Source organism: Dipteris shenzhenensis, chromosome 20 (genome assembly GCF_047967505.1).
Source record: "Dipteris shenzhenensis isolate YYH24624 ecotype China chromosome 20, Dip_SZ_1.0, whole genome shotgun sequence".
Taxonomy (NCBI): domain Eukaryota; kingdom Viridiplantae; phylum Streptophyta; class Polypodiopsida; order Gleicheniales; family Dipteridaceae; genus Dipteris; species Dipteris shenzhenensis.
This window is the reverse complement of record NC_141615.1, coordinates 10,094,440-10,213,105: the sequence shown is the minus strand read 5'-3', so window position 1 is coordinate 10,213,105 and position 118,666 is coordinate 10,094,440. Positions and strand designations below refer to the sequence as shown.

General features: G+C 44.3%; 3 protein-coding genes across 4 annotated transcripts; all 3 read left to right on the top strand.

Annotated features, from left to right (window-relative positions):
- Positions 1–3,782: 3,782 nt before the first annotated feature.
- NUP155 (nucleoporin 155) lies at positions 3,783–117,438 on the top strand. 2 transcript variants are annotated; one of them, XM_087391168.1, is made up of 14 exons: positions 3,783–4,192; positions 21,315–21,484; positions 21,669–21,795; positions 24,840–25,102; positions 36,054–37,671; positions 37,838–38,050; positions 75,869–76,116; positions 83,667–84,090; positions 91,450–91,655; positions 91,858–92,221; positions 98,739–98,957; positions 99,087–99,415; positions 99,584–99,730; positions 115,571–115,867. In XM_087391168.1, exons 1-13 carry the CDS (start codon positions 4,037–4,039, stop codon positions 99,690–99,692), a joined length of 4,446 nt encoding a protein of 1,481 aa, XP_087247294.1. In that variant the 5' UTR covers positions 3,783–4,036; the 3' UTR covers positions 99,693–99,730; positions 115,571–115,867. The 2 variants fall into 2 exon arrangements, with proteins under 2 accessions (XP_087247294.1, XP_087247293.1); XM_087391167.1 differs by lacking the exon at positions 115,571–115,867 and adding an exon at positions 116,714–117,438 and having other exon boundaries at positions 3,784–4,192.
- Positions 59,223–61,405, top strand: LOC147889252 (uncharacterized). Its single transcript, XM_087391481.1, has one exon. It carries the CDS (start codon positions 59,238–59,240, stop codon positions 61,401–61,403), a length of 2,166 nt encoding a protein of 721 aa, XP_087247607.1. The 5' UTR covers positions 59,223–59,237; the 3' UTR covers positions 61,404–61,405.
- Positions 104,726–105,862, top strand: LOC147889251 (uncharacterized). Its single transcript, XM_087392020.1, has one exon. It carries the CDS (start codon positions 104,726–104,728, stop codon positions 105,860–105,862), a length of 1,137 nt encoding a protein of 378 aa, XP_087248146.1.
- Positions 117,439–118,666: the final 1,228 nt, after the last annotated feature.

Here is a 118,666-nt window from a genome sequence, read left to right as displayed (position 1 = left end):
ATGTCTTGGATCTCGATTCGGGTCTTGGATCCTAGTCTGAATTGGTCCTTGTTTGGTCACATAATAGGTGGCTCCCTAGCTAACACTTTCAAATGCCACTTTGTTTATGTGGAAGCCTAGGAGGAAAAACTGGGAATTTTGAGCGTAACACAAAGTATGGTGACAAGGCATTGGAGGCAAAGGACTCCAATCTAGTCTAGATCCAGGCATGGTCTCTTTTGATTTGTTTTGGATTCAGGTCCTATCTTTGCTTCATTCTAGATTGAGTTTCAGTCTGCTCTCTTGTTTGGGTCAAGCCATTTCTACCAATCATGATCTCAATCGATCTAGCCATGATTTGGATGCGACCAATTTTGGATTCCGGTCTAGATCGTAGTATTGTAGCCCAAATTGTTTTGGATCTAGGTCTGGTTCGTTTCTTGGGTCATGGTATGGTTTTGGATCTAGGTTTGGTTTGTTTCTTGGGTCACGGTATGGTCTTGTCCGATGTGTTTTGGGTCCAAGTCCGGGTCTATGTCCTTGATCTAGATCCCATTTGGTCACATAATAGGTGGGGTCCACCCTTCTTCAAATCCATTTCAAAGCCTTCCTTGTAGCCTCCACATGTTTTGTTGATCATATATGCATTTCTCTTCCATATGTTTTGCTTTCCACATTCAAACGTTCACAACCCCCCACAACCCTCCCCGCCCTCACCCCCGAAAAATGTGTCTTGACCTTTTTTAGGCCCCCTTCTTTGTGCTCTCCCTAAAACTCTGCTTTTTCTCCCCCATTGCCTTTACTTTACCTCTTTGGCCACACCTTTCCTTCCTGGTGACAAGCTCTCCTCCCTTTATCACCGTTCCCCCCTTAGTTTTACATTGTCCCCAAGAAAATCCCTTCCCCTTTAGTTCTATTTCCATCCCTTCATTGTGAATAGCCTGTTTGTGCCTCTTTCCTTTCAAAGTTTGTTGTGAAATAAGATGATATGTATTAGGGATGACTCAATAGAATTAGTACATGTATGTAGACAAAATGAGGATGAATGATGCATAATTTTTGAGCTTGCACACTTGGTCCTTTGCTTTTTGTGCCTTATTAACAATGACATTCATGATTTTTAGTACTATATCAATGGTGCTCAAGCAGCGTTTGACATAACGAGGGGTGTTAATGGTCCACCTTTTCCAAAGCTAGAAATGGCTTGCAAATATCTTCAGAGGGTCATTCAAGTAGTTTTCAAATTGTGAAACAAAGCATAAATCATAAAATTAAATATTGAGAGAGTGATAGTACCTTTTCAAAATATGGTAAGATGCGATCTAAGTAGTCCTTTGTCACTTTGTCTAGAATGCCACAAAATTAACAAAAGGTGGTTGTGTAGGGCCAGTAGGATGACTCCACTAGTTGCAACAACTTGCTCCATGTTGCAAGGTTTAGCTTAGAAAGGTGCTCAGATTGCATTCTTAGAAGTTGAAAAAACGGTGATAAGGAATTGCAATCCAATGGTGCCACTGAAAGCTAGTAGTTTGCCCATGTCCTTTCTTTGGAAACACATACTTTTGGAGATGTCACATAGGCTTTAAGAATCTACCCTCTCATGCTATGCCTATTCGCCTCTCTACTACTCTTTAATTTTGCACCACCTAAAAGCACAAACCCAAGTGTAAGACATCAACTTCCCAGTTTATACTACTAGCTCTGTTGAACTAGGCCTCCCTCCCTCGCTTAATGGATCTTTGCTTTTGTGGACATGTAGTTGAGCAGACAAGAAGACTAAGGGGAACGCTTGGCATTGCTAGCTGCAAAGAGAAGGACGTGCATAAAAGGAAAATAAACTCTCACACAACAATAGAATGAAAGAAAATCTAAAAGGCAAGAGTACATACCTCCATATAGGCAACAAAAGAAACTGCATGACCCTGTAGATGAAAGGACCGCCAGGAGGACGGTCTAACATGTGACAAGGTAGTAACAAGGCAGTTAATGGTAAGTGGCACTTTTGGATTCGAAGGTAAAAGCTTTCTCCATAAAAAGCTGTTGGAATAGGACTGGTCACCGCCCCACTTGTGAGCCCTCTCGCATGAGGGGTGTATCGGTTGGGGGGGTGGGTGGACCGTAGAGTAATACTAGGCATGGGGTTGCCACATGGGCAACACATGAGTTGTCATGTGGGCAGCAAAGAGAATATGGAAGTCCCTAGATGCTGTCCACACATGGAGAGGAGGAAATGCACAGGGAAAACATGTCCACACATGGAGAGGACGAAATTCACAAGGAAAACATGTTCGACAAAGGTTTTGGACCCTATGGGCATAGAGGGTGGGGACCACTTGGGCCAATGGATGGAAGCCATGTGGCCAGGCAAGGCCAACCGAATCAAGCAAAGGAGCTTGGGGGGGGGCTATTTCTGTAGCTCTCCTTGGTCGGTAGGGGGCAAAAAGTCGAACATCTCGGTCGGCTATTTGGCAGGGGCATACACTTGGAGCAGCAATCCAAGAGCAGGAAGGAGTAGCAGGAGGACCATCCTTGGGCGTATACACAGGAGGTGAAGGTGACCTACAGAGGGCTATAGCCTTAGCTCAAGGAGTTGCCCACGTGGGTTGAGTTTCTAGATAGCAAGGTGGAAGAGATCCTTTGGACAGAGAATCTACATAAGCTTAGTGGAGCATGCGGGCTTCGAGATCTAGAGGTGCTAGGCATATTGTAGGATATCATTTTGGTAATAAGGGTTGCTTCTATATTTGTCTTGATGCACAGTCTATTTATTGGCATGCACACACATCAATGGTTGTGAAGCACACACATGCTATGAAGTTTGATTCCATAGTGAAACATTTCCGCATGTAATTCTTGGGCTCATCTATCAGTCTTCTGTTGCTGCAGGACACCCTTTGGTGGGATTCATTTTCTAACAAAGGCAACCCAACTCAATTAACTTTTTTAAACAATTACACATGGAAATTCATAAAGGAGAAGGGGAAAAAAAGGAGCCAAGAAAATTTTAAAAAATATACTTTTTTTTCATACTTACCTGTCCCCATGGTCTAGTATAGGGGGCACAACTGCGACTTATGTTGCCAATCAGCAAGAAGTCCTCCATGAGCGCAACAGCTCAACTATCAAGCAGGAAGGATTTAGACGAGGGCAACTACAAATATCGCATGAGCTATTGCTAATGAAAAAAATAGAAAAAAAGATGCCAAGGGCCTGTGAACACACGCAACACATGTTGCGCCTTGCTCCAGAGAAGGCCACGCAAGCGTGCATTGGTGCTCAGAAAAATGCACGTACGATTTTGAAGGTGCCAAAAGGTGCACACACATCCACATAGATGAATTTCAACTGGTAATAGCGACTCAATCATTGAGGAAGGATGACTGTAGCCTGGAGAGGTCTCCAGCAGAAGGCGCACACTTACACATATATTATTTTCAACCGGTAACAACCAGTGCACCTACGATTTTGAAGGTGCCAAAAGGCGCACACACCCCTACACATAGATTAATTTCAACCAGTAACAAGGATGACTGCAATCTGGAGAGGTTTCCAGCAAAAGGCGCACACCTACGCATAGATTAATTTCAACCGGTAATAGCTAGTCACCGAGGAAGGATGACTGCAATCTGGAGAGGTCTCCAGTAGATAGATTAATTTCAACCGGTAACAGCGAGTCCACCGAGGAAGGATGACTGCAATCTGGAGAGGTCTCCAAAAGTGTCTCCGGCCATCCCTGAGGAAGGATGACTGCAACGTGGAGAGGTCTCTAGCGCTCTCCCTGCAACCAGAGCGAGCAGCATGGCGCATCAGGTGCGCACTAATGGGCTCGTGAGAACAGTCGCTACGAAGGCGCACAATCAAAAGTTTATAGCGGGAACCCAAAGTCAAGACGAAGGTGCGCTCTTCGCCCCGTCTCCTCTGCTGGGGAGCCAGCCATCGCCATAGCCAACCTCTGCTTTGCTCTGCTTCTTCCCAAGCCCTAAAATGAGCTTTGTAGCTTCTCACAGCTTGCCACACCTCCCATTTCCTCTCTAGAACTCCACATTCCCTGCCTTCCATGGCTTGGGACGACGACACCATCGGTCCCGACGTTGCAGCTGCCGGTCGCCTCATCTCAGATACCGTTTCACGGGACCTTGCTGCCCATGACCTCTACGATTCCCTCGATTCCGCCCGCTACTCCAGCAATCCCTACTCTTCTCCTCCTAAAGAGGTAGGCTCGTCTCATCATTTTAGGTAGCAATTGTGGCCACAGAATTCGCCCTTGCGTTCATCGAGTAATGTAACTTGTTTTAATTTTTGTGGGTATCAGCATAGTGCCTGCAGAATTCTCGATCCTTAGTACTTTCGTGAAGTTAAAAAAAAACTGAGTCTCTGTATTCGCAATTTCGAGATAGGAATTAGCCGAGCCTCGCGGAGTTTTACCACTCGTTCTAGCCTTAAAAAAGGCGTTACGTTTACTAAAAGGTTATGACGGAAGACCAAGTGATCCAAGTGAAGCCTTATCCGACGAACGAAATCGCATGAATTCATTCTATGCTTTGGGAACAATTGTCACTTGTACTGAGGTTCACTTCACTATCACTATAAAGATAAACTGAGTCTAGGATTTGGGAACAAGCGACACTTGTGCTAGGCTAAGGTTCACCCAGTGTAAACATGACAAATGAATTTGAATATGCAGTTTGTTTGGAATTTATGGTTTGGTCATGCAAAACGTTTAAGAGGACCTCCACACGCCTGCAGGAACCCTACGGGCAGAGTGTTTTTGCATCCCCATGGCGATTGAGAGCTGGCTCAGCCAAGCTCCTTGGCAGTCAAAATCCAGCCCAGAGTCTATGAAATGTGGAATTCCAGCCCAGCATTGGACTGCTGGGAGGAAAGATCCTCTCCAAAAGCTTTCCATTGGTGGATAGGGTGATCAAATTGTAAGTTCAAGAGGCCCACTTCAGGCCACAATTTCATCCTAGCAGCTACATATGGGGACATAATTTATGCTGAAGCCAGAATGCTGGACTCAGCATCTCCAGCAGCTCGCAGGGAGCTGCTCTAACACTATCTAGATGGGACAAACAAACAGCTAGTTGACTGGCTTTCAGAGGAAGGGAAGTTACTATCGCCACAATGGACTCTGTTGATGTGTTTCACTCTTTTTTACCTACTTCACCTCCCTGAGCCTAAAAAAAGCAGCTTTCATTAACGGCCCTTCTCTACATGCTCCGCTTAATGTCAAGATCACTCAAAGATTGATTCCTAGCCCAAAACACCGTCTTACCAGTCCTCTCATTAGCTCAGTAACGGGCATAGCAACGTTTCCTCCATACACAAACAATCACCCTCATCATTAGCTCCAGTGCTCACAATCTATATTTACAATGAACTTGGATAACAATACTACTTATAGACAAATCCTATCAAAGGCTTACTATCTCTGAGGAGGAGGCTACACCTAGATTCATCTCTCACATGCATTGAAAATCTCGATTGGTTAGTATCTTCACACATGCTATCGGTTGAGGCAGGATTGGCTCAGGGCATCCCATGTGAGAGACGGGGGTTTGTATGTTATGTGATATGCAAGAGACCGAGATAGAGGATCACTTTGCATTTAGATGCCCTATGTATTATGAGATCCATGAACGTCGTCCCACTTAGAGACTTTCTGGCACATCTTGATCAACGGTGTGTGGCCACTTTCCTTCACACACCACTTTCCTTCTTGAAGCCTGGAGACACAGAGATCAGCTCAAACGTGCACAGTGGAGAGCAAAGGAGGGACCGATAGAGCCCAATGGGAGCATGATCAAGGATTTTTTCTCTGGTGACCCAAGCCGGCTGGGACAACGGGGAGATGAGATGTAGTAGAGAGTTAGAATGCATGTCTTGATGGACCGGACGCCGAGTGGACACTCACAGGAGGAGTGCAGACATATCCTCTCTATTCGATGTGGGGAGATAGAGTGCTGGAGGGATGATAGCACTTGTGAGATGGCGGACTATCTCACTGAGACCACAAAGGAGGGGGGATGGAATTGGACAGTCCAAGTATCGTCGGTGATCTATCACTGATTTTCTTCCTCGATGCCAGCTCCTAGTACAAGCAAGAATGTGAAGCCATTACCCTTGTAAGGTAGGTGGACTTCTAAGAAGATAAATGATGTAGCCCATGTTTAGAGTTACCATAAGGCTAGGGCATGTAAAATGACATTTGCACTCTCTAGACAAGCTGAGGGGACCACATGAACCTAAATACGCCTTGCATGTTTGATTGAGAAATGAATTAATCCTTGAATACTTGATCGAGTGCAAGGACTCGCCCTAGCGGACATAGTTGAAAGGCATTTTCACCTAAAAGAATTTTCTTAAATTTATCAATGGGGACATTAATTCCTCTTAAGGGGTGAAGCACTATACCCTAAGCCATAAAGAACTTTAAACAAGTAGAAAGAAAGAAAGATTATTAACATCTACAAAAGACCCAAGAGTCTATGAGACTGGATAAAAACCAGATGCAATCTACAAGTCGGGCCACTAAATAAGCACCCATACCCAATGCTAATGTCTGACGACAAAAAATAAATACATTCTGTTGTCGCTCTAAAGAGGAAAAACCCAAAAGGGAAACATGACAGAGGAGTTCCTAGTCATCTACCAATCAGTCAGTTGTCCATCCGAGTGATTGGACCTATGTATGTTGTCTGTGGGACCAACTCCATTGGACGACTGAGGAGAGACAAGAAGAGCTTGCCTAACAAGGACTCAAGATCCGATAAGGGTGACAATGTCCAATGGATCTCTTGTGTGCACCTTTTCTTTATTTCTTAATCTTTTGATCATTTCAAGGGTGTCTTATGCAAGGGATCAAAAGATTACAAGTGCGGTCGCTATCTTTAAAAAAAAGTCAAACTTACTAAAACGAGGACCCTCACTTAGCTTTGTAAGTATTTTGGAGTTTAGTTTGTAAAAAGTATAAATTGCAATAAATATATTTACATTGTAGGTTCAGGGTTAGGTTTGGAATCCAAAGAAATTTATGTAGTTAAAGAAAAAGACAACACAAATGAAGTTTATCTAGAATAGGAAGCCTAGTTGAGAAGAAATCAGCAAGCAAAGCTCCCTTCCACCCTATCCTAACCTCGCTTTGTTGCACAATGCCTTGCTTCACTGTTTGAGCTGAGGCGGTGCTCAGCTTCCTCCTTAGCACCCCCTTGCCTTTTCCCTTACTGCCTTCTGCTTGGCCTTGTCTTGCCAATTGTTTTTGAAGCTTTTCTCACTCTAGCCAATCAGCTCCTTGGGCTGCCGTGTAGACTGCCCTCTAGGCAGCACATGTGGCTATCATGTGGGCAGAGGTTCTGCTTATCACATGGGAGATAGTCTGGGGAGGACCTGTTTGTCTCTCTCTCTCCCTCATGCTCAATCTTCGGTGAAAGGCTGTCTGATTGCTAGTTGAGTGCACACCTTTGCAGAAGGCAAGTGCCATTGTTTTCTGTATTGAGTCAGAGTTTGTCGGAAGAGTAGTGAACCGAGGGCCATGTACCAAACACGAGATCTGAGTGTTGTGTTGTAAGTTGGGCGCGCTGCACCGGTATTACCGGAGGACACGCCACTCCTGTCAATACATTGATAACTTGGAGAGCATCTCAATTGTGCTTGTAGCTTTGTTGGTTTTGTCGCTGTTCTTCCGTGTTTGGTGCTCTTCATAGATCATTGCCGGTCCCTCTTCTCCTGCCAAGCAATTCTACGGTTGGAGTATCAGTTTGCTCCCTCGACTCAAGCTTTTGGGGTGAGTTTCTCTTGTTCGAGGAAAGTAGGTATGTCTTGCGGGCAAAACCATGTTTCCCCTTCGTGGGCCTAAGCAAGTTTTTGATTTTGTATTTATTTATTTATTTATAGTGATCTATAGTGAGGGCTTGGGATTGACTTGTCTCCCACCTCATGAGTAGAGATATGAGAGGTTTTTGAACGAGTTTTCTCCCCGTCTTCGTTTTTTGGTTTTTTGGGGAGGCTTGGGATGGAGACTACTCTCCCACCTTTGCTATATTGGTTTGTGTTGAATGGAATATACTACTTCTTTAAAAAAAGACAATAAAAGCATACAATAATTTTGAGAAGTCTTGAAACGGAAAAATGGCAATAGAAGGAAATGTGTCGTGGAACCAACGAGCATATGTACAGTCTTCTTTGTCTATTTGAGCATAAGTCAGAAGCTGGGAAGGGATGCTACTTTGGATATTTTCAGCCAATTTTAGTGGAGAGATGGTTTGAACATTAAATAAGTACGTATAATCAAGATAACAGTCATTGGTTACAACCATGGGATGATAAAGAATCTTAGGAGTAAGAAATTTGAGATTCCAATAGGTGAAGGTCTACTTATTACCTATTTTTTCTATTAACGAGAGAGATGTTGCATGCACACTCGGTTCTATTGTGTTGAAACTCTCTTGAATAGAGTATTTAAATAGTGTGGACAATGTGGAGCGGATGTGTATCATGCCATTAGAGAGAAGAACCTGAATTATGAGATAACACATTCCTAGAAGAGTGGGTTGTGGCTTACATTGGCTCATTGAGTGGAGGTATTGGAGAATAAGCATCAACTCCCCAATTATAAGCCCCCATATGAGGAGAGCAAAGGGGAGTAACTTGTAGATCAATAGGGGATTTATGAGGGATAGAGGGGCTGCCATGTGTGACGTGGCAGCACATGAGTTGTCATGTGGGCAGCCTGCATGGATCCTTCTTGGGTTTATCCTTCTTGTATTAGCTAATGACCATTAGTAGGGTAGATCTACCCATAGGACAGTTCTGGCGTTGGCCATCCAGTGGGCCACACATGGGCCATAGCATGTGAGAATGGAGGGAGCAGGAAGCAAGAGTGTGAGAGCATTAAATGAGGCATCCAACAGCGTGGCTGTAAAATGTGGCATCCCCTGATTCACGTGCATCATACATAGTAAGCTTCAGCCCTGGCTCCATGGGAGTGGCTATAGGCTTACAATCTTGCATGTTGAACCTATCCAAGAGCTTTTGCACATACTTGGATTGAGATTTAACAATGTTACGCTTGTCTTGTATGAACTGGATCCCCAAATAGAAATTTAACATGCCGAAATCTGTCATGTCAAATTCAGCTTTCAATTCAGCCTTGAAATCTGCAATTATTTCCTCATTTGACCTTGTGAGCAGCATGTCATCTACATAAAGAATGATGACCAAAATATCCCCCCCATCCTTCTTGATGTAGAGAGTGCTTTCCCTGGGACTATTGTGTAACTTACTTGCCAGGAAGGCATCAATTTTGGCATACCATGCACATGGGGCTTGTTTCAGCCCATATAAAGCTTTATTCAGCTTGCAAACTTGAAGTGCATTGCCCGAAAGTTCAAAACCAGGAGATTGTTTGACATAAACCTCTTCCTGCAAGTCCCCATTAAAGAAAGCTGTTTTTATGTCCAATTGATGGACATTCCAAACAAAATTTGCAGACATGGCAATAATTGACCTTATGGTGCTCATCCGGGATGTAGGAGCAAAAGTCTCCTCATAATCTATGCCCTTTTTCTGAGCATAGCCTTTGGCAACCAGTCGTGCCTTGTACCTTTCAATGGACCCATCTGGCTTTCTTTTCACTTTGAAAACCCATTGGTACTAATGGCATGTTTTTCAATGGACTGCAATTTATTGTGCATGGCATTCATCCAATGCATATTATCCTTGGCTTCTTCAAAGGAGTCAGGTTCTTCTTCATCAGGAAGAGTACCTGCATAAGCTGTCTCAACACAAAGGCCCCCTCCCTGTGTGCCTTACTGCACTACGAGTCCTGCCAAGCAAAGGTGCCTCAAGTCTACTCTCCCTGAGAGTCTGTAGCAACCAATTTGGAACTGTTTTGGCTACATGTATCTCTTGAATCTCTTGCCTGACAACTTCATCCATACCCTGTGGAGGAACAAAATCAGCATGTGGCTGAATCGGGCCATGTGGACCAAGAGGAGGTTGCTGTAAATTCTGATTTTCAGCATGAGCCTCAGCTAGGGAACCAAAAGCTATAGGAAGCATCCCCTCAAAAACATCATTTGAAGAAGCTGGAATAGTAAATTCAGCATGTGCGTGTGCTGAATTCTCTGAAAACATTACATCTCTACTCACAAAAATCTTGTGAGTGGTAGGATTGTAGAGACGATAGCCTTTGCTTTGTGCACTATACCAAACAAAGATAGGCACTCGACAACTTATGTTGAAACTCCACAGGCACGTGGGCATCTGCAACCCAACCAAAAACTTGAAAGTGATCCATTGAAGGCTTTCTCCCATGCCAAGCCTTATAGGGAGTAATTGTCTTCAAAGCCTTTGTGGGAGCCCAATTCAAAACATAATTGGCACACATGAGGCCTTCGAGCCAAAATCAGCGAGGCAACTTCTTACTAGTAAGCATGCATCTATCCATCTCCATGAGAGTGCGATTTTTCCACTCAGCTTTGCCATTTTGCTAAGGTGTAAGCGTCACTGTAAGCTGATGTCTGATGCCTTTCTCCTTAAAACATGCCTCAAATTCATGAGACATATACTTTCCCCCTCTATCAATGTGAAGTGTCTGCACCTTGAGTCTTGTCTCATTTTTAACCATGGCCACAAAGTGTTTGAAATGCATAAACACTTCTGATTTTTAATTCTGGCCATAGACCCAAGTACAATTGGGTAGCTCCATGTTGGCCAGATTTGGTTGGCCATCAGGGCTGCAAAGAAGGCAGAAAGGGACAGCTCAAAGCCGTTTGCTTGGCAGCTACTGCACTCCAAGCCCAAACATTGGACAGGGAGTAAATCAGCTCAGCAGGTGATTAAAGCTACTTGCAGAGTGCACTCCAAGCAGTAGCAAAGGAACGGAAGACAGAGTTCATGCAGCAGCTCTTAGCAAGGTGTGTTCATAACAGCTAATGCAGATAGAGTGCTGTAGAAGGCAGTTTTGTAGAAGACAGTGAAGGCCTCGAGGCAAACAGCAAGAGGAGAGAACACGAGTATTTGAAACCAGCCTCAACAACGTAAAGGGTGGTAGGATCCACTTAATTACAGCATACACAGTAAATTGACAAGTAAATATGCACCACAGATTAAATCACAGGGGAGCTAGAGGGCTTCTATTAAGAAACAAGGACACTGATTGGCTCCAAACATTGGCGCCCCTTGCGGTATTTATTTAACATTCATTTGAAGCCAAACGGCTGATTACAAAGGTATCTGGGAAGCTACACCACAGGCAAACCAATGCCCGTAGACTCCCCATCCAGCCCACCTTGTAATTCCCTGCTCAACTTCAAACAGTGAACGGCATCCAATCACTAGACAATCCTGTATCCTCAGCCAACCAATGCATGCAACAGAGACCTCAATAGCATCCACTGTCTGAGCCACACATGCAATCGCACAACCAAATGCCCAACCAGCTAGACACGGTTGAACAACTGCAAGACAAAGCCCTCAATAGCCAAACTCTGGTGCAATCAATTGACCAAGCACTCCCCAAATGGGTTGCCTCAATCTATAGCCTCTCTGGCCACTGCCCAACAGCATAAATCAACCTTTATTCGCGAGGAAAGAAACCCAAACGCAATAACTAGCCAGCAACCAATCAGGAAACATCAAAAGCAGGCAAAAACAAGCCTACTTCTACCCAGTATCCACAGAAGGTAGGTTACAGGGGCTGGAAAACCCTAGATCCTGTAGAGAAAAGATGGTTCTGCCGTGGCACAGCCCCAAAAGCAGCTTAGAAGAGAACACCCACGCCTGGAAAGTTACCAAAATCAGCAGCAACACCCGGAAGTCTCTTGAAAATAGATTGCAATCTTCCTTGCATAGCCTGGACAGCCTGGTAGCAAATCGCAATTTTCCTGGGACAGCCTGGACAGCTTGGGAACACCTGGAAACAGATCGCAGTTTCTTGTAGCAGTCTGGAAACACTTGGAAACAGACCCAAAATAGGACGCAGTCACTTGGCACAGCTTGGAGGACCTGAAAGTGAAATCGCAATTTGCAAAGGACACCTTGGCTGAAATCGCAATTTGCAACAGGCTCTTGGATTAGGTGTGATCTCCTCTGGCAGGTCCTAGATGCACTGGTACTGGCCCTGGTTGATGACGATTTTCCCTGGCATGCTCAAGAAACTCCTGGTAAAAGGCGATTTTGCTCTAGCAGCACTTGGGAGGCTCTAGCAGCTCACAATTGATGATTTGGCTCCTTTTGGAACTGATTTGGCCTTCTAAAGAAGAGCTTTGGGCTCTTTTTGGAGTCCTGTGCTAAAATTAGCAATTTTTAATTGCACCACTCTTTTGGCCCCCCTGTTGCACACTTTGGCCCTAGGAATTAATTGCCTAGTAACTGGGTGCACATTCACTAGTTCCAAGGGCCCACTAGGGAATTTTAATTCCCCAAGTCTCGCCCCATGGCTGGACCCTCGCGCCTTAGAGGCTCAAGGCAGTCACGTGCAAATTACGGGAGTCGCAAATCAAAAGTCCCATAATTTCACGTCCTCGTGAAAGTATTGGGTGAGCACACGTGGAGTAACATTATGTTTTTCACGTGGTGTAGGTTGTGAGTCACATTTTGTGTTCATCTTTTGGTCCTATCTTTGGACATACTATTGTGAATGATTGAACATAAGCTGAAAACAAAAAGCGGGTGTAGTGAAGGGGGAAGGGGCAGATTCGGAGATGGGGAGAGAATAGCAGAAGGAAGGGAGAAGAAGGGGAAGGAGAGAGGAAGAGAGAGAAGAATGAGGGAATAGAGAGAGGGAGAGAGAGAGTGTGAGCGTAGGCAGCAGGTAGCAGGAGGGAGAGTAGATAGGATTAGATGTCACATCAAAAAGTCCCTTACAATCCTTTTGGGTTGACTTATATAGTCCCCCACAGTTGCCACATTTCCCCTACTATTCTCCCATCTATTTCCCCCTTAAAATCCTTCTTTTTCCCACCTTCATTACAGCCATCCCTTCCCAAAGAATTTTGCCCTCAAAATTTCCAAGAGGTTGCCCTGGATGAGAAGGATACAACAGAAACTGATCAGCTCTGTAGGAGATAGGGGTAGTCTTGCACAATGCTCTCAGGTTGCCAAGAATTCTCATCTTCCGTTAAACCTTTCCATTTGATGAGGTATTCTGTGTAGGCTTTGTTCCTGAGTACATGATCTCTGAAGCCCTTGATTTGCTCCGGCACATAGATTATGTGGCCCTCTTCATCCATAGGAGGCAGCTCAGGAAGAACCTGGACATGCTGTCCGACATGTGGTTTCAGCAAGGATACATGGAAAACATTATGGATCTTGGAGGTACTGGGTAGTTCCAACTGATATGCTACCTGCCCAACTTTGCGGATGATTTTGTAGGGGCCATAATACCTGTGGGCAAGCTTTGTGTTGGTATTACCTTTCAGCGAGGAATATCGATTCTTATGGAGACGTAAATGCACATAATCCCCTTCTTCAAAAGATAAGTACCTCCTTTGTTCATCCGCATACTTCTTCTGCTTGGCTTGGGCATCCTGCATATTCCTCTTAGCCAACTGCAGAAGGGCATTCATACTCTCCAAATCATTCCTTGCTTGCTGATTTTTCACAGCCAAGTCTGCAACCCTGGAAGGCATTCCCACTTTGCATCCATACATAGCCTCGAATGGACTCATGCCAATAGAGAGGTGTTTGGTGCTGTTGTAGCAAAATTCAGCCAATGCTAACCATTTGTCCCAAGACTTTTGCGTGTCATGACAGTAATGCCTTAGATACTCCTCCAACCACTTGTTCACCCTCTCTGATTGTCCATCCGTCTGTGGATGATAAGCAGTACTAGGCGCAAGGGAAGTACCAACTGCAGTGAATAACTCCTGCCAAAAGTGACCCATAAATTTAGCATCCCTGTCACTGACAATCTCCTGAGGAAAACCATGGTGCTTGAACACATACTCAATGAATTGCCAGGCAACCTGTGAAGCGGAGTACCGAGTCCTGGTCGGTATGAAATCGGCCTGCTTAGTCATCCTGTCAACCACCACAAATATGCTATCCCAACCCTTATCTGTAGAAGGCAAGCTTGTAATGAAGTCCATGGCAATGTGAGTCCATTTGCCTTCAGGAATGGGTAGCGGTTGCAGAAGGCCTGCGGGTAACCGGCTGCCCACTTTATTTTGTTGGCAGGGCAAACATTCACTGACAAACTTAACCACATCTCGCCACAAACCATCCCAAATAAAGCTCTCCTTGACTTTTTCATATGTTTTTGTGATACCCGTATGCCCTGACATAGGGGATGAGTGCATTTCCTGTAATACCATCAACCTGTATTTGGAGTCTGGCACAATATAAATTCTGTCCCTGCACCATAACAGTCCGTTGCGGAGCTGAAATCGAACATGTCCTTGGCTGGACGGACTCTGTAACTCCACAAAAATAGGAGCTGCATCAGAATTTTGCATGTATTCCTCCTGAATCCCAAGTATCCACTCCTGATGAAGCGTGGAAATGGCAGACAGTTTGCATGACCACATCCTGGACAAGGCATCAGCAACCACATTCTCTTTCCCCTTTCTATATTCAATGTCAAAATCATAGGACTGAACTGCAGCCAGCCATCTCTTCTGCTTCATGGATAAATTAGGTTGCGTTAAGAAGTACTTGAGTGTCCTGTGATCCGTTTTGACCTTAATCTTGCTACCGTACAGGTAGTGGTGCCATTTTGCAAAAGCATGCAAGATTGCCAGCATCTCTTGATCATAAACATGATAATTCATTTCTCTGGCATTAAACTTCCTGCTCTCAAAAGCAATCACACCATGCTCTTGTTTTAGGACAGCCCCTAAACCTTTGCCACTGGCATCCGTCTCAATAATGAAAGACCGTGAGAAATCAGGGCACACCAATACAGGTGCATTGCTAAGGGCATCCTTGAGGTTATCAAAGCTGAGTTGTGTTGTTCTGACCATTGGAAGGCATCCTTTTTCAGCAAATCAGTGAGAGGGGCAGCCCTTTTGGCGAAGTGCCTAATGAATCTCCTGTAAAAAGAAGCAAGACCCAAGAAACCTCTGAGCTGCGTGGTATTTTGTGGCTGCAGCCACTCCTTAATGCATTTCACCTTAGCTGGGTCTACCCTGATTCCGTGCCTGCTTACAACAGGACCAAGATATTCAACCTCCTCTGCCATAAATGTGCACTTGCTGGCCTTGGCATAAAGCTGATGCATTCTCAAGATTTCTAGCACTTGTCGGACATGGTCAATGTGTTCCTGTGCATCCTTACTATAAATGAGAATGTCATCGAAAAATACCAGCACACATTTGAAAAGAAGGTGGTGTAAGATCTTGTTCATGAGTGCCTGGAAGGTGGCTGGTGCATTAGTCAAACCAAAAGGCATCACCTTGAACTCATATAATCCTCTTTCTGTACGAAAGGCAGTCTTATGCTCATCACCCTCTTTCATCCTGATCTGATGGTAACCTGACCTCAAATCAATCTTCGTGAAATACTGAGCACCCTTGAGTTCATCCAGCAGGTCATCAATCCTGGGAATAGGAAACCTGTTCTTAATGGTGGTCTTATTCAATTCTCTGTAATCAATGCACATACGAAAAGAGCCATCCTTCTTTTTCACCAGGAGTACTGGGGATGCAAATGGTGAGGTGCTATGAGCAATGAAGTTTTTCTCAAGAAAATCTCGCACCTGTGTTGCCACTTCTTCCCGTTCAACCTTAGAGAGTCGGTACGGGGCCTTGTTTATTGGTTTACTACCATGTTCCAGGACTATGGCATGATCAACATCTCTTTTTTGGGGCAACTGAGATGGCATATCAGCAAACACATCCCCAAATTCTAAGAGCAATTTTTGCATTTCACAATTATCCACATGGGGAATACCACCCTCCCAAGGTACAGAGACATTCAATGCATAAATGGCACTTTCGTTCTTGAGCTCCCTAGCTAGCTGCCTTGCTGAAATGACCTGCAATTTCTGATTCACAATGCCCTGCAATGTAACAGTTCTACCTTTGTGGCAAAACTCAAGAGATAAAGCATTCAAATCTATACTGATTTTCCCCAGGGATTTCAGCCAATCACAACCCAGGACAGCATCTATGGGTCCCATATCCAATGCCAAAAGATCACCTGCAAACTCATAATGATCAGAAAACTTGATCCTGGCATCCTGGCAACAATGTCTGCTGATCATGTGCTGTCCATTCGCGATCTCCACTTTCAGACCATGGTCTATCTCTGTAGCAACTAATCCCAATCTTTGCAATGTTCTACAATTAATGAAACTGTGAGTGCTACCACTGTCTACCAATACATGGACAGATCTGCCATTAATCATTCCCTTCAACCTGATTGTGTCAGCACTTTTGGCACCCATCAAGGCATGTAGTGAGATGGTATACAGTGTAGACTGGGCATCCCAATAAATCTGTTCATCATCCACAGGAACATTACCATTAGCATCACCTCTGACAGGAAAAGGCATTGTAGGTTGATGCTCCAACACAGAGAGTGTTGGCTTACGGCCTTTCCTGCTACATGTAGGCTGAATATCAATCTCATGCATCACATGAGTGGTTTGCTCAATAGCCCCACCCGGATCAAAAGGAAAAACAGTCCCCTTTGTGGCATTTGTGTCAGGAGACTCATCTACATCATGAACTCCTGTCAATTCCTCATGAGAGACATCATGGGGGTTTGCTACATCAGCCACTTCATCATCATCAGATAATTCAATTATCATGCTGAGTTTGGCTGAGCTGACATTCTTCATTTTGCACACATCTCGGTGCTCAGGTGTCCATTTCTCTCCACACCTAAAGCATAAATTTGCCTTCTTCCTACTGTCCATTATGGCTCTGGAATGTTGTTTAACTTCTGATTTGCCAAAACCAGCGCTGGGTTTGACACCTGTCTTTGCATCCATGGGCCTGCATGGCTTTGCATATGGCATCTTACTTCCAGAAACCGTTGGATATCGTGGGAAGGAAGCAGCTGTTGGTTTCTTATCAATCCAATCAGCAGAATTTGTCTTCCTGTCAGCATCATAAGTAGTACCATAGAAGCTATGTGACACATGCTTGTACTTGCCAGCATATTTTGGCTCAAACACCTCAGCAAGCTGGGCTGCTCGCTCAATGGTTAGAGGATTGTGAGCTCTCACATCAGCAGCTAGAGAGGGATCTAAGCCTTGTATAAAACGCAGCAACTTCCCTTTCTCAGAAATATCGTGTACAAACAAAGAAAGTCTCCAAAAACGCTGCAAGTACTCCTGGACCGTACCTGTTTGTGACAGTGCATAGAATTCAGCAAGGTACTGTTCAAGGATCAGGGCCGAGACGAAGGTCGTGACCATAAGCTACTTGAACTGTTTCCAGGTGGTAGGCTTCTGAGGTGACTCTCGCATGTAACGCCACCATGTATGTGCATAATCCTGTAAATGCATGCCAGCAAAAATGATCCTCTCCTCATCATTCTTAGGGTAGAAGCGGAAATAATCTTCAAGCTTCATGAGCCACTCCTCCAACTCATTGGGAGTGCGAGTGTCACCCTTAAACTTATGCACAGAGATTTTATCTTTCACATCTTTGGCTGCGTTATTCCTATAGTGACTACCAGCATACTCACGCTTGAAGCTCACATACTGTGAAAAGGGCATCTCATTACGAACATCCTCAGGCAAAGCCCTATATGAACGTAAGGCATCTGAAAGCATATCATCCATGTTTGCATGCTGCCCACTTCCAGCATCATGCTGGTTAGGAGAACCACTCCCCTGATGCATAAAGTGCGTCTGACTGAAAGCATTACCTCCCTGATACGCAGGCTGAGTCTGACTGAATGTATTAACAGGTGTCATCGAAGCATGCAATCCCTGCTGAGTCTGCCTGCCATAAACATCTCGGTGGGTGGGTGGCATAGAAAAAGGTTGAGAAGAGGACTGGCCCCTCTCCCAACTGTTCTGAAACCCAACACCCAATCCAGGCATGCTCGCCGTTGGCAAAAATGTGCCAATGGGCCGGCCCAAAATGGACGGCTCAGCCAATGAAATATGCGAGCCAAATGGAGGCCTGGAATCAATAAGAGAAGTGCTCGGCGGCACGGGTAAGGCATCACCAAAATCAACATAATCCCCATGCTGGGGTGCATGCATAGAACCAACATCATAAGTGCGACGGCCATCAGCCATAAATCCCCTGTGTGGGTCAGGAAAATCACCCTGGCCATCCGACTGATCCCCGTGCTGGGGTGCGGGCTGCTTACCCTTATCGTGCATACTGATGGCGGTAGTGATCTGTTGCCCAAGGTTCTTACCCATCTGGGTGATAGCTGTATCGTGCATAGCCATAGCAGTGGTGAGCTGCTGCCTCAACTGCTGACCTATTTGCTGAAAAGCCCCCTGAAGCATCGAGGCCAATGCATCTAGAAACTGTGTGTCGGTAGGCATAGCAGAAACTAGCTGTGAAGGAGATGCACCCTCTGGGACCGGCATCTGCTCGTGCTGAGCAACATCGTCACCGTGCTGAGATGACTCATCCGACCGGGGTGCACGTTTGGGTGCCATGAGTGACACGAGGAAAATGTGCCAAGTGTCGAAGGCTCGATGTAGAGGCGCGAGAGGTATCAGTAAAGAGGCTCAAATGCAGTCGTTGAAGAGGTTCGAAGAAAGCTCGGTGAAGAGGCTGGAAACGGGGCTCAAAATGAGCCACGAAGGTGGCTTAGAAAGGCCTAGAATAGGGCTGTAGGAGTACCCTAAAAGAGGGCTTTTTTTTTCTTTTTTGGGTGGAGCTTAGGACAACTAAGACACTTAGGGTAGTCTCAACTAAACCAAACTGACTAAACCCAACCTTATCCAATCACTAACCTAACTAGACCTAACCAGACCTAAACTAACCTAACCAACCAAACCCAAGTAGCTAACCAACCCCCCCTAAACCCTAGCTAACGGACGGCGATGCCACGAGCGACGATGCCACGGACGGTGTGGAGAGAAAGGGCGACGCTCACGGACGGCGATGCCACGAGCAAGATGCCACGGACGGTGTGGAGAGAAAGGGCGACGCTCACGGACGGCGATGCCACGAGCAAGATGCCATGGACGGTGTGGAGAGAAAGGGCGACGCTCACGGACGGCGATGCCACGAGCAAGATGCCACCGAGGTCGAGATGCCACGGGCGACGACTTGCAGCTTGGGCCTGCTGGGCTTGCAGGGCTGCTTCGTTACGGGATGCCTGCAAAGGAAAAGGGGCAATGAAAAGCTGAGCAGTGCATGAGCGTCGTGGACTCTTCTCGGCTCCCAGACTGGTCGTGGGCTTGTGGAATATGCGAGGATAGGCTTAGATAGGCACGTAGCAACGGGTATCGGTGGCCTTGCGTCTGTCAGCCGACGAGCTGGTGGTACCTTGCTGCGTCTGGCAGCCTACGAGCTGATTGTACCTTGCTGCATCTGTAGACGTCTCAACGTACTGATTGCTTTAAGGCAGGGTTGGGGAAGCCAACGGAAGCAAGGTGCCAGAGAGCGGTGCTCTGATACCAATGTAGTGAAGGGGGAAGGGGCAGATTTAGAGATGGGGAGAGAATAGCAGAAGGAAGGGAGAAGAAGGGGAAGGAGAGAGGAAGAGAGAGAAGAATGAGGGAATAGAGAGAGGGAGAGAGAGAGTGTGAGCGTAGGCAGTAGGTAGCAGGAGGGAGAGTAGATAGGATTAGATGTTACATCAAAAAGTCCCTTACAATCCTTTTGGGTTGACTTATATAGTCCCCCACAGTTCCCACATTTCCCCTACTATTCTCCCATCTATTTCCCCCTTAAAATCCTTCTTTTTCCCACCTTCATTACAGCGGGGAGCTGAACAGCCCGTTTTTCTTTTAGTTTCAAAAAAGAGTTCAATTGAGTATGCTTGTGCTTTTAAGTAAGGAATTTGATTTTGCATCATTTTAGGAAGCAGTACATAAGTGTAAGTGGTTCCTTTAGTTTTTTATGTTTTAAATAATTCATTCATTTTGCCATTGTTTCTTTCATTAATACATTTGTTTGTTTATTTTTGCTTAGTCACCTCCTTCCTTTCTTCTTTATTTCTTGTTATCTTTCCCTTTTGTTTAATTGACGTATTTTAGTAAGAACTGGGTTTGCCCAAGAGACTCCACGGGTCTTTAGAAACCCAGTATAGCTGCTTATGTTTGGGCATTGATGATGACATTAGTATTGCTTTGCTTGCTAGGTATGTCTACCTTTTGTTTTTTGTTTTTTTTTTGGTTTTTTGTTTGTTTTTTGGGTTAGCTCATTTTTCTTCTCTTGTTTTCATTTTTATTTTCATTGTAGAATTTGTGAAACAACAAAAATCTGAATTTGTATGATTGGATATATTCTAGGCTTACAAAGGTAGATATATACTATTGAGGTCTTGGTCGCTATGTCTTGCTGTCTATGTTCAGATCTGAGCATTGATTTTATCAGCTTTGTGTCCCTTCCTGCCTAGAACTGAAATGATGGAGATGATTTTAAAGATCAAATAATTCTGGCTGTGAAGGTCACTGTCTCCCTTATCTGGTCTTGATCTGTAAGGAGTCTCTCAACAATCCTGCTCTTTGAAAAACTTGGAATCTGTCCCATGCCACAACAAACCTCATTGTCATCCGTGATGCAGGTGAGCATACGCTCTTGATTTGACTCATGGCTGAATTTTCTTTTTGTATGCATGAATTTTGCGATTGACGTGAGTTGCAACTTCTGTTGGTAGTAGATGCTCCTGTATCTCTGTACATTAGAAACATGGCAACTCATCTACATGTTTGCATGCTGTGACCATGACAAAGCTCGCCAGAATGAGACTAAGCCTGGCCATTTCATATTATGGAGTGTCCATCATTTGAGTCAGAGAGTGCATATATAATTTTTCTAGTTTCAAACTCTTTTGCTTTTGATAATTTGGCTTGAGATTTTCAGGATCTTCTATATTGACTTGGTTTTCAGAGGATGAGTTTGGGCATGTTCCTGGATTCATCTCTCTCTCTCTCTCTCTCGACTTGGTTTGCTTGCTTCGGCCATGTATGTGTGTGGAAATAACCTTATGCAGAGTGTAAACTACAGTACATATTATCTTGATGGCTGTGATTAGGATTTGAAGGTCAATGTGCCATAACTCAAAATCAGTGATTTTGAGGTTTCTATCTTGTTTTGAGGCTCAAACTGATTTACCACATTTGAGTAAAGATTGTTTTCGTTTGTAAGCAATGTGAGCAACAGTCTGCAGTCTGAACTTCTGTATAATTTTCAGGTTTATCAAAATTATGTGCTGACGTTTCTCAATCTGTGATTATAAAGCAGTTGCCATCATCTGTTGATGTGACGAGCAATAGAGAACTGCCACCCGTTCTGATTGAGAGATATAATGCAGCTGGGGGTCAGGGAACAGCTTTGTGTGGCATCTTTCCAAGTATTCGACGAGCATGGGCAACTGTTGACAACAGCCTCTTCTTATGGCGATTTGATAAATGGTGAGGCTTATGCTGATAAAAGACTGAAATAGAGTTTGTCTGATCGTGTTGGTTTGACCTGATATATTTTGTGGCCAAGTATGAGACAACCATGAGGCAACATTACTTTGATTTAATTTGGAGCAGGAAAATACTTCGAGCTGGGGCTTGGGCATTATGATTGAGAGGACTTTTTTTGTATCAGGGATGGACTATGTCCAGAGTATAATGGAGAAGAGCAAGCAATCTGTGCTGTTGGTTTGGCTAAAGCCAGACTTGGCATTTTTGTGGAGGCAATCCAGCATCTTTTAGTATTGGCAACACCTGTGGAGGTTAGTTTACATATTTCAGGGGTGAATCATATCGAGCGCAGTTTTTATTTTTGATTTGAGTGATGTTATGAAAACCTGAAGTTAAAGGGACAAAAGTTTGGTTGTGTGTAGTCTTTAAAAGAGGTGTGACGAGTGATGGTTCAAGCTTGAAGAGGGAAAATGGATGTTTCTTGAATTGTCAAGGGCAGAGTTTGTCTCCGTTAGATAGGCATACTATCAGGCCTGGCTAGCTCCGTGCCTGGATATGGCTATTCAGGGAAATTAGGAATTATGGAGCATTGGTAAGGATGCATGACATATTTAGTGACCCGGATCAAAGAGAATCTCAAATATCTTATGCCTAAGAGGGTCCTTGGTGCCATGGTTGTAAGACACGCTAAGACACGACATGTCAGACACGCTTCAGACACGAGTGTCTCAAGTGCCTTAAAGGTAAGACACGTCATTGTAATAATAAATATTTAATTAATATATGTATAAGTATACAAGTGTGCAGCTTGCTAGCATAGCTAGTTGCTAGATTCTAGAAGTACAATAAGCTACAGTTAAACAATGCAAGAAGTAACAATGCGCTTGTACAATGTACTCAAGACTTAAAAGTTAAAAGATTACATACCAGTTTGTCAATCACATGTGACATGAATGAAATATGCATCTCGATACATATAATTGAAAGGAAACTTTTGACTCTCAAGAGTCAAATCTCTCAAGATTCATCCTAATTTGAATCTGCAAGGTCACTGCCACTGTATGGATCCGAAGTCACCATCAATGATAGCATGGTTAAGTCAAACTCGATGTTTGTTGTTACGCCCCACCCACTAAAGAAAACAAGAGTGTCTTAAGGTGTCTTAAGGTAAGCATGTGTCTTAAGTGTCTTATCATAAGACATGAGTGTCTTAACAACCATGCTTGATGCGGGAGCAAGCCCCATGGAAAACTTTTCTGTATACCGTTTAGTCTTTTATGGCTCCTACGGAAAATGGATCTGCATATGATCAGCTCAAGAAATCGTGAATTGCTCATTGAATTTCAATACTTATCCTGGGACCTTATTTTCAGCCTTATGTCAATTATCAATTTAGGAGGCAATGCTCTTTTGATTAATGAAAAGAACAGTGCCTGCTACACAAGGACTGGGTAGAGATATGCCCTAATACATACTCACATATCCACAAACCTGTCTTCTTAGTGAGTTCCTGGCAGATCTCCAGAGTCCACCTTGCTCATTGGGAGGGGAGAAAGCATTTTAAGCACAAAAGCTTAAGCAAAGTAAGAGTTTGAGTAATGCTGTAAAAGCAGCTATTACTACTCATGTCCAGCATAGATAGGGTTGTGATACTCCTTGTGTGATTGAGATCCTGAGGAATATACAGTTTCCAGTACATATACAAGCATCCATCATTAGTGTTATAATCTCTATGGGTACCTCCAGACAGCGCTTTTCCAGATTTGTGAGGAATCAAAATGTTGTACAAGCCTTTAGGGACAGCTACTTCCTCATGTAAGATATGGAGATATAATAAAATGTGGGTCCTGCGAGAGTGTATCAGCTACTATATTCTCTTTCCCTTGTGTTTGTATGATTGGTTAGACTAGAAGAGCAGACCATGTTGCCTCTTGCTCGGCGATTCCGAAATTATTGAAGGCTTTGATGGTCAGAGAACTTGATCTAGTTCATAGCATTTACTTTCTGGGCGACTATCTTGAAAATAATTATGAATTATATTATGCTATGCGTGATGGAGTTTATGGTTCTCAATCTTATGAGTGACTATCTGGAGATTGAAACTGCACTATGTTGTGTTTTTAGAGGATGAGTTTGGGAATGTTCCTGGATTAATCTAGGTATATGCTTCTACCGTATTAGCGGACATGCAAATTTTACCTCATGAAGTTTTCGTCCAAGTTGTGGCCTGCTGGTTATATTCTATCTATCTTAAATGGTGCGTTGCCCTATCAGCTAGATTTAGATGCTCGTTTTGGACCAAAATGAAATCGTTTAGACTTTACAAGCAGTTGTAGATTGAATGAAGAGATTTTGGACTACTTTTTGATTAGCCTTCTCCTTTAGTGCTAGCCTTCGCCATGGCTGAGTCTGCCCTTCACCTCCGGAGTGCCGACAGAAACTCAGTACAAAGACTTTGTATAAATGGATGCTCAAGTATGTGTGGGTGTGTGGATTTGTATGTGTGAGAGCATATTTTTATACGATGGTCTACACCCACTGTTGGGCGCTGATGACGTCAGTGGGGATGTCATAGTAGCTAGTCCCTGCTATGCGTGATGGAGTTTATGGTTTTCAATCTTATGAGTGACTATCGTGAGATTGAAACTGCACTATGTTGTGTTTTTAGAGGATGAGTTCCTAGATTCATCTAGGTATAATCCTTAGCTTTTGTATATAAAGTTTCTACTAAAATTCACTTGATTCAAGAAAATCTGGACTTACAGTGCTATTATGCAGCTTTCAAAAAGTTGTGCCCCTTTTGCCTGCACTTAAATGATGTAATTGATGCTCCAATTCGCCCCTGGCTGCACGCATACATATACAATCATAGGCCCTCGCAAACTGCAGAGTTTTGCTGCAGGGAGCAAACCAAACCATGAATGCACTGTGTTTTATATTGAAAAACAATTGTCAGAATTGTCACAGAAATCTCTGGAGAATGTGTTTTTTATATATCATTGGTTTATGTATTGAAGCTTTCCTCTGTCAGTGATAAGTCTTTTTGAAGTTCAAATGTGCTTGTCCCCAGCTACAGGGCTAGTGCGATTGATGTTCACCCCCCAAAATTGTTCCAAGCTATGTTTGTGTTTTTATGGTGCACCTTTTTTCTGTCTCTTGAGGGAAAAGACCCTTGAATAAGTAGTGAAGCTTTTGATGTAAAACACGAAAGTAGTTTATTTGTATTTGCTAGGAACCCAATGATGACACTTTGATTAGATTTCTTATAACTTCTTATGTGCTGTAAGGAGTGCTTTATATCAATATCACTTGTTAGAATGTGAGCCACATTGACATTTTGTATGCACAACTGCAGATCGTTTTGCTTGGTGTGTGCTGCACTGGAAGCGGCGACGGTTCTGATCCCTATGCCGAGTTATCAATACAGCCTCTACATGACTATACCATCCCTTCAGATGGGATTACTATGACGTGCATACAGAGCACAGATAAAGGACGCATTTTTCTTGCAGGGCGAGATGGTCATATCTATGAGCTGCTCTACAGTTCAGGGACTGGGTGGAAAAGTCGTTGTCGGAAGGTCTGCCATACTGGTGGATTTGGTAGCCTTCTATCTAGGTGCTTTTCCCCTTAACCAGTGTCGTCAAATTTTGGCATATTGCACTCTTAATTCTGTGGTAAAATTTATTATGCAAGCTTCCCAGTTTGAGCATTTGCACGGTATCATATCTCCACTTTGTTACTTTGCGATGGTTATGTCTGTATTTGAAGCAATCGAGTAAGTTTAAAATTTTCTTCACCTTAGAAGGGTTTAAGGACCTCCTATGGATTTTGTTGCCTTGTTTGTATATCATTTCAGATTTATTGCCTGTCATGTATGCATCCTTGTGATGTGCATTGGTTTAAGTTTTTGCCGTCACACTCTTTTGCAAAGCATTGAGTACTGGTGATTAAAGTGCAAGTGTTCGAGGATTTTAGTCATTCTTCATTTTCGCACCTTGTTCCTGTAATTATTTTAGTATAGATGAGATTTTCATTCTCTGTTCATGCGGTAGAAGCAAGGGGAAGGTTTTCAGCGGAGGACAAGTTCCTCATCTAGAGGAATAATAAAATTTAAGGATGAAGCAGTGTGATGCAGGGTATACACTTGGCAGGCTGGCTCTTTTTTGTGACTGGGGGACTTGAAGAATTTTTGGTAGGCACCTACTCATGGAAGGAGAACCCCTAGAAGCAATCACAAGCTACATTCACTGAGCTTGATTTTGAGAACAACTACAAATAGAACAAGTGCAAGTGTTCGAGGATTTTAGTCATTCTTCATTTTCGCACCTTGTTCCTGTAATTATTTTAGTATAGATGAGATTTTCATTCTCCGTTCATGCGGTAGAAGCAAGGGGAAGGTTTTCAGCGGAGGACAAGTTCCTCATCTAGAGGAATAATAAAATTTAAGGATGAAGCAGTGTGATGCAGGGTATACACTTGGCAGGCTGGCTCTTTTTTGTGACTGGGGGACTTGAAGAATTTTTGGTAGGCACCTACTCATGGAAGGAGAACCCCTAGAAGCAATCACAAGCTACATTCACTGAGCTTGATTTTGAGAACAACTACAAATAGAACACGTGTGGAAAAAGAGGCATAGGAGGTTTGTAAGTCTGCTATAGATTTCAAAACAAATGCAAGAAAGCACATGTCAGGGCTGGGGAATAAGGAAGTTTATGTACACGATGCTTTATCAAACTGTAGTCCTAGATAGGCACCTGGACTCTCCATAGAATATTGTAAAAAGAATAGAAACAATTCACAAAAGGTTTATCATAGGAGAGTTGGGGGTCAAAAAGCAAACTCCATACCTTGTCATGCTAGGAGAGACATGAACGATACCTTTGGAAGGGGAAGCTCTGTGTCAATACATGACATACCTTCACAAGGTAGAGAAAGATGGATGCAAACAAAATCCCGCACAAAGTAATGAATGCAGCAAAACGCTCAGGATGCCACAAAGAGGGGCTTGAATGGATGGAGCAATGGGGATTTACATGCTATGGATATCCTGAGGATGAAGGGAAATTCGATAGCTAGTCACGCATAAATACTGCAGAAACTATGGCAAGTCCTGGGACCAAGATGGAATTCTATCAGCAAGAGATCAATCCAATGGCTAAGTACAAAATGCAGGAACAAATATTTCAATGTTCAAGAACCACCTCCCATGATTTAGAGGTGGAAAAGGCAGGTGGATTAGACCTAGAATTCCAAGGGAGGGAAGAATCTGTAAATTCTATCCAACAGGAAAAAATAGAAAATGAAGAGCACACACTCTTCCATTGTAGAGTGTACATATAGAGAAAAATACAACAACAATGTCCTCAACCTATCCTCATTAGTCAACCAACCAAGCAACTTGGGGGGTGCATACATGAAAGAAAGTTTGAAATACCCCAATAAAATTATGGACATGGTAGGTCAGCATTGCCAAGCACATACTAGTCACGTAGGAAGTTTTGGAGTTGTATTGGATGGATGTAAAGAACTACTATTGCTTTGATAGTGGTTTTCAGCCCTAGAGTCCAGTAGGGTCTCAAGCGGACTTTAATAAGATCATATCAGTGCTTTAAATCCCATTTCTAGGACCCCAGAACCAAGTCTCTTTGCTCGTTCGTCCAGCTAGGATGTACGGCAATCCCTGTTGGGAGACATATCTATTGGACACAGATTGGTCCCGCATATAGAGACTACAGGTTTTGCTTCTTGCTCGGATGATCGGTAGCTAGCCACCCGCATCATATTCTGCTAGTAGAGTTGGGGGGCTGGCCCCAACAGCTTGATGCAGAATTTCAGGTGGTCACTTAACTCCATAGAGTCAGGGACTTTTGCACCACTGTCCACGACATCCGAACAATGCAGATTCCATGACCGGTGTTGACCTCATCTATGGCTCTAGAGGCAGATGGAGATCACAGGAGTTGGTATGCTCGGACATGTAGATGGTTTGCAGGCTTGGGACTCCATATGGACGGGTACCACCATTTCAGTATAGCCTTGAGGCTCCATCCAATTCACTCATCTATCACGTGGTGAACCATGTCATTAGAGATGATTTATCACAACTCCACACGTTCTGGACTTGGCTTGACCTCAGGAGGTTTTGGTTAAACTCAGCGTCTACAAATATCATTGCTTGCGGATCCCAGAGAAGGGGTTTACCGAACCACTGGGATCTATCTGCCATGTGCAGTGAGGATATTGATTTGGCAGTTTCAAGTATATTCTCACAGGCTACAGGTTGAGACAGGACTATCAGGGAGCATTCCACGAGAGAGGTGGATCTACACTTTATGTGACACGCAGGAGACTGAGACAGAGGAGCGTGAACGGCACCGTTGTCTATTTGAAAGTAGGTTTCGGGCCCATGTGTCGCAGACAAAGGTATGCCAAGAGATCTATGAGTGGATTTTCCTTCTCAAGTCCTAGTGACATAGAGGGCTCTTGCGAGGTAGAGGAGACACAAGAGGAGACACAAGAGGACCTAGGTCAAAGGACAATCATGGAATTTTACTCCGGTGACCCGAGCCAGAACCGGTGGGGACGAGACACAGTAGAGACCTGGAGAGCACGACTCGACAGACCCGACCTCTCACTGCAAGGCTTGGCCTGCAGGTGTTTTCTACATCTTCACTCCGCGAGGGATTCGTTGGCTGTATAGTCCCCCCACTGGGCTGTTAGCCCCAGTTCCAGAGATCCCCTAGGCAGTGAGCTTGGCTTCTCAGGAACAGGCCGGTTTTTTCTTTCAGCCTTTTCCGGTTTTTTCATACTCAGCACCTTCGGGGCTGTTGTCTTGTATGAAATCTTTCAAGCATTAATAGAAGGTTCCTTTCTTTGAAAAAAAAAAAAACACCATTTGTAACGATTCTGAGCCAGCAAAACAGCTAGACTTCCTCAGCCGACTAGTAGATTGCTTTGGGGTTGAGCAACACGCCTGGCATTCTCCAAGTAGGTATTTTGAATAGAGTTATGGTTTGTGCATATAAGGTTTTCATCCACTGAGCTACATAGGCCTTGAGTTGTGTAGAACAAGGCAACGGCCTATCGAATATGCACAGTAAGGAGGGTGCGATAGGTGAAGCTGATAAGGAAAAGACTAGTAAGCTATCCTTTGCACTGCACTGGCCTCTCTCGCCTCCATTGCCTAACACTAGGCAGAATGAAATGATTTTGTTGCTTTAGTAGCAAGCCTTCCTGCTGCAAAAAGAGAACTTTGAACTGAAAACTAAACTTCAAGCACTTGAAGGGAAAGGTTGAGCACAAACAAAACAACAAACAGCCCGGAAGCAGTTGCTACCCCACGACACAATTGATGAGCTGATTAGTAAATGGTGGAGATGCAAAGACAAGAGACGGAAGAATCAAAATCACATTGGATTCACATTTACAAAGAGAAATTAGAAAGCAAGCCGAGAGAACAGAATGCATTGAAGAAAAAAATATAGGGGACTTGCCTGAGGGTGGTATAAGAATGAAGAGACATTTGATGAGACCTATGGACTGATTCAAACAGCAATGCCAGGCATTGACTGACCAAAAGACTGTAAAATGAAGATCGAGCTAGATGGCACTCATGCCGTACTCACTCTTGACACAGCTAATAGAGTCCATATACTTGGACAATTGAATAAACTGAAAGATATGAAAGTATGGATAGCCGAGGAGCTCACTTGAGCCAAAGGGCAACCAATTTAACAAACATAAAGGCAGCCCGAAAGGATGGCAAATGGGCTGTTTATCGTGAGGGCAAGGTAGAGTTCAAGTCTAAAGTTAAAGACCTTGGTGTGGATGGCCACACTAGTGGCTTCACCCTTACTTTTATTGTATCCAGTTTTCAATATTGTTATTGGTTACATATAATTACTGTAGGGTATCCATACTTGTGCCAGTATGCTTGTGGCCTTTATGTTTTGTGGCATTTTATACTCGACCCAGTCTTTGGGCAGTTACAAACCACATTCGCATTTATGGATAATATTTTTTAGTTGAAAAAATTGCCTTTATATTTGGCAGCTATTTTCATTTGCTTTCTCATTCACATGATGGGTTTTGTGGCTTTAGTTAGTGATTTTTTGGACCACAATTCAATTATGGACCAATTACATTTGACTGAGCCACCTATGTTCTTATGGGGTTGGTCTTTTACTTTGAATTGATGACCTTTTGCAATGCAACAATATATGAGAGTAAAGAACTTTATAATTAAAGGCAAAAGCATTTGTCCTGATCTACGTGTTTGACATTCCTAGAATGTTTTCATCTCTTGGCATGGCAGTATGTAGGATTTAAAGCAGCCTCTCAGTGCCATTTTGGGCTCTTTGCCTCACTCTCCTGCATCCTTTACTCTCCCTAGCCTCTCTAACTACCCTTTCACTCTACTTCTCCCTCTCTAAGCTCTTTTGAGTCTTTCCTCTACTCTCCACTTCAGGAGCCTACTTAGCCATTCTACTCCACTCTACCCTCCACTCTCCTTGAAGCTTCTAACGTCCATTCAAGCCTCTTTTCCCTCAATCTCTTTTCATTGCTCCTCTCTTTCCTTTGCATGTTCAATATTTCTATGTGATATGGTGATGTGTCATGAATGTGTGCTTGCTCTGAAAGCAAACCATGCACCTCATCGAGGCACATACCAAAAACCTGTGCAATCCAGTACTGTTCCCTTCTAAGTACAACAACCATCTGAACATGAAACCCTACGGTACTCCATGGAATCCACCCTTGTGTCAGTATTAACAGCCACGCACCTGGAAGATACCAAGCACTCCATGCTGTTCTTCACCTTCACTTGGAAGATCTCTGACTCCTCGTCGACCCACATCTCAATGTTCTAGGTCGGCATATCTGACCTTACTAACACACGGAGATGTCACCAAGTATAGTTCTTCGATTATTACATTAGCTTTGGCTTTTGTGTCACCCTTTGAATGTGAGTCGGACTCCTTGTTTTTCTGATCCACCTCCTTCTTTCTGCAATCCTTCGCAAAGTGGCTTGGTGTGTGTCATAATAGAAGCACTTCTTCTTTTGCTTCTTCTTGGAAGTGTCCTTGTCATCAGAGTCATCCTTCTTGGACTTGCCACTGTTAGGCTTGCCCTTCCCTTTGCCAGTGTAATCCTTTGCCAGCAACGCCTTGTCATCTTTGTCGTTGTTAGAGAGCTTCTCCTAGCTTCTTCCTGAAGCAGTAATGGGTCCAACTCCTCAAAAGCTAGAGGTTTGGTCCTCTCTCCTGGTGTCACAGTCGTAATGAAGCTTTTGAAACTCCGAGGTAGTCTCCTCAGTACCATCAAGGCCAATTGGCACGAGTCCACCTTTTGACCAACCGTTGCTAGTTGATCCCTTACCACCTTGACCTTCGTCAAGTGGTCATGTACTGAATCTCCCTCATCCATATCCAAGTTGTAGAGCTGATGCTGAAGAAGCAAGATTCGGGATGTGTTATCTGTCTCATATAGATCCTTTAGAATGGCCCACGTCTTTGCTGACGTGTCGGCCATCTAGATGTGAGGAAGCACTGAGTCCGCCATAGTCCCTATGATCAATGCTAGACGTGTGCATCTCTATCTTCCTAAGCTTCGAGTTCCTCTCCATCTACTGTTATGAGTATCTCCCCCTTGTTGTCCACCGTATCCTTTGGCTTCGCCTCGGCTCCTGTCGTCAGTTTCCACAACTTCCGAGCCACTAAATGACTCCGGATCTTCACCTTCCAGATAGGGTAATTTGTCCCATCCATTTTCCCAGACTCTCCAAAGTTAGGGATGATGAAAGAAAGAAATCTGGGGGAGGAGGAAGGGAGAGAAGGGGCTGAAGAGGCTTTTGAAATCGACATCTTTGCTGCTAAACCACACGGCAAAGTCGAACAAACTCAACCTTCCGTAGACCAAAACTTCGTATGCACCTGATTGAACCTGAGTCACCCTCCTTCTCGCAAGGGCACTGTCCTCCAGTCGTGGAAGTCAATTCCCAAGAGCTTCTGAATTAGGGTCGTCCTTCAACAAGGTTCCTGTCTTTAGGCTCCCACACCTGTGAGCCTCCTACTTGGGCTCTGATACCATCTTAGAAATCAACCAGACTTAAACCTATGTGCATCAAATAGATGTGTAGACTCATCAATAGACAATCCAGCCAGATCTAGAAGCTACCAAAAACAATATATTTCCGTCCAAAACTATGGACACAACAAAAAATAGAGATAGATCCAAAGTCCCACCAGAGCGTGGTCCTTTGAATCCTACCACAAGGTACTTCTACTATCTGCCGGATATTTCTAGACTCGAGCCCGCATGGTCCACCTCGAGCTTATATGGACTCGCTGTCCTGAATGATCCTCTCCACCGTACTGCCTATGTATCAACCTAGGTGGGCAGCACCTTGCTGAGCTAGGTCTGCAGCTCTCCAGCCTCTGTGTCCTCCTGGATGTAGGCTCATAGGTTGCTGGTCTGCTGCTCCTTCTGCTCCCTGAAGTGCTGCTGCAAGTGATGAGTGAATGAGGCCCAATGGCCTCTTTATATAGGCCCAAGGCCTGCTCCAAAAAACCAATCGGTCAGGCTGCCTTTGGCCGACCCAAACAGGCCGACCAGGCTCTGACCTGGTCTGCCCTATAAATGCCCCTGTTGGGCTCTCATTTCTAGGGCCTTTGGCCCACACTTCTAGGGCAGATGCCCTCTATATATGCAGGGTCCAGACCCCCCTTTGTGCAGCCCTGTTCCTGGCCTGATAGGCTGGCTGTGACCAGCCCTATCATCCTTCCAAACAGCCGACCAAGGTGCTGGCTCCCTTTACCAGGTTGCGCCACATGCAGGGCCTGCTTCAGGTCTTTTCCTGCCCACACCCGCTGCCACGTGGCTTGCCATATAAGCTTCTGTACCCCGGGATACTCCGCCATCTTGTTGCTCATCAGAATCCTCTTGCCAGGGCAGATCCAAGGCATGCTGCCCCCGCCATCTCTCCTGCACAAAGGCAACATCTGTTGCAGCCACTTTGATGCCTCCAGGTACATGATCTCTCTCTTCTTTGTTGTGAGGTGCTGCCCATGTGGCAGCCCCCTCTCTTTCTTTTCTCTTGGGCACATCCTGCCCTATGTCTCCCTCCCCCACGCTCTCCTCATATGGGGGCTTATAGATGGGGAGCTGACCTTTCCAACACCATATCATCATCTCGGGTGAAGTGTACGAGGCAATGTGCCTCATGATCCTCCCGATGGATAGCAAGAAGCTAACTTGGCCAGCAAAGATGTTGGGTTTGACCTTTGGAGGTTTGTTGCTTTTTCAATAATTTATGTGGCATACTTTGTTTGTGGAGGGTGAAAGACCCTTGTGCTTTGATTTGTCTATGCACTTTGGAGAAGTTCCATGGGCCCATCGATGTGGTTGTGGCTCGTGGAGAGCACGAGCTCAATCTTATTGGCTTCATGGACGTTTCGGAGGTGGGGGTTTTTGCCTGGACTCCATGCGGCGACATGGTCACAGCTTGGCAGTGGCGGTTATGAGCACGTCTCCTATAAAACTGGAAGGGTGACATGTTGCATATGATTAAAGCTCTATATCCAACAAATAATATTAGAACGGCTCTGTGAGGGCTTGAAGTGTGCAGTTGGTGAGATCTGTTGAGTCTTTGAAAAATGAGATATTTGTTCGTTCAAACCATTGCATGGATTCATTGAAGAAAGATAATCCTGAAGGCTCGGTTTTGAGGTTCGATGGTCGAAATACCGTGTGTGGCAACTATCGATGCGTTTGCATCTCATGCAGAAAGGTTTATGGAGCATTGTCTCTGGATCTGAGAAGAAATCAAAGGATAACGAGCAAGAAAAGGTGACTCTTTGGAAGCAATGCATCGAGAAGGATATAGGCATCGTAAGTAAGGCTCTGGGGCAAGACTTTTTCCATCACATAGATATCACAAAGAATGCATTCGGCAATTGGAACATTCTGGAGAGTTTGTGCCGTACAAAGATGAAGCACTCCAAGTCATTTTTGAAGTAGGAAACTCTTTAGCTTCCATATGGGAGAAAGTAAGAGCCTAGGTAGGTGTTTGAATAGACTTCAATCACTGATGAAACAATTGAGTGCACTGGGTTCTAAGGTTGATGAGGAGGATGTGAAGGCAATTCTTCTTTCAGTTGTTTCACAAAAATATCCAAAGCTAGTGCAAATTCTTTGGGTCAGTTTTGAAGATCTTGAATTCATTAAGTGAAGAAAGGCGGTTGAATGCAAGCTCAGTTGTTGGAGAGCCCTCGTATGTAGCCAGCAGCCAGAAAAAGAGATCCACAAGAAAAAAGGCTAGTGTCAAGGGAAAGCGGATCCTGAAGTGTTTGTATTGGTAAAGATGGCCACGAAGAAAAGTTCGGTTACCGAAAGGCATTTGACCCCAAAAAGATGAAAGACAAAGCACTAGTGATAGAAGAGGTTTCACCAATTGAAGAACTCGCTGGTCTAGCGTTGGCAGAAGAAGGAAACTCGAGTATAGATGATGAATGGGCCTTTTGAAAGTCCAAGTTTTTCATGAGCCTTACCTTGTGTGGGTGGCGCAGTTCTTCTTCTTCATACGCTGTGTGGGTAACACTTATTTTGACAAAGTTGGTTTTGGTGCGATCTTGTGTGGATTCATCGATTATTCGATTCTTATTTCTTCTGTATTTTTGCCAATTTGTTTTATGCTCTCCTCAACTCATGGGGGGAATGTTGGGCTTGTCCGTTGGAGGTTTGTTGCTTTTCAATATTTTCATGTGGTAGACTTTGGTTGTGGGGGGTGTAAGACCCTTGTGCTTTGATTGGTCCATGCACGTTGTAGAAGTTCCATTGGCTCATCGACGTGGCTTTGGCTCGTAGAGTGCATGAGCTCAAATGTATTGGCTTCATGGAAGTTTTGGAGGGTGAAGCTTTTGCGTGGACTCCATGTGGCAGCTTGGTCCATAGCTTGGTGGTGGTGGTTATGAGCACGACTCCTATAAAACCAGAAAGGCGACATGTTGCAGCTTCTTTTTGAGGGCCAAGAGGTCTAGATGCTCCTGGTATCCGTTCTAATGAGAGTCGTATATAGTTGCTGCATCTTTTGGTCGTGATGTATGTCTAAGCAGCTGCTCTAGTGTGTCACATAGGGTCCTTAGTGTTTGTCTAGTCTTTTGTTGTAGAGGTGTGGTATGTCGGGTCGGTCCCTTTCCATCAATACAAATTTCTCTAAGAGTGGGGATTTCTCTGCGTTTGATCATCGTTGTTATTTCATGTGTCATGAATAAAATTGCTCAGATTATTACATGAGCGTGTGTGCATATGGTTAAAGCACTATATCCATCAAAAGAACCATCCCGACATACAACCTCCTCCATCATGGAGGTGGGAAGTTGATCCTTGAAGAATCCACATCCCTTCTTCACCTATGCTACCATGGTCTTGGCTTCTCCATATGAGCACATGTGTATGTACAGCTTCAAGCAATTGTGTTTCTCTTCTTGCATCACGCTGGAGGAAACTTGTATCAGCGATGTCTTCCTGTTATGCACTCCTTGCATATCAAGATCTTCATTAGAGCATGATTTTTCAATGTTGAAATGATGATGCTTTCCATAGTATAAAAAAGTAATGCTTCCCATACTCTGTACCAAATTTTAAATGTCCAATGTGTCCGCCATCCGATATGATGATGCTATTGCTTGACCTCAAGCTTCAGCATCCAACTTGTAGAGTCATCGGTGGGCATGGATTCTCTTGTCAATTCTGATCACATCGGACTTATCCTTTAAGATCTCTGAGGCATTTATCCTTTAAAATTCTACTTCATGTCTTATTTGCTGTAGATGCGACTCACAATAAATTGTTTACCAATAAGGTCTATAGTGCTCATTATTGACTAATTTGCTCTCACATTTAGGCATTTTGATCTATATTAGTGACTACACCAATTCCTTTCCACTTCCTTTGATTTTCAATGTCTGTCCATGGGCAAGACAAGTACAAGCACATACTGTCTACAGTTTTGGAGGGAGATGAGAAAGAAAGTAGGAGTTTGGTTGCCCAATTTCTTGCTGAGGATGAATGCGTTGGTTAAGAGAACCACTTGGAGGAAAATATTATGAATCATAATTGTCTTTCCTTACATAATGGGACTTGATCAGAACGTGTAGACCTATGTACACATGTATAAAGGTATGCCTCTATTTTTAATGGCCCACTTATCTTTTTTCTTTATATCAAATTGGATTCATCAGGGGAGAATTTCCACACCATGCTAGGAAGGGAATGAATGTAATGCTTGAACATTTCTAGAGTGAGATTGAAGAAGTTTGTTTTATTACAGTGATCAAATTTACAATGTTGTTTTTGATTGAATGTCAAACCGCTGCATAGCAAAAAGAGTGTGTAAAAAATCTTCAATATATAGTCACGACTCTTGTTAAGTTGCCCCACATTTCGATTATGTTTGTTTAGCTTTGGTAATATCTTTGTTATTTTCATTTATGTAATGCATCCACAATTAATGTTATTACTTGTTGGTCGTTATCAATTAACAAAAACGTACTGTTGGATGATCCAGGTGGGTCTTACCCAACTCCTTTATGTTTGGTTCTGTAGACCCAGTTGTGGAAATTGTAATTGATGATGAAAGGAACATTTTGTACTCACGTACTCATGAATCAAAGATTCAAGTGTTTGATCTTGGGAAAAGTGGGGAGAGTGCTCTGAAAAAGGTTGCAGAGGAGAGGAATATAGGTGACCAGAGGGATGCACGCTATGGAAGTGGCCGTACGTCAGGAAGGCGAGCTCCATCCCGTGGACAGAAGGCTTCTATAATTTCAATTTCTGTACTGTCCTTAACGGAATCCAAGTTCTTGCATTTAGTGGCGGTTACTTCAGATGGTCGAAGAATGTTTCTTTCCACATCTCCCTCAGTAGGAAGCAGAGGAACTAGCAGCAGTGACCAAAGGCCATGCACATTAAAGATAGTGATGTCTAGGCCTGCTCCTTCAGTAGGGGCAGGTGGGGTTGTCACATTTGGTAACTTATCATTAGGAGGGCGTTCTCAGTCAGAAAACATTGCTCTGAAATTGGAAGCTGCATATTACTCCAGTGGTCTTCTTGTACTTTCTGATTCATCTCCTCCGACCATGTCAAGGTTACTGCTCACTACAAGAGATTTCACAACCCCTTTGTCAGGTGGCCTGGCTCTGGGTGGCTCTGCTTCAGCAGGCAGGAACTTTCGAGCTTTGAGAGAGACTGTCTCTTTGTTAGGAGCTGATGGGAGAACCCTTGCTATTGCTGATGTTCTACCCCCACCAGAATATACAACTACAGTAGAAGCTGCTGTTTGGGAGGTGGTTGATTTTACCAGGGTAGAAGGGGAGATGACCAGAGCAAAGATGCTGTGGGCACGCGGAGAGCTGGCAATACAGCATGCTCTTCCGAGGAGGAGGGCTGTTGTGTTCACTAATATGGGGGTGACTGAGTTGGTATTTAACAGACCTGTTGATGTATTGCAAAAAGTTTTAGAGAATAGGATGTCATATACTCTACTAGAAGACTTTTTCCAAAGATATGGAGCTGGAGAGTCTGCTGCAATGTGTCTACTTCTCGCTGCAAGGCTTGTATCAGAAGACGGGAAAGCGGTGCCATCAGCTGTTGTTGAGAGGGCTGCTGAAGCCTTCGAAGATCCAAGGCTTGTAGGTGTACCCCAGATGCAGGGAGGCACTGCTACCACTAACACAATAACCTCATCTGGGACAGGGTTCAACATGGGGCAAGTAGTCCAGGAGGCTGTTCCCATCTATTCTGGAGCTCATGAAGGCCTTTGCTTGTGTACTGCAAGACTGCTGTGGCCAGTTTGGGAGCTCCCTGTAATGGTATTAAAGGGGGAATCGAGTTTTGAGGTTGGAGATGGTGGCATTATTGTGTGCAGACTGTCAATAGAAGCGATGCAGGCTTTGGAAGATAAGGTAAGAGCACTAGAGCAGTTCCTCAGAGCACGGAGGAACCAGCGAAGAGGACAGTATGGCCGCATTTCGGGAGTTGGAGACATTCCCGGATCTTTTGTTAATGGCAATTTAGATTCAGTTGGTAGGAACCTCTTCGATGCATCACGTGGTACAAGCATCCAGGTATCCACTCATAAGAGACAGAGAGTCCCTTATAGCCCTGCAGAGCTGTCAGTTATGGAGGTATGTTACTTATAACCAGAAGTTTTTTTTGATTGTACAAATATTTTGTTCTTGAAGTGGACTTTATTGAATTGACTAGTCTGTGGCATTGTTGTAAAGACATAGTTATTGCTACATATGTAAGCATTTTAACTGCCGAACCTGTTTAAATATTCATCCTGTTAAGGTGAGGAGTATGGAGCTTATTAGGAGGCTGCTGAGAAGGTCCGGTGAGGCACTTTTACTCTTGCAACTGCTCTCTCAGCATCATGTGGCCCGGCTAGCCCAGGTGCTTGATAATAACATGCGAAGCAAATTGGTTCATCTTACTTTTCATCAGCTCGTTTGCTCTGAAGAGGGGGAACAAATGGCTACTCGCCTTGTGGCATCACTGATGGAGGTAAATTTCTTTCTTTTTGCCTAATCCATGTTGCTGAAGCTACTAGCTTGTGATTTTGCATGAGACATTTATCTGAGACAAACATCAACATACTTTTTCATTTCCAAGAGATTTGCATCTATTTCCGTGTCACCTTTTTAACTGAGGCAGATGTCTTTGGTGCCGTGTGTTGGCCAGTTGTACAAAGCCACTCCACTATATGTGTGATACATACTCCACTGCAAGTTTTAGGAAATGTTAATGGGGATTTTCTTAGCAATTTGATTATGCAATTGCCGACAGAAACTCAGTACGAAGACTTTGTATATATGGATGCTCAAGTATGTGTGGGTGTGTGGATTTGTATGTGTGAGAGCATGTTTTTATACTATAGTCTACCCCCACTGTTGGGCGCTGATGACGTCAGTGGGGATGTCATAGTAGCTAGTCCCTGCTATGTGTGATGGAGTTTATGGTTTTTGTAGGATCGTTGAATGAAAGAGCAAGTGCAAGGTACAAATAGTCGAAGAGTCACAGCCGTCACGTCAACTTTGAGTAGTGTGTAAAAACAAAGTACATAGTACTTGTACCTAGACCTAGGACTAAGTGTCCTAGGTGTCACATAGGACTAAGTGTCCCATGTGGCATAAAAGGTACATAATAAACTAAGTGCCTATACCAATGCCTACAAGGCACATACCAGGGTCTATAGGGCATCACTAGAACTGGGAGAAGATGGCCTACAAACCCCCTTCCATGGTATGGGCTGAAGTATTCTAGAAATGTCTCAGAATACCTGGTATTTTCTGATCATGGTGGCACATGTTGATCCAAAAGGATATAGCCACCTATGAATGTACAAGGTATGTCAGATCATGTAACAAAGGGAACCAAGTGTAAAGCCTGGCGGAAGACTTTGAACTTGGGACGAGGAAGTGCCTTTGTAAACAGATCTGCTATGTTGTCCTCTGTGGGAAGATAGGACAACTCTATGTCTCCTGCTGACAACCGCTCCCGAATATAATGATAGTGAACTTCAATATGCTTGGTACGCGCATGAAACATTGGGTTACGCGCAATGGCCAAAGCACTCTGGCTGTCAGTGTAGACTATAGTGGAGGATGTTTGGCGAATATCAAGATCTGTAAGTAACTGTCGAAGCCAGACACACTCTACTGTAGCGGTGAAAGCTGCCCTGTACTCAGCCTCACAGCTAGATGTGGCAACTGTTGGTTGCTTCTTGCTAAGCCAAGAGATACATGAATTGCCAAGCAAAAAACAATTGCCGGTATGTGACACTCTGGTGTCGGAACATCCTGCCCAGTCACTATCCGTGTAAGCATGCATGGTAAGTGAGCCCCGATCACCATAGAAGAGGGCTAAATTCTGAGTGCCTTTGAGATATCTGAAAACTCTCTTCACTGTCTGCCAATGCTGTGAACTAGGCATGTGCATGAATCTGCTGAGCTGAGATACTGCATACTGTAAGTCAGGTTTGGTGTGACATAAATAAATAAGGCATCCAACAGCCTGCTGATAAAGAGTGATATCACATGGTGGGCTCCCATCATGAGCTGAGAATTTGAAGCCAGGGTTCACTGGAGTAGAGATTGGCTTGCAATCCTCGAACTGAAAACGATGAAGGAACTGTCCAATATACTTGGACTGTGACATCATGATACCCCCCTCAACATGAGCAAACTGAATGCCCAAATAATAGTGGAGCTGTCCCATGTCTGACATTTAAATTACCTGCTGCAAATCAGCCTTGAAAGCTGCAATATGCTGAGTATCTGGGCCCGTGATGAGCATATCATCCACTATAAAATCAGCACTAGAAAATCAGATCCACTCCCACGGACATAAAGAGTGGGTTCTGTGGGGCTATTCTGAAAACCAAGGGATAGTAAGTGTGCATGAATTTTGGCATACCATGCCCTAGGTGCCTGCTTCAAACCATAAAGGGCTTTTCTAAGCCAGCATACCTTGTTTTCAGAATTAACAACCTCAAAGCCAAGAGGTTGTGTGACATAGACTTCTTCCTACAGATCCCCATGAAGAAAAGCAGTTTTGATATCAAGTTGGTGCACTTGCCAATGGTGATGGGCTGCAATGGCAATGACACACCTAATGGTAGATCCTGGATGTGGGAGAAAATGTCTCCTCAAGGTCAATGCCTTGTTGTTGGGCATACCCTTTTGCAACAAGACGGGCTTTGTGTTGATCTATGCTGCCATCAGATTTCCTTTTTAATTTGTAGACCCACCTCGTACCAATGGCATGCTTGCCGGGAGGGAGATCTACTAATTCCCATGTGTCATTTTTGGCAATGGATTGCAACTCAGCTCTCATTGCATCCATCCACTCTTTGCTGTCAAAAGCATCTTTATGGCACAGAGGCTCTTCATTGCAAGCTGTAGCAAGGAGTGCAAACTCAAGAAAGTGACCATGCATCTGTCTATTTCCTGATCTTGTCCGGGCAGCAAAAGGCTGATCTTGTATGCTGTCCCTCAATGTATCAAGAAGCCATCTGGGAACTTGCCTTTGCTGTCTATTGACAGATCTTTCTTCAATCACTGCATCATGAATAGTGGGATCATTTTGTGTTGGAAGAGAAACCTGCAAATCAGCATGGGGTAGTGGCTGATCATTGCTTGGATGACATGCCTCCTTTTACCTAATCATTATCTTGGGGGCTTTTAATTTATAAATATGCCCTCATTTCACCAAAAATACTATGCAAGTCATACTAAGATTTCCTCAACATCTTTAGCTTAGTAGTTTGCCTACATTTCATGTGCATGTTAAGATATTATAGATTATATATGCAATATAATCTCTCTCTCTCTCTCTCTCTCTCCCCCTCATGTAAATTTCTCTCTCTTACTCTCTGCTTACCCCCTTCTCTCTCTCCCTCTCACTCTCTCCCTCTCTGGTGAACTAGATCTTTGACATTAGAAACTAGCTGCGGGGCAGGGGGGGAAGCCTCAAGATTCTACAGCTTCATCAATCATTGCCTGCTTACCAGGCCCTTCTAGAACCTGAAGTCGAGGCTTTACCTCTGCCAGCTCCAGTCGGAGCTCTCTCATTGCCTGCTGTAGATAAAAAATCTGATCCTGTTGCCCAAGGATGGGTCGTTTTGAGCCTTCTTGTTGGGAATTGCATGCATACGGAGAGGGTGTCATGGCTGCAACTGTAGAGTACTGAGTCCTGATGGAGATTGAAGGAGTTGAGGGGGGCTTGGAGGAGAGGGTAGGCCAGTCCATAATTGGCTGTCTGTAGAACCCCCTAGCTGAACCTAACCCCCGGGTTGGGTTGGGGGTTTAGCTCAACTCAGGGTTAGGGTTAGTTTGCTGTTAAAGAAACTGGGGGGGGGGGGTGTTTGTCGTTGACGAAACTAGAGGGGTTGGGGAAGCTTCTGTTGAATGCTAGGGCTGGCGGCGGTTGGCTACTGGCGGCTACTAGTGGCTGCTGGTTGTTGGTGGCGGCTGCAGGGCTGAGGCGATAGGCTCAGAGAGAGAGAGAGAGAGAGAGAGAGAGAGAGAGAGAGAGAGAGAGAGAGAGAGATTACCATCCTTGGAGGGCCTCGCACCCCTAGAGGGGTGCTGCATATATGGCTGTCGGCCTCATCAGTGTATCATGTAGCCATCCCTTTGTTGGGGGGTCCTAAAAGTGTGCCTGAAAGCGCTGACGCTCTAATCGAGCCAATTTTCCCTGCCCTCGTGTGAGCCGTGCCATGGTTGCATGAGTCATCATGAAAATTGGCCTTGCGAATACTACCCCTAAATAGGCGTATGACTACACCTTTCATATCTTCTCCCCTCGCTAAGTGAAACTGTGTTGATGAAGTACTGCCCGTGAGGTGTTGATCATAACCTTAGTCTTGCGAAGGTCATTGTCAAGTCTCTATCCCTGCAAAAGACCCCTAGGGCCTCTAGGAGTCTTGCAAAAGTTATTGTCAAATCTCTATCCCTGCAAAAGACCCCTAGGGCCTCTAGGAGTCTATGTAGGCCTGCCGTTGGAGAGGAGATGAGGACTATGTCATCTGCGTACAATAATATCTATATCATCAAATCAGCAAGCAAGGACCCCTCCCCTGCTAGGCTGTCAGTGAAAGTCGTGATCTCATCGATGTATACTCCAAATATTAAAAATAAAGATGTATTAACGTCTGCAGCAAGCCTCGCGGGCCTATGAGACAAAGTACAAAACCAAAAGTAACTCATACAAGCCACTATGGGCTGAAGCAAAGGGCTCACTAAGGCCCTTGTTGAGTGTGCTAAACTAAGCTAATGATCTCAAAGACTCAGAAGCACATTGTCAGAAGAAAGAAAGAAAGAAATTTTATTAGAGTCTTTGGAAGACTGATGGGTCTATGAGATTGAAAGAAAACCTGATACAAATCACAGTAAGGGTGGAGCTACTAAAACGAGCATCATCACCCATGCTGAATCCTAAGCCTGATCATACATAATTAAATACATTTGGGTGTGACAATGAAAAGAAAAAAGACTGGAGGGGGGCAGAATCCTCCGTATGTCATGTCGCCCTGGCTGGTGCTTAGCCGGTGATGGGACGCTGGCGTTCGTCAAGGGGTGCCGTGCGTCTCGGTCTCCTAGACGAGGATCGACGCAAGACTAGAGCCACTGTGACTCCCGTGGGACGTATCCCGGGTCTAAACAATGACGGGAGGTCCGCCAGAGTGATCTGTGTTCCCTCGATGTCTCGTATGTCGTGCTGTGGTCGTCGGGTCAGGGTCTTTGTCACGTCTGCGGCTAGAGACTGGACGATCAATGTCACTCGATGGAAAGAACTCTGTGATCCTGCTCTGAGAGGTGTCTGATGATGTGGCCAAGCCCCGTCGCCTGAGTAAGTACTCTCTGTGTCGGGCCTCCTCGTGAATGAAGGCCATGAGGCATCTCTGATCTGGGTAGGTGAGGAATCTGAAAAAGAGCCTGGAGCCATCTTTGAAGAGACAGTGGTAGCGACCTCGGATCTCGTAGTACACTGGGCACGTGAAAATAAAATGCTCCTCCGACTCAACCTCCTGACAGTCGCACAATATGCATATGCGATGCTCCTTAGGGATCCCCTCTGCTCTATTGCTCTCTATGCGGAGGCGGTGTGATGATACCCGCAACTGTCCGATGGAGATCCGTAGTGAGTGAGGCATATGAAGCTCAGTGTACCCAGGTGGTGTGATGAATCCCTCCTCCGAAATACGAAGACAGTAGTCTCTGTAGAAACTCAGCTTCACTGAAAGATCCCTCGGCTCCAACCAGGTCCTAAAGGTGTGTAGTTGCAGTAGATCCTCTCGAATGACCTGGTTGGTGTGTGGCCTGATCGGGATGGTGGGTGGGAGTACTGGAGGGGCATCTAAACTGTACTGAAAAGGGGGTATCCCATCGATGTGAAACCCTAGTCTCACACACCATCTGTGAGTCCGTGCATACTAGCATCGCTCGTCTCCCTCTGCTGTCAACCTCATGGAGGAATCGAGAGCCAACCATGGCAACCTCTGCCTCCCTGATGTGCAGTCCCCATATCTAACGCGGTGTAGATATGTGATGGTCTGAAAGGCTGCATCCAGTTGGAGTGGAGACGCACCAAACTCGGCCTGAATGATGTGATGTGGTACAGATGGTTTCCCCCGGATCATGCGTGAGAGCATGAGGATCTACAGGCGATCCACCCTTGTCCACTCTATCTCTGACATGTTAGGTCCCCAACAAGGGCTGCCATACATACCGACTGGTCGGACCAAGGAGTCGAAGAGAAGAGCCTTGGTCCGAGGGTCTTGAAAGTGGGAGTGGAAGCATTGTCTCTCTAGCCGAGCCAGTGAGGTGTATCCCCTACTTAGTTTGGCCTGCATCGTTGGTCTCATCGTGAAGATCGGGCCGGAGAAGATGACCCCCAAGTAAGTGTATGAGGATACGATCTCAACTGGTGACCCACCGAAAGTGAATTGCTTCTGTTGCATGTTTGCGCGAGAGGTGTTAAAGATAATGACCTTGGTCTTGCCAAGGCTTACCTCCAAATCATGGGATAAACAAAAAGCCTGCAGTGCATCCAGGTGTCGTTGGAGCCCCTCGGGTGTGGACGACAAGAGTGCCACGTCATCTGCATAAAGAAGAATCCTGATGATGATCTCGGCAAGTGAGCAACCGGTCCCTCCGGAAGCCCCCATGAAAGTCTCCAGCTCATTGATGTAGAGGCCAAACAGGGTTGTTGATAAGGGACAACCTTGTTTGACCCCTATGGTGCTCAAGATCTCATCTGTCCAACTTGTGCCTGTCCGAACTCGGCCTGAGTCTCTCTCATAAAGTGCCATGACTGCCCAGATGATCTCCTGATCAAATCCCAGTGTCTGTAGGCGTGTGATGAGACGAGCTTGAGGTATTGTGTCAAAGGCTTTGCGGAAATCCACAAAGTAGCAATATATCCTCTCCTTCCGTGATCTGGCCTCCTCGATGACACTATTGAGTGTGAGTATGTGATCCATAGTCCCATGGTCTCGCCTGAAACCGGCCTTACTCTCTGCTCTGAGCCCTCTCATCTCTGCGAATAGGTTGACCGATGCATCCAATACAGCTGCATAGCATCGGGGTTACAACTACGTGGTGAATTCAGATCGAATGGGAGAAAAGGGCAACTGCGGACGCTGCTGGTTATCTTCACGCAAGACGATCGTCATTTGCACGTGAACTGATGCAGAGAATGCATGGTCTGGCTGGAGTTTTTTCGAAGTGGAGCTTGATGGGTGGAGAGTTCGATGAGCAAAGGGGGGGCGCATGAGCAGAGGAGGAAGGAAGTTGACGGTGGCCGCAATAATGAGCTAGAGAAGGGATTATGAGCTCATAGCACAGGAGAAGGTGAGCTCAAGGACTGAGAACTTCTGATGGGGTGGATCTTGATTGCGGGTGGAAGCACCTTGGAAGAGGGAGAGTTGACCGAAATATTTTGTTGATGGAGGGGCACGTCGCGAGTGCTCTAGAGGAGGATGCCAATTTGATTTCGCAAGAGCTCAGCCATAAGGGAGCTTTGGCTAGACATCACATGTCCAATCATGATAGTCCTGTAGTTACTCGGGTGGGAAGTAGAGCCAGAATAAAGCCAATAAATTGCATTTGCTATCTTGGGACCAAAGCCCAACTTTGCCAACACACACACACACACACACACACACACACACACACTACGTACACACACACACACTTTTTTTTTTAGTAATATCTAGTGCAGTATATTTATATGCTCATAAATTTACATGATGGGAGGTCCCCGAAATGGAGAGTATCCCAAAGATCAGAAACATAAAAAGAAAAGCTCTATGCAAGAAGCATCCATATCACCCTCATGGCAGGCATCATATAAGGATTGCCGCAATGAGGCTCGGAAAGATTCATATGACTTGTGAATCTGCCGACCCAAGTATGCTAAATGATTCTCACTCCAGATTGTTCAAAGAGCCCAATATCTCACCTAAGAGAGAAATAGTGAGTATTGAGACAAAGACCTCATAAATCTGCCAAAGAGCCAGAAATGTTTCCCAAATCTGTGACTCCGGAAACGGAGCCGAAGATGATCTGAAATTCTCCCGAGGAGGTTCCTAGAACACGGGCAGTGCCAAAGCAAATGAGGAATAGTCTCTAAAGGAGCCTGGCATCTTAAACATGTGGATGGTGCAATGTGACGTTTTGCAAGTGTGACTCCCATTGACAATCTGCTGCCTGTCATACATCTCCAAAGAAAAAGTATTTGTTTCAATGGTATTTTACACTTCCATAATATCCGGAGATTCTTCCGCCACCATGAGAGGGGCTTCCTTATATGCCGTAGAGAATTAGCATATTGCTGAATCCATGGAGCAGGCTGCAGAAGCCTGTAGGCTTTGATGGAGGTCAAGGCAGGGAGAGGAACAGGACGAGTGCATGTAGCAGAGGGCTGCAATTGCCAATCCATAAGCCTGTTTGTGTCAGCCACAGGAGGAACAGGTAGAAAAGGATGAAACAAATCAGCAATTTTCTTCCATATAGACCTACTTTTGGACTAGTTTTCAGATAAAATTTAAGAAAAACCCAATCTTCAAAGCACATATAAAAACATAAAAACAAGCATTTTTTTATATTATTTTTAAGGACATGAAACTAAAATTATAAAATTTAACGCAGCCTAGATAAGTTACATGAGAAAATAAGATTCAGCAATTGTAAACTCTCTTAATATTTAATGAGTTTGTCCCCGAGCAATTATCAGGAGCCCATTTGACCTTAGAAAGTACTTGTTTCCAGTCAAGTATCAGAGCAGTAGAGAAAGGACAGCCAGATATCTTCCCTATAAATCTCCCAATGACAACCTCCCAATGATCAGTAGTCCAATGACCATAAGCACAAGTCCTCATGTTGACACACATGGATGCTATCATACAAGTCCATGGCTGTTGTTGGCGGAAAAAAGTATGGAGCATAGTCGCCTTCCTTGCAAGTACATGATATCTTATATTGAGGACATTAAGTCCACCATGCATCCTAGGAGAGCACACCATTTCCATCTTCATGAGTCTCAATGCTTTCACAACAGTTTTTGTCCTCCATAACAGCTCCATAGCTTGAGACATAAAGGCTGAAATATCCCTGGAGGACCAATGCAGCAAAGGCAAATAAAACTTGACATAGGACATTACAATGGACTGTACTATTCTGAGTCTGACATGAAGAGGCCAAGTAGAAAATTTTCAGTATTCTAGTTTATGTTGAAGTCTTTGGAAGATCCATTTTAGATTGCTGCTTCCCGGTGATATGCCATCCTATAGGATATCCCAAATGCCTGACTACATCTTTGGAATGCACCACCTGACCTGGCCAAAGAATAGAATGCTAGTCACATTGTTTCAGGGGAAGTAATTTAGATTTGTCAAAATTGACATGCAATTCCGCTGCCAAACCATACAATGAAAGAGTGGTCATAAGCATGTGAACTTCCCGGGGGGAATTCTGTGGCATAAAGAAGGAATCATCAGCATATGCTTGTGCCAAAAAAGATGCAGCCCCAGGGATTTTAAGACCAGTTATCTTTCCTGTGTTTGTAAGATGATCAAGATACATTAAAAGGGGGTGGGTCGCAATGGCATAGACCTGTCTAACTGATCTACCCAATGTCCATGACCGAGATAGATGACCCCCAAGAATGCACTGAGAAGTAGAGCCAGAATAAAGCCAGTAAACTGCATTTGCTATCTTGGGACCAAAGCCCAACTTTGTCATGATTTGAGAGATAAAATCCCATTGAATAGTGTCAAATGCCTTAGCAATATCTACCTGCAATATGAGCACATCTTGATGCGAATACTTAGCATATTCAATTGTAGTCAAGGCATTGGATATATTATCATGGATTTGTCTTCGCGGCACAAACCCATACTGATGAGGATGAAGTCCCGCGTTCAGTATCCTGTGAAGCCTATGCACAATCATTTTGGCAATGAGTTTGTAAATTACAGGCATCAAAGTAATAGGCTTCCAATCTGACATATGGTCACACATATGTTTTTTGGGCACAAGTTTGACTATGCCATGCTTCCAAGAGTGCGGCAACTGATTTCCTTGTGAGGCAACATTTATCATTTGCAAGAGGACTTCTTTCAAATCATCCAAAAAAGAAATATAACATTCCACCGTAAGGCCATCCCAGCCAGGGGACTTGTATTTGCTAAAGTGATGCAAACTCAAAAATATCACCATTGACATTACATTGTATGACCATCCATCTGCCACTGCTGTCATTGAAGGCTAACTGAGGTTCCAGCTCATGTCTAACTAGTATGCATACACCTGAGTAGGTAGTGGTACCAGAATAATATATATCATAACCGCCAAAATAATCATGATGACCAACCATGGAGTGTTGATTATGTTCTTGCAAACAAACAATATCTGGCTGCATTTTATGTACATAATTCCATAAAAGCCTCCACTTGGAGACATTGCAGAGACTCTGTACATTATATGTAAAGCACTTAAGTGTTTGGAGCATGAGAGAGGTATATACAAGAAAGTATTAGAATAAAACAAGACATCAGAGAGGCAAAGCCTCTGCCTGCATGGGCTGCATTCCTTCATGATCCATGAAAGACACAGCATTTTCCCCTTCTTCTGAATCACATATGGGGATGCCCTTCTTCAGTACCCCCACCCAATTTTGAAGGATAGGAGCTGAAGTAGAAGCCTGTCCGGGTGAGGGAGAAGAAGCATCCCATTGACGAGATTGAAGGGGGCGTTGCTTCAATACAACCACCTTCTTAGGTTGTTGAAAACCATCCTGATCAATCCCTGCAGATTCCTTCATCTTCTCTTTTCCTTTTCCAGCAAGTGACTGCACCTGATTGATTGGTTTGGCATTCTTTGCTCCATTTCTATTTGCTGTCTTAGCTTGTAAATTCTCATTCATTTCCTGTGTTCGGCGTGGCAAGGCATTGGGAGGGGGCTGATGCAGAACCATTGGGCATTCAGAGGCTAGATGCCCAAACTTGTGGCAGGCAAAACAAGCTCCTGCAAACACGCCCCACTTCAATTCAAAATACTTTTTTCCCAATTGCACTTCCTCAACCTCCACTGCAATAGAAGGAGGGGTAGGTGTATCAGTGTCCCAGAGAATGCAGAACCTGTTACGGTTTCCCATGGGCCTTGGAGGACAAATGACCTGTCCCAAAGAAGCAGCCAGGCCAGGCAACTCTTCACGCATATAGTCCGGGAAGTTAACAACCTCAACCCATACAGGACAATGATGTCGTATAAGACTTTGATAATCCTTGTTTGGGGACCAAGGCATAGTATGTACCATCTGCTTCCTGTAAAACAGGGGAGAGAACTCAAGAAGCCTCTGCTTGCACGAAGCATCTGATAAATGCACCTCATAGAAGCCTCTGGAAGCAAAATACACTCCTTCTACAAAGCATCCTCCAAGGATGGACTTAATCAACTGCGCGACATCACTGGCCGTTGGGATTCTTCCTGGAAAGAAAATTATAACCGCAGTTTGAGACAACTTCCTGAGAGGATTGACGAGGGACGGCAATTTCAATTTGTACGTGACCTCTGGAACCAGTTTGCCCCATTCCTGTCGTGACTGCTGAAAGTCATCCTTAAGGGTGTCAAACACGTACTGAGCTTCGACAATAAGTTCATCATCTTGTGATGCAGGCTCTGATAGGCGACGCTTAGCATCTGCAGGTCTTTCTTTTCGAGCATATGTACAAACTTCCAAATCTGAAGCCATGATTGAACTGTGGCAAGACAAGAAGGAAAAAAGGAGCGTACAAGCACGGGACTGTATGGAGAAGTACAGAAAAAACAGCAGACGTGTACGGCTCTGGAGACGAGACTGTACGGAGATGCATACACGGGACTGTACGGAGGTGCAGACGAGACTGTACGGAACTGCGTGCAGAAACGCGTGTAGATTTGTACAGAGATGCAGACGGGGCTGTACGAACAGCGTACGAAAACTGTACGGGGGCCGTACAGGTGTACGGAAACGTTGACGAGGCTGAAAGGTAGAGGTCGCACCACAACACACACACAAAATGGGGAGCTGCAGGAGGCTGAAAACGAGGTGGAAAAGAGACCAGATAGAGCTCTAGAGAGGTGGCTGGTAGCAGCGAGCAAGCTCAGGAGGATGAACGGACCATAGGCAGTAGTAGGGGCAGGTCAAGATCACCAACAGAGCCGGCTGAGGGCTGGAATCATCGCCATGGCTGGAGCTCTCACCCACTCGTGCGCACCACACACACACATCACTACGTACACACACTTTTTGTGAAACCCATAAAATCAATGTACATGACATTAGACTCCAAAAGAGAGCCTAATGGAAGCACTCAAAAACAGTGAGAAAACACTTCAAGGCTAGTAGCATCCAAATCCCTCACAGCATAACTATCATATAAAGATTGCTTGAGGGACATTATGAAGAAAGCATATGCCTGAGGGAACTGTTGTCCTATCCTAAAATGCCATCTCTGTGTCCAAATAGTCCATAGTACCCAAATTCCTGGCTGTCCTGTTTCTACTGCTTTTATTCATGATTGGAAGAGAATTCTCTCTTACGCGAAATGGTCAGGTGCTTTCTCCCATCATGGTAATTCTCTTCGTTTGGAAAGTATCCATTGGAGCAAGGTATTTGATTCGCCACTTGCTTTGCAGGCACCTATTAAAGCATATAATCTTATGAAATTGGGCATAAGATTTGTTGGAGATGTGGTGGATCGACATGGTTATGTGCTCTCATTTCCACAAGCTTGTAGGACATTTCCCTTGGGTCTGCATCATAGGCCCGTTTGGAGGCTACTTACATCTATGTTGCAGCCTTTTGTTCCTGTTCCTCCGTTGTTTGTACAGGACAGATTACTGGACTGGAATGTGACTTCCTTGTCTCCTGCTACCCGTTCACTTTCAATGCATAAGTTGACATCCTCGATGGTCTACAGATTTCTTCTTCCACCGCCATGGATTGATAAGCATGCCAACACTCTTTGAAATTTGGATAGGCCTTTATCTTGGTGGCAATCAAAACTCAAGAAAATTTAGAAAGCTAAATTGCCGTTGAAACAGAGGCTTTTCTTTTGGAGATGTATAGTGGGAGCTTTTTCCATTGGGGTGAAATTGGTTGCACGTTGTATTGCTTCCTCTTCCTGCCCCCGTTGCTCTCATCATTGTGAGACAGTTCCCCATTTGTTATGGTCTTGCCCGCACTCTCGGATATTGATCACTCATGTTTCTCATTTGCTGCGGCTTCGGTTTCCCTCTATATGAAACTGAAGATTGAGAATATCGAGTCCCCCATGAGTCTTAGGAGAACAAACAGAGTGCATTGGAAGTAGTCGCAAAGCCTTCTTGTGGCTTGGGATATATAGGAAGCCAAATGCTTAAAAGACCAGTGAAGAAGAGGTAAATAAAATTGCACATATGCCATAATGATAATTGCACTTTCCGAAGTCGAACATGTAAAGGCCAAGTTGACAAGTGCCAATATTCCAGCTTCTTGTTAATCTTTTGAAGCACCCATTTAAGCTGTTGTTGAGGGGTAATATTCCAGCCAATGGGATACCCTAAATGCCTCACAATGGTATGGGAAGAAATAATGTGGCTTGGCCACAGAAGTGCATGCCAATCAGCTTCTTTCAAAGCTAGAAGATTCGATTTCTGAAAGTTGATATGCAGGCCAGCAGCTATGCCAAAATCATTCAAAGTATGCATCAAATGAGAGAGGTCACATTGAGAATTCGTGGGCATAAAATATGAATCATCAGCATATGCCTGTGCGAGAAATGGCTGTGCACCTGGAATTTGCAAGCCATGAAGCTGCCCAGTATCTGCAAGATGGTCCATATGCAACAATAACGGATGAGTAGCAATGGCATACAGTAGCGCACTAAGAGGGCATCCCTGTCTCACTGAGCGGATCATAGTCCGTGTCCTTGACAACCCACTGCCAAGCAGACACTGCGCAGTGGCATGAGAATACAACCAGTAAACAACATGAACCAGCCGAGGACCAAATCCCAATTTATGCATAGTCTGAGAAATAAAATCCCAATGGACAGTATCAAATGCTTTCGCAATGTCCACTTGCAAAATGAGAACATCTTGTTTAGAATATTTGGCATACTCAATTGCAAGCAAAACATTGGAGATATTGTCAGTAATTTGCCTTCTGGGAAGAAACCCATACTGCCTAGGATATAAATCGAACCCTATGGACAATCATCTTGGCAATGAGTTTGTAAATGACTGGCATAAGAGAAATGGGCCGCCAATCAGCCATTGTCTCACACAACCTTTTTTTTGGGATCAATTTGACAAGGCCATGCTTCCAAGGAGGAGGAAGAGATTGTTCTGCCCAAGCATGATTGATCATAAGAAGAAGAGTGTCCTTGAGATCATCCCAAAATGCAAGGAAAAATTCAACAGTCAATCCATCCCAATCAGGAGAGCTGCCTTTACGTAAATGACTCAAAGCATCATCCCGTTCATCATGCATAAATGGCTGCTCCAATGCATGAGCCTGTTCCAAAGACAATATAGGCTGAACATGCATAAGAAATTGAGACCTAGCTGCATTCACTTGCATTGAATAATCAGGCTGAGGAGAAAAGAGATGTTGAAAATGACTAGAGCATTGCGATTCCAATTCTGATTTGGAATATCCTCCTTTCGTCGATCCGCATGCAAACTTTTAAAGCAGGCCTTGGAGGAGCAACCCTTATCCAAAGGGCGTTTCATGCGAGCTCGGATTTGCCACTTCTTTAATTTGCGAAGATCATTTTGATGGATGATATGAACCGCATAAGCCCAAGAATCCTGTTCAGAGGAAGCGAGCTGCCTATAAGAGCTGATTACATCCATTTGTTGCTTGTGAGATTGAGCCCATTTTAGCTTAAGCCTGAGGTTCTCCATGTGACTCCGTCCATAATCTTGAATAACAGCCTGCAGACGATGTGCAAGACTGATCCAAGCAAAATCCATATCCTCCTGAGCATGTAGAGGAGGATGCGGACAGCCACTCTCACCATATTTTGGAATTGTTGATGAAGCAAATAAGCACTGTTAATATGGAGTAGACGACAACCAAAAAAAGGCATATCATCTGTCAACCGCGCTATAGATAATGTCAAGCATACTGGAAAGTGATCAGACATCAAGAGGGAATGATCAACCCATAATGCACATGTAAAACTAGCATACTGCTGAGCATGCAACAAATACCATCTGTCAAGTGGAGCCCAGCAATGAGCGAAAGCATTATGACGGTATGTATAACCCATATCTCCATCCCTTGTTGAGAGCCACAAATCTTCTGCATACAAGGAAGAAAGCATATCCTCCCAATGTCGAAGCTCAATGGGGATCATGTGAGATCGGTGAGTGGTGTTGTCTTGCATGGCAGGCGAGTTATTAAAGTCCCCACACAAAAAAGCATTAGACAGCCATGGATATTGCTTGAGGGAGGCCCACATTTGAGCTCTTATCGCAGAAGTTTGAGAGGCATAAACCGATGCTATTTCATAAAGATCGGCATGACAGATGCATCTGATTACCATCCATCGACCCTGGGGATCATTGTAAGCAACCGTGGGCTGCATATCATGTTTCACCAGCATGCATACCCCCGAAAAGTGCATTGTACCAGCATAAAAGATGTCATAACCAGCAAAGTGGCCTTGCTGGCCAGCCAAGAAGTGTTGATAATGTTCCTGTAAGGAAATAACATCGGGGTGCATTCTATGTACATAGTGCCAAAAAAGTCTCCACTTGTTGACATTGCCAAGACCTTGGACATTGTATGTAGACATGAGAGATATATACAGCCGAACCGAAAAACACAGTAAAGGTATAAGATGTCAGGCATCAGCCATGACATCGACATCTACCTGGCCTCCTGGATCAATAGCTCTATCGTCCTCATCATTGTCACATACAGGAATGCCCTTCTTGAGCAACCCACAGTCGAGAAGTCAGGCTATCAGCAGGGGTAGAGGCCTGGTCAGGGGTGGAAGTAGAGGCATCCCAATGCCGAGATTGTAATGGTCGTGGCTTAAGCACAAACACCTTTTTGGGCTGCTGCCAGGCACCATGGGGAGAGGCATTAGATTCTGGAATTTTGCCCTTTCCCTTATCCTTTTGCTTGGCTGAAACATGGACCACACTTTCCTTGGGAAGAGCAGATTTAGATATCACATCACCCAACTTGCTAGGCATAGCCTTAGGCCGCGGACCGTAAGTTGGAGGAGTAGTATTTTCTGGAGCAATAGCTGTGGGGTGAATCAAAGAATTAGAAAATGGACAGCTAGGTATTTTACCTTGAAATTTGCCTAGTACTACTTCCGATGGATCAACTAGCCAATGTCCATAAGCATTTGTGGTCATCTGTCCACTCAAAAGTGCGAACATAATAGACCAAGGCTGCTCTTGTTGAAAAAATGTCTTGAGCATAGTGATCTTTCTTGCCAACACATGAAATTGGATGTTGATTATATTCAAACCACCATGCATTCTTGGTGAACAAAGCAAGTCCATTTTGAGCAGCCGTAAAGCTTTTTTATGAAGCTTAGTTTTCCAAAAAATCTCCATGGCTTGAGACATAAAGGAAGTGAGATCTCGAGATGACCAATGTAATAGAGGAAGGTAGAACTGGACATAAGCTAGAACAATAGACTGGACAATTCGAAGCCGTACATGCAGAGGCCAAGTGGAGATCTTCCAATATTCTAATTTGTCCTGAATTTTGTTTGACACCCATGACATTTGTTGCTTATTGCTGATTTTCCAGCCAATGGGATAGCCCAAATGTCTTACTATGTTTTCCGGATAAATAATCTGTCCTGGCCACAGGATAGCATGCCAGTCACATTGCTTGAGAGGCAAGAGTTTTGATTTCTGAAAATTGATTTTAAGACCAGCTGCCAACCCAAAATCTGAAAGGGTATCCATCAAGAGGCGAATCTCCAAAGGACTATTCTTTGGCATGAAGAATGAATCATCTGCATAGGCCTGTGCAATGAAGGGTCGTGAACCAGAAATATGAAGCCCCTCTAGCTGTCCAGTATCAACCATGTGATCCATATAAAGAAGCAAAGGATGTGAAGCGATGGCATATAGCAAAGCACTGAGAGGGCATCCCTGTCGAACTGAACGTTCGAGAGTCCAAGACTCAGACAAATGATTCCCTATAAAGCATTGTGCAGTGGAATATGAGTAAAGCCAATATATGACATTAACTAGCTTTGGCCCAAAACCAAGTTTTAACATGATTTGAGAGACATAATCCCACTGTACTGTATCAAATGCCTTCGCCACATCCACCTGCATGACCATCACATCTTGATCTGAATATTTTGCATATTCCATTGCGATGAGAGTGTTAGAGATATTGTCATGTATGTGCCGTCTTGGAACAAAACCATATTGCCTGGGATGAAGTCCATCATGAAGGATATCCTTTATCCGATGTACCAACATTTTGGCAATCAGTTTGTATATAACCGGCATCAAAGTGATGGGCCTCCAGTCATCCATAGTCTCACATAGAGGTTTTTTGGGCACAAGCTTAACCAGACCATGCTTCCAAGCTGAGGGAAGATGTTGATGCTGCCAGGCTACATTTATAAACTGCAAAATTGGACCCTTCAATTCAGGCCAAAAGGCTTCAAAAAATTCAACCGTCAGACCATCCCAGCCAGGGGATTTATGTTTACCCAAATGCCGAAGAGCTTCATCCAATTCAACATCTGTAAAAGACATTTCCAGCATTGAGGCTTTTTGCAAAGAGACGATAGGAGAAACAAGCGCAGTAAATCTGTTACGAGCTGAAGCAACCTGAGGTGTAGAAGAAGATGGCTGAGAAAAAAGAAGCTGAAAATGATCCAAACATTGTTTTTCCAGCTGAGATAGAGTTTGGATCCAAAGGCCATTTGGTTTCCTGACCCTCATGATAGATTGGCTTTGTCTATTTGCATGTAAGTTCCGAAAAAAAGATTTCGAGGAACAGCCCTTATCTAGCATAGGTTTAGCTCTGGCCCTGATCTGCCATTTGGACAGCTTGCGTTTATCATTGGCATCAATTATGGAGGAAGCACAGGACAATAAATGCTGCTCAGAAGCATATAGAGATCTTTGATGACTAAGCTGTACCAAATACTGCTTGTATGATTTTGCCCACTGGATATGCTGTCTGGTTTCTGCCATGTACCATCTTCCATATTCCTTTATGACATTTTGAATACGATGTATGAAAGAGGTCCAAGCAAAGTCCAGATCCTCCTGAGCATGAGATAGCAATGGCCTGCAAGCCAGTCTGATCATATGCTGGAATTTTTCATGTGAGAGATATAATTGATTGACTTGTAAATACCTGACTGAAGAGAGCTGCAAATCATCCAGAGGCATACCAAAAGAAAGGGCGAGCCAAAGTGGAGTATGATCAGATAATTGTTGTGAATAATCAGTCCACATTTGACATGTATATTCATCATATTGCTGAGCATGAATGAGATAATATCTATCAAGCCTGGCCCAATATTCTGTAAAAGCATTATGATGATATGTGAATCCCATAACTGATGGGTGAGTTGCGGTCCATAAATCTGCAAATTGAAGAGATGATGTCATATGTTCCCATTGCTGGATTTCAGAGGTCAGCATATGGGATTTATGTGTGGTATTGTCCTTCCAGTGAGGAGAATTGTTGAAATCACCACAAAGTAGAGCACTTGAAGACCAAGGATATTGCTTGATGGAGTTCCACATTTGAGCTCTGGAAGCTGAATTTTGAGAGACATACAAAGATCCTATTTCAAAAATCTCTCCATTAATCATACATTGGATGATCATCCATCATCCACCAAGATCATTATATGCTATCCAGGGTTGCAGATCATGTCTGGCTAAAATGCACAGCCCAGAAAATTGTTCAGATCCTGAATAAAATATATCATATCCATAAAAAAACCCATGCTGGCCAGCAAAAAAATGCTGATTATGCTCTTGCAGACACACAACATCCGGATGAGTTGTATTTATATAATGCCATAGCCTCCATTTATTCTGGTTGCAGAGGCCCTGTATATTATAGGAAAAACATTTAAGAGAAGCACGCATGAAAATATATACAAGAGATGATCAGTCCTCCAAAAGAACGGGAGGCCTCAAGCCTCTGCCATTGCCACAGGGTCTTGCTGACCCTCAGCATCCAATTCCCTAATAATATCATCTTCTTCACAAAGGGGAAGACCTTTCTTGACTGCATTAACCCATGCCTTTGAGATGGGGTTGCTTGGAGAGGTAGAAGATTGTCCTGGAGAAGGAGCAGAGGCATCCCAATTACGAGATTGGAGAGGTCTTTGTTTGAGAGGCACCGTCTTCGTTGCAGTCTGCCATCCCTCATGAGAAGATGTGTTATTTTCCCCTAACTTGCTTTTTCCTTTATCCTTATTTTGAGCTGAATTGGCCTGGCTCCTTGTATGAAGTGAAGGCTTTGCTCCTTTAGCCTCAATCTTTTCCACATATGTCTTCTGACCTCCTTTAGTAGAAGGCAGAGGGATAGCTGCTGGAGGAGGTGGATGAAGGATAGAGGGACACTCTGAAGCAAGATGCCCAAACTTGTGACAAGAAAAACAAGCTCTAGCAAAAATGCCCCATTTTAAAGTGAAATATTTTCTTCCCAAATTAACACCCTCAATCTCAACTGCAATAGAGGAGGGGGTCGGTCTATCAGTATCCCATAAGATGCAAATTTTTTTTTAATTACCTGTGGGACGAGGGGGACAGATCACTTGTCCCAATGTCATAGCTAAACCTGGAAGCTCTGATCTGGGGGAAATAACACACCACTATGAGAATCTACCGTGCGTTTGGTAGCTAGACTCGTATCCACATGTGTTGCGCATGCTCCTCTCTCCATGCCATTGATATGAGAGGTCTCATGTGTGATCTAGAGAGAGGGAGAGAGAGAGAGAGAGAGAGAGAGAGAGAGAGAGAGAGAGAGAGAGAGAGAGAGAGAGGGGGGGGGGGGGGAGAAAAAGATCGAGGATCAAGATGGAGGATTTCAAGGGATGCAATCATAAAAAAATGTATGAAAATGAACGAGTGAGCGATAACTATAGCATACCCATCCAGGGCAGGCCAAAAACCTTCCTGCTTTGCAATTGTTGTGTAACAAGGAGATGAATAAAAGGTTTGTGAAGATGGCATGCTGGATTCTTTGCGGTTTTGATGTTGCAACAACGATAAGAATTATTAGGCAATTGTTATGGTTAGCTTGGGGGTATACGTGGTTAGTTCAAGTTTGACTAGAGAGGAAACCCTAACCCGTAGTGATGTATGCTTTATAAAGCTTTCTGTTCTTTTGATAGCTGGATTCTTTGTGGTTATGATGCTGTGCAAGGTACACGAAGATTGCTTGTAAGTGCATCTCTATGTATGCTTCCTGCTTCTCTTTAATGATTTTTTGCGACAAGGAGATGATGATTCAGTAAAAGGTTTGAGTCGATTGCAAGCTCGTCGATGCCGGATTCTCTATGGTTTTGATGTTGCAACAATGACAAGAAGTGCACCCCGACGCCTGCTTGAGTCTTGGCATGCTACCTCGCAAGCTCTTCTATATCTGTGAGGGACAAAAAGAGGTTAAAGAAAAGGCGTGGGCTGCTAGCGTAGTTATACTATGCAGCCTAGACTTTACCTACCATAGATGTCAAGTTGCAAGATCTCTCCGCGGGAATGCTGCGTTGACCCATCTCTCTTCTATGAAATCTCGACTTAACCTGATCCTTGTCTTGCATGGCGTAGCCGGTATTGAGGAAAGATTCAAGGACTGTGTGGACGGTTAAGATATTATAGGGACGAGAGTTTTTTTAGATGTTGCTTGTTTGTGTTTGTGAGAACGCATAGACTTAGAATGTCACGAGGACGTGAAAAGTGATGTAAAGCATGATTGCATCCGTACGCGTACGGTTGGTTTTTCCGTACGGATTCCGTACGTCCGTACGGATTTTCGTACGTGACTTTTTTTGGGGGTTAAAAAATCGGGATGCGTACCTTATATTGTTGCTGGGCTGCGATGTTCGAAATTCGAATCCGTACTACGTACGACATCCTTGCGAAGGCTTCCGTACTGTTCACCGACGACCGACACTTTGCTTGCAGGCTGGCCGTTGCACACCGACCATTGCTGCCTCAAGAGCCTATTTAGGCTGACGTTTGCTTCTAGAAATTTAGGAAGGCTGCAGCCCTTTGCCCTCTTCTAAGCTTCTTCTGCACCTTGCTCAGTGCTGCCCTCTTCTTCAGTCCCGACTCCCGAGTCCCCTCAGCCCTTCACTCTTCTAAGTTCTTCAGTTTGCCCTCTTCTTCAGCACCTTGCTGCCCTCTATTTAGAGTCTAGACAGCCCTTTGCCCTCTTATAAGTTATACTTGCTTTGGAGGTGAGTGGTCACCGTACAGTTGCAGCCCGCAGCTTGCCTCTACGCTCTACCTGCTCCAAGTGTCAAGGTAAATGCAATGGCTGCTTTTTTTTCCTGTTTTGCAGCAAGTGCTCTCTCTTTAGTTGATGCCATCTAATAGGGCAGCCTGCAAGGACTTCAAGCCCTCTTTGGAAATTGTTCCTTTGCCCAATGCCTTATTTGCCCTCTTTTGCAAATTTGCAGCTTGCAGATCTACAAATGGGAAGACAAAAAGGACCAGAATGGGAATTTGTAGAGGCCTTGAAGCCTTTGGGGAAGGGCCAATTCACTTGTAAATGTAAATATTGCCCTCATTCATGGGATGGAGGACCGACCCGTATAAGGGCACATTTTCTTGGGCTCACAGGCTTGGGGGTTGACAAGTGTACTGCTCCTCCTGAAAATGTGAAAGATACTTGTCGAAGATTGCAGGCAAAGGTGGCCCTAAAAACTGCTGCAAAACAGCTTGTTGAAGATGTGGCTGATTTGGGAGATGCCTCGGTGAGTGGTACTGCAAGTGGAAATGCATCTGGCAGTGCATATGAGCCAAAGCAAAAGAAGTTGAAGACGTCAAAGGGAACCTTGGAAAAGGCATGGGAGTCACAAGCACGGAAGGATGCATACATTGCTCTCGGTCGTTTTTTCTTTGCAGAGGATATTCCTCATTGGAAGGTGAGGAGCCCTTATTTTTTGGAGATGGTTCGTGCCATTGGCCAAGTTGGGCCTACCTTCAAGCCTCCATCCTACAATGTTTTGCGCACAACGGAGCTAACTAATGAAGCAGTATGCATAGATCAAGAGATGCTACAGTTTCGGGATAAGTGGAAAAAATATGGCTGCACCATAACTTGTGATGGTTGGTCTGACACTCGACGTCGGCCTATAATCAATATTATGGTCTCATGCATATATGGTTCAGCCTTCTTGAAGTCCGTGGACACAAGTGGGCAGTATAAGTCAGGGGAGTACATCTTTGGGATACTGAAAGATGCCATTCTTGATGTTGGGGCTGAAAATGTGGTGCAGGTGTGTATGGACAATGCATCTAACTGTGTGCGGGCAGGAGAATTGGTGGAGGAAGAGTGGCCTCACATTTTCTATACTAGATGCACATGCCATTGCCTTGACCTGTTGTTTGAGGACATTGGAAAGCTTCCATGGGTAAAGCCAGTGTTGGTACATGCTAACATGATTGTGACATTTGTTACCCGGAAACACACCGTGTTAGCAATGTATAGAAAATTCAGCAAGAAGGAATTGGTGAAGCCAGCACAAACACGGTTTGCTTACATGTTTATCATGTTAGCAAACTTGTTGGATGAGAGGGTATACAATGGATTGCGTCGCATGGTTGTCAGTGATGAGTATTGCAAGAAGAAGGTGTCACGCACTGTGAAAGCACAACAGGTGTCTTCTATTATATTGGGTGCTTCATTTTGGCAAGATGCAAGACTCATTGTGAAGCTTTGTGCACCTATTTTGAAGATCCTTCGCCTGGCTGATAGGGAAGGGGCTACCATGGGACTTGTATATGAACTCACTGATCGGATGGTCGAGAAGATGGCAACTATTGATGGGATTGAATCCTCAAAGCTGGCTGATGTTAGAGCCTTATGTGTTGACAGGTGGAATATGATGCATTCTCCATTGCATGCGGCAGCGTTTGTTCTCCATCCTATTTGGAGAGAGAAAAATCCAGATAGTGACAAGGAGGTGCACGATGGGTGGATGGATGCCATAGAGCGGTACACCAAGTATGATGTTGACAGCCAAGGCACCTTATGTGATGAGTTGGATATTTACAAATCCATGTCAGGCACATTTGCTCGTGCGATTGCAAAGGATGAAAAGAGAATGCACCAAGGGGTGAAATGGTGGGAGACATTTGGGGCTCACATACCAAATTTACAGCGGTTAGCTCTTCGAGTGCTCTCGCAAGGCACATGTGCTTCTCCTTGTGAGAGGAATTGGAGCACATTCTCTCTTATCCATACTAAAAGAAGGAATAGGCTGCTTCCAAAGAATACCGAGAAATTAGTATACATCCATACTAATTTGCGTCTCATTTCCAAAATCAAGGAAAGGGGATTTGAGAAGATAGAAGTGACCCTAGAAATGATCAACAAGGAGAAGGATGATGATAGGCTGCTAGCGAGGCAAGCAGATACAGAGGGAGAAGACATTGCAGCCCCTATTGTTACACTTACAGGAACGATGGATGTTGCTGCAGCTTCAAGCAGCTCTAGTCTTTTGGAGTTCCATGGCGAGGCAGATGAGGATGATAGTGATGAGGAGGAGGAGGAGGATGAGGAGGGTGCAGGCATTGATGCAGATGATGATGAGGATGAGGATGAGCAAGAGGATGAGAATGAAGATGCAGCTTGAGGCTGTGGCACACTGGCAGCCTTTTCTTTATGATGTTTTGCCTTTCATGTTTTGGTGTAGTTACTAATACGGTGTATCTACTTCGTTTGAAGTTTGATCATGATGTTTTGGACCTTTTGAAATTTGGTGTAGTATTGATTATTGATCTATGATCTATGATTCCATCTATGATGTATCAAAATCTAGAATCCAGATGACTACGGTCTCTGGAGGCTGGAGTCTTTCATGAATGAAGAATCACGATTCACGACTCATGACTCATGACTCATGATTGACGACTTTAAAATTAATACAATTATACAAGTTTCAAGTTTCAGTTTAATACCTCTGTGTCAATTTAATGTGTACAATGATCAATGATCAATCTATATTTTTCTGAAATTTTTTGGAGGGAAACTAGGGTCACGTATGTTTCAGCCCCAAGGGCTGAACCATACTCCAATCATACTTCCGTACTCGTATGACGTATGCGTATGGTAACGTATGGAAAAAACTATGATGTAAAGTATCTTCGTAACTCAACCTACGCTTAACCCAAGGTTAACCATGGTTAAGTGTTGTAATGGTTTGGCCGTGAGGGACTGGCTAGAGGAAGAGCAAATGGCAAGGAGGAGATGCCATTCGTCATGCATGTGTATGCATGCCCTTCCCCCACCTTCCATCTCTCTCCCCTCACTCTCCCAGAGGTGTTGGACGTTTTCAGTTGTTCTTGTGCAGTTTTTGAGCTGTTTGAGCTGTTTCAAGCGTGTTTTAAGCCGTTTTAACTCTGTTTTGACTGTTCCAAGGCTAGTACGCACTTCTAGGAAGTGCCAGAAGTCATTTTTGAACTTTTTGAAAATTTTCGTACGGACTGTACGGATGTGCGTACGGCTGTACAGAATCTATAGACGTGTTCAGCTGCCTCGAGTAGGTGCCCGGGGCTGTCTTTTGCTGTGCTGGACCTTTGTGCACATGTTTTTGGCTGCGTGGTGGCTTCTGGAGCTGTTTTGGACCAGTGCAGGCTGCAGGAGGAACTTTCCCTGCTGCTTTTGGCACCTTCTCTTAGGAGGACTCAGGCACAAATCCCGAGGCAATCATTTCGGGGCAGATATGTGAACCATCTTTCCTCTACAGCTCTTTCTTGTTCACCCTCCGCTCTCTATCTTCATTTCTCTCTTCTCCTGATTGCTGGAAGACAGCTGCATCCTACGGGGAGCTTGGACAGAGGATAGGTGCGAGGAAGGAGCTCGTCCCTTTGCCACATATAGCGGGAGTTGGTTCCAGGTTCGGCACCCAAAGGCAAGGGTAATCCTGTGGAAGGCCTAAGGACAGTGTGGATGCATGTGATAGCCTTGAGGCTGCCTTGAGCTTAGTTTGCCAGTGGTTTGGATGCCTGAATGCCTCTAAGTTGTGTCAGATCAGAAGTGAATGCCTAAGTATGCCTTGCCAGTGGGAATTCTAGTGGTTCACTGGGATTAGATGCCTTGAAGACAAGTAGAGGATTTGCAGAGAGGAACAGTGCAGGGTTGAACCCTTGTTGTAAAGCATTTCCGTTCAGAAGCATTAAATAAATACGGTAAGGGGCGCCAAGGCATTTGGGGCCAGTGCGTGCATTGTGTACTATTTTCATTGAGCAGGGGTATTCTAGCCTCACCTTTGTTGTTGTTGAAGCTTGTTTCTAAGTTGTGCTAAGTGATTTAAGTGACTGAAGCTTGCATTGTGGCTATTTATGAAGTTTATGACTGAGTAGAAGAAGATCACTGCCCTTTTTTTAATCGAAGGCCAGTTTCAGTGGTTCCATTGCCGGGACCGTCACCATCTTCCTACAGAGGTGGAATTGTTACTAAAGCCATCAATCTTAGCAAGCATGTCACACCGTGAGAGGTCATTGACCATTTCAGAGCACAAGGGGCAGGACGAAGACAAAGCATCAGAGAGCTTTGAAGAGGAGCACAGTACCAGCGGGGGTGATGACCAGCAGGACAGTGGGGCTCATCCAGTCTCTCCTGAGCATGCCACGGAAGACTCACAGGATGAGGTAGACGAGGCAGAGGAGCTTGATCCCAATGCACTTTTTCAGCTACGAATGCAAAGTGTAGCGGGAGCCCTGTCGCAGTTGCAACATGCTGTCACGGAGATTATGTAAGCTCCTCCCCCTATGGTTGCTTCCCCTGGAAGCAAAAAGTCATCTTAGAAGAAACATAAGAAGCATAAGAAGACCCCTCAGCAAGCCCTTCCTCAACCCACGATGCATCCAGGATATTCCGGAGGGGGATCAGTGTTTCAGGTGGGGGCCTGTTTTGCCAATGATAGCAAAGCTCTTCGATGAGGCATTTGCTTTCTCACCTCTAACACCATCATTATGAGGCTCATGGCAAGACATTATATGAGACTATGATGGTTGGTCACGTGATGGCCAAGGTTTATGTGTCAACTCTTGATATGCATATCAAAGTGTGTAGGTATACATGGACAAGGAGGCTTCAAATGGGGATTAATCCATATTGAATCACATATTTCCCCCTCAAAGTCCCCATATAGGAGGTAGAAACAAAGGTTACATTGTTCTGTTGTTTGCAATTACTTCAAAATATGTGACACTTGTTAGGCTAAAGAGACTAGTCAAGACTACACTCAATTTGATTAGTTTGGACCAAGTTGTGATGAGTTATGTGCAAATTAGTGATGCATTAATTAGGGAAATACATGATCAGATGGGAAAACCTTATATTTCCTGCATGTGAAATCTAGGTACAAATGAGGTTTGGTTTCATGCCCAAACGGTCAAGAATGAAGATACATACTTCAAAACCAGGGTCTAGGTTGACTAAGTTTCAGAAGTCCACCCCTACCCCTCTCTTTTCTTCCCGATTTTATTGGAGTGGTATGCGTGTTAAGTTTACAATTAGGATTAAAGCTAATTTGATATACTTAAGTTCACCTAGGTTAGCTTAGCTTACTTTGACTATGTCTAGGTTTGGGGGTTGTGAAGGGGTTACGGTAGCTAGACCTTAGTTAGGATTCCTTAAGTTAGTAGGGGGGAATGGGGTTATATGGGGGTAGGGGTGCAATTAGGGAGTGGACATAGGGGGTTCAATGGGAGGTTAAAAGAGGGTGGTTATGAGGAAACTCAAGGAGGGGTGGGGTGGGGGCGGGGGGCTGCGAAGGGCAGTGAGAGTATGTGGGGCGGGCAGAAATTGAGGGGTTGGGGAGGGGACTTAGATGCTTTCACTGTGTTGTTGTTTGGTCTCGACCTCTCGTCCATTCTCAATGTTGAACTTGTGAAATGATGCCCGAAGCTTATTTAAAACATATGTAATACGTGAATTTGCAAGTATCCTAGTGGCTGGATGAAAGCAACCTTAGGGAGATGAAGGAAATGATCTCCAAGAAGGCCACCATGGAGCTGTGTTGGGGAGACCCATGTTTACTATGTCTTGTCCCTTGTTGCCCCTGACTCGGGTCACAATAGAAAAAATCCATGATCATCCTTTGGCTGGGTTCCGAGGCCCCTCCTGTGCTCTCCTCTGAGCTGATCTCTGTGTTGCTAGGCCTGGAGGAGGAAACTCGCCTCGCGTCATTGATCGGGTTGGGCCATGAAATCTCCGGGTGGGCCAAAACCGCTCAATGGTGTCATCCACAGATCCCATAGTAGACAAGGTTTCTCAATGCAATGTGTTTCTCTCCTTACATATCATATAAATTGCAGATCCGTCTTTCCTGTGGAGTGCCCTATCCCTGTCCTGTCTCAATCTGTTGTTTACGAGAAAGAAGGAAGGAAAGAAAGAAAGTCTTCAAAATACCAAAGGGTTTGTGGTTTGGTAAACAAGAGAAAGAAAGAAAGAAAGATATATTAACGTCCTCGGGAGACCTCACGGGTCTATGGGACAAAGCACACACCCAAAGAGATGACTGACAACATCTGGATAAACGAGAGGCTCGAGGAGGGCATATGGCATCTCAGCTCGAGGTTATTATAGCACACATCTAGATTCTAGTACTATGATAAAAATGGTCTTCATTATATCAGTTTAAGACTGAGGGTCTTTGGGTTTGGATTTGAAGTCTCTGATGAGTGCTTCCCATCTCTGTAAACAGCCCATTTACCTTCCTTGCAAGCTTCCTTCACTTTATCTAATTCTGTGGCTTTCATCTTGAGCTGAATCAGGGTGAGCTCCTTTGAGATCCACATCTTGGTACCTCTTATTTTGTTGGTTTGCTTAAGAACTTTATCTTTTGAGTCCCATTCAATCTGGAAGATTTCTTCTGTGACATGCTCCAGCTTTTCTGCCATGCTCCCATCCTGCCAGCCCTCGGGTAATCCTCCTATGCGTAGTATCTGGGTATTATTAGCCATTTTTTCCTGTTCTGGTACTTCTTCATAGACATCCCATGTGTCAATTTTGTTGTCCATCTTTGCTGTCATTTCCTGTTTTACTGATTTGACCTGAGTGGTAACTAAGTCTTGGACTTTGGGTACCAGCTTTGGTACGCACGCTGCTTCACTTTGTATCTGTAAAACTTCCTGTATGTTTCCTGTTTTCCTTTGTTTTCCATATCGAAAACTTTCATCTCTAGAGAAGCGAGTCGAGCCTTAGCCTCTTTGAGTTCTTGCAGTAAATACAAGCCCGTGAGTTTGCTACGTTGCCTTTAATAATTCAGATCATAAGGAGAGGCAGTTGGGTCAAAACCAGTAATGGCAGAAAAGGAAAGTTTCTTCGTTGTAGGGGTCGAGGTTGGGGTTGAGATAACAAGTTTCTTCTCCATGGAGGCCTTTGAAAACTCCATGATGGCCTGTGAATAATTTGGAGGCCCCTTTGCTGTCTCTGACACCCCAGACTGAGCCCGGGGCTCAGCTCAGCCTTGAGCTGAGAATGGGCTGCTGTTGCGCCCCCCCTAAGCTGGAGACTTGCTCCTGCCCACCCTGCGTTGTGCGCCCCGCTGCTGTGTGTGCTGCTGCTCTGCTGTGCTGCTGTGTGCGCCGCTGCTACTGCAGCAGGCAGGAGAGGGGAGGAGCTAGGTTTGGCTAGGTGGAAGAGAGGCTGAGAAACTAGGTGACAGGAGGGAGAGGCTAGGTGATGGAAGGCTGAGAGGCTAGGTGACAGGAGGAAGAGGCTAGGCGATGGAGAGAGAGAGAGAGAGGGAGAGAGAGACTTATCTCACTATTCAATTAAGAACACCATAGATCCCTCTATATAATACTTTTGGTCTCCCTGAGTAGAAGCCTCAATCATGTGACTTCACATGCACTTATGTTAGTTGCTTTGTATACAACTGTTTGTTGCTTTTTGCTACTGTGTTGCTACTCCAGCTTACTGCACCTGAATCAATGAAAAAAACATAGGCTGTAATAGATCTCCCATCATCCATCGAGCCTATGCAATCAGCATCAGTAAAGCCACTCTGCTCAATCTCATCAGATCTAGGGTATACCATGCATAGATCAAGTGTACCCTTCAGGTACCTCCATACTTTCTCGGCTGTTGTCCAATGAACTCCCTTGGATGCCACATAAATTGGCTCACTTTGTCCACTGCATATGCTATGTCAGGCCTCATAGTAGTCAAGTATATAAATCTGCCCACATGCTGGCATCCACCAAAGCTGAATCATCGTTCACACTCAGGTTGCCTATGCCATCCAAGGGAGTCTTCAGTGTAACGAATTGAGAGTAGCTATGGAGGGTTGAAGATAAACATAGCTGAAAGGGATGAAGTGATGAACACGAAATGCAATAGATAATCTCATTCAGAAAGAGAAGCCTCTAAATAGGCTCAATACAAAGGTAGATGACATCACACATGAGCTCAAGAGAGCATCTCGTGATCCATAAATCACTCCTAGATTATCTCCATCATACCTACCAAATGAGTCGAGCTCAATCCACTCCAAACACACATCTAACAGTGCTTATGGGCACCTAACTGTGCCTCTAGCACACACACATAGAACCTAAGGTGTGCCTGGGGCATACACCTTGAGATATCCCAACAAACCCCCCCTCAAGGGAATGCCTCAGGCTATGTCAAGGATATAGCTAGCACAAGGTGTCACATGCCATCTCATGGTGGTCATGGATCTATCAATGGCTAGGATCTCAAGCTAGCAAGGGTTCCCATGGGTGTAAGTTAAACAAAAGGGATGCAAAAGACCTTCCAATGGTTATCTTCCCTGCATGTACATGCACACAATGCCTGCAGGAGGTACCATGGAGCAAAACACATACACATGGCCTACATCATATGGTGACCAGAGGTGTTTACAAAGAACATAATAGTTTATTTCATTCATTTTGGAGGACTATCCAGGTTGAGTACCTTGACTCAATATAAAAAAGAGAGATCTGGAGCATATATGGAGATGATTCAAAAAGCATAATCTTCATAGGAGGCCTCATCTTGTGGAGGCACATCAACTGAAAGTAAATTGGCAGTTTCTGGTTTTGCTTCCTTTTTGGAAACATGATCTGAGCAGGGCAACATAACGTGATTTTTGGTGCAGCTCAGAGATGATAAGCTGATGTTGGACACAACAACAAAATGGGTTTTCTTGCTTGGCTGGTCGAACACAACCATGACCAATAAAAGAAGACGAAACTTCCAAATCATTAGAGAGTAGTAGTGGCTAGCAACCCTCATCTGCTCCTTTTAGCTCAGATTCACAAAAGTAGTCGCATGTGAAACATATGTGGTTGCTCAGAAAGAGCCGAAAACGAACTGCAGCAGCTGGTTGCTGAAAGCTAGATGACAAGCCGCTCAGGACCACAGAAGCAGCGTAGAATGTGGACAGATCAATGTACGATATCAGCACAAAAGTTTGAAGCAGGCCCAAATAGTCCGCATCACGAGCGCTTTGGAACTAAGAGAGAGGTTGCATTGATTCGAGAGAAGACGCGAAAGGGTGAAAAACTGTCATAAGCTAGAAATGCTTGTAGATAGCAGACGTCACTCAGCATAATCAACCTTGCAAAAATCTGTTGACATACTCCAGAGTATAGACGCATGAAAAATCCTGAAGATAGATGACTCCAACACAAAAGAACGTCGTGACAAAAATGAGGATTCCAATGTGCTTTAATGAATAAGACAGCATGCTCGAGTAGAGTCAATACTACTTCTGTCGATCAAAGCTGCCAGTACATAAAATCGCAATAAACTGCTATGTTGCTTCGCCAATTTCCGTTGAAGATCAAACCCATGATGACTAATTTGAGATTATCAAAAACAGCAATAGGACAACAACTATGCACCCCCTTATTGAGTCAAATCATCTCGACTCAGCTTTCGACACCTTCCTACTGTAGGACTCCGATCAATAGCTTCAAATCCACCGTGTTCTCTTCAGCAAATCCTCATAGGCTGTTCAAGCACGGAACCTTGCTCTGATACCAAATGTAACGAATTGAGAGTAGCTATGGAGGGTTGAAGATAAACATAGCTGAAAGGGATGAAGTGATGAACACGAAATGCAATAGATAATCTCATTCAGAAAGAGAAGCCTCTAAATAGGCTCAATACAAAGGTAGATGACATCACACATGAGCTCAAGAGAGCATCTCGTGATCCATAAATCACTCCTAGATTATCTCCATCATACCTACCAAATGAGTCGAGCTCAATCCACTCCAAACACACATCTAATAGTGCTTATGGGCACCTAACTGTGCCTCTAGCACACACACATAGAACCTAAGGTGTGCCTGGGGCATACACCTTGAGATATCCCAACATTCAGAGGTTTACAATTCAGCCTGTTAACGCTGTCAAACCTTGAGATATTTAGATTGAGAAAGAATAATCCTGTCCTTAAGTTGCCATACTTCAATACCAAAGGCAACGTGCATTTCACCAAGATTTTATGTAGTGAAGGTTTGGGTTTGCAAAACTCTTTCTTAAACGTTTCTAAAGAAAATGCTTTTTTATCTTGGCATACCTTGCCTTCCGTGCTTGCTTCAAGCCTCTGGATAATCATTAAAAAATCCAGAGGTTACATACATCTGAAAGATAGGACATTCATGCTGCACTGCAATGGAACATATAGTTTTGATAGTGCCTAGATTTGTCACATGTACAAAGGTCTCGCAATAATCAATTCCTTCAACCTGGCTATAACCCTTGGTCACTAATTTTGCCTTGTATTTCTTTATTTTGATCGTATATATCCATTTAGTGCCAATAGGCTTCTTGTCTTGTGGTACTTCACATAGCTTCCAGGTGCAATTTTCGTGATTGAATCATATTTAGACTCCATGTCACCTCGGCATTCACGGCTTTGCTGAAACATTTATGCTCAAAGCTGTCGTTCACCTCTTCCGTGCATGTGATATGTGAGAAACTTGAATATTTTCCTATCGGTTTCACCCCGCTGTGACTGTCTAAGTCCATCTGTAGCAGAGTCGTAGCCTCAGGTAATTCCTTTATCTCTCAACTTTGCATTGTTCTTCTCAAAGTACGAGGTGGTGTCTCTTCTTCAACCACCTGCTGGAATTTGGCATTATCCTAGGGCGGTTCCTCTTCTTCCCCTTAATGTCCACTCGTCCAAGTGGATAAGTGGCGGTTTTTTTCCTTCACCTTTTGCATCATTCTCTTCATCAAAGACAATATCTCTATTGATGAAGAGTTGCCTTTTCTGCATGTTACACAACTTGTAGCCTTTTGCCCAATCTGTAACCGGCCTTCAGTTTCCTAAAGGGCAGAAGACCATAACTTGCATTGCATACTCATCACTCACAGCCACATTGCATCATTTCCAACCACTTAACTTTAAACAATACCACTTAGAAACAATTTGAGAAATAATTGGATGCCCCTGCTCAATGAAACCAAGTACAAGACACCACACTGGCCCCAAATACTTGGGGCCCCTTCCGGTATTTATTTATTTCTTTAGGAATGAAATTGGTACATACGACAAGGGCTCACCCCTCTGCTCTACCCCACGGTCAATTCCACTGTCCAAGCCAAACTTTGGCTTTAACCTACATTCCATCCTAGTGCACATACTAGTGCCCAAGTGCCAAGGCAAAGCTAAGGCATTCACCATTTGTCCATGACCAACTGTAAAGGTGTCCAAGCATTCCACAAAGACTGTAACTAACTGTTAGTGATAAGGCATCCATACACTTCCCAAAATGCTCAAGCAACCTCAAGGCATCCAAATGCAATACACTGCCCCTCTGGCACTCTCCCAGGCACACCTTCTGCAACTGAGTGTCCTCTTAAGCCTGTAAGGTCCAGAGGCAACTCCAAACAACAAATGCACCGCAAGGAACTTGAAAATTGCAAAAAGGGGAAGTCATAACGACTGTACCCGCTGTCCGTGGAAGAGGGGCAAGCTCTGCTCTCGCACCTTTCCTCTGTCTAGGCCCCCGAAATGGTGCAGTTGACTTCCAACCACGGGTAGAGAAGAGAGAGGGAAAGAAGTTAGAGAAATGAAGGAACTGGAAGCTAAGAAGAAAGAGAATGGTGAGGCTCAGGGGTGCAGGAGATCAAGTACAGAAGCCAAGCTATCCTGTCAGGGCTGAGTCCCACCAAAAGCATGCAACTGGATTAAACAACAACTAACAGCTCCAAAACGGTGCAACAGTTGCAGCAGCCTCGAATGGTTGTCCGTACGATTCATACGGATTTGTGTACGCAATAAATGCAGGTCTGTATGGTACAACGATGACCACAATTAAGGCACCTTGAGGTGCGTGCAAACAATCGTCAAAACACTTCGGGATCAGTACTTGCAATCCGTACAGCTGTACAAACTACCTCGAGGTGCGTGGAGCAGCAAAGGACATGGAGAAAGGATTTCGGAATGCGTGCTACACTTTTGTACTCTTCACCTCGGAATGCGTGAAGAAAAGCAAGAAGATCAACGTCAAAAGAAATCTGTACCTTAGCCTTAGAGGGAGAGGAAGGGGGTAGGTGTGCATGAGGGGCTGCCATGTGGCCCCCTCATTAATGTTCTAACCCACAAAAACCAATGAAACATTGGTTTGCCCCTCACCCTTAAATCCTAACCCTTCTAACCAATGGAACATTGGTTTCTCTTGGGCCTAACCTTTAGACTCAAAACCTTGCCTTGTCCCTAGCATGTAGGCCTGGTGTGCGCACCTAGGGACTTCTAGGAAGTGTCGCTTCCCCTGGGCTATTCCCCTAAGCCAAAGTTAGTTACGGTTGATAACTTCACGTCTGTGTGACATACCCTCCTCTTGAAACAACAAACTATCGAGTTTGCTGCTATAAACATAAACCACCAGCATTGATGATATGGTAATGCAGCATCCGTGTGGAGTGACTAGTACACTCATCATAGAAGTCCCATTGCAGATGTACTGTCAGCAGGCAGTACCTCGGGTGAGACATACAGTGTCACCAAGCGACTTCTAGATACCGTGAGCCTGTCTGTTGACAAGGGGGTGGAGGAACTACCCCCTCCTTGAGCATCAGGCAATGCTCCAGACCTACGCTCTGCTGAGCCTGAAGGAGCTACAACCAAAGTCAGCTCAAAGCACAACAACTGAGTGGACTACACCACTCTGAGTGAAATTTGCTAGTTCACTCTCCTCCCATAACTTGAACCAGACACACATGGCAATAATGGATCCTAGGAACATAGATCCCGGTACTCGATATCCTTTTAGACTTGCATCACCACAAATTGAATCCGTTCAGCCAATCGATGCTAGACTTGGATCCTTGCCTCATGGTTCAAATCAAATACCAACTGGCATGTACTAATGGATTTATTGCTCGAGCCATATTGGGCAACAAGAGCATCCAAAACAGGCATGTGATACAGGGATGTGCTGCTCTAGCCATGCCGGGCAACAAGAGCAATCCAACAATATCAAGGAATACTTAGTCTGCAATTTACCATACAGCCTAGGAAGAGGAGACTCTCATCTTTTACAATTATTCGTACCAAAATTACTGCTTCTTACCAAAGAAAAACAAATCTCCTAGCGCGTGTGGCTGCCCGTTTTCGCTTCTTGTGCTCCCATAGGTTGTTTCCGTTTACGATTGGGACAATCTTTGGCCCGATGGCCCTCCTCTTTGCAAAGGAAAAACTTTCTAGCTTCAAATAGGGCTTGCCATTCCTAAGGAGACAATCTCTCTCTGGTACTGGGCTTACAATTAGGCCTCGAGTCCACATCCAACTTGCCTTTGGTCGTCTTGGCAAGTTTCCTTTTCGTGAAAGAGTCCTGCTGCTTACCTTTGAATCCTAGAGTCATCCCTTGCATGAGAGCATAGGCTATAGTAGCATTCTCAATTAGCTGAGACATGTTGGAGACCTTTGTCTTGGTGCAATAGTCACGAAGTTCCTTTGGCAGCCCACAACAATACTTTTCTACCTGCTCAGACAGTGATAGAGTCCTATACGAACTGATCGGCAATAAGGCCTCCTAGAAATTTTTACACTCCTCGAGGTTCTTGCAATTTGCGGCATCCAACTTATGCCATGCTGTCATTATATCCACTTCAAAAGTGGTGGTGAGCCAAGCAGATGAGAAAACTTGCTTGAACTCAACCCGAGTGTTTGGGGCTTTACCCTGCAAAAGCAAATTGGTCCCCCATTGGAGTACGTTACCCTTCAAAAAGGTGGCTGCCTTTCAAACTTTGGAAGACTTGTGAAATGACCATCGGATTAGGCAACATTAAATTGCTGCTGCACAAATGTCAGAGCCTTAATCTGTCGTGCATCCCATTGAAGGTTTCAAACTTCACAGGTATCCCGGGTCTAAACAATGACGGGAGGTCTCCCAGAGTGATTTGTGTGTCCCCTCGATGTCTCGTGTGTCGTGCTGTGATCGTCGGGTCGGGGTCTCTATCATGTTTGCGGCTAGAGACTGGACGATCAATGTCACTCAATGGGAAGAACCTTGTGATCCTGCTCTGAGAGGTGTCTGATGATGTGGCCAAGCCCGGTCGCCTGAGTAAGTACTCTCTGTGTCGGATCTCCTTGTGAATGAAGGCCGCGAGGCATCTCTGATCTGGGTAGGCGGGGAATCTGGAAAGGAGCCCGGAGCCGTCTCTGAAGAGATAGTGGCAGCGACCTCATATCTCGTAGTACACTGGGCACCTGAAAATAAAATGCTCCTCCGACTCAACCTCCCGACAGTCGCACAATATGCATATGCGATGCTCCCTAGGGATCCCCTCTGCTCTGCCGCTCTCTATGTGGAGGCGGTGTGATGATACCCGAAACTATTCGATGGAGATCCGTAGTGAGTGAGGTAGATGCAGCTCAATGTACCCTGGTGGTGTGATGAATCCCTCCTCCGAAATACGAAGACAGTGATCTCTGTAGAAACTCAGCTTCACTGGAAGCTCCCTCGACTCCAACCAGGTCCTACAGGTGTGTAGCTGCAGGAGATCCTCTCGAATGACTTGGTTGGTGTGTGGCCCGATCAGGATGGTGGGTGGGAGTACCGAAGGGGCATCTACACCGTACTGAAAAGGGGGTATCCTATCGATGTGAAACCCTAGTCTCACAAACCATATGTGAGTCCGTGCATACCAGCATCGCTCGTCTCCCTCTGCTGCCAACCTCATGGAGGAATCGAGAGCCAACCATGGCAACCTCTGTCTCCCTGATGTGCAATCCCCATATGATCTAACTCGGTGTAGATATGTGATGGTCTGAAAGGCTGCATCTAGCTGGAGTGGAGAAGCACCAAACTCAGCCTGAATGATGTGATGTGGTACAGATGGTTTCCCTCGGATCATCCGTGAGAGCATGAGGATCTGCAGGCGCTCCACCCGTGCCCACTCTATCTCTAACATGTCAGGTCTCCAACAAGGGCTGCCATACATACCGGCTGGTCGGACCAAGGAGTCGAAGAGAAGAGCCTTGGTCCGAGGGTCCTGGAAGTGGGAGTGGAAGCATTGTCTCTCTAGCGGAGCCAGTGAGGCGTATCTCCTACTCAGTCTGGCCTGCATCGCTGGTCTCATCGTGAAGATCGGGCCGAGAAGATGACCCCCAAGTAAGTGTATGAGGATACGATCTCAACTGGTGACCCACCGAAAGTGAACTGCTTCCGTTGCATGTTTGCTCGAGAGGTGTTGAAGATCATGACCTTTGTCTTGCCAAGGTTGACCTCCAAATCATGGGATAAACAAAAAGCCTGTAGTGCATGCAGGTGTCGCTGGAGCCCCTCGAGTGTGGACGACAAGAGTGCTACATCATTTGCATAAAGAAGAATCCTGATGATGATCTCAGCAAGTGAGCAACCGGTCCCTCCGGAAGCCCCCATGAAAGTCTCAAGCTCATCGATGTAGAGGCCAAACAGGGTTGGTGATAAGGGACAACCCTATTTGACCCCTATGGTACTCACGATCTCATCTGTCCAACCTGTGCCTGTCCGAACTCGGCCTGAGTCTCTCTCATAAAGTGCCATGACTGCCCATATGATCTCCTGATCAAATCCTAGTGTCTGTAGGCGTGTGATGAGACAAGCTCGAGGTACTATGTCAAAGGCTTTGCGGAAATCCACAAAGCAGCAATATACCCTCTCCTTCCGTGATCTGGCCTCCTCAATGACACTCTTGAGTGTGAGTATGTGATCCACAGTCCCATGGTCTCGCCTGAAACCGGCCTGACCCTCTGCTCTGAGCCCTCTCATCTCTGCGAACAGGCTGACTGACGTATCCAATACAGCTGCATAGATCTTGGACATCACATGTCCAATCATGATAGTCCATTAGTTACTCGGGTCCATGGGATCCGCTGCCTTGTTGAGTGATGGTGTTGATGGTGTTGAGAGAAAACAACGAACTTGTAGAGACAGCATGTACAAGAGTGTGTGAAAGAGATCCATTTTTAGTGTTTCCCAAACCCTAGCTGATGTGGCAGTGGGTCAAGAGGTTTTAACACACCCATTGTGTCGATAAGCTGCCGTAGCTGAGCTTAAGTGATGTACGAATGTAAAAATGGCATTGGTTGGTCTAGGAATGTCATCATGAGTACTGAAACTTAAGCATTAATTATCTTAAGGGAGGGGTAATTGCACGTCAAAGGCAGTTGCGAGCAAACATAATATTTTTTAAACTTCACCTATGGGTTTGACTTCTTAGTTTGCTGGGAACTCTTCAATAATTTAAGTGAGGTGCAGTAAATCGTCAGCATAGAGGGGCTGTAAGTTGTCAGCATACTGGATTTTAAAGTATAATGGAGCAATTGCATATTGTATTTGTCACAAATGTTGCTCTTACATTCAAATGCTAGCAATCTTATATCACTATTTCTGGCTAGTAAATTTGACTGGCAGCTGCATCTGTAACGTTTTCCTCTGTTGATCTGTGAGATGCTGGAACATTTTTGGCAGATAATTAATGACTACATGATGTAGGTTTCTTAACAAATGTAGGGGGAACATCTCTCTTTTCAACTCCACATGATTAGATGCTTTCATGAAGTGGTTGTTTATTCTTGCAATGATGTGGGTTTTTGATTAACTCGGTTCTCATTTCATTCTGGGTTTGTTGTGGATTCAGTATTACATTGGATCAGATGGTCGAGGTACAGTCAATGAGATGAGCATGAAGCTCAGGGATGGTTGCCCAAGCTTTTACCAAGAGGCAGATTATACTTTCTACCAAGCAGTGGAATGTTTAGAGAAGGCCAAAGAGTCAGTTGATTCAGAGGAGAGACAAAGATTGGCTAGAGAGGCTCTGGATCTTCTAGGGAAGGTTCCTGAATCAGCAGATCTTCTCAGTGTTTGCCAAAGATTTGAGGAAATCAGGTATGCTGCGACTTATGATTAAGCTTACCTAAAAGTGGTATACAATGCCAATCTTGTCTAAACTTGTAGAGAATGAACCTTCTTAAAGTATAGGTATAAAATGTGGAGGTACATTGTATGCTTATGCTTTGTTGAGATGCCTTTTTAGAGAGAGAGAGAGAGAGAGAGATGTATAAACGTCCACAAGAGGCCTTGCGAGCCTATGAAATGTATAGAAGTCCGTGACGTGTTGCTGTGCCCAATCAGCCTCTATGTCCTTGGCCATCCCCTGCTGCTCTCTGATCTGTCGCAGTAGTGTCTCCCTGTGCCGACGCATTTCCATCAGATAAAGCCCAATACAAACCTGGTCATGGAAATGGATCAGTCGTGAAAGAGGACTGAAACCACTTAGAGACAATGGTAACGCCCCCGGATCTCATAGTAGGTTGGGCAAACACAAAGAAAGTGCTCCTCTGTCTCAATTGCCCCTAGCGTACATAGCGTGCAGACCCGTTGCTCTGTGGCTATACCTACTGCTCTCCCTGCCTCGATCCTCAATTGATGTGATGAAACTTGCATCTGACCAATGGCAATCCTCAGCGCATGGGAGACTCCTCTATCCTAGAGATATTGGGGTGTGATGATGAATCCCTCCTCTGATACTCTCAAGAAGTGGTCGCGGTAGAATTGTGTCTTGGTGGGGGAGCTCTTGCCGCCCCCCCCAGTCCGTGATGTATGAAGTTGGAGGAGGTCTAACTGTATGATACGATTGATCTCATCTCATGGGATCGACTCAGGAGGTGCATCCATGCTGTATTGAAAGAATCTTGTCCTAGCAAGCCATGTGAGTCGTGCCTGGGCAGGATGGATCATCGTGAAGATGGGTCCTGTGAAGACTACTCCGAAATATGTGTATGAATGCACTATCTCCACTGGCTCGCCACGATAAGTGAAACTAAGTCCGCGAAGCACACCCTTGAGGTGTTGAAGTCCATAACCTTGGTTTTCCCAAAGTTGACCGTCATGTCTGTCTCTTTGCAGAACACCTCTAAGGCCTCTAGATCTTCTCTGCAGCCCCTCCGTTGAAGATGATATAAGGACTATATCATCAACATATAACAATATTTGTATGAGGAGATCACCCAGTAATGAACCCTCACCCCCTAGGCGATCTATGAAGGATGTGATCTCATCGATGTAGGATCCAAAGCGAGTTGGTGAGAGAGGGCAGCCATGCTTCATCCCAATTGTGCTCTCAACCCAGTCCGAGATCTGATGATCTCATCCATCCTGTGTGTGAGGAAGGCTGGGGTGTCAGTCGTTGAAAGATCCGTTGTGTCTCATCCTCGAACAATTCGGGATGGTCCCTATTTTGCTTCTTGAAGTACTTCCAATCAGCTTTGTCTACCTAGCTGGGTTTAGCCAACCCCTTTGTGATGGAAGTACGCAAGGTTGATCTACGATGCTTCAAGACCAAACCCATGCGCTCTCGCATATAATCATCATTAAACTCCACATTTGGCGGGTTGGGGTATCTTTGTTTTAACTCATCGATGACCGCCTGCTTCTTTTGGCCATCTTGATACCGCCAATCGGTAGCAATGCCGCTCTTGAAGTGATGACTCATCAATCTCCTCATGGTGGCCATCACTGTTTTGCCCTTTCTATCTTCTATTATCTCTCCGGCAGCTGTGATTTGATAGAAGAGATCCCCTGATGAGTAAGGAGGACTGACGGTAGCTGAGTCAGAAGGAGTGGAAGTTGCGCGAGCGCTTCCGGAGCGAGGAGTAGTAGTGGGAGTAGGAGAGGGGAAGGGACCTGACTAATACTGTGTCTCAGGACCAAGTGGAGACCTGTAGGAACGTGAGTGTGCTGACTCGTCTACATCTCCCGAGTCAGCACAACATGGACGTGGATTGACCCAAGGCTTACTCCCGTGTGAGGTGGGCTCGCATCTCTCTGCACTCATCATCAAACCAGGGGTTTTGAGGAATCTTCCCATCTCGTACTTGTGCAGATCGGCTTGTAGGAAAGGATCTGGTGGCAGCGTTCTGTATCACTGTGACAAGGGTGTTTGAGGCGTGGGCGAGGTCTAAATCATCCTCCACTAGGACCGGAAGTTCTCTAGCTAAGTGACTCACATACATTGGATCAAGGGCACGGTCAAAGTGGATCTGGGTACGGGATGTGGTAGGAGCTCTCCCTGTGAGTGGCATAGTAGCAAGAACATAGAAGGCCAGATATGAGTGGTCAGCTCCGAGGGGGGTGGGGGTTACTATGAGGTCATGTATCCGTGAGACAAAAGCCATTGGGCCTAGTAAGTAGTCCATTGTGCTAGTCCCGCCTCCATGTGGGAAACAGGTAAATTTTCTAAATGATGGCCATCTCTGAAGGCCATTGTAGATGATGAGATCGTGGACAGCTCCTAGCTGAAGCAGGTGTCGGCCGTATACTGTCACATGTGAGGTATCTGCATAATGTCTCTGGATCCCAAGCTGTGCTGCATCTAATTCCGGAATCATGTGTGGGTCCCTCTCATATGTGAAGTCAAGTAAGCCCACATGCCTATCCCTTGTCCTTGCAATGAAGTCCCCCAAAAGGAGGGTGTCTACCTGTCTGGATAACTCTATGATATCATCACGTATCGTCTCATAGGGGCTGTGTCCCTCTGTAGTGACCTCATGAGCATATGATGACGTGTGTGGAGGGAAGTAGCATACTGAAATGAAGATTGGTCGGGCATCTAGCAACTGGACTCATCTCCACATATGACATGCACGCTCCTCTCGTCGCACCGCAGATATGAGTGGTCTCAAGCATGTCTTGAAAAGGGAAGCTATGCCTCCAGAGTCTCGTACTCCACTCTCTCTCCTCAGTTCTCTCCTATGAGCTGACTCCCAAGTGTATCGTGTCACTGTGGGCAGCCCTCTCTCTGGGCTCTCATGTGTCTCAGTGTAGAAGATGAAGTCTCTATCTGTGTATGGAGAGAGAGAGAGAGAGAGAGAGAGAGAGAGAGAGAGAGAGAGAGATTAACGTCCTCCACGGGAGGCCTCACGGGCCTATGGGACAAAGTACACAGAAAAGCGAACTCATACAAGCCTCAGTGGGCTGAAGCAAAGGGTATGCTAGAACCCTTGCTGAGTACTAATCTATGCTAACAGAATCATAATCACAGAAAAAAAGTCAACTACAACTGCAGAGTGGGCCATATCAGTCAATCAATCGATCTAGGCGTTGGGACGAAACCGAAGCCTAGTACAATGATGGCTCTTTGGTGGACTGTGAAGATGTCTCATCTCTATGTCTGTCGAGCTGTCTCGTGCTGCAGTGGGGGACGTAGTCTCCTCGCTCTCTGGACTCTCTGGGCTATGTCTAGGGTGACCCCTCGTCTCTGTCGGTCTCCCCTGAGGTAAGCTGTGCTAGGTCGGATCTCAATAGAGTGTATTCTGGGGGCTCTCTGTCACACATGTGGCCTCTGCGCCCCTCTCTCGGTGGTAATATGCTGGCTGGCTCATCCAGATTGCTCTCATATCGGCTAGTTCCTCCTCCACTCCATTGTGTCTAGGGGCTGTGACTCAAATGTATAGAAGTCTGTGACGTGTCGCTATGTCCGGTCGCCCCCTATGTCCTGTAGTGGTCTGACCATCCCCTGTTGCTCTCTGATCTGTCGTAGAAGCGTCTCCCTGTGTTGCCGCATCTCCATTAGATAAAGCTCGATACAGACCTGGTCATGGAAATGGATCAGTCGTGACAAAGGACCAAAGCCACTCCCCTCTAGGTAGAGACAGTGGTAGCGTCCCCGAATCTCGTAGTAGGTTGGGCAAACACAAAGAAAATGCTCCTCTGTCTCAACTGCCCCCAGCGTACATAGTGTGCAGACTCATTGCTCTCTGGGTATACCCGTTGCTCTCCCTGCCTCGATCCTCAGCTGGTGCGACGAAACCCACATTTGACCAACGGCAATCCTCAGTGCACGGGAGACTCGTCTATCCTCGAGATACTGGGATCTGATAACGAATCCCTCCTCTGATACTCTCAGGAAGTGGTCGTGATAAAACTGGGTCTTGGTGGAGAGCTCCTGGTCCTCCCCCCAAGTCTAGGATGTGTGAAGCTGGAGGAGGTGTAACCGTATGATACGGTTAATCTCATCTCGCGAGATCGACTCAGAGGTGCGTCCATGCTGTATTGAAATGGGGGAAGCCTGTCCATTTGGATACCGTGCTTGGCAAGCCATGTAGATATGCGTGCATACCATGTGTCTGCCCCGCTCTTTGCGAGTTGTCTGGATGACTCTAGGGCCAACCTCGCAAGTCTCCAATGGGGTAAATCCCAGACTCTGTGGATGAAAGTCACTGTTTGAAAGATGGCATCAACCTGGAGAGGTATCATGGCGAACTCTGCTTGTACTATCTCATGTGGAACTGAGGGCTTATATCGGATCATCCTGGATCCCATCGTCACCTGTAGCCGCTCGAAGCTTCTCCAGTCTGTCCTCGGAAGATTGCACCCCCAGAAAGGTGCTGCATACATGACAGTCGGCCGCACTAGTGTGTCGAAAAGCCAACCCTTCGTTGGTGGATCCTGGAATTGCGCCTGGAAACATTGCCACTCTAGTCTAGCCAAAGCACTACACCCTCGTGTGAGTCGTGCCTAGGCTGCATGTTTCATTGTGAAGATGGGTCCTGGGAAGACTGCTCCCAAATATGTGTATGACTGCACTATCTCCACTGGTTCACCACGATAGGTGAAACTAAGTCGGCGAGTCACTGCTCGTGAGGTGTTGAAGATCATAACCTTAGTTTTTCCAAGGTTGACCGTCAGATGTCTCTCTCTACAAAGCACCTCTAATGCCTCCAGATCTCTCTGCAGCCCCTCCGCTGAAGAGGATATAAGGACTATATCATCAGCATATAACAATATCTGTATGAGATCCCCTAGTAATGAGCCCTCGCCACCTAGGCAATCTATGAAAGATGTGATCTCATCAATGTAGAGTCCAAAGAGAGTCGGTGAGAGAGGGCAGCCCTGCTTCACCCCAATGGTGCTCTTGACCCAATCCAATAGACTGCTTGGGGCACGGACCCTGCCTCTGATTGACTCATATAAGCTCATCACACCCCAAATCAGCATCTCTGGGATCTGCATCTTCTGTAGTCTCTTGATCATGCGGGATCGTGGAATAGTGTCGAAGGCCTTTCGAAAGCCTACAAGCATGTGTAGACTCTCTGATGTGTGGACCTCACCTCCTCAATGATAGCCCTCAGAGTGAAAATGTGGTCTACAGTAGAGTGCTGCCTCCTGAATCCTGCATGCCCTAGTGCTCGTTGCCGGCGTGCCTCTGTATGACTGCTGATATCTCTCTCTAGTACCGATCCATAGATCTTGGCCAGTGTGTGGAGAGAGAGAGAGAGAGAGAGAGAGAGAGAGAGAGAGAGAGAGAGAGAGAGAGAGATGTATGTATCAACATCCGCGGGAGGCTTCCTGGGCCAATGGGACAAAGTGCACAAAAATGAAAACTGATAGAAGCTCAATGGGCTGGGGCAAAGGGCGTGATAGGGCCCTTGCTGAGTACTGATCTACTGAGCTCAAAAGCTCTAGCATAATCACAATCAAATACAAACTGAAACTGAAACTGGGACTAAATCGGAATCTGAGTCAATTTGAGAGCTGAGACTTAGAAACGGAAGCCCATCACAGTGGTGGCTCTTCGGTGAGTTGTGAAGATATCTCGGATGTGTGTCTGTCGAGCTGTCTCATGCTATGGCTGGGGACGCAGTCTCCTCGATCTATGAACCCGCTGAGCTATGTACAGAGTGACCCCTCATCTCTGTCGATCACGCGTGAGAAAAGTGGTGATAGGTCGGACTTCAATAGGATGTGCTATGGGTGCTCTCTGACTCGCGGTTGGTCTCTACGTCCCTCATTCGACGTCACCATGTGGGCTCTCTCTGCTAATCCAAGCTGCCCTCATATCAGCTAGCTCCTCCTCTACTCCACTGTGTCCCTGGGTTAACTCAAACATATAGATGTTTGTGATGCGCCACTGCGCCTGATTAGCCTCTATGTCCAGTGGCCTTGTTGCCTTATGTTGCTCTTTGATCTGTCGTAGTAGCGTCTCCCTGTGTTGGCGCATCTCCATCAGATAGTGCCCAATGGAGACCTGGTCATGTAAGCAGATTAGTTGTGAGAGTGGGCTGAAGCTGCTCCCCTAATGGTAGAGACAGTGGTAGCGCGAGTAGCACAAAGAAAATGCTCCTTTGTCTCAACTACCCCTAATGTGCATAACATGCAGATCCGCTGCTCTTTGGGTATACCTGTGGCTCTCCCCGCCTCAATCCTCAGTTGTTGGGATGAGACCCACATCTGTCCAAAGGCGATTCTCAGTGCATGTGAGATTCTTGTTCTCCAGGTATTGGGGGTTTGATGATCAATCCCTCCTCGATACTCTCAGGAAGTGGTCGTGATAGAACTGGATCTTGTTGGGGAGCTCCTAGCTCCCTCCCCCTGCCCCGGCCCAAGTCCGAGATGTATGGAGTTGGAGGAAGTGGTGTATGGCAAACTCTACTTGTGCTATCTAACGAGGGACTAAGGGCTTGCTCCGAATCATCTGGGATCCATAATCAATTGCAGCCTTTCAAATCTCCTCCACTCTGTCGTCAAGAGATCACGCCTCTAAAAAGGTTGCATACATGGCCGTCAGCCGTATCACTGTATCAAACAGCCATCCCTTCATCAAGGGGATCCTAGACATAATTGTGTCATGTGTCATCCTTGAGTATTTTCAACTTCGTTCGACCCCAATGGGGTTCTACTAGGAGTCCTGGTGCATGTGCATAATGTCTAAGATGTGTACTACTTTTTGTGGCGTGGACCCATGCGCTTTGTAAAGCAGCCTAATGCTGGTGTGCAACAACGAGGGTTCCTTGAATAGGATGATGGTGCCTTGAATAGGTTGAGATCTTATTGGGGTGGTGTTAATCTCCTTCTAATTTGATATCTGTGGAGGGTAGGCTTAGGGTCCTGCCCAACGACTTGATGCAATGGTGGCTCCTCTCCTGTGAAGAACGCTATGAATACTATTATGAGGAGCTATGAGCGACTTCAAGCCTCATGAACCTGGATTGTACTCTAGTGACCTCACGTACGAAAAGTGCAGCACGTCGCTGTTTATAGTAGTTAATGCCCCACTAGTGTCCTAGTATTTGGTGCATTTTATTAGTATGTGCTTCTTTGTCTTCACCTCTCACATCTTGGCGGTGTTGTTGGTTGCACTCTCACACCCTGCCGATATTTAGACTCAGTGAGATGAAGATTGGTACTTGAAGTGCAAGCTCTTTCGAAGTAAGGTTTTTAAGTAGTTTTTTTGTCCATACATCTCCTGTGTCCAGATAAGCTTGAGTTCCAACATGCCCCCCTACCTTCCTGTCTTCTGAATTTAAGGGGAGATTAGTGTCCCGAGTGTGTGGTTTGTAACTTAAGTTTGGTTCTTGGTCCAATTTCAATGCCTCTTTTCAATCCTTAAGATGTTTAGTGGTTTTATGAAAAAATGTCTGTTCTTCTACTTGAGACAGGTTCTATGAGGCTGTTGTCGAGCTGCCATTACGTAAAGCAAAAGCTAAGGATCCAAATGAAGATGCTTTCAATGATCATATTGAGGAGTCTCGGCGTGAAATAGCCCTTCTAGCTCGTCAGCAGTGTTATGAAGTCGTTGCAAACGCTTTGCGTAATTTGAAGGGGGAAGGTGCTCAAATAGGCGTCCGTTCAGGGTTTGGATCCTTGCAGTCTTCTTCTGGCCGTATGATAGCTGATGCAGCTCTAAGAGAAAAGTATGTTAGGCAGATCGTGCAATTGAGTGTGAGGTGGCCAGATCGTGCGTTTCATGAGTATCTGTATCGAACGATGATTGAGCTTGGATTGGAGTCTGAGCTGTTGGAACTTGCTGGACCAGATTTGGTGCCCTTTTTACAAAATGCTGGCAGCAAGCAAATGCTGAAGGTATGCTTATAATGTTTGTGTCCAATGCAAGTAATCTTTCTTTTGCTTCAAAATGTATTTGTTGCATAGGGATTGTCTTAAAGCTTTATATCATCAGCCTGGTTGTTGAATGAGATATGTGCAAGTGTACATGCGTGTGTGCGCATAGCGGATGTGTTGTTGAAAAGTCTTACAAAGTGAAAGTGTATGCCATTGCCAACTTGCAGGTTTTGTTCTCTCTTACCTCTCACACACAACATCAAGCACGATGGAGTTTTGTATTCCAAGGATTGCATCTTGTAGTTGCCTGTCGCAATGCTGCTAGAGAGCCAATTTCAACCAAGTTGCGAATACAGAATTACCTCACTAGAAAGTCACAACTATCCATACAGCTAGGCAAAGAACATACATTTTTCTTGCAGCTAGGCAAGTAGACGACCTTTTTTTTTTCAAGACCAGCTCTAATACCAATGTCATGTCCTCATACTTAGGGTAAACAGCATCCATATGGGACTTGAATAGAGTGCCAGACAAACCCATAGAATGGAAATTCTAAAAGGGGTACTTTTCATTGAAGGAGGGGAGTTGTAACTTGTGGGCTCACCAAGAAATTATAGTTTCTCTATGTTGAAGCACCTTCGAGCTTGAGGTCTAGGTCACCATGGAAGCTGAAATACAATGTGCTCTCTCGTTCGTGATTGCTTCAGATTCCTGTTCATTTTAAGTTATGCAGCAAACAAGAGTGTAGGAATAGAGAAATCAATGTTAGATATGGCCCTCCAATGGGGAAGAGTGTTGAGTGCGAAGCAATGAGCATGAAACTGCAATTGACTGTAATCGCATTTTGCAAATGGATAATGAACTGAAAGTATCACTGTGGCCTATATGGCCCAACTTAAGACTAAATGCTCTAAGTGTACTAAACTAGGACGAGTACTAAGTATATTTAACTGCTCCTAACTAGCTAGAAGGCTCCCTCCATGAAATGGCTGAAGTATCCTGGAAACGTCATAGGAATACCTAGAAGCTAAATCATGGTTGCACATGTTCATACGTGATTGATATGGCAACCTATGATAGTACAAGGATATCAAAATCACGTAACAAAAGGTACCAAGTGTAAAGCTTGCTGAAAAGTATCAAATTTGGATCATGGTAAAGCCTTCACGAAGAGATCTGCTAATCTGTCCTCCATTGGAACATTGTACAACTGTATGTCTCCAATTGATAATTGATAGTCACTCTTGAACACAGGCTCCATATGCTTGGTTCGCATGAAAAACAGGATTGCCCGCAATAGCCAAAGCACTTTGGCTATCAGTGTAAATGGTAGTAGAAGATGTCTGGCCGACATTAAGATCTGCAAGTAGCTTACAGACCCAGACACACTTCAAAATATTTGTAAAGGCTGCTTTGTACTCAGGCTGACAACTAGAAGTAGCAACTGTAGGCTACTTCTTGCTGAACCAAGAAATGTATGAAGCACCAAGCATGAAACAGGTGCCACTGTGTCACACCCGCGTGTCGTACCCACCAGCTGAGTCACTGTTTGTCAAAGCATGCATAAACAATGAAGATTTGTCATCAAAGAGAAGGCCAAATGCTGTTTGTGCATGAAGCTGCTAAACTGGGAAATTGCATATTGCGGATCAGGCCGAGTGTGACCTAAATAAATCATACAACCAACAGCCTGCTGATACAGGGTGGCATGAAAAAATCAGGCAACCAACAGCCTACTGAACCAAGAAATGTATGAAGCACCAAGCATGAAACAGGTGCCACTGTGTCACACCCGCGTGTCGTACCCACCAGCCGAGTCACTGTTTGTCAAAGCATGCATAAACAAGGAAGATTTATCATCAAAGAGAAGGCCAAATGCTGTTTGTGCATGAAGCTGCTAAACTGGGAAATTGCCTATTGCGGATCAGGCCGAGTGTGACCTAAATAAATCATACAACCAACAGCCTGCTGATACAGGGTGGCATGAAAAAATCAGGCAACCAACAGCCTACTGATAGAGTGGCATGAAATGAGAAATGGAAGCCACGCTCCTTATATTGCTGTCCAATATACGTCATCAAAATGAGGAATTGGATGCCAAGATAATAATGCAACTGACCCATATTTGACATGGCAAAAGATTTGTTAATCAGCCTTGAAGGCTGCAATTTTCTGAGTATCTGCCCAGTGATAAGCATGTCATGTGCATAAAGAATGAAGATGAGCAAATCTGCTCCCCGCTTATATTTTCTCTCTTTCGTTTTCTCTTTTATTTTCTTTGTAGAATTTTGGACTTTAGAACAACAAAAACTCTAAATTTGTATGATTGGATATATTCTAGTCTTACAAAGGTACATATAAGTGTTACTTCCATAGGGCTGTTCTGAAAAACAAGGCGTATCAAACGGGCATGTATCTTGGCCTACCACGAATGGGGTGCCTGCTTCAATTCATATAAGGCCTTCTGCAGCTGGCATACTTTATTTTCAGACCCTTCAACCTCAAGACCAGGAGGCTGGTTGACATAGACTTCCTCAAGCAAATCACCATGAAGATAGGCAGTCTTAATGTCAAGTTGATGGACCTTCAATGCCTGATGCAATAGGATTGACACACCGAATTGTAGTTGACGTCTTATGTGGGGGCAAAGTTTTCCTCAAAGTAATGTTTGGCCGCTGAGCATAGCCATCAGCCTTCTGCTTTAACTTGTAACTGCCATGACAATCGTTCTAAGCATGATGCAGCTTCATCTATGGCGGATTCTATGTGAGATTGGTACTTCGAAAGAGGTGCTTCCAAGAATACCACCTCTTGCAAGATTTCTGGCCTTGGATGATGCACCTAAGGGAGCATAGTTACTTGTGTCAATGATGCATCTTATCCCATGCGAGGGATTGGTCAAGTGGAAGTCACTTCAGTCTCCAGAGATGCAGTCACTCTTTGGAAGTCTTATACGTTCCAGAATCTGATTTCTATTTCAGCCATTCCAACAAATGGCTATAGAGCCATGTTTTGATGGTTATCATTGTGCCATCTATGCCTTCCAGCATGAAAACAGCTTGTACTTACTGGGTACACACACCAGAGGGCTGCATCATCTTGACTCCTATGCCAAAGGGGCTGCTATTGAGGCAAATGCAGCAGCTGAATCTGTTAGTTCTGATACACACCTATAGCATGAGAGACATGGACATCTCAACGATGGAAGTTTGGTGAAAATGCATTCACAAGACATGGTAGTACACCTTCCCTAAATGCATGCACTTTCAAAGAACACGTGTGAGGGTTGCTTGTTGCGGAAGATACAAAGGTTCTCCTTTCGCAAGGATTCGCAAGTTGCACTTGCTTCATAGTGATGTATGTGGACCCCATCTCTTGCAGGCTACTCTTACTTTGTCACATTTGTGGATGACTTTACCACGCACACTTGGGTTTACCCTTTGAAATCCAAGTCCAATGTCATTACTTGTTTCAAGCATTTTCTTGCCATGGGCTTAAAAAGAGAGTGGACACAAGCTCATGACCCTCCTCACCGACAGGAGGGGTGAATACATGTCCCATGAATTTTCTGATTAAAGCGGAAGAACCGGACTTTAATGGAAATGGCCAGGTGTATGCTTAAGGGTAAGTCTTTGCCCAATAAGACTTGGTTGGATGCATGTGTGTGCCAACCATGTGCTGAATAGAGCACCAATCCCCATCATTCAAGACAACTACTCCCTATGAGGCATGGATAGGTCGTAAGCAAATGGTTTTCCATATGAGAGTCACCAGCAACTTGGCATATGTACGTGTACCCTCTCAGTTGAGGCACAACTTTGAGGATAAGGCAGCCAAGTGCATATTCATTGGCCAGTTCACGAAGTGAAGGCTACAGATTGTACTAGCCTAGCATTAGGAAAGTTAGTATCAGTAGAGATGCAGCTTTGCCTTGGCTGGACTGTCAAAAACAGCCTCCTGTAAGTGCCCTTGATGTATTTGATTCATTGCTGCCCCTTTTTCAGTCTGCTACAGATTCAGATCAGCAATTGCAGCAAATACCCCAGCAGCAAGCAGTTCTCAGCCTCAAATTCAGGCCCATGCTCAGCCTGATTCGCCTCCTCTTGATGATAATACTATTAGAACAAGCAGCTGCAGAGGGGAGGGCTGTCACAAGACAGCACAAAACAGTCCCTAGATGGCTATTGGATATCCCTAGGGACACAAGCACGCTGAACCATTGGCTGCCAGCACTAGAGGTTCACAAAGACAAATGCATGGCAATTTTTTGGATGTTGCTTTGATTGCCACAGCCTTTAATGAGGAACCTTTATGTCATAAGGGTACTTTTAAGATCAGAGAGTGGATGGATGCTATAAGAGATGAATTGGACTCCATTCACCAAAATGACACATGGGAAATACGTGACTTGCCTCCTGGCAAGCATTCCATCAGCACAGACAACAAATGCCCACTCATCGTCAGCAATATTTGCCGCTGCCGCATGGCTGTGATGACCTGCAGCAAGAGCATCTATAACTACAAGTCCTTGCTGCAGTGACTTTTTCTCTGAAGCAATGTGCTTTTTGCATTTTGAAATGTCATGGCCTGGCTTCCTGCAATAGTTGCATCTCTTTTCCTTCTTTCCATCACCCTGGCTAGAAGGAGATGAGGTATCAGTTGTATTCTTAGGCTTGTGAAATTTTTTGCTCCCCTTTCATTTGCCTTTATGATCTGTGGCAAAGGCTTCATCTGCATTGATGGAGGAAGCACTTCTTGCATGGCTCTACTCCTGTAAAGTGACAACCTGATTAAAGGTATAGTGGTTGGGGTTACCTGTGGTGGCCACGGGCCTTAATGTCGTAGGGAAGCCTTGATAAGAATCAGGAAGGCCACTTGAGAATAGAGGACACAACCTGAGGACCTGGCACAATCTTATCAATGTTAATGAGCTTCTCTCTATAATCCTTGATTTTGGTGAAGTAGGCATCCATGCTTCCATCTTAACACCATCTAACTGCTTTTGTAAAAAGGAAACTCTGGCTTCATTGAAAGAGATGCCAACTGATCCCATGTAGCCTTTGCTGTCATGCAAGACCATGAGTGGAAGGCCCTGTAGTAGTAGTAGATGGTCTAGATGTAGCAATGGTACCTCTAGCGCCCGAGGTAGCGGGTGTAGTGGAAGCAGATCCCTAAGACATTGGTCTTATATCTGTCCGTGCAACAATACTCCAAAGGTTTTTGGCAACCAACAAGTGGCACACTATCTATGACCACATGCGATAGTTGTTGCCATCAAGCTTATCTTAGCTGAATTCTTCCAAGAAAATCGTTGCTTGCCATTGCAAAATCCCAAATAAAAAATCAGCGCGATCATTGCAAATGAGCTTGCTGCACACAAAAGCTGACTGCAATTTCTACAAATGTTAGGCAAATATGACAGCAAATGTATGCAAAAGTGGTTCCCCCAAATGTCTGCTCAAATCTGAGTCAAAATGCTTAAAGCTGCCCACAACGATTGACTGCAAAGACTCATCTCCAAAAGGCTAGTTGCAAAAGTATGTATTGCAAAACTTAGTCTGGCCAAGGAAACTCTGTCCAAGAGAACTGTGGCCAAGAATCCTCTGTCCAGCCACTAATCCAAGGACAAATCTCTTCTCAAATCTGCTCAAATGCACCTGAAAATGAAGTCCCAAATGCACTAGGGCCAATGCACACCAATAGTAGCAAAAACCCCAGATGTGTCTCAAAAATTTCGGAAAAATCAAGGCATAATTTGTCCAGGCAAATAGGAGATTGGGCAAAAGCCCCAATTTCAGTGGGTTTATGTCAAGGAATGCTTGACTGCAGGGGTACAGACTACTTGTCCATGACTATATGGATTGACACAAAGCAACTGTACGGACAGTGTAGGGACGGTGATTGAACTTGCAGTGTGAATCTACAAGGAAGAGTGAAATGAATAGGTTGGAGTTGACTACCTATTGTTGTACGACGGGAGTTGTACGGATTGACAACATAGGTTGTATGGAGGGCTGGAGCTCACCAACAAAATCAAAATGACACACATTGACTTCCATAATTTGCCCATACAGTTTGTACAACAGATTGTGCACATGTGCTGTACGGGTGATGGACGATCTAGTACAGAGCTGGTTGGAGCTGCAATGGATGCGATATGACAGTTGTTATAGGAAATTGTGCCTGCTAGAATACATAGGGGATTGTATTGTCTATTCGTACATTCGTACAAACAAGTGGCCTGGCGTAGTGTAGGCGGCAGTTCTTGAGCAGATCTGTTAGTCATTGTTGGAAATGGTTCATCAATGAGAAGCAGCAGGCAAGTGGTTGGTGATGGGCAGATAGTGGCGCTGTAAGCTCTCCACAAAGAGCAATGATGCTGGAAGAATGGTGAGGCCTAGCAGTGGGCTAGGTTTAGATATGAACAAAAACCAGCAGATGGAAACGTTAGTAGTTGAATGTCGATCTATTCCAAGAGAGAACGAATGCCAAATTTGAGGGTGATGACCAATAGCAGAAGCACTTCTCTCTAGAGAAGAAAGTGACCAGCAAAGGAGGAAGGGGGTTCGGGATCTAGATGCTCTGATACCACCGTTCAAGGGGAAGCAATGAGCATGAAACGTGGAATGCAATGGAGTTGTGAAGCAGTGCACTCCGGGTGTGGTACGCCAAAATACATTCACATTTGTTATGCCTTGGACGTCAGAACCGGTGGAATCTCTACTTAAGCCTGTTTATGCTGCATGTATTTAAAGCTGCTTGTTTATCTTCTTGCTCTCCTTGTGTGTGAGCTTAGATTGCTTCCGTTGTCTTGCATAAGTCCATGGTGATTTCTCTCACACTCATATACAGTCTCCATTTAGGAATGCTGACTTAATATCCATCTGATGCAAGTGAAAGAGATAGAAGGAATTGGATGGTCTTCATCTTTACGATTGGTGCAAAAGTCTCATCAAAATCTATGCCTATTTGCCGTGCATACCCTTTTGCAACCAATTTTGCTTCATATATGTCTACCCTCCCATCAGCTTTGACCTTGGCTTTGTAGACCCAGTTGTAGCCAACAACATTCTTTCCTTCGGGTGGCTCAAGGATCCCATACATCAAATTTCGAATTAATTTAGTCCTCTTACATGGCATGGTAACCCTTTTTGGGACTGCATTGCCTCTTGGAAAGCAGCTGATTATTTTGTCTAGATACTCCGTACTATATATGCATCAGAATGTGCTGTATCCCTAGGACATGGTGGCCTGCTACAATGAAGCTTTGTTTTCATAGCTCCCAAAGTTCTGTTTTCATTTCTGGATGCGAACTTTCCTATTGATGTGTTGACCTTGTTGTAGCAATGTTGTTGAAGTCATGGATTGAAATGTTTGCAGTCTGGATCAGGAGGCAATAAGCTTGTAGCATCACCTTCTGTTACACACTCCCGGCAGCCAGTAACATCAGAACAGGCAAAGTATTTGGAGCTTTTAGCACGCTATTATGTGCATCGACGCCAACATCTTCTGGCTGCACATGTTCTTTTACGACTAGCAGAGAGGAGGCAAGTGGAAGGAGGTGGCATTTTGACTTTAGAACAGAGGTATCCAAGCTATCTGCAGAAAGTGTAGTTTGTTTATTTGTAGATGTAATTTTTTATTGTTACATGGGTGAGAGGGCTCCTTTGTGGATACATAGAGTTAATCATTTCTTTGTCAGGTGTGTTTGCAAAGGGATATGAAGTAGTTTTTGTGTCAGATTTGTTTTACAGGAGATGGTTGTGGGCTTTTTTGGCTGATGGTCAGGTATCAATACCTTAGCAATGCTGTCCTACAAGCCAGGAGTGCAAGTAGTGGAGTCGGGGCACTCAGTACTGGTTCTGATGTTGCTGATGGTGGTTTGTTAGAACTGCTCGAAGGCAAGCTTGCGGTGCTAAGGTTTCAAATCAAGATCAAAGAAGAGTTGGACCTTCTGATTGCGAAAAGTTTAGCAACCCAAGGTACTGGCTCAGATGCTGACCCTTTGAAGGATCCATTTCCCAGCAAAAGATTCCTAGCAGAGGAGGCTTCTGTGAATGTGGCCAAGGAAAAGGCAGAGGATCTTGGCCAAGACTTGAAAAGTATATCGCAGCTCTACAATGACTATGCTGTTCCCTTTGAAATGTGGGAGGTATTCAAAATTTCTATCAACAAAAAACCTGATCTTTTAATATCTACTAGGCTATTTAGATGCTTCTCGTAGTTGACTGTTTCCTTTGAAAAGGGGCACAAGAAATCTCTCTCATTAGTGTTGCTTTACTTCCGTATCTGTGTTTGTGTATATAAGCTGATGACACCTGTGTTAATTTTCGATATATCTTCCACATGGTCTTTTTCTTTAATTTCTGAAGTTGAAAATTTGAGTTCTTCAATGCATTTTAAATCAAATGCCTTATACTGTGACCTACCAGTGCATTTATACTCATACTTCTAGGTGTCAATACCTTTTACTGATTTTGTTGTACTCTGGATTTCAATTATCAATTCAAGACATATTTGCTTGTAAGGGTCTATTGAATTGGCATTTCTTAGAAGCACTTCATTAATGGATGGACTGTTATTTCATGCTCTATGGCTTTGTCTTTAACACTCGCTAAATCCGGTTCTGATTTACATACCTGTTGTAAATGCTATTTGGGTTGTGCACATGCAAGGCACTGGTGGATGGATTATCAGCTCCCTGAACAAAGTTGGGAGCAAGCTGGCTTCATGATTTCTCTTCTATGGACCATTTAAATTTCTGGCAGAGATGTATGTTTGGAGACTATAACGTTGTGTGAAAAAATTGTTGTATTTATGGAGTGTTTAAATTTCTGACAGTGATGTATGTTTGGAGACTACTTCTTTCATGAGTAAGTCCCTGGAGGATCTCTTTTTGACTGCTTTAAGAAACTTTATATGTGATTGATTTTTCTGTAGTAAAGCATCAATTCTCAATTGAAACAAAGGAGGCTTGTTTGATCCATAGAAAACAAATTGATAAGGACTTGCATCCAGCAATCAGGTAATATTATTCAGTCTCATGTGTATGAGCATGTATCCCCTTTTGTCCATACAATCCTCTTGGAATTAGTGCATAATCCTTTTAAGATTAGTGCAATTTACCAAATGTTTAAGATGTCGAGACGTTTGTTTCTAACATATGTCCTAGATACATGAAAGCGCAGAGAGAGCACTATTATGTCAGTCCCTTAGGTTTTGATGGAGTAGCGCCTCTTTAACATCTATCATGGTGACTTAGAAGGATGAAGTTCAAACTGCCTGTGGATGAACTTCTCATTTTAATTGTCATGGTAGTTGTATGTCAGTATTCTACTTTCCTTGCTAAATCAAAGCATGCAGTACCTTGTTCTTACATATGTTCAATGTTACCAGAAACATTTTGAGAAACATTTCATGATATGCGATTTGCATGGTTGGAAACTTTCAAGGATTTGCCTGGGGTTTTGCCTACGAATGCATAAGTTATTTTTTATAATACAATTTATTGTTAATATGTAGGAAACAACAGTCTCACCATGAAACTCTCATACATCTAGTGGGTACAAAGATACTATACATTGGAACCTGCTTGAGGCCTAGGCAGCTGAAAACAGTGTCACATTTGAAAAGTACAGAAGGGAAAATCGATGCAAGGAAGTTCCCTTTTTTGTGCTGGCTGTGGACCTTATATCAACAGGGTTGTGTAGAAAGGTTTTGCCCTTGATTATTTTTACAGATTGCAAGTGGAACATGCTTTTTGAGACCACAAGAGTCCAGAACAAATTAGAATTAAAGTTTTGGAGCAAGGAGAAACTGAGCTAGAATGGAAATTCAACCATTTCAAGCAGCAAATCAAGCTTATAGAGTCAGGCTTTGAGAAAAAAGCACGATGGTTAAACCTTGTTTGTATAAAATGCTACGCAAGAAAGTAAGGAGATCAAATCATTTGTAGTTGGGCAGGAACGCATTATTGAATATGAGAGGCATGAAAATGGAACAGTACTTCTTGGGAAGAATGGACACGCTCGATCGTGCTTGATATTGTAGAGGCTGTGACATATCAGCAACTCCAATTTTGTTTGCAATGTATGCTAAAAGTCCTTTGAAGGGATATAAGAATAGTGTTATAGATCAGTCCCTTTATAGATGGTGTAAACAACTAATAATATAATTAAAGCACTGTCAGTTTTCTTGCCAAAATGAAAGGTCCTCAGTCTGCCTGAGGCTAGTATTGTACAAGGGTTGGAGATGCAGTAGGTCCACAGAAGACACCTCCACAAGTGTTGGTGACTGAATGGATTTAGGGCCATAGGAGACACCTCCACAAGTATTGGTGATTGACACCTCCACAAGCATTGGTAATTGGATGGCTTACTACAATGAGTTTTACAGTTCCTTTCTGGATTGGTTTATAATGCAATCCCTTAAACAATGGTTTGCACCTTTTAAAACGTTCTTGAAACGGACATTATACATGGCCTTCTATTTTATAGAGATGCTTTTTGGCTGAATGGTGGGCAATCACATGGAGACAGTTGGACGATGCAGTTTTAGCTAATAAGTGCTTTTATGTTTCATGGTGAGCTGTGTGTGCACCTGTTTAATTTTTTCAAGGTGTGCTGTGTTTAAAGTGTTAAGGTTTTTCGAAAGTCTGGGTTTTCTTTAGATTTTAAGAATGGAGCATCTATATTCTTTCTGTCATTGTTTGAACCATGTAATAACGCTACAACATCTTCCATGACAGGCATGACATGACATCTTATAGGCTGCATGTCCGCAAACATCCCTGTTGGCAATAACCTCCCCCCTACTAGGCTGGCACAACCGGTAGCTTTTGTTTTGTGAGATGTAGCCAATGAATATACATTTGACGGCCTTATCTTCCAGTTTGATAGGCCAAAGTGCCAACTACCTGCATGTGTGAATCATAGGCTTCTGGCCTATCCATGCTTCATAAGGAGTGATGGTCTTCAATGCCTCTGTGTGTGCTCTGTTGATCACAGTTGGCACACGTAATTGCATCCAACTAAAACTCATTGGGCAAAGAATTCCCCTTACGCATGGAACATCTGCATAGGCCAAACCCAAATATCCGCATGTGTGAAATCACAGGCTTTGGGTGCACTATTGAGCATATAGTTGGCACACATAATTGCATCCAAAAAAAAACTTGTTGGGCAAAGACTTCCCCTTAAGGATGCATGTGGCCATTTCCATCAATGTCCTATTTTTCCACTTTGCGATTCCTTTCTGTTGCGGAGTATATAGCCTTATGCATTGATATATTATGCCCCCATTGCTAAAAAATAAAAAAATTGATGGAACTTATATTGACGCCCCCTCCAACCCGCCCCCCCCCCCCCCAAGTGATGCTATCCGTATTGCTCTGCATACATCACTATGTACTAAGCCCAACTCCCTGGATGCAGCACCATCCCATCTTTTGGAAATGAGAAGCAATGCTTTTTGCCCCAACGAGCAGCCCTCATAGATATGTTTTGTAAGTTTGTGCATTTGTGGAAGGTCCACAACCATGTCTTTTGACTGCATTTTCACCAGATTACCATAGTTGAGTCGTCCCAATCTCTCATGCCATAAATGCGTGTCTGGAATTACAGTTTCAGCTGCTGCATTTTGCTTCTGTAACAGCCCCTTTTTCAGAAGCATCAAGATGGTACAACCTTAGGAAAGTGTTCCAGCAAGTACAATGCAGTTATCATGCTGGTTGTCATACACGGCATGGCGATAACTGTAAAAAACAACTTTGAAGCCATATGTAGAAATGGCTGAGATAGAAATCTTATTCTTTTTATACCTGGAACATATAACACTTCCACAAGAGTAACTGTATCTCCTGAAATTCAAGTGAATAGCTATTAGAACTAACCAACCCTTCTCATGGGAGGAGATGCATTGTTGGCACATGTGACAATGCCCCCCTTGGGTGCATGATCCAAGGACTGAAATAACTTTTTGCAGGTTGTAATGTGCTTGGAATTAACATGATCCAAATACGAATTGGACATACAATTTGAAACTGACAAAGCTGCATCATGCTTTGATGGATTATAGTGGCAAGTGACAACAAATTCTTACTGATTGTGAGTCATATTTGCTGCCTCATGGCTGTGCTCATGGGCAGCAGGAGCATTTGTAGCTGCAAGACCTTGATGCTACTTCTTTTTCTCCAAAGCAATGTGATTCCGATACTCAGAGATGCCATGTCTGGGCTTTGTGCAATAGTTACATTGTTTTCTTCTTCTTCCCATCAGCCAGCGTAGAAGAAGATGAGGTACCAGAAAAAGGTTTGGGCTTGGTGAAATTCTTGCCCTGTTTCCTTTGCCTTTGTTATCCATGGCAAAGACTCGATCTATATTAATGGAAGCAGTCTTGTTTTGACGGCTCTGCTCCTCCTACATGAGCAAGATGGCAAGTTGATTGAAGGTGTAGTGGTTGGGGTTACCCATGGCCACTAACAACGTTGTAGCGAAGCCCTAATGAGAATCAGGTAGTCCATCCAATGTTGTGGAAACCACTTAAGAATCTGGCATCATCTCATTAACATTGATGAGCTGCTATCTAAAGTCCTTGACTTTTATGAGATATGCATCCATGCTGTCCCCTTCTTCCATCTTAACATTGTCCAACTGCTTGTGCCAAAAGGCAATCTTGCCCTCATTTTGAATCTGATAAAGATTGGCCAAAGTATCCCATGCAACCTAGGCCATCTTGCAAGACCGAATATGAGATTTAAGGAGCCTCTTGTAAGATAAAACAATCAAGGCATGTGTCTGTGCATCTCTCCGATCCCATCGGATCTGATCTTGCAGAGAAGATGGAGACACTGTGGTGGCAGTGGTAGATTATCCGGATGTAGCAACAGCAGCACCACTGTAGTGGGTATGGTGGCAGCAGGTGCCTGTGCTTGGGAGTCAGGTCTAGCCTCTGTTGCTGCAACAATACCGCGAATTTCCTTAGCAACTAACAAGAGGTGCATCAGGTATGGTTGTATTGGATAGTTGCTGCCATCAAGCTTCAGCCGAAAGCATTCCAAGCAAATCATTGCAAAAATTTAAAGAAATGTCGTCCCGCAAATGTCAAAGCCTCATGACTATCACTGCAATGAGCTTGCTGCTAAAAAACTGCCAGCAAATCTGCAAATGTCTGGCAAAAAAATGACAACAAAGTCTCTTCAAATGTGAATCCCCAACTGGCCGCTCAACACTGAGCCAAATGCACCAATTTGCCTTGTAAAGACTGACTGCAAAAGATTGGAAATGTTCGGCTAACAAAACTTTGTCCAGTCAGGGAAAAATCTGCTCAAGCCTGCTCAAAAGTACCTGAAAAAGAGAATGTCACTGCAATTTGCAATCGTGTCTGCAATGTGCTATCAATGTACTAAGAAGCCCCAATTTCTGATAGTTCTAGCGGTCCCAAAGTCAACTGTGTTGACTAATCAGCAAATGCAAGATCTAAACAGCAAATGGGACCTGAAAAAGAGTTTTTTGCTGAAGTCAACTGAAGCTGAATGATGCTTGTGTTGGGGAGCCCTTTCACCTGAATGTTGCGAGAGCACAGCTGCAGCAAATGTACAACAAATCTGTACGAAACAACAACAAATGTACGATGTACCTGTATGGCAATTGCAAGCAGGAGCTACCTTGAACTGAGGCTCGTCGAGATAGTACAGTAGAGCTGTAAGGAAGTGTACGATAACTGTGCAGGCGCAGTTGTATGGAGGGGTTCGTGCAAGAAGGAAGCAGTATAGGACTGTGACAATTCAGGGCTATATTTGTACAGAGGGGTCGAACGAGTAGGAAACAGTACAGAGCGGTGGCAGACAAGGGCTATATTGCTAGCTTCTGAACCTGGACAAATGGTTGAAACATACAACCAAAAGCCACTCCCACCCTTCATCGTGCAATGGGGTGACTCCCATCTTCATCCGTAGCGTTATTTTAATTGAGAGGAACCTAGGCTCCGATACCACTATTGGATGTGGAGAGCAATGGAAGGAAGCAATGGAAGGAAACAAGAATGCAAGAGAGGAGACAACAAGCTGAAACAATAGAGTGTACTTGCAAATGGATATTGGGGAGGTACAAATGGTGTCCTATGTTGGTCTAAACAATGTAGGAGCAAGTGATCTAAGTGAACTAGGTGTCATAGCTAGGCTACATGGCCATACCAGGGCTAAGTGGCAACAATCTACACTTCTAATGGAGCTTTATGGTTTCAAGATCATCAGCGTAGCAGGCTCTTTGTCATCACCCATTGTAGTCTCTTAAAATTTATATGGCTTCAATCTCTCCAGCAATTTGATATGTGATGGCCATAGATTATTGAATAAAAGGAAACTGTGTGTGTTGTGCTAGATTATGACATTTTTGTGCAAATTGGCATCTGATACTTCAACATCAATATGTAGGTGATAACAATATTACAGGCTTCCCAAAGGTTCATCTTGTTTTCAATTATATCTTACAGTTAAAATTGTTTTCATTATATCTTACAGGCTTCCCAAACGTTCATCTTGTTTTCAATTATATCTTACAGTTAAAATTACATGTTGTGATAGGCTTTGAGAACAGATTGTAGTAAAAGCTCGTTTTCTTTTGTTTTTTTGGTTTGGGAGTTTCGTTCACCAAAGAGTCTTGTTTTGGCAGGTATGCTTAGAGATATTGCACTTTTCAAACTACGCTCGGGACTCTGAAAACAGTGTGATGAGGGATACATGGGCAAGACTTATAGATCAGGCATTACTCGCTGGTGGAGTAGCTGAAGCTTGTGCTGTGCTGAGAAGAGTTGGGCCCCGGTTTTTCCCTGGGGATGGTGGAAGCTTACCTCTGGACACGATCTGCCTCCATCTTGAGAAAGCTGCTCATGTACTGAACTGATCCAGGCTGCTCTCTGGCAATAATTAATGTTAATGTTTTTGTCCCTTGCCATTTTGGTTTCTCTGAAGTGTCCCATGACTCCATGCCTTTTGGCGTTATTCTTTTTTTTGTCCGCAGGAAAGAGTAGCTTCAGGTAAGGAAGCAGTGGGAGATGAAGATATTGCAAGAGCACTCCTTGCTGCCTGCAAAGATGCAGCTGAACCTGTACAGAGAACATATGATGTTCTGCTTGCCAATGCATCTCTGTTATCCTCTCCTCTTCTGCGGCTTCGCACTCTCCGGTCGGTTCTTACTGTCTTGCGAGAATGGTCATTAATAGCTCTTGCTCACCAAGTGGGTACCGATATGGGAAGTACTGCCTTGGTGCTTAGAGGAGCCCTAAGTTTGGAACAAACACCTTCGATAAATCAGGGAATCAAGGATAAGCTTACAATTGCTGCAAACAGGTTTAACTTTGAAATCCTTCTAGTCCTGATGCATGGTTTCTGCAACTATAGAAGAAGATTGGCCAGAAATCAAAGTTTAAAGGAATAGCTTCTGGGTTAATATTTTAAGTATTCTCAATGTGCTTTACAAGAAATCATCCTGAAGATGTTAAACTGTGGGTCCAATAGGTACATGACTGAAGTCCGGAGGCTTCCTCTGCCACCAGGTCATGTTGAGGCTGTCTATCAAGGGTTCAAAGAGCTTGAAGAGATGCTCATGGGATCCTCTACTTTCTGAGAGATTGTGTGCCTGGTCAGACTATCATGTTTAAACAGGTTGGTAATCAGTATTTTTTCATAGTTGATGGTTCTGTCCACGATTTCAAATGGATGGCTACATGTTTCGCTTTTGTCCTCTGGAATAGAGATCATTCTCAGGAAATTAAAGAATATTCAGAAAATAGGCAACATGTTTCGCTATTGTGGTTGCACAAGTCCTGTCTTGAGTGGCCAAGGCAGCTGTGAGGAAGAAATAATCAAAGAAGACACAAGCTACCTAACCTCTCCTGCATCCCCCCGTGCCTCAAGTAGCCTAATATACCTTTGGCAGAGAGTCTCAAATGATATCTAGCCCTATACCTACTTTTGTTTTCCCCTCACACATTTTCCCGCCTTCTATTGAGCATGTATTGATGCCCACCCATATGGAGGTTGAGAATGGCAAGAAGAAAGAGAAAGATCTAAACGTGGATGATTCGGAGGTTGCTTTTTGTGTAGCAACCACTGCCATTATGAGGATGCTGCAGAGGTTAGTGGAGGATATGGTGGAAAATGCGAATGAGGTAGGAGAGGTAGCGGCAGAAGTAGTAGACGATGAGGAGACAGATCCTCATGCTACTTAGACAGGAAACAGTGCATGTTGAAGGGCAGCTAAAACTGCTTGATGGAGGAGGAGGTGAAGCACTACAGCGTGGTGATGACCTAGAATAAGCTAGGAGTGAAGTTAGGTCAAGATGAATCACCAAAGGAGAAGCAGTCTCACAGGACGTATGGTTGGTACCTTTATAGTTACCTTCCTTTTTCATTCATGCTTAACTTTTCTAACTCATTATCCGAAAATGATTGGGATATGGGGATAAGAAGTTGCTTGATGACATTGTGTATTCTAGTTTCCTCATGTTTTCCTGTCTCTTGTGTGCCCTACCTATGTTGCTAGAGAGCCGCCCTTATCATCATCCTCCAAGTAGGATTATATGTTATTTTGAAAGAGAGACCTCTCCATCCTCCTTTAGAAAGGGGTAATACATGTTTAAAAAGTACACACATCGTGTATGTACGTACGTACACACACACACTCTTTTTTTTTAAGTAATATCCAGTGCAGTATATTTATATGCTCATGAATTTACATGATGGGAGGTCTCCGAAATGGAGACTATCCCAAAGATCAGAAAACTAAAAAGAAAAGCTCTATGCAAGAAGCATCCATATCACCCTCATGGCAAGCATCATATAAGGATTGCCGCAATGAGGCTCGGAAAGATTCATATGACTTGTGAATTTGCCGACCCAAGTATGCCAAATTATGCTCACTCCAGATTGTCCAAAGAGCCCAATATCTCACCCCAGAGAGAAATAGTGAGTATTGAGACAAAGACCTCATAAATCTGCCAAAGAGCCAGAAATGTTTCCCGAATCTGTGACTCGGGAAACGGAGCCGAAGATGATCTGAAATTCTCTTGAGGAGGATCCTAGAACACGGGCATTGCCAAAGCAAATGAAGAACAGTCTCTGAAGGAGGCTGACATCTTAAACATGTGGATGGTGCAATGCGACGTTTAGCAAGTGTGACCCCCACTGACAATGTGCCTGTCATACATCTCCAAAGAAAAAGTCTTTGTTTCAATGGCATTTTACACTTCCATAACATCTCGAGATTCTTCGGCCACCATGAGAGGGGCTTCCTTATATGCCACAGAGAATTAGCATATTGCTGAATCCATGGAGCAGGTTGAAGAAGCCTGTAGGCTTTGATGGAGGTTAAGGCAGAAAGAGGAACAGGATGAGTGCATGTAGCAGAGGGTTGCAATTGCCAATCCGTAAGCCTGTCTGTGTCAGCCACAGGAGGAACAGGTAGAAAAGGATGTAACAAATCAGCAATTTTCTTCCATATAGGCCTATGATGCATTCCCAATGCATAGGAAGTAGTGGCATGAGGAAAAGATAAAACATAGCCCTGATCATCTACCACATCATGTATGTATCTAATTCCCAATTTCATGAGATTGTATGCCCGAACAGGTTCCTGTAAAGCGAGTGGAATGTCAAAGATGGCACTCCAACGAATACTTTCTTTCCTTATTGAGTTTGTTCCCAAGCAATTATCAGGAGCCCATTTGACCTTAGAAAGTACTTGTTTCCGGTCAAGTATCAGAGCAGTAGAGAGGACAGCCATGTATCTTCCCTACAAATCTCCCAATGACAACCTCCCAATGATCAGTAGTCCAATGACCATAAGCACAAGTCCTCATGTTGACACACATGGATGCTAGCATACAAGTCCATGGCTGTTGTTGGCGGAAAGAAGTATGCAGCATAGTCGCCTTCCTTGCAAGTACATGATATCTTATATTGAGGACATGAAGTCCACCATGCATCCTAGGAGAGCACATCATTTCCATCTTCATCAGTCTCAATGCTTTCACAGAGTTTTTGTCCTACAGACACACACACACACACACACACACACACACACACACACACGCACGCACACGCACACATTAATTTTTAATAGTGAAATCTTATATTTCTATGTAGGAAACCTCAAAAGAGTTAAAAACCCATCAATAAGTACAAGTAAAGCCTCAGAGCAAAAGTCATGAGGCAGCCAAGTAAAAAGCTACATATCAAGCTGGAGGAGGATCAAACACAGCATCCTCCAGCTTCAAATTATTGCTCTGTAAAAACTGATGCAGTGATGAAACCACACCATCAATAAAAACACGTTGTTTTTTGCCCTTGTGATTCTTCTTGATATAGGCTGGTACCCGAACTTTCTGAATCACAAGGTCAAAAACCTGTTGTAATATGGGATAAGAAGATTCCAGTAAAAAAGGCACTTCTGCATCCCAAATAGAAGAAGACTTTGGCACAGGCATCAAAGGAAAAGGGGCTAAATCAACATCTGTATCCTCCGACGAAGGAGTTGCATCCGATAAAGCAGGACTCAGCATTTCAGCTGCACTCTGAGGATCAACCTGAGAAAGAGCAGGGGCAGCATCCTGAATAATCCCCTTTGCAAGGGGCACATCCATATTTTGAGGGGAAGGAGGCTGAAGATGCCCAACAGGAGTCGGATCTTGAACTTCTTCAGCAAGAGAGAGAGTGGCCTGTGATTTTTCTACCTTCCTCCAGTAATGCTTTGGAGCAGTAAAAGAAGGCTTATCGAGCAAAGCCTTAGTGGAAACCGGAGGGGAAGGAAGAGTAAATTTCACAGCTGAAGGAGGAGCAGGAGGAGTGGTCATGGAAGTAGAAGGGCAGGCACGTGCAAAAAGACCAACCTGACAACACCAATAACAAGCTGTAGGAAAAGAAGTAGAATGTAGCCTGATACGCATTGGATCAGCAAAGCCCAAATCGAGATCCAGAGTAGATGGCACAGGCTGCATCATATCCCATAAGATACAGAGTCGAACATCACGGGTAGCCTGCAAAAACTCCGATCTCGGAACATGGAGAGGCCTCCCCAGAAGCACTGCAAGAGTTTGCAAATGCTGAAGAAGAGGCACAGGCAGCGCTTTGAGGGTAATCCAGACCGGACAATGGGTTAGAAGAGAGGCATACAGATCAATAGGGGATCCGAGGGCATCACATAAGTAAAAAAACTTGCTCCAGGAACACCAGTACGACTGACAAGGAGCTCTACCACATCAGTCAAAGAGCAGTGGGCATAGTAAAATCCTTTGCCCAGAAAGACAAAGGAAGAGATACAATCCGGACCCACTGCAACACCAGCCCAATGACGAAGATGAGCTGAAGATAAAACCCTGCCCATAAAATAGAGGCAAACTCCCAATTGCTGAGCCTGACGAAGACCGGAGACCAAAAGGGCAGAATCCAAGGAACGAACAAGTGGGGAACCCGATAAAGGAGCTTCTGTGATAGAGGCAGACCATAATTGGCGAAGAAGATCCAGCTAGAGAGAAGAAGAAGGACCATCAGAAACATCCAGCTTAGCCGATTTGATTGAAGGCGAGGCAAACACACCACCATGCTTCGGCCGAAGACAAACACGAGTAGTAGGAGTAGAGGCAGAAGGAGGAGGGGCTGAGGCAGAAAAAACAATGGAAACAGGTGTTGAAGCAGTAGGAAGGGAGGAGGAAGATGACACCAAGGGCTGCAACACCAGTACGGAAGGCAGAAGAGGCTCATTTTGAGGCAGTACGGACGAAAAGATTTGTGTAGAGGGCGCAGACGAAGCAGTTTCAAAAAACGCAGGAACAGATGGAGACCATACAGCCTGTACGGCCGTCCGTATGAAAGGGTTTGCAGAAGTAAAAGGCAGAGAGGAAGACTACTGCAGGCCATTGGCTGTAGGACTCAGTCCCGAGGGCTGTACGGAAGGTGCAAGAGAGGCAGCAACCTGTACGGACTGTGTGAAGAGACCAGATGAAGGGCACGACTGAACAAAATAGGGATGGGACTGTACAAACGGGTGTGAGAGGGAAGTAGGAAGCTGTACGGAAGGTACGGATGGGCCTGGGAGGTGAACAGAGGATGACGGAATAGAAACAGAGGGGGACGGAGGGTCGACCAGGGCTGCGGGGGCTCTAGAGCTCTCCATCGCTACCACACACACACACACACACACGCACACACACACACACATGTACACACTTTTTTTTTGTAAAAGAAATTCTGCATTAAGAAAACATTTACATTCATAGGTTTCCTAGAGGGGGACAACTTAAAACTAAAAACATTAATAAAAAACTTCCAACTAGGCTTGAGGAAGGTCTCCAAGGGAATGAGCATTCTGTAGAGACCGAAGCAAAGATGCTAGAAAGTATGGAAAGACATTCAATGAAGAGTGCTCATAATGGTATGAGCACGATACAATGACCAAAGAGCCCAATATCGACACCAAGAAAATTGTCATTCTCTGGGATGGGAGCATCTCTCTCTCTCTCTCTCTCTCTCTGTTTCCCAGCTAGTGGAGGACAAAGTGTACTGGACTATGTTCTAGTTTCCACAGATACAATACATCTAGTAGCATGTTACAAGATAGGCTAAAAAATGCCTGAATCGGATCATACCCCTCTCTACATCGAGATGCACATACCCCATTTGGCAGAAGTTAAAACAGCCACAGCAGAAAACTGGTCCCTCCGCATGGACACAGACAAAATGGAATATTATGAAGAGGCTGTAGATACATTGCTCAAGAACACATGCATGCTAGATTGGAATAGAATGAGGGAAGCATTATTCTCTACTGCACAAACAGTTTTGGGGCAGAGAAAAAATAAGAGAACATGTACAAAAGGGCTACCATGTAATCGGTGGTTCGATAAAGAATGTAAGAGCACCAGACTGAAGATAAAACATATGCCAAATGGGAGTGAACGTAGAGAAGCTGAAAGGCTCTTTCATGCCCTTAACCGGAGGAAGAGAAGGAAATACTTGGTGGATAAAGAATGGGAAGATGCCATAGAGTTTGCAAAGAACCCGAAAGGCACTTGGAGGAAAATAAAGGGAAGAAAAAAGGATGTTCTGGGAGATTTTACAGCAGAGGAAATGCTTCAATATGTGAAGCAATTATACGTGCACCCAAATGCCCCACCTATGGTTGTTGAGAGGTTCTTCTACAACGGTCCATACATTTTCACTATAGATGCTATAAATGAAGGTCTTAAAAAAATGGCCAATGGGAAAGCACCAGACACTCTACATTTTCATACTGAGATGATCAAGTGGACACAGGATTATACAAGAGGGTGCTTAGCCCACTTGCTTAATGATGCAATTAAACATGGTTTCCCACCAGACTGGCAAGATAAATGGATAAAACCCATCTTTAAAGGGGGAGATCGCAGGCAGCTCACCAATTACAGGACTATCATGGTAGGATCGATTATGGCAAAGCTCTTCAGCACAATTATCGAAAATGAGCTGAGTCGATGGGCCAAGCTGAATAGAAAAAGAGCCATTGGACAGGCAGGCTTCAGGAAGAACCACAGTACAGCTGATCATTTGATTACTTTGAGGGTACTAATGGAAGAAAGCAGGCTAAGAGGACAGCCCCTTTTTTGCTGCTTTATTGATTTTACAAAAGCATTTGACACTGTCCCCAGGAACCATTTGTGGGAAAGATTGGTGCATTTAGAAGTGCCTAATCATCTGAGAATGGCAATCTTCAGAATGTATGAGAAAGTAGCATGCCAACTAAAAGGGAATAATGGGCTGTGAGCCACATTTTATGGTAACATGGGAGTCAAACAAGGCTTCCCATTATCCCCAACATTGTTTGGTCTATGCATAGACAAGCTGGAAGAGTTAATTCATATGATGCTACAGGGAGAGCAGCCAACGAGTCCCCAAATATGTGGATATACCATTCTACTATTGCTTTATGCAGATGATGTGGTCTTCTTCTCTTACACAGCAGAGAATATGCAGCGGATGATGCACACCCTCCATAAATTTTGCATGGAGAGTGGTCTAACAGTTAATGTCAATAAGACCAAAATGATGGTAATAAAGACAATACAGCCAGCCAACATCCCAAGCATTATGTATGATAAAAAGGAAATCGAGAGGGTGCAAACTTTCAGATACTTGGGAATAGATGTACCATCTAACCATAGATGGGGAGATTGTGTTCAAAGGAGGATTGATGCAGGATGGGATAAGTACTACCGCTTTGAAAATGACTGCAGAAACAATGACACCAGGAGATGGGATATTAGGCGTGTGCTATTTGCGTATGTCATTCAAAAAGTGCTTTACGGTGTGGAGGTATGGGGAGGCAGCATTTCAGCATCAAAATGGAATGACATTGAGAAATTGCAAAAGTCATTTCTCAAAAGGCATTTAGGAATTAAGTCCACCACACCATACTCAATCATGCTTCTTGAAACTGGTTGTAGACCCATTGAGCTGAGAGCACTGGAAAGAGTCTTCAAATATATAAAGAGGATTCAAGATATGCAAGCACATAGGATACCAAAGAGAGCATGGGAGGCAAGCAAGAGACCTCAAAAAACAAACAAGAGCAAGATGCTATCATCTGGATAAAAGGCTGGTTCCAAAGATGGGAAGTTGCTTCTTACCTAGATGCAATGCCAAGGGAAGAGGAGAAAGGACATTTTCTACAGCCCTTTTAGAAGCACTACACAGTAAATGGGAATCAGCGAAGAAAAGGACCAAATATGAATATTATTGTGAGAATATCAACCCCAACTATTGGACCACATACTCTCAGAAAGAGAACAAAGCACACAAATATATATGCACACCTATCTTTCTCAGGGCAAGAAGAAGCATCGCAATCATCCGAACTCGATCACACTCCCTAGAAGTGGAGAAAAAAGCATGCGAAGGAGTATCAAGGGAACAAAGACTCTGCCAGCTATGCAACTTAGATGAAGTGGAAAATGAGGCACATGTTCTTTTGACATGTCCGTGATATGAGCATCTAAGAGAAGGTTTCAGCAATGTCATGCAGCATCACAACAGTTTGGAGAGCTTGCTTTCCCATCCTCACCTCGCAGCCTTGGGCAATTACATTACCAAGGTCCTTGCATACCGTGACCAATGTATTACATAGGTAGCAACTTGCTAGCTGTCCACTCCACCCTTCTTCAAAGAAGGAGACTTTTTGTAACATTCCATTGGGTCCCATGGGTCGATTTTAGGCCCCCAGAGGACGATAATAATAGTTTCTTTCTTTCTTTCTCTCTCTCTCTCTCTCTCTTGTTGTATCAAGATTTTCACAGTCTCATAGACCCATTGGTCTTCCGAAGACTTTAATAAACTTTCTTTCTTTCTTTCTTTCACACACACACACACACACACACACACACACTTTTTTTTTTGGTTGAGAAGAATATTTTATTGCTGTGAAATAATTACATTTATAGGTACTTCAAAAGTGGAGTAACTACTACTCAACCAAAAATCTCGGTATGAGCCATATATACATCATGGTCAATCAAATGAGTCTGAAAGCAATCATAAAACGATTGCTGCAGAGATCGTTTGAAGAAAACAAAAGATGGAAAAGTAGGATCACCAAAGACTCTATGATTTCTGTCCATCCATAGAGTCCAAAGTGCCCAGTAGCACACCCAAACAAAAAATAAATCAAAACCCTGTCTAGCTGGATGAAAACCAAATAACCAGAAGAACCTGCCAAAAGTAAGAGTAGGAAATCTCGCTCAAAGCCCCTGACGAATGAGAGGGAGGAAATCACAAGTATGTGGATTGTGCCAGAAAATGTGAGGCACAGATTCAGCCAAATATAGACATCTGTGACAAACAACTGAGGCAATATGTCTATGCGCGAGTAACTGCCCAGATGGAAAAATACCAAGTAGGACTCGCCAAAGGAAAACCTGTTGCCGAAGAGGGACTTTATAATGCCAAAGGAGACACAGCCGCTTTCTCCACCACTTTGATGGGCGATCCATATGCCAAACAGAATTGGCTCTATCAGAAACCCAAGACGGAGGTAACAACACTTTATACACAGAAGGCATTGTGATATGTGACAGCTTCAAAGGACGGGCTGAAGAAGACGAAGAATGGAGAGTCCAATCCTCAAGCCTATCCTGAAGTTCCAAACGAGGTACCGGCAAGAAAGGTTGAAGCATTTCTGAAATTTTGTGCCATAAAGGACAATAATGAGCTCCCAAACCGTACTTGCTAGCAGCCGCAGAAAAAGATAAAAGAGTGCCATCATCCTGAATTACATCTGCCACAGAAGCAATACCTTTGAAAGATATAAAATAAGAACGCCTTGGTTCTTGTATGGCCAAAGGAGGGTGGAATACTTTGGACCAATAAATATTCTCATCCCTCAAGGAATTTCCCAACAAAGAATCCCTAGTGGGATAAAACATGCTTCCAATCAAGAAGTAAACGAGAGACAAAAGGGCAGCCTTTGATCTTGCCTTGAATAGGGCCAAGTAGAAAATCCCACTGTGTAGGCTGCCAATGCCCAAAAGCAGAAGTATCAATATGCAACAAAAGAGAGCGGATCATGAAAGCCCCAGGCTGATCCCCTTGCATAAACTGCAACATCATTTCCCCCTTGTGAGCAAGTATATGCACTTGAATATTGAGTATGTTTAAACCCTCGTGCATCTTTGGAGAACAGAGACGATGCATAGAGAGTAATATGAGACTTTTCTTGCCATTTTTTGAACGCCAGAAAATCTCCATGATAGCAGACATAAAGGAAGCCATATCTGCCTTAGTAAACATAATGAGGGGTAGATAGAATTGTATGTAGGCTATCAAAATGGATTGCGTTATTCGCAAACGAACATGTAATGGCCAAGTTGCAAGCTTCCAATATTTAAGTTTTTTCCTCAACTTTGTGAGCACCCAATCAGTTTGTTGAGAACGAGTGAGACCCAACCTAGAGGGTAGCCAAGATGTCGAATCATTGAGAAGGTGGAACAATTTCCCCAAGCCACAAAAGACTGCCATTCTTTAGCATGTAATGGCAAGAGCTTAGATTTCTAAAAATTCACATGAAAACCAGCAGCCAAGCCATATGTGGAAAGAGCCTGCATAATCAAGGAGAGATTGCTCTGAGTATTTTTCGGGGTAAAGAAAGAATCATCAGCATATGCTTGAGTGATCATGCTGCGGCTGCCAGGAATTTCCAATCCATGCAACATGCCCATGGTTGTAAGACACGCTAAGACACGACACGTTAGACACGCTTCAGACACGAGTGTCTAAAGTGTCTTAAAGATAAGACACGTAAGACACGCCATTGTGGTTATAATAATAAATATTTAATTAATATATGTATAAGTATATAAATGTACAACTTGCTAGCATAGCTAGCTGCTAGATTCTAGAAGTACAATAAGCTACACTTAAATAATGCAAGAAGAAACAATGCACTTGTACAATGTAGTTAAGAGTCAAGACTTGTCACTTAAGTCTTAAAAGTTAAAGTTAAGACTCATGGCTGAAGAGCTCGCAAATTTTGAGTATTTAAAGGTTTAAACTGACAATTGAATCTTGTCACATGTAACATGAATGAAAACTGCATCTCGATACATATAATTGGAAGGAAGCTTTCGACTCTCAAGACTCAAATCTCTGAAGATTCATCCTAATCTGAATCTATGACTGCCACTGCTAGATCCAAAGTCAAACTCAATGTGTGTACTCCCCACCCACCCAAAAAAAAAAAAAACACAAGAGTGTCTAAAGGTGTCTTAAGGTAAGACACGTGTCTTAAGTGTCTTAAGTGTCTTATCATAAGACACGAGTGTCTTAACAACCATGAACATGCCGGTGTCCAAAAGGTGGTCCATATATTGAAGCATTGGATGAGTGGCTATGGCAAATAGTAAAGCACTAAGGGGACAGCCTTGCCGAACAGAACAACTAAGAGTCCAGGTTGTAGAAATATCCTTGAAAGTATGCAGCCAACTTTACTACCTTGATATAGCCAATTGATAACTTGCCAAATCCCAAGGCCTGCATTGTTTGTGAAATAAAGTCCCACTGAAGAGTGTCAAAAGCTTTGGCAATATCAACTTGCAATAGCAAAACATGCTGCTGCATATATTTGGCATATTCTATTCCAATATAGGCATTAGCAATGTTGTCTGTGATATGCCTACGAGGAACAAAACCCATGATGCAAATAGCCTTTTATCCGATCAACAATCATTTTGATAGTAACTATGTAAATAACTGGCATAAACGTGATAGGTCTCCAATCAGCCAAAGATTCACAGATTTGCTTTTTTGGAAGGAGTTTAACAAGACCTCTCTTCCATGTGTTTGGCATTTTCTAATTTTGCCAAGCAGAATTCACCACATGCAGCAAAGTATGCTTCAAAAGAGGTCAATATTCTAAGAAAATCTCAACTGTAAGACCATCCCATCCTGGAGATTTCCATCTATCACAGGATTTGATTGCATCTGACAATTCCCTTTCAGTAAAAGGTTCCTCCAATTCCAAAGCCTGAGTAGTGGAGATAATTGTTTGGAAGAACAGCCTTTATCTATGAAAGCTCTTTGTCTTGCTCTGGTCTCCCATTTGGCAAGTTTCTTGTGATCATTGATTTGGAGACAATGTTTAGCTTGGCATAGTGTTGTTTGCTCATGCAAGAACAAAGGATGAAATTGACTGAGTTCAGTGAGGTCTTGGCAAGTCAATTTAGCATGAGCAATAGTTTCCCTCATAGTCTTCGTGTAAGACTTGCGATAACCTCTAATTACAACTTGCATTTTGGAAACAAAAGAATCCCATGCATTATCAATATCAAAGTGGCTCTAAGAAGACAGAGATTGATAGGCATTAGTAACCATTGCCTTAAAAGTAACATGCTGCAAATAGCTATTGATCACAATCAGATGTTGCCTTTGAGGCAGCCTAAAATAGTACACAGTGCACCCACTGGCCCCAAATGCCTTGGTGCCCCTTACGGTATTTATTTAATGCTTTTGAATGGAAATGCTTTACAACAAGGGTTCAACCCTGCACTGTTTCTCTTTGCAAATCGTCTACTTGTCTTCAAGGCATCTAATCCCAGTGCACCACTAGAATTCCCACTGGCAAGGCATACGTAGGCATTCACTTCTGATCTGACACAACTTAGAGGCATTCAGGCATCCAAACCACTGGCAAACTGAGCTCAAGGCAGCCTCAAGGCTATCACATGCATCCACACTGTCCTCAGGTCTTCCACAGGATCACCCTTGCCTTTGGGTGCTTCCTAGAACCTGTTGGAGTCCTGAAAGGACTGCACATAACACGCATGTACTGCAAAAAGCTGCAAAGCAAGAAAGAACAAGGAAAAACCGAACTTGGAACCAACTCCCGCTGTCTGTGGCAGAGGGGGGAGCTCCTTCCTCGCACCTATCCTCTGTCCAGGCTCCCTGCAGGGTGCAGGTGTCTTCTAGCAATCAGGAAAAGAGAGAAATGAAGGTAGAGAGCGGAGGGGTCTCAACCACCAATCTGATCCTGGGGACCCAATCATCTGCTACCACTGATATGGCCGAATTCGATGGAGACTCCAGCACAGTGCCAAATGCTCGACCAATGGAGGGAGTATGGCTCTATATTCCTTTGGGAGCGCTGGGAAGCAGGCGTAACCGAAAAATGGGGAACATGGTGTGTTGTGTCCATGTCCTCCATTGTAAAGCCATGGTACCAAGGCACAGATAGGGGGGGTGAGTATATGTCAAAGGAGTTTGATGCATTTCTATCCTCACGGGGCATTATTCACTCATGCACTACTCCTTACACTCCTCAGCAGAATCCTGTTTCTGAAAGAAAAAACAGGTCCACAATGGAGATGGCCAGATGCATGCTTAAGGCCAAGTCTTTGCTCAATAAATTTTGGCTTGATGCAGTAATGTGTGCCAACTATGTGCTGAATAGATCACCTACACGGGCATTAAAGACAATCACACCTTATGAAGCATGGAAAGGCAAGAAGCCTTCACTTTCACACATGAAAGTTTTTGGGTCTCTTGCATATGTTCATGTACCATCTCAGCTGAGACATAAGCTTCATGACAAGGCAATCAAATGCATATTCATTGGTTACAGCCAAGAGAGCAGAGGGTATCGGTTATATCAACCAAATATGGGGAAGATTATTGTCAGTAGAGATGTGATCTTTGCTGAACATTCAGCTTCTCCTCTTGTGGACTGCAAAGCAAAGCCAGAAATTGACATGTTTGATGCCTTTGAATCTTGGTTACCTCTGCCATCAACAGAAGAGGATTTTGAGCAGCAACATGAGCCTCCTGCAGGCCCTCCACTAAGCAATAATCAGCCACAACCTCATGCTGATTTGCAGGTTACTCTTCCGGCACAGAATGATCCCATTACTCATGATGCAGTCATTGAAGAAAGAGCTGTCAATAGACAGCAAAGGCAAGTTCCCAGATTGCTTCTAGATACATTGAGGGACAGCAAACAAGATCAGCCTTTTGCTGCCCAGACAAGATCAGGGAATAGACAGCATGGTCACTTTCTTGAATTTGCACTCCTTGCTACAGCTTGCAATGAAGAGCCTTTGTGCCATAAAGATGCTTTTGACAGCAAAGAGTGGATGGATGCAATGAAAGCTGAGTTACAATCTATTGCAAAAAATGACACATGGGAATTAGTAGATCTCCCACTTGGCAAGCATGCCATTGGAACGCGGTGGGTCTACAAATTAAAAAGGAAATCTGATGGCAGCATAGATCGATACAAAGCCCGTCTTGTTGCAAAAGGGTATGCCCAACAACAAGGCATTGACTTTGAGGAGACATTTGCTCCCACATCCAGGATTACTACCATTCGATGTGTCATTGCCATTGCAGCCCATCATCATTGGCAAGTGCACCAACTTGACATCAAGACCGCTTCTCTTCATGGGGATCTGCAGGAAGAAGTTTATGTCACACAACCTCCTGGCTTTGAGGTTGTTAATTCTGAAAATAACGTATGCCGGCTTAGAAAATCCCTTTATGGTTTGAAGCAGGCACCCAGGGCATGGTATGCCAAAATTCATGCACACTTACTATCCCTTGGTTTTCAGAATAGTCCCACAGAACCCACTCTTTATTTCCGTGGGAGTGGATCTGATTTTTTAGTGCTGATTTTATATGTGGATGATATGCTTATCACGGGCCCAGATACTCAGCAAATTGTAGCCTTCAAGGCTGATTTGCAGCAGATTTTTGACATGTCAGACATGGGACGGCTCCATTATTATTTGGGCATTCAGTTTGCTCATGTTGAGGGGGGTATCATGATGTCTCAGTCCAAGTATATTGGACAGCTCCTTGATCGTTTTCAGTTTGAGGATTGCAAGCCAATCTCTACTCCAGTGGACCCTGGCTTCAAATTCTCAGCTCATGATGGGAGCCCACCATGTGATATCACTCTTTATCAGCAGGCTGTTGGATGCCTTATTTATTTATGTCATACCAGACCTGACTTGCAGTATGCAGTATCTCAGCTCAGCAGGTTCATGCACATGCCCAGTTCACAGCATTGGCAAGCAGTGAAGAGAGTCTTCAGATATCTCAGATGCACTCAGGATTTAGCCCTCTTCTACGGTGATCAGGGTTCACTTACCATGCATGCTTACACGGATAGTGACTGCGCAGGATGTTCCGACACCAGAGTGTCACATACTGGCAATTGTTTTGTGTGTGGCAATTCATGTATTTCTTGGCTCAGCAAGAAGCAACCGACAGTTGCCACGTCTATCCGATATGCCGCAAGCTTGGCATAACAAGGATGATGATCGCATCATTGGTGAGGTTCCCCAAGGAAAAGGGATTCATGGCTATTAAAGCTACAACGTATGTAAGAAGTATTAACCCTCCAGCTAAATCTGTGAAATTCTAGAGTAGACCTGTCAATTCAGCGCTTAATTTTTCGGTCCTGCCTCTTGATCAATTCTTGGCTCTTGCTCAGAGATTGTATGTGGAAAGCAAGCTAGTCTGGATGCCTTACCAACAGTGCAAGCTAGTCTTCATTGAGACTACATTTTCTAGAATGTGAATAATTGCTCTCCTGAAACAACCCTTGAAGAAACTCCATGGATGTCCACACTTGAAAGTCGATGTCGGTCATGGCCAAGAAGTTCATTGACAAACGTGCCTTCATGACTAGTGCTGCTTCTTGAGGAATGGACTTTTCTGAATTGGGTTCAGATATCACTTTCAACATTAGATGTGGGTTGCGCAACTTCGGTAAATTTGATAGACTGTCTTGCACCTTTGGGCATGCCACTGATTCCAGAACACCGAGCTCAGGAATTTCCAAATTGCACGACAACGAACAACCTAACTTTGGAACTTCGAGGCAAGGTCCATATCTTGTCAAGCGATTCAGGCCGATCTGCGCCTTCATTGCTCTAGGAGGCCATATTCATGCGCTTCTAATGCAAGCGGATTGAAATCTAGGCCTCTGAGCTTCACTCTCCTTGATCGAAGGTCCTCAACAACGTCCTGGACCTAACTGTTCATGTCACGCTCCCTAGCAGTCCTCAAAAGACAGGTGTGGGGGATCAAGTACTGCGGAAAAGAAGCAATTTCAAGCAAGGTGGTGCAGTACTGGTGCAGCAATGGCAAGCATAATCCTTGAGGAAGAAAGGTCGTCTTGCAGACAGCAACAAACACTTCGCTAATCACCCTTCTTTTTTGAAGTGATTTTTTTAAAGGCTGGCTTGCACAAATAGCATGACATGCAGCATGGCACGTGGCTGCACCAGGGCTAGAATTTTCACTTGATGACACAATGCTGCCTGCCTAATTAACTGGTTTATTACCTCCCAAGCTTCTTGTGCTGCTGCATGGTCTAGTCAACGCTTGTCCATCATTGTTTATATTTCGCGCTGTTCTATTTTCTAATATCCTCTCTGAACCCACCTCTTTGCCATCATCTTCATCCATCCATGAGGGTTTGTATCCCACTTACCCCACCTTCCTATCCGCGTTGATTCTCTAGGGTCACTGCGCTTGTTTTCTATTTTAATCAAATGACATATATTCTTAATCTTGCAGAGGTGTCTTCCCTCCTGTTATTACTAAGGGAAGGGAGACCCGAGCTTGTAGCCAAACGCATCTTCTCTTCATCAGGTTTTACAACTCTGACTCTCCCCTCAAGGGCTTTTTCAATTATCATGCCACTCTCCCTATCCTTGGCTTACAGGACAACATATGGGGTGCTGTACTACAACAAAATCCGAAAACTCTCAAGAATGCTATTGGGTGAGCTGGTGGTCATGGCGTATGGGGAGGATAGAAATAAGGTTTAAGCTCCTGATCTCCATTGAAGTATAGTAGACTAAAAGAAAAGGATTGAACGTGAGTATCGCTTAAATTCAACATTCTTACAGTGAGGGTTAACCTACCTGCTCTAGTCTCGTTAGATATATACAATTATTCGACTAGCATCAATCTTGGCAGGGCTGATCATTCGGTAACAACGTGAGTCTGATGATGTGGGAAAAACCACTCCAACAAGGACGCAACCACATACTTCTTCTAGAAAGCTGAGTGGTTGTATACAAAATAAAGATGTAAAGTCTCATAATGCTGAACGTCTCTAAAGATCGATCATACAATCCTCCCCCATTTCAGTCTCAACATATCCGTATCCATGCCTTCCACTTATATCATTCGTTCCCCGAGTTTGTACTATGATTGTTTTGGCAGTTGCTGCTGCCCTTATTATGGCGAACTCCTCTGTGAAGAAATCCATAATAGGATGTTCCAGGAAGATTAAGCATGCAAACATTCACTACAACGTTATCTACATATAAATTGTATATTAAAAAATAAAATGCTTTCAAAGGATACGACAAGCTCGACTCTGGTTACCCTCTGGATGAGCCATTTTATGCAAAGCTGTAGGGGCAATCATTATTGGCATGGGGATATTGAAGCCCAACGCTTTTGTGGACAAATCAATCTTTGTAACATCCACCAAGCTCCTTGGAAGCAACCTGTACAGAATTGAATAATAAAAGTTGGCTTTGGACTACCCTGATTTGATGCTCTCATAGATCAGAACCGACACCACACCTGATTCTTGAGAATGTCGCTTTGTTTTGCTGCAAGGTCCGTTCATCCTTTGCGCCAGTTGCGTAAAAATTGTATGCCAGTTTGGGCATGCACGGATTGGCCAGAACCTTGTACTCGCTGACATTGACCAGCGAGGCGAGCTGGGGGCTAAGCGTTCCATCATTGTGTGCAACCCTTTGAGCTGAAGTAGGAGGGGAAACTTGTCTTTCTTGAATTTGCGAACTTCAGCCCTCGCCCCTCTTGCTGTTTGTGCCTTGTTCGGTTTTATGAGCAATTGTATTAGTGTTTTTCAATCCTGCTTTTACTTTTCAAGATCCGTTTTTTTAGAACTCTAGCCGGAACTACTTTCACTGTCTAAAGCATTGCGTGAATTGTTCATGTGTTAATTCTCATCAGAGAAAGGATCAGTCTTTGCTTTGACGAGCGGTCAGAGCACATGATTTGCTTTTTGATAGCAAGCGCTGTTTGATCAAAAACTCTCCTACTGATTATTAGATGATGGCTATGTTTGGAATGAATCTGCAGCACTGAGATGTAGTAGCTACTAGGAGCTCTCACATATATTGAACTTTGGAGCCGATCGACAGTCAGGAAGAAGGGTATTCGTAAGGTCGATGGCGTGCCATTTGGAGACATTGCAGTGCACTTGTGCGCCTCATAGTTCTTGGAGGTGGTGCGAGGATGCTACTGCTCTATCCAAACCATCATTATCAACAACCAAACTAAGCAATTCCACTCTACTCGGCCATCTGGACAACGGCGGCTTCCCTTTTCAAGACCATTAATTGCTGCTATCTCGAGATCTTGTTGGCCTCCTCCAAAATCCCACCATTATGTGGTATAGTTTTGATTATTGTTATTCTTACAAGCTACTAGTTGATGCTTGCTTAGTAGAACCTAGTTCTCAAACCCAAAGGGAATGGATGCTGTGCTTGAATTGTCGTTTGTTAGCACTGCCTCGCTAGGAGCAGACCATAGCATCATGAAAGGTTACCGTGCCAAGTGGGCTTGCTAAATCTCAATATACAAAGTTGCTTGACTTGCTGTGGTCTCGTTATGTACATCTCCTCGCTAGGAAAAGTTTCAAATTTATGCAAATATTAAGAACCTATTTGTAACCATCCTTCAAACTTTTTCTCATCTTTGAGTCTCTTCAAAAAAGGGCAGTGCAAATTGGCATTTTGTGCCTCTTGTTTGATATAATTTCACAAGCCTTCCAGCAAATGTACATGAACCTATGGCGTAGCTAAATTGAATCTAGATGGTTTCTCTAGATTGAACCGTTGAATTTTTGCTACAGGTCTGATGTAGTTGTTATTGCTAGAATTCGATACAAAAGTTGATGTCAATACGATAGAAATTGATCCACTAGTCGTTCTCACCATCCAAAAGTTTTCAAATGTCTTTGTCATCAAGTTAAAGGAGGTTCGTGCATAGATTCCAAGGGAATCGTCCATCTTGATCCTAAGGGACATTAGTCGGGTCAAGGACCCCCTAGTTACTCATAGTCTTTTACCCTACTCTCGGGGTAGGAGTGGACATGCGTTGTTAATAATCAGTGTGGCCGTGGGCATTTACATCACTTGCTAACCTTTCAAATCACATTAAAAACCTCTGTGGTCATGGGCAGTTGGCTCACCTATCGGTGACATTTTAATCATTTTTTTTTAAAAAAAGTCTTAAAAAAGGTTAAAGTACCTCCAACCAATTAGATTTCAATATTCCTTTCTACACGAACTTTGCCTCCCAAAACTTTTAACAAGCAAATCCAAATACTCAACAGAGAAAAAGAGAAGTGGTCCTCATAAAGGTTTGAAGACCTCAACTAGCAAGCACACTACACTCCAAACAACTAACTTGGGCATTATCTCCTTTGCAAACAAGGTAGCACAATTATTAAATCCTCTCATTAAGAAAATATAAAGTAATATAAATTGGGGAAAAAAAAAATCTTCCAACCAATAAGATGTAAAAGGCAAAGACTACATGAATAAATTGGGAGGGAAAAAAGTGAGTGAAAGTAAAATACCTATGGGGAGAAGTAGCATAAAAAGGGAGGAGGAAGAGGTGAAAGAGGGAGACCATGGAAAGGATCCAATGTGATACCTTAAAAAAATCTCAACCTCTCATGTTGAAGGCAACCTTGAATACTAAATGAATCTTAAGTATAATTAAGGTAGTCTATACCACTTTTAATAAGATCAACTTGACCCAATACTCATAAAAAAGGGCCATCGGCCTTGATTAGAAAAAAGTCAAAATGAATCCAGTTCCTTATGGGGATGAAAAGAAGCTACCCACACTATATCCATTTTTATTACTTCCTCCATTGTCGAGTTACACCTATGCAAAGTAGTCAAGGCTCATGCTTGGGACCAAGAGTGGGTATTATGTTTGGGCACTTCAAAAAAATAATGATTTAGATTAATAGCCCACTTTTCATACTATTGCCAACATCATCATATAGATTGTATACAT

What these genes read in the sequence shown, in the direction of transcription:
- NUP155 (XM_087391167.1), top strand. Translation starts at nt 4,037, where the DNA reads ATGGCTTGGGACGACGACACCATCGGTCCCGACGTTGCAGCTGCCGGT. An exon ending in TTGTGGCATCACTGATGGAG is followed by an intron (nt 38,051 to 75,868) that starts GTAAATTTCTTT and finishes TTGTGGATTCAG; the next exon opens with TATTACATTGGATCAGATGG. An exon ending in CAAAGATTTGAGGAAATCAG is followed by an intron (nt 76,117 to 83,666) that starts GTATGCTGCGAC and finishes TACTTGAGACAG; the next exon opens with GTTCTATGAGGCTGTTGTCG.
- LOC147889252 (XM_087391481.1), top strand. Translation starts at nt 59,238, where the DNA reads ATGGGAAGACAAAAAGGACCAGAATGGGAATTTGTAGAGGCCTTGAAG.
- LOC147889251 (XM_087392020.1), top strand. Translation starts at nt 104,726, where the DNA reads ATGCACATACCCCATTTGGCAGAAGTTAAAACAGCCACAGCAGAAAAC.